Raw genomic sequence first — 144,179 nt, forward strand, 5'->3', positions numbered from 1 at the left:
GAGATATAATATGCATATGTATGTATATATGTGTATAATGTATACTATATACAATATAATACATATAGCATATACATTTTATACAGTATATGTACTATATAACACATATACGACATGCACATTATTCACAATACAACACACATATAATATTACATATATATATTATTACATATGTACATATATAAATATAGATATTAAAAACAGCCCCACTACTTATACTGCTAGTGTCTTAACTAATCTTCATATATGGTTCAGACAAGATTGATTCTAAAAGTTGCTGCTTATTATCTATTCTTTGTTTACTTATTTAGTTAGGTTGTTTTTGCTTATTCATCCATTCATATGCTCACTGAATCAGTTAACATATACTAAGTGTCCTGCAAATACTAAATACCGGAAGTGTGCTGGACATGGCAGAGCCAATGGAAGGTCTCCTGGAGCTTGTATTTCTTTTTCCTTCGGAACGTATTTCCAGTCGTCAGACTAAATCCAGGACTTCTGATGTGCCTGAAACAATGATGGGTAGAAAATCTCACTGCCCCATCCTATAACATTAGATTACATCAACATGCAACAAAATGTGTTCTCAGCCATCAACAACTGACTCGGGAGAAAATGTCAGTAAGGATGTAGTCTTTGTATAGGAGAAGTTTATGATGAAAAAGCACTTGTCATTGAGTTTTCTCTTCATCTTCTAAGAGTCCCCTCAAGCAGAGCCAAGGCTACTGAATTAGAGCAGCATCATTCCAAAATCTGCAACGACAAACTGCACAAAGTCTGAGGCGCTGCAAATGACACGAATCTCCTGTGACACACAGTATCTGAACAAGTAAATATTGATAACCAGGAAGTGGGAATCCAAGCTACCAGTAATTATATGTCTTATCGCAATAAAAACAGTTTCTGAAACTATTCGTGTGTCCTCCAAATAAGGAATAGTTACAGCGTCATTCAATAAACACAAAGTAAAATAAACATTTTGTCCCTCTCTCCAGCAGTATCCAAGACCTCAACTTTGGTGCCATCCATCCGTTCCTTCCTCCTCTCTGCTGGCTACCCTAAGTTTGCCTTCATTTTGTCTCTACAGATGACACGCTGGGATATACTGTGAGCATCTCAACTCACGCAGTTTCTTGCATTTCCTTCTGTTCTGCTTCTTCCCATTCCCTTTCCCCTTTTCATCAGAGTGATCTTAAATGAAGATGTCCTTTAACCATGCAGAATTTCTGATATGTTCCCCTTGACGGCAGTTGGATTTTCCTAACTAGATTTGGGAAGGAATTATTTCATTCTCAAGGGTTTAAGGACTTGGATATGAACCAGGAAGAGTGTGAGAAAGAGAGCTTGCATATCTTTACAAAGAGGTTCATTTGATATTTATCCATTATGAAATATTTCTCTTTTAAAAAATATTTATTTATTTTTATTGTTAAAGCAGATTTATAGGGAGAAGGAGAGACAGAGAGAAAGATCTTCCATCCACTGCTTTACTCCCCAAGTGGCCTCAATGGCTGAAGCTGAACCAAAGGCAGGAGCTTCTTCCAGGTGTCCCACGTGGGTGCAGCTTTCCAGGGCTTTGGGTTGACCTTGACTGCTTCCCCAGGCCACAAGCAGGGAGTTGGAAGGGAAGTGGAGCAGCTGTGATATGAACCAGCACCCATATGGGATCCCGGTGCTTGCAAGGTGAGGATTTACCCACTGAGCCATTGTGTCAGGTTGCATTATGAAATATTTTAATCATGCAAAACTACAGTAAGATCAACCAACTCCCTTATAGTTGTTATTCACTAAAAAGGGGAGTACTATAGATGTTATGAAAACTCCCTACTTATGTAACCTTTTTAAGATTCTTTTTTATTTTCAAGATTTATTGATTTTACAAGAAAGAAATGGAAAGTCAGAGAGAAGTTGCTCTTCCATCCTCCAGATCATTCCCCAAATGGTTGCAACAGCCAGAGCTAAGTCTGTCCAAAGTCGGGAGCCAGGAACTTCTGGGTCTCTCACATGGGTGCAGGGCCCAAGGACTTTCCCAGGTCATAAGCAGGGAGCTGGATCAGAAGTGGGGCAACTGGGATTGGAACCAGTGCCCATATGGGATGCTCGCACTGCAAATGGAGGATTAGTGTGTTACACCACTGTCACATTTTGCCGATCTATTTACTTTGTACAGACATGTTCCATCACTTTTCCCAAGTTCGAATATTATCAAATTTACTCTCTTCTCCTCTAATAGGTGAATATTCATTCGCATTTTTGTATTTATTATATTCACATGTCTCGTGTGTTTATTGGTATTGTACGTTCTGTGGGTTTTGACAAACGTGTGGTGACATCATCCACTGTAACAACACCGTAAAGAACACATCCACTGTAAACACCGTGAACACACCACTGCCCTAAACATCCTGTAAACGCACACACTTAAAGCACAGTCTCAAAGAATCGCTGCCTTCCTGAGATCCAATCACAACCTTGGATTCAAAGTCTGATCAGCCTTGGATTCAAAGTCTGATTCCGGGAGAACAGGAATTCCACCCTGTCCTTGCTCCCCACTCTGGACCGTGGACTGTGTGTTCTATAAGTCCCATGCTGCAAGAGACTCAGCCTCTACTCTGGCAGCTTCTACTCTCAAGGGAATGGCAGAAAATGAAACCATTATGTTTAGTGATATAAGCCAGTGTCAAAAAGACAGATATCACATATTTTCGGTTACATGGCAACTAATGTAGAACAAACAAAATAAGGCAGGAATGAAATGAGCACTTTAGGATAGGACTGTCATTTTTAGCCCATGTTCATACTCTAGTGGAAATGTGGTTTTGGGGTCTTTTTATTTTTTTACTTGTTGAATATTATTACTGCTAACATAGAGTGAATTAAACTATCAGAACATTTGTTTTCAGACTCTGCTTAAGGAGTCAATGAGCAAAACTGTTTAAAGTGGATGTTTGACATACTGGTAAGTTGCCCACTTAGGACCTATTAGAGTACCTGGTTCAAGCCCTATCTTGGCTTCTGTTCTAGCTTTCTGTTAATACAGTCCCTAGAAGGCAGCAGTAATGGCTCAGGAAATTGGATTCCTGCTACCCACGTGGGAGACCTGGACTGAGTGCCCAACTCTCAAGGCACAGCCTAGCTCAGCTCTGGCTCTCAAGATTATTTGAGGAATGAACCAGTCAGAGGTCTCTCTGTCTTGATCTGTAATTGTATCTCTCACTTTCTCTTTAAAGAAATACTTTTTAAAAGGATTTTATGTATTTTTATTGGAATAGCAGATTTTACAGAGAGGAAAGACAGAGAATAAGATCTTCTCTCCATTGGTTCACTTCCCAAATGGCTGCAATACCCAAGGCTGAGCTGAACCAAAGCCAGGAGCCAGGAGCCAGGAGCCAGGAGCTTCTTCCTGGTCTTCCACACAGGTGCAGGGTTCCAAGGCTTTGGACCATCCTCTGCTGCTTTTTCAGGCCGTAACCAGCAAGCTGGATTGGAAGTCGAGCGGCTGAAACACAAACTGGCCCCCATATGGAATCCTGATGAGGAAGAGGTTTAGTCAGTTGAGTCAATGTGCTGGCCTCCAAATAAATACTTTTAAAGAGGAAAAAATAATCAAGTGAGCTTATAGTTTCAAGGTAATTATTACATTAAATCACAGTTTACCTCTATGTTGTGTCTTTTGACACAAATCTTTTAATCTCATACAAGCCAGATGCTAATTTAGTTTTTATACAAAGGATAAATTGTAAATATTTTGGCTCTGTCGGCCATGAAATCATGTGTTTTAACTGCTTACCTCTGCAGTTATATGGAGAAAGCAACTTTAGACGTCCAAAGACAAATGAGTGTGTCTGTGGGCCAAGAAAAACTTCAGTTAAGAACTCTGAAGTTTGGGCCCGGTGGTGTGGCCTAGCGGCTAAAGTCCTCGCCTTGAACACGCCAGGATCCCATATGGGTGCCGGTTCTAATCCCGGCAGCTCCACTTCCCATCCAGCTCCCTGCTTGTGGCCTGAGAAAGCAGTCGAGGATGGCCCAAGGCTTTGGGACCCTGCACCCGTGTGGGATACCCAGAAGAGGTTCCTGGATCCTGGCTTCGGATCAGCATAGCATTGGCCGCTGCGCTCACTTGGGGAGTGAATCATTGGACGGAAGATCTTTCTCTCTGTCTCTCCTCCTCTCTGTATATCTGACTTTCCAATAAATAAATAAATCTTTAAAAAAAAAAAAAACTCTGAAGTTTGAATTTTATGTAATTTTCATGTTTCATGAGACATTCTGTTTTCCCCAACCATGTGAAAATGCAAAACCATTCTAAGCTGCAAATAGTGTTTTTATAAAAATTCACTTCCCATTAACTTTATAAATTGTTTTTTTATTTATTTAAATTATAATAAGAAAGAGGGAGGAAAGAGGTTGATCTCCCATTTGCACATTCCCTCGCCAAATACCTGCAACAGCTGGGGACTGTTGTGGGCTGGAAACTCAACCCAGGTCTCCCGTGTGGGTGGCAGGCACACAGCTGCTTGCGCCATTACCAGCTGCTGTCCAGGGAGCAGGAGAGCAGCAGCTGAGACCAGGAGGGAAGCTGAAACTCGAATCCAGGCACTCCAGTATGGGATGAAGCATTCCAAGGGACAGCTTAACTGTCAGACCAAATGCCTTACCGCCCTGTGAACCACGTAAAGACCACTTCCCATTCTGAAAGGCCCTTGATGCTCAGGACTGGACGTCACATAGGAAAAAAGAAGGAGAAAAGGCTATTTTTATCATGATTTGGGGCGTAAGAAAAATGAGTGACTAAGCTGGAAAAATTGATTAGTGTTTTTCAGTGTGCTGTTTGAACTGCTTTGCAGGTACTTCTAAAACCATTTTTAAAATGACAGTTTCGCTTTTTTAAGCCCCTTTCACACTTGTAAACCCCTTGAACAAGACTAGAGGAGATCCCTCTGAGTATCTGGATTCTTGAGAGATCTGCTGTTAGCTGATCAGTACATTCACATGGTGGTTCTCCAGTGTAGGATAAGAACCCAAACAATGCAGAGTCAGGGGAACTGGATTTGCACCGGGCTAAACATGTGTTCTCCTATGCCATTTCTTCAGTTAGAGCATGTCAAATACGGAATTTGGCAGAGCTAAGCATATGAAACAATAGACAGTTTAATTGAACCACTGTTTCTTGTGGAACTATGTGTGTCAGGCAATTGCAGAAGACAAGTTTAAATGAATATATAGAGGAAGATATATCAGAGGAATCCAGAATGAAGACAAATGTACCTGAGAGCTGAACTGTGCTGTGGATGTTTGCCGGAGTTTGATGAATGGCACTCCAGGTTAAAAAAGGCAGAGCTGAGAAAAGGAAAATGCAGAGGAATATCTGAGGTCTGAAGCTGTCATCTCTTATTTTTTTTTTTTTGAAGATCAGAGGAAATGAGTCCTCAGCTACTGAGGACAAATAGTTTGAGTTGAATACTGAGAAAAAATCTTGACTTTACACCATGGCTTCTGGATAGGCACTGCTATGGGAAACTGCAGGATTTCCTATTCCAGAGATAGAAGAAACTCTGACTTAAAACAGGTGCCCCAATATTAGGGAGCTTTTCAACTCATTATTATACAAATATGTATTTGGTGTGCATGATTCTTATACACACACATATACATAATGTATGTTCAGGGAGATATGAATATTACACACACAAATTTTAATTTATCTTCAATTTCCTTCTGTGTATGAATGTCAACAATCCAGCTCTGACTGGTTTATTCCCCAGTATCTCCAGTTTCCTGTCAGAGCCTTCCTCACTCCTCCAATGGCTGCAGCAGCCAGGGTTGGGCCAGGCTGAAGCCAGGAGCCAGGAGCTTCCTCTGGGTCTCCCACATGGATGCAGGGGCACGAGAACTTGAGGCTATGCTTTCCTGCTTTTACAGGAACATCAACAGGAAACTGGATCAGAACTAGAAAAGTTGGAACTCATATCAGTGCTCATTTGGGGTGTCAGTGCTGCAGGCCGTAGGTTAAGTTCCAATGCTGCAACACTGGTCCCAAATAAGTAATTATTTCTTTTGTTTTTTATATTAGAGAGACTTTATTAACCAAGCTTGGTGATGGCAGTGGACACTAAAAATTAGCAAATGACGTCAGCATGGCAATTCAGTGGGAATCAAAACCCTTAGATGAACAAATGGTCATTACTGTGAAACCCATCTGATAAACTGAAGGTCTATGTGCCAGTTTCCCCAACAACAGAAGTTATCCTAAGAGACATGCAGTGAGCAACCTGGACACATTTATAAAGCTGCAAGCATGCACCTGTTCCTGGCTCCTCTGCCCACATACCATTTCTGCGAGGCCGCACTTCTTCCAAACTCTAGAAAGTACGCAAATTAGAAATACGAAGCATCTTAGCATTTGCATCTTTACTGACTCATCCAAGCAGGGAACAGAGGGTGAGGAATGCAGACATACAGGGGCCAAGTTCAGGGGCTACGTGTCCTCAGAGTCTGTCTGTGTGAAACCAGAGAATAAGCAGGTACTGTGGAGGCCAAGAGTCGGAGTGCAAGAGCAATGGAAGCATGCAACCAAGAGCTAAGTCTATTTTTTTTCAAATGCCCTTGGGACAAGAGTATAGTTAAATAGGAAAGATAAGTTTTAATGGCCTATAGTATGGTAGGATAATTATAGTTGACGATTGACTGGCTGTTTCAAAGAGCTAGAAGAGGATTTTGAGCATTCCCAAACAGAAAGAAATGATATTTGATGTGACAGACATGCCAGTTACCCTGAAGTGATGGTACATGTTGTATTCTGTACTGAAACGTCATGCTGTGTCCCACAAATACGTACAATTACTATGTGAGATTTTAAAATGCAGATTTAAAAAACTTTGCTCTTGAAACCACTACTACTTACCTTCATCTTTCTCCCTGTCTGTTGGCTATCTTACTCTTCACAGCCAAAAATCACTATTTTGGATTTTGCTTTCAAAAACAGCCACCATGTCAGCAGGTGATCATCTTCATATTCTTCAATGTTGTCATTCCTTGACAGCATGGAGTAAAGATGCCCTTTTCCCCTCTTTCACCATCTTATCTCTAAATATCTACCACAAGGATCGTGTAGACTGAGTTGAAAGCATGAGTAATCAGTAAAACAAACAGTTTCTGGTTCACCACCTCATCAGCAATCAAATGTGTCTGAAGCTCACTTCTCCTTGAGCTGGGAGATTTGGTGAGAGGGAAAGAGGAGACACAGAGCAGCGGGGCAAATTCTCATGAAAGAAATATTCTTCTGACAAAATATCTCTATTGTCTGCCCGAGTAGCAAATATAAAATTATTTACTTATAGACGAAATTATTTCTTTGTGGAGACATGCTAAAAATATTTGAAAACCACTTACAGAAAACAGCTTAGGAAAAGATAGAGAGATTGTATTATTATTCAATGCTTTCAATTACTTCTGTAGGAACATAAAAGACAGCAGGAAGGAAAACCTAGAGATACACTCAAAGTGACACAGCTCGGCTTAGATTCTTAGATTTGGTCTGGACTTCTCCAACAAATAAAACTCGAGACATTTTGGAGGGATTTATCATTACTTTTTACCATAATCTCCTTTTAATCTAGAATATACTCATGTGACCAAAGTATACCGTAAGAATAAAAATGTGAACCCTTGAGATTTACTATAAAAAGGCTGAAATAAGGAACTTCCTGGGGGAAATTATTTCCAATTTTTTTATCTACTGCCCAAATGTATAAATAATCAAGAAAATTCTAGCAGGAAGTGGAAGCCTTAAACCATTACTGCGGTTTTACACATTTTTAATTTAAGACAATAAATCATGCATTTGTGTCATTTTAATTAAAGTTTTACATTTTCATCTTCTTTCCTGTGCATCAAAAAAGGAAGGTCTAACTAAAATGCTATTACTACTTGCTCAAATCTCCCAAGTGCTAAAATTTAAATGAAAGCATATGATCTTTTTCCTAGGTCAACTAGAGAAGGTCTAATCTAAAAGCACACATCTTGGACATTTTTTTAGTTCAAAGGAAGCAAAAGAATGATCAGTATTGAGGGAAGATACATACAGAAAAGCTTTCGTAAATCTCTACAGGAGCCACTTGTACTTTTGTAAATTAGCTTCTCTCTCTTTTCCTATCTGTCTCAATAACTTCACACTCACAAAGCAAACTCAATTTGCCTTTCAGGTTTTTTTTTTTTTTTTTGAAGACAACCACCACAAAAGTGCATTCTGATATTGAAAATTTTGGATGGTATCAAAAATGAATCTCATAGAACACTGCCACTTACCGGCTGTGGATGAATTCTCACTTTCCGAAAATTTATTTGGTAAGTTGTCAATAAAGACAAGCTATAATCTGGAAATAAATGAGAAGAAAACTTAGAGGGTAAGTCCAACGGAGAATCAAGAAAATGTTTTTTGTAACTTCTAAGTATCGGACACACATTAGAACTCTACAAGTTTAAACATTGCTTGGACCTTGGATTCATTGAGCCTCATGGTCTTCATTTTTTACAGATGAGGACTGCAGGACTCTCAGGAGCTTTGCGACTTGCCCAAGGCCATGAGGCTAGATAATTAACAGAGCTGGGAGTGGAAACTGATTCCTGCTCTCAGGTTAATTCCAATATTATGATGGCAGGTACTAAAGTATGAAATCATGTTTCTTATGGTTTAATATTATACCTATTAAAAGCTTAGGTTATGGCTCTGCAGGAGTTTTCCTTTTCATTATTCCTCCAGTGATGGTGGCGGGGGTGGGGGGGAATCTATGTCAGGATTAGTCATTGAAGATGGATTGAGAACAAATTGTACCAAGTTGTTCTCAGTAGAACTATAACTAGATGACACCATAAAATGATATATTGCCCCCACTTTATGCATTTATGAAAAAAACATTTCATTATAGAGACTTTCATTTGAGAACATCAGCTAAGAGTCAGCAAGAACAATAGTTTGGGTGGGGCCGGGAGCCTTCAACTATACCTAAAGTAAATCCTTTGTGCATAATAACCTTCCTGGCAGACTTGGATCCTTGCAGTTTTCGCTTGCTGTTTACCGTGGTAGACTATGACAGTGAAAATACGAATGCTTGAAATTCCACAAAGTACAATATGTTAAGTTATGATTCTTTGTTTAGCCGCAGATACACCTGAGAGATAATAATAGCTTATGCTTTTACCTACAAGTCATTATCACTTCAGTGTGTAGCTGTTTATCAGCTCCTTTCCAAGGGAGTATATTTGTATGTCACCCTCACTTAAGGGCATTTAAGGATAATGATCCTATTTTATAGGCAGTGAGCACATTTTACTAATATATTTTTGATAAGTAGGAATTGATGAACAGATAATAGCAAAGGAGGAAAGAAATTTAGAGTTGAAAATGGGATGTTGATCAGTAACTCTCAGAGCCCAATAGTAGAAATAATTATTTGTTAGATGGCAAGTTCTCAGACATACTTGCTATGTGTTGTTCTTCTAGTGGACTTTTCTTCTTTGTCCTATGAGTGCAGCCAAGGATGATGCCTGTCTCCAAGTCTGGTCAGTGATCCTTTGTTCTAGTTTGTCTTTCCGTGGCTCCTTAAAAAAAACTGAATGTATAGACATCTTTGTAAGTTTTTGTTCTATTTATCAATAGTAATGGACCAATTAATAGTGTTGGTACTTACCATTGAATAAGGAAAATCCCACTTAATGTGATAACTTTTCAAGCAGAAACTTCCATTCCTTTCTGTACAATTTTCTGTTTGCATGCTGAGATTCCTAAATCTGAACTATAAGGTCATGATTATTTTGCCAACCTGTTCAACTCTCTTTTGTACCCAGGTAGAAAATTGCATGGTTTCTCTTACATGCTAGCCTGGCTTTAAGCAGACACAACAGGTTGCAGGTTAATCTTAGCGGCCATGAGACCGCAAAGATGTCAATAAAGAGATAAAAGGTCATGAAGTTTCTGTCTGTTTACAAGCACCTGAAATTGATGACCAAGTATACACCATGGCACCTGATTTCTCTGTGGGGTTCCTACATCTCCCTTTTGCTGGGGACACATTCTTATTTGGTTTCTTAACACTGTATTTAAGGTCTCATCAGATAGATACCTAGAACAAGGTGAATGACCTGCAATGCACATGATTTCTGGTTCCCTGGTACCTTCTTCTGGCAAGCCAAGTTAACCCCATGTGACCGCTCTTCCTTTTCTCCACTAAACTCCAGAGCCAGACCTAATCCTTCTTTCTAAATTTGTTTTCCCAGTTCATTCATTTCAATATATACTTGAGTTAAGGTATGCTATAGGGAAGGATGAAGAAAATATTGGTTCCTTTATTCTTTCTCTCCATTACCTTGTGGGCCTTGATGACACTGGGAGAGTATGTGGCTGGTTCTTGAGCTCAGGGTGGAGCATATGAGAAAAAAGCATGAGACCAAGGACAAGTAGCTATAGAGATTGAGAAATGTCAGCCCATTGGTTCAATTAGAGTGCCAGACTCTTTTCTAGTTGGCTGTGTCCTCAACGCCTGCTGTCATGCTGTTACAGAAGGGCAAGGGTAGCTTACAGTATAATTATCATTTCTTCCACACAGATGTTGAGCACTGATGATATGCTGTGCATTAGAATAAGGCAGGGAATGAGACAAGCAAAACCCAGTAAACACGTGAATCAATGAAATAATATCAGGAAGTGATAATTACTGTGGCAAGGTGACGTCATAGTAACCAGAGGCATGGACAATCAAGCTGGTGTTTTTTTGTTTTTTTGTTTTTTTGTTTTTTTTTTGAAAGTCAGATATAAGGAGAGGAAGATCTTCGATCCACTGAGTCACTCCCCAAGTGGCCACAATGGCTGGAGTTGAGTTGATCTGAAGCCAGGAACCCAGAGCCTCTTCCAGGTCTCCCACAGGGGTGCAGGGTCCTAAGGCTTTGAGCCATTCTCAACTCTTACCCGGGCCATAAGCAGAGAGCTGGATGGAAGCAAGGCTGCTGGCATTAGAACAGGTGTCCATATGGAATCCTGGCACATGCAAGGAGAGGATTTTAGCTACTAGGCTACCGTGTTGGACCCCAAGCTGGTGTTTTGAGAGGTCTCTGAAGAATGGATAACTGAATGGAGAGTGAAAGACAAGAAGACAGGGAGAACATACTGCAGGGTAGGGGAGACAATAGCACGTGTAAAGCCCCAAATTATGCCTTGGGCTTGGAACAACCTTGATTTCTCATTTTTCTTTAGGGCAGTAGAAAGTATAGAGAGCTGGTTCTGGACTCTGCTGTCTCATTGACCAGCTGTGCAGCCTTGAACAACTCACCTAAGTTCAACAAGTAAAATGGAATTATTTGGCTGGGAATTCTAAAACTCTGTCAACTTTTAACATCTGAGTACACAAAATCTCCATGTCACAAGTGATGATGATGATGACTCAGTGATATTTAAATGGTACAAGAAGTGATAAGTCCATTTAAGGTGGTCCTGGGCATGATCCCCTCAGGGAGGGTAATCATAAAAACTGAAATTAAGCCCCAACCTTAAGACACTGGAAAGGTATTGAAAACAAACACTGCTGAGTTCTCACTAATGGGTCCTGGAAATATTCATGATCTCTTTAAAAATACTTGCAGGATTCTTGTAGAGAAGACCATAATGGACCACCCATTCTTCACAAAGGTTTTGAAAGGAAAGTATTTCTTCTCCACAATGAAGAGCCCAAAGCTAGGATTATGTGTAGATATTTTCTATGTGAGGTGATGCAAGGGAGCGGAAGTGAGAAAATGAGGTGAAAAGACAGGGAAAGAAGCAAAATCAAAATCACAGGTGAGGGTGAGGAGAATTAGGTGCCATTGATAAATGTCAGCTAAATGATCCAAGTTTATTAACATGCTTCTGGCTCCATTTAGTCAAGGTTCGCCCCTGGGTCATGAACTCCCCTACTTTTCTGAGCTGTCTTTGGGCTCTGGCTAAGCAATTTTCTCTGATGTTGAAGGACTTTTGTACAGGATGAAAACTATATGCATCACACTATTGAAATGCCAGGCTATCTGCCTAGGTTCAGTCTGAATTCTGGTAGAAACCGTTGACAGAGCTGAGGGCAAAGTCAGTGGTGGGGGGAATGGATGTGACATTATCACTGGAAAAAGAACTAAAGTTTGGACAGAATGTAATTGTGGAGATGGGGCTGGACTCATCCTCCTGAAGTCCTTTAATGCATGCTGATGCCAGACACCCCTGGCAAATCCAGATGGGAATCTAGCCCATCAGTAACCAAATCCATGGGGAAGACTCAGAACAGAAGACCACGATGACCTCACAGAGATAAATCTTTCCTTTGGGAGATCTTAGAGCCAGGAAACTTAGTCAAATATTAATTTAGTGTACTGTAAAAGGCATTTTGGATGAATAAAGACCGCAAAGTTGTATGCAATTAGTACATAATAAAAAGTAATAATGACAAAGTCCACAGCTTCCCACGGTTTGCCGTAATGAATAGGGTGGGAGGCGTAGATGACTTAGCATTTGGATTTTCTTTCAGCAAATTCTTGTTTGAAAACTCAAAATCCATACAGTGTTAAAGACTAAATAATACAACCATTCTAAATGTAAGAATAAGCCAGAGAAAGCGTGGCCCTAGGTTCCAATATCCAAAGTTCCAGCTTACTGCTGATCAATTCAACTAGCTTGGTGATATTGGGATGTGTTCACTGAATTAGAGCTCCAATAAAGAGTGAAAAAGAAAGGAAAACATCTCGGATAAAAGAACTCTCTGAACTTTAGGTTTCTCCCCTGTGAAAACGATTATAATAACTCTCTTCGTGCCTGTTGGAAAAAAAATGAATGAACTTTGTAGAAAAGTGCTCTGTAAACAGTCATACCTCTTAAAACACCATAATTGTATAATCTAGAGTTTAAAATGTAGTTGTTACGAATTGTTGAAATGACACACACCAGTCTGCTCATTAAAAGAAGGAAGCCCTGCTTATCTTAACCTTGTTGAGTGCAAAAAAAAAAAAAATTCAAAGAGCCAAAAAGAATTAGCTACATGTAAATAACTTTCTGGGTGCCCTAAGGAAAGGAACGCATGTCCTGTATCATCTTGACATTATAGCATCACTCACAATAGCTTTGGAATACACAAATCATGCTATTTCCCTTACTGTATCTAATAGTTTTCCCAAAGCTTGATTCTGAACAAAACCCAGCAAGTGGCAGGAGACAGATCCCATCCACAATCCTGTACACCTGCATTCCATTTCTTTTGACTATTTTTTGTGGCTTTGTGCTTTACTCAGTTGTTTATCCACACCTTCTGAGGATAATGCTTCGTTTATACTACAAGATACTCATGTTGGAATCTGGTTCTTGCCTATACTTAAATTAAAAGACCCTTCCAGATGTTATAGATTCAGCCAGATGTATTTAAATACAATTAAAATCTTGAGTTGCACTTTGGTAGACTCTTTCTGACATTTGGTTTCAGGTATTTTTATACCTCTCTGACTTAATTTAGTTCTTGCTTAGTGGGTTAATTAAAGCTTAAAATGATCAGAATATGGAAAAATACAATTGTCTGAGATAAAATAAAGCCATTTTAGGACGCTAGTAATATTTTCACTGCTGTTTCCTATCCACATCTCTTTCACGGCTCTAAATGGCCTCTGTGGTTTTCATTAACTAATTCACCATGGCTTTGGTTCTTGCCCTCTCAAGGAATTTCAGACCTGCTACTCTTATTAGTGGAGTAAAGAAATGACAGAAGGAAAAACATTGACCGAGCATTTATTTCTTACCAAAGAGATGATTGTTTCTTTTAGGTAGGGCATGCATAGTCAAAGACAAATTAGCCAACAAGTAGGTGATTCCACTGAGGTCTAAGGCTTAGTTCTCAATCTTGTAAACCAGGACACGCCATCTCAGGTGAGCTACCCTGGAAAGATAGACTAAAAGTCATATTGCAAGTTTATAGATAAATAATAAAATGAGTTGTGAGGAGAACAGTTACTAATTAGTGACTGCCTTGCGTGTGTCATACATCATGCTAAGCACATTATGGACTTGTTAGCAGACATTTTGGATTCAACCTCATCTCTGCCGTCTACTAGCCTGTATTTGTGGGAATATATTTTTTTACCTTTGAGCAAGTAAAACAGAAGGCTGTTTGGCACATCCTACAGTACTGTCATTAATATTAATTCTCATGATATCATGATACAGTAGAGAAAAAGGACATCAGATTATTTGCTCAAGGTATCATAAATTGTAAGCAGGCAATCAAATATATAATTACGATGAGAGACTGGATTTAAATGTTTAAGACTCCGGGCCAAAAGAAAACCCTGTTCACATTCTTCATGAAGAAACTAGCACAGTGTACCTGGTTTTGGCCATGCTCCTTCCCAAGAGGCATGCTCAGAAAAAGCATAGTCAGTGTCTGCCCTAGGACTTCTCTTTGTGCCCTCATAGCTAGTGACTGACCCACTGTGAATGGCATAGCATTCACATTGCTCCTGAATGCCACATGTAGCAATACCAGCCTGCAGAACTTTCTATGATGAAAGAAATGTTCTAGATCTACTTCATCCATACAGGAACCACTAGCTGCATGTGGCTATTGGATACTTGTGACTAGTTGACATTCAATAAGCCATACACAACAAATCAGTAAAACATGTATTTTTGTTTAAAAATAATATGAAGCAATTGATCATCTCTATGAAACAAGCAAAGGAATCCAGAGAGTCTTATGACGACAACATTCCGTGTGACTTTTACTCACTGATGAAAGTTTCCTGGATTACCTAAACTGTCCTAATTATTTCTTTTCTTCACTTATTTTTTTCCCTTGTCCTATATGTTGCTGGTGATCCTTGCCTAGCTGCACACACACAATTCTCTAAAACCCAGATACTTAATCTTAAAGATCTGTGCATTTCATTATACACTGATTGCATCACAATTCATGTAAGTTAGGTTTAGGCATTTGGCGTAGTATTAAGATGCTAGTAAAGACATTAAATCGCATATCAGGGTGCATAGAATGAGTCCTGTCTCTGTTTCTGATCCATCTTCCTGTTAATGCCCACCTGAGGTGGTAGACAATGGTTCAGTTAGTTGGGTTTCTGCTACTGATGTGGGAGACCTGGACTGAATTCCCAACTCCCAGCTTAGACCTGGAGCAAACCATTACAGGCATTTGGGGAGTAAACCGAGAATGCGAGAACTCTTTCTCTCCTTCCCATTTTCTTTCCCTTCCTGTTACACTGCCTCTCAAAAACATACATTTAAAAAAAAAAGAAAGGGGGACTTGCACTGTAGCATAGTAGGCTAAGCCTCCACCTGTATGCTGCCATTCCCATGTGGGCACCGGTTTGTGTCCCAACTGCTTCACTTCTCTTCCAGCTCCCTGCTTGTGGCCTGGGAAAGAAGCAGAGGACGGCTCAAATCCTTTCCTAAATGGGAGACCCAGAGAAAACTTTTGGTTCCTGGCTTTGGATCAGCCCAACTCTGGCCATTGCAGTCATTTGGCAAACAAACCAGCATATGAAAAATCTCTCTCTTTCACTGTTAATTATTAGTATAGATGATTTGAGGTCAATGGATAGCTTCTTTTATTCTAACCAAAGCAAAACCTCTGCAGAATATCTTGAAACAGGAAATATGAAGATGGTCTGGTTCACATCCTTTAGTTTGTCTTCCACCAAAGATCTTCTAGAGGCAGGAATAGCTCTGGGATTGTGAGGAGACTGTGGTGCTCACAAGAGCCATGGTAGCTGTAGGACAGGCTGGGCTAGGCTTCTGCACCTGCTGAACCATCCCACAGCTAGGGCTGGGGGTGAACTGGCTAGTATTGCCCAACCCAACCTATCCTGCATCCTGTCCTAGTTTTCACACCTGCCACTGGGTGCTATGAACTGGTGCAGCCTGGCCCTCCCCCAGATCTGACCCAGTGGCATTAGGGCCAGGACTGGGGGCTGACTGGGCTGGGCTAGGCAGTAACACCCACCAATATGAGCTGGAACTGGGGGTAGGCCGAGCCAAGCCAGGCTGTGGAACCCGTTGGCCTGCAAGTGAACTGGGTTGAGGGAGAGCCAGGCTGGACTAAGCGGCCATATCTATTGGTGCATACATGAACCAGATTAAGTCCTGGCTGGTTGGGTTTTGCTGCAGTATCAGCTGGCAAGTGCTGAACTAGGGGCATGTTCTGTCAGGCTAGACTGAAGTACCACCTGGAAAATGCAAGATATGGGGCTGGGACTGGGTTCAGTAGGGAAACTGGGGTCACCTCTGTGATGGGCTATAACTCCTACTGGTGAGCATGAGAACCAGTGCTGGGGGTAGGCCTGGCTAGACAGATGGTAACACCTGTTGGTATGAGTGTGGGCTAGATCGTGGGTTTGGTTGGGTTGAGTTAGGCTCCAGTGCCTGTTGATGTGTGTGAGAGCTGGAATGGGATGGGGGACAGACTGGACCATTCTGCTGCACATACCAGCATGCACAAGAACCATGGCTGCAGGAGGACCTAGTGGGGGTTATTGGGGGTTGCTCCAACTAGGCTGCAGTTCCCAGTGGTGTATGTGAGGGCAGAGTGTGTGATGGGTAGGGTTAGGCTGGGCCTCAGCATCCATTGATTTGCTCATGAGATGGGAGTTGGGACAGAATTCATCAAGTGAGGTGACTGCAACCATCAGTGTGTATGTAGGCTGATGCAGATAATGGACTGAGCTGGACCCACACTGGCTGACACACACAGGAGTCAGGTTGGGGTCCCCTCTGGCAAGATTTCTTTGGGGAATGGACTCAGAACTCCAATCATGGTTAAAATCATAGGATATATGATCTGACCATGGAGTACATGTGTCAGAATTGGGTCTCCATGGTTGGTGAGACCTGTGCAGGGGAGGTATGCCCAGATGTTCATAGAAGACATGACAACCAGTTCATTGAGGCCTGCAGAGAACATTTAGTACTATGGAGGGCAGAACAAATTAGACAGCTCTCCCAGACAAATATCTGCACAAATCGAGACTCTAAGGTGGACTCTGTCAGCCAATGGACCTTGGAAGGATTCCCTCACCCTTGGAGCAATGAAATCAACAGCATCTCAGAACTATCAGAACCACTAAGCAGTATCCTCAGAACATGCTCCACATCGGGGACCCTAAGATGACACTGGCTGGCAGACCCCCATTCCTGGGTACTGATGCGGTTGGGTTGCTGGGAGTGGCCCTCTCCTCTTCTCTCTCCACTTTACCCAGATACCAGAAGAACAAAGGAGACTGGAGACATTTGTCTCATCCACTTTCCCCCGTTCCTCATCCCTCACCACCCTAATTGGTGGTCCACATAGGCATCCATTCCTTTCAACTATGTAAATATTATCAAAAGTAAAATGAATTTGTTATTTTTTAAAAAGTACACTGAAGACAAGGAACAGCTTTTCGAGTGGAGATCCCCATACTGAGAAATTCAAACCAAAATAATCCAGCACCATTTGCCAAGTGGATCTCTTGATCCTCAGAAGATCCAGGATTAAATCTCATCTTCCTCTGTACTAATTAGTTGATTATGGAGACTCACCTAAGCTCACTGAGTTGCTGTGAAATAGAGTTGAAGATAATAGGCAATATGATCAATATCACCCTCAAAGAATACAAATGAGGATCTTATGAGATATGCATTTGGAACTCTAAGTCATAAATTTTGTAGACCATAACCATGCCTTGCAATGATTACAACACCTGTGTAGCTCACCTTTGCCTTTTAAAACTGCTTCCACAGTAATTATTTTATCTTCACAACAAGTCTTTGAGGGAAGTAGGGCAGGAAGTATTATCTGTATTTTACCATCTGGTAATATAACACATGAGGCCCACACAAGCCAAGTGACTTGTTTAAAGTTACATAGTGCATCTGGCTGCATCTTGCTAAGGCTCACCCTGATCCCACTGTGCCCCTTTCTAAAGCCTTCTCTTCTCTTAAACAACCACCAGGCTCAAGGTTGATAGCCAGAGGTAATGATTCAGCATAAAAAAATGAAAGTATTCTTCCTCAATAAGCAAACCATGCTATCACCTAAGTCCAAAGCTGAATAATCACAGTATAATGAGGATGGGTGCTAACCACCTCTAAGATATTCTTATATTAATTCACCAATATCTACAGACAGTTATAGGATCATCAGTCTTATTTTATAAATGAGGAGATCAAGGTTGAAAGTGGCTCTAGAATTCATGGTCCACAGAGTTAGTAAGTGCCAAAGAAGCCAAGATGTATTAGCTTGCCAGGGCTGCTGTAACAAATATCAAAGACCAGGTGACTTGAGCAATAGAAAGTTATTATCTCAGTTTTGGGGTGCTGGAAGCCGCCAAATCAAAGTAGCAGCAGACCTGATTTCTCCTGAGGATGTTTTAGAGCAGGAGCTGCTCCAGGCCTATCTCCTGGACTAGTAAAATGAGATTTTAATCTGTGTCTCTCTTCACACCACATCCCCTCGAAGTATATCTGTGTCCCAATGTCCCATTTTAACAAGGACATGAATCACATCAATCCTCAGTTTGATTTTATTACCTCCACATGACCCAACCCCTAGATAAGGTCCTATTTCAATTAATGTAAATCAACACGTTAACATATGGATTTTGAGGGCACTGAATATAATCTGTATTGTTGGTTACAAACTCAGTTGGCCAGATCAGTGGGTCTTGACACCAACACTCTGAAGCATTGTGCTTTAATAACTTCCTGCTGTTAGAAAACATTTTGTCCTTTTGGCTTTTGAAAGGAACACACGTAAAGCCTAGATCAGGGTACTTGACATCCTAGTCCAGAGCATCGAACAAAAATCCATCCTTTCAATGTTTTTTTCCACTGGAAAAGGAGCTCCCTGCAAAGTGTTTATCTAGGAGACTGATTTCCAGCTTACTAGGCAATTTGGCATTAAGGACTTTCTCATAAACATTTACAAATATTCTTCTCTGTAATGAAGTTAATCAGTAAACCGCACAACCTCTGGCCTCTGTCACTTCTTACCTAGTCTCATTTTCAGTTGCTGTGAATAAGCTAAGAATGGTAATGCAGTTTCAGGGGTTAGAAAATCCAGTTCATATCAGTCCTCATCCCAGCTGTACACCACCAGAATTTGTCACGGACATGATGAGTATGAAGCCTGCTAAAGGTAGGATGCTGCTTGCAGGTGCTCTGGGTTGAACTTCTGCAACTGAACGGAGACATGTGGGCGCTTCTGAGATCAAGCAACAGATCTGTGTCAAAGATGGCTCAGCCTGATTAACAAGAGTGGGGTGGAGTGATTTCTATTGGGTTCTCAGCTGGGAAATATCTCATTGGGATTAAATCTAAGTGTGTGTTTCCTAAAATTCTTCATGAAATGTTGTGTTAAATTAACATTATTTCAAGTAAAACTTTAACATTACTACCAATAGACACATAGAAAATCATTTACAAGTGCATCTTAAAATACGTTTTTAGAGACAAATCTTGGATTCCAGTGAAACATGAATTCTAGTAGCCTGTGATCAACACACACACACACGAATAAATGAAAGAGTGACTTTCAAGAAGAATAGGTATTAATTCATCAAAATTTTGCTCCTATTTAATACAAAATATGTATGCAATGTAGTCATGACATAAAACACATTTTAGGCTATGTACTGTGGCTTAAAAATTATCAAGAGAAATACTGAATTTAAAGAGCTAGTTTCATAGTAGTTGTCTCCCAATAGCATATAACAAATCAAAGAAGTAAAGAGTTGGGTTTGGGGAATGTGGTGTTGGTTTTCTCTGAATTCATAGACCATAATCAAATTATAACTAAATATAAATAATATTTTGCTCAAGTTAGAAAAGTGATTTTTAAATTTCCAGAAAAATAAATTCCAATAATTTTACACTAATTACAATTGTGAACATATTTTTTCTGTCATGGAGTTGGCATCATCCCATCTGGTGGAAGTGTAATTTTTGAAAGTGACCAACAATGTTTTTAGAAATGGAAATTAGTTGGAAGGTCAGTGAAGCAAATTTTCCACTTTAAAAACATTTATTAAACATTTACTACATGTCAGGTGCCAAGGATGACAAAAGGGGAATACAATACTTTCTTCCTAGGAATTCAGATTAATCATACCAATAAAAATGAGTTGAATGACTGTATTACACAAGGCACTATGCAGTCTACTCTCTTTGTCTTAGTTCATCCCCGAGATGATTTCTTGCATAGGTACCACCTTTGTAGAGGAAGGAACAGTTTTAAAGCTCAGTGTCTTTCCCAAGGTCACACATATTGGTCGTTCAAGGTACTGAATCTAAAATTCGCCGCTTAGTGATACACTCTAGTCCGGAGTTTCATACTTCCTCGAGTTTAGTATGGAAGATAAGCCTGTGAAGCAATCAAAACAATTGTACACGCTTCAGGTAAGTGCTGCAGTAGAGGTGTGTACAAAGGGTGGGAGGAAAGAATTCCACCCAGCAGAACTGGTGCAGGCTTCACAGAGGAGGACTCAGCTGACAAAGCAGGGAGAGGCATCAGCACAGGCCTGGAGTTGGGTAGGGCAAACAAATTGATACCAAGGATTTGGAAATAGGATAGTAGAAAAGGACATTTTTCCACTCATTCCAATTCAACAAATATTTGATAAATATCTGCTGCAGTTGGCCTTGTGCCAGAGATGGGTCCTACCTGGACAATTTCTAGGGAACATCAGAAACTGTGAGATTGTGGAAAAATGCTTTTATTGTTGTGTGGGTCTGAGTCTCCCAGATACTTGGGTACATGGTGGTTCTGGTCACAGGCTTACTACTGCGTTGTTTTGGCAGTCACTAGCCACATGCGTCTCTTTAATTTTAATTTCTAATTACTTAGTTTAAATAAAATACAGCATTCCTTTCTTTTTGTGGCATTTCTCCGAACTTTTTCTCAACACGGTATTTCAAACCTAGAATTGCCTTATAAAATAGTGAGTTTGGGTGTTAATAGTATCATTTTACAGAAGAAATTGAGGCAGGAAACTACCAGGCAACTGTGTAAGATGTCAAGGCTTACATATGGTGGAAATTGTCTCAGCCCACTTTTTTGAAATCCGTTGCTTGTGCTGGCTCATATATTTACATATGGCCATATATTTACATCTACACTTTGTGAAGGTTTGGTGGGCACACTTTGGCATGCTAAAAGCAGATATGCTTAGAGAATAGAGGCATTACTTAGCATTCTTGTTTCCTGTTCTCCTGTTTTATCACATCTCATTGTTTCAGCTTAATACAAAGGTTATCTGTGTGTATGGAAACTTCCTAGTTGAAGCTAGATGATTCTTGAGACAGATGTGACATTGATATTATTATTTGACCTGAGTTGCAAGTTCATCGCGTTTATTGATTCTCAAAATATTTGTTTTTCTGGAGACAGTGCTTACAGACTTGGAATCGTCATGTTTGGAGAAAAAATTAAGCATTTCCTTGAATTTGACAGAATTCAATAGAATGTCATGAATTTGTTGTCTGACCTTGGGCAAGTTGTTTAACCTTTATTATATCTTTGGTGGGGAGAAATTGGGGTGATGGATGAGGAAAGGAAGGGTAAGATAGGTTGGAAGATAAAATTTGGGTATAAGTAAAATTAGTAATTTTAATGGTTTTAGCTTTTCCCAATTTTTTTCATTTTAGAAATTCTAACCATTTTGCTTATAATTAGAAATGTATTTACTTTTTTCTGCAACCATTTCATATTTTTATTCTTTCACTTTATGCTCATAAGACAAAGCACCACCATCAAAATTTTTTATCTACCTGATTTTCTGTTGATTTTTTTGTAACTTAATTGAACCTAAAAGAAAGGAAATAGATTGATGCAGCATACTATGTCAATTACTTCTTGGGTCAATGAAGAAAGCATTTTCTTTTTAAAATTTTTAAACATTTTAAAATTCTTGTTTGAAAATCGATGTACCAAGTGACAAGGAGCTGCAGAGAGATGGAGACAGAGAGAAAGACTTCTTCCATCCCCTGGTTCATTCCCCAGATGGCCCTAACAGGATGGTTTGGCTAGGTCAGACCTAGGAGCTAGGATCTTCTTCCAGGTGTCCCCCAGGGGTGGTAGTAACCCAAATATTTGGGCCATCTTTTCTCTTTTCCCCAGGCCAGTAACAGAGAGCTGGACCATAAGTGGAACAACTGGGATGTGAGCCAGTGCCCATAAGGGATGCCAGTGTTATAGGTGGCAGCTTAACCCCCCTATGCCAAAATGCCACCCCCAAAACATTCCTTTTAGTGTTTAATATGTTTACTGTTGGACTCAACATGGTAGCCTAGTGGTTAAAGTCCTTTCTAATCCCGGCAACCCTGCTTCCCATTCAGCTCCCTGCCTGTGGCCTGGGAGAGCAGTCAAGGAATGCCCAAAGCCTTGGGACCCTGCACCCACGTGGGAGACCTGGAAGAGGCTCCTGACTCCTGACTTTGGATTGGTGCAGCTCTGGCTGTTGTGGCCACTTGGAGAGTGAATCAATGGATGGCAGATCTTCCTATCTGTCTCTCTTCCTCTCTGTATATCCGACTCTCCAATAAAAATAGAATAATTTTTATTTACTGTTATAAAAAATCCTAAATCTTAATGAACCCACTAACTCTGTCACATTGAGATTTTAGATAGAAAGAGCTAGTGAAGTCGTCCCTTGCTTAGATGCCCAAAGGCTGAGTCAGGATGGAGAGACACAGACACGGGTGTCCTTTTGGTATCTTCAGGGGATCGATTGCAGGACCCCCTGTGGGTGTCAAAATCTGTGGATTCTCAAGTTCCTAATATAACATGCTGTAGTGGTTGCATGTAATTAGTGTTCTGGGGTATGTGTATGTAGTTATTATTTTTTTATTTTTCATAGCACAGTTCCTTAGGCTCAGGGATTTCAACTCCCCCTTTTCTTCCACCCCAACTGCTTTCCCCTGTATTATAACAATAGTATAGTGCTTCAACAACAATTGCAAGTTCATCATTGTTCTATGTAAGTGTGTCATTGTAGATATAGACAATGGTAGAAAGGCCAGCATTATGTTGAACGATGTATTTAGTAGTTTCATTGGGAGTCCATCTTTATTCAGAAGCAGAGATGCTTACTGCAATGTATTTCCACTTTATGGTATTCTTACCTCCATTGTAGAGTTCCTCTAGATAAAAATATATGTAGATACATGTTTACCTATACATCTATTGATTTTTTTATTTTACCTGAAGATTACCTTATATTAGAGAGAACATATGATATTTGTCCTTTTGGGATAGGCATATTTCACTGTGAATAATGGTTTCTAGTTTAGTTGGGAACATTTTGTTGCAAAGGGTTGCATTTCATTCTTTTTAACTCCTGAACAGTATTCCATAGAGTATATGTGCCACCACAGTTTCTTTATCCATTCCTCTTTCAGCAGGCATTTGGCTTGTTTCCATGTCTTTGCTGTTGTAGATTATGCTGCTATAAATATAGGATTACAGCTCACTTTCTCATTTACAGATTTCATTTCCTTTTGATATGTTCCCAGAAATGGGATAGCTGGGTCATATGATAGGTCAATTTTCTGTTGTCTCAGTACTCTCCGTACTGAGTTCCAAAGTGGTTGTACTAGCTCACACTTCATCAGTGGTGAAGTAAGGTACCTTTCTCCCCACTCCCTGCCAGCAGATATTGTTAGTTGAGTTTTGGACGTAGGTCAATATCACTGGAGTTAGGTGGAACCTCAATGTGGTTTTTATTCCTATTTCCTTCCAATTCTGACTCTGACTTTCTCCCACTGCACACTTTACGAAACAGTGGGTGATGACTCAGTGATGGTCTTGTTCCCCATGTGAGAGATCTGGATTGAGCTGGGTGCTCCAGGCTTCAGCCCCCGACCATGCCTGTTGACTGTAGGCATTTGAGACGTATAACTGACCCCTGCCACCCTCTGTCTCTCTTCACAATTGTAACTCTCTAATGAATAAAAAAAAATCATTACTTCTACTTTAATATCAGCTCCAATTTATCAAATACTTCCGGTGTGCTAAACACTCAGAAAATGCTTGCCATGTCCTATCTCAATGAAGCTTTACATCAATCCAGGAAGGAAGTTATCATTTCCTGTTTTAAGAAATGGAACTTAAAGATGCTGAGTAAATTGCCAGTGTCACACAAAGAATATTACATGGCACAGATTTAAATCAAGGTAGATAGATTGCACATACTTAATCTCCCCAATTTTTGAAGCTCCTCCTTTGTTATATAATGATTAAAATAACATGCATTTATGACAAAAATTACAAACATGAAAACAATTTCAGTTTCCTACTCCAGAAAAATAACATATAATATAATCTTCCATAGTCATAGCTGTTGAGATTGTTTTGTAACACAGAAATTCGCCTTGCACAAAGACATGGTATTTTAAAATTTTCATGTGATTTTACATATTATTTTATAGGTTTATTCTTTTCAAATAGCATTATATTATAGGAACCTTGCCATGTCAGTCACATGGAGATTTAAATCATTATCTCATACTTACATAATCTTTCAGAATGTTGATACAACAAACTTCATAAGCTAAACTCCTTGATATATATTTAACTTGCTTCCAGCTTATGGTTCTTACAAAGTTTCTGAGAATAACTAATCTTTAATGAAACTGTTATTCACAGAAGTTCAAGCATCAAATACAAGTTTTCTATGAAAATTTATGCTGAGTATTTGAGCTTTAAATAGTGGAAGATATTGATAAACTGCCCTTCATATGTGTTTATTTTCCTGAGTGTGTGTTACTAAATTTTTTAAACTTTGAGAATGAAAGTATTTCAGTTTGGACTTAATTGTTGGCAAGCATGAATGTATTTTTGTGTATTTATGGAACACTTGTGGTTATCTTTCTGAGAAATACATCTGTCTAAATGAAATTAAAGATAACTCATGTCTTTTTGTCCTTTTTCTTTTAGGTTGTTGAGTTTTTCTAATTGGTTTGCAAAAGCTCTTGCAGATTTAGATGAATCTTTGGTTTGTCCTCTCTAGTGCAGATATTTTCCTGAGTTTATAATTTGTAATTTGATTATGTAGGAATATGACACACATTCTATGAAAATGTAAATTTCTACAGTTAAGTATTTCAGTCTTCTCAGAGACTACATTTTAAGTGATAACTCTAAATCCTCTGTGTCATTTCCAGAATTATGGCATTAATTATAGTATTCTTGTCACTTTCATCCAGGTGTACTAACAGAACAAGTAACAAGTCCTCTGGGACAGAATCTAGAAGTGGAACCATATTCACAATACAACAATGTTCAGTTTCCCCAAGTTCAACCACAGATTTCTTCATCATCATCCTATTATTCCAACCTGGGTTTCTACTCCCAGCAGCCAGAAGAGTGGTACTCTCCTGGAATATATGAACTCAGACGAATGCCAGCTGAGACCTTCTACCAGGGAGAAACAGAGGTAGCAGACATGCCTGTGACCAAGAAGCCCCGGATGGGCGCGTCCGCAGGGAGGATAAAAGGGGATGAGCTGTGTGTTGTTTGTGGAGACAGAGCATCTGGATACCATTATAACGCACTAACCTGTGAGGGCTGCAAAGGTAAGCATCTCTTCATTGTCAACTACCTCCTTGTGAAGGTCACACTACAATGATGGTTGAAATGCTTTGAGTTTGATGTTTCCCTTTCTTCTTGTAACTTCCTGTTTTCTTCTTCTTTGTTCCTCTTCTTCCTACCTCTTCACCTTCATTGGATTACCTTAGATCCTAAAAGAAATGCATAGAATATTTAGCTTAAATGCAAATAATCATGCGATGAAATTTAATTTGTTGTGGATTTTGTTTGGTTTTTTCTTAAGAAAAGAGAAGCTGTTGAGATAATCTCTTTAAAATTAAGATTCAGGAAAATAGGATTTTCTTCATCCATTTTCATATAATTTAACTGTAAAAAAGAGAAAAGAAATTGTGAAAAAAGGAAGTACTAATTAATTACCTACTTGATAATAGAAACATCTAATTATTAAACATTGTATCTAAGAAGCATTTATTTTTACATTTCTAATAGAAATCCATTCAGAATGGAAAAATATAACATGTGATATATGAAAATGATTAACATCTTCATGTTATTACCATTTCAATAAGGGCACAAACAGTAAGTGTGCAAAATTTCAGGGAAAAGGATAGCATGAACTAACCTGCTCATCCATTTAATTTGGTACTTATTCACTCCACAAATGTTTCTGAAATGCTCACATGAAATGCTCCTATACTTGTTAAGACATGAATCTAACTGGGGTTTTTCCAATACCAACGACTGCCACAAAATGAACACTTGACCCCGTCATGTAAGACTGGACCAAGGGCATTTCAAACCATTCAAAGTTTGAAATGTCTGATTGTGTAAAACCGTATTAGTCACTTTCTACAAATGCAATGGGATTTCATTGCACCAAATTTTAAAAATTTGATTCTTCCCTATCTTCAAATAGTAAAAATGAAATTATTATCTTCCAATCCCTGTAACAAATCACATGAATAAATGTCTATTGAGACACATAATGAAAATCCATGTTAATTGCTTACATTTAGTGTGTGTTTAGCTTCATATATATTTATATGTGTGTGTATACAAACTATATTTTATAATTTATGAGTTCTCCATTTATTTTTGCAGCAATCATTAGCATTGAAAGCTTTAATTTAGCATACCACCCAACTGATTCTGCTGAAGGGACAGTTCTTACCCTGGCAGTTATCAGAGCACCTGATATGTGTGTGTATTTACATGCACAAATATAGTAATATACATAAGGTCTAGACATTTATATGAACTACAAACATATAAAATAATTTATAAATATATGAAGCTACACACATGTATATATACTAAATACTAGCAGTGTAAGGTCAGTGCTAATAGCTTACATTAAATATTCCCTATACTTCATTAGAATACATACTAATTTTCATACTTTAGTGTACATTTTATAACAGAGAAAACTGAACTGCAAGAAGTTAAGCAGCATACTCAGTGCTTCACAACTAATAATGAGAACCTTAAAATTAGAGCTTATAAATCTAACTTCTGAGCCTGTTATAACCAGCCACAAGATTGTAATGCTATTTACTGTTTGCCCATGAGGTAGATCAAGAGTGGATCACGCTACTTTTGAACTATTTGCTCTAGGTTAATATAGACTAATTCAGTGGCCAAAGGAAGAAAAATCCAGTGCTCCACTGAGAGAGTGAAGTATTAGTGTTCTCAATCAGTGGGATAAATCCCTCAAGTCTGTAACCTGAGATGGCTTGCTTTCTTCAAAAATGGGCTAATAAAATATGATTCTCCTCAGAATAATTCTGGTGAATACCAGGGTAAATAGAACAGGAGTAGGGAACCAAGGACAATCCCTGAAACCGCAGCGATAAAGGCAGGCAGAGGGGACTGTGGCTTCCATGGTAAAGCATCCTGTGACGCCAGCTGTACCACCCATGACACCAGCATTCTCTATGGGCACCAGTTTGAGTGCCGGCTGCTCCACTTCTCATCCAGAGCTCTGCTAATGCAAAACTGGAAAAGCAGTGGAAGATTGCCCAAGTGCTTGTACCCCTCCAATTGATGTGGGAGACCCAGATGAAACTTCTGATTTCGATCTGGCCCAACTCCACTGGTCATTTGGGGAGTGGACCAGCATCTGGAAGAAATCTTTCTGCCGCTCGCTCAGTCTTTGTAACGCTGTCTTTCAAATAGACTTTAAAATAAATATTTAAAATCAGGTAGAGGAAAAAAAGACTGTAAAGTACTTAGCACAAAGGTCAGAGATCTAAGACCACCAGGATCACAGGAAAGAGTGGGACAGAGAAAGTGGACAGAAGAGAATTACTTTGGGGAAAGTTTAGAAAGAAGAAGCCAAATTGGAATGCAGGTATGCTTTTATGAGCAGAGTAAGGCAGGCTTTTTTTCTTTGATTTTGGTTTGATACTTTGTTCCCACAATACCAGTAAAAGGGTAAACTTGCAAGCAGTAGGGACAGGATGCAGCCAAGCAGGTTCTATTTTCTACACTTGAGTTTGGCACTTCCTTTCTACCAAGAGCCACATAGCAAATATTCAAGGCTCTGTACCACTGCAGCCTCTGTTACAACTGCTCAACTCTGCCATTATAGCATAAATGCAGTCACATAAAGATCACACGTGCTATGTTGCAATAAACTTTACTTACAGGAGCATGTGTTTATTTTCGTGACTAAGATGCCTGTGCCCCATTTTTGAGACGCAGAATTCTATTCCAAACTCTGTTTCCTAACTCCAACTTCCTGTCAGTGCAGACCTCGGAAGGCTGCAGGTGAAGACTCAAGTAACTGGGCTTCTGTCACTCCCACAAAACCTGGATTTTGTTTCCTGTTCTTGGCTGCAGCCTCGGCCTAGGGCAGGCCATTGAGGGCATTCGGACAGTGAACCAGGAGACAGGAACTTATTCGCTCATACATATACTGTGTGTGTATGTTTGTGTGTGTGTTTCTCTATGCCTCCCAATTTTTTAAATGGATAGGTTTTGCAACTTTACTTACAAAAGTAGACAGAAAAGTCAAAAACAGGTAGTAGGCCCACTATAGTTTGCTGACCCCTGTTCTCGATCAATGACTCTTAAGGATCAATATCAGAATTAACTGGAAGCTTGTCTAAGTGAAAGAGCAACCCAGTCAGCAACCAATATATGTAAGAAAGGTAAATTTATTTTGTATGAATGAACTTAATGCAAACTCAATTCCTGGTGGAAACTTTATTTCATTCAATTTGGGATTATTCCACTCATCTCCATTAAACTTTTCCTGGAGTTTTGTCTAAGTACCATGATTGACATTAGATTGTGGAGGGATCCTGTGCTTAGGATAGGGCTGTTGTCCTCAGCCATGCTGACACAATCTGGCATCTGTGGGATGCTGTACTGTCTGGTCACTAGCCATCAGTGGCACTACCCAGAGGTCCTGGGAACACTCCACCTTGACCCCTGGTCCCGTCTGTCAGCACAGGTCATTTGGTCCTGATACTGCTCCAGTGCTGTGATGAAACAGCAGGCTGCCCAGAGGAAACCATACAGCTTTTCTTCAGTTCTGGGCTGAGGTCGGTGCAGGGAACCTAGGGATCCTCTTTGCTCTACCCAAGAAAGCACCCAAGAATCCTTCTGCTCTAGGAATCCAAATGACAAGTATGCTCCCTTGTATCTCAGTCGCCCGTCTGATTAAACCCCTAAGGAGTAGGAAGGAAGTGGGAAGAATAGAGGCTGGGATCTTCTCTGGCATGGAACATGTCTTAGTTCTTTTAACTTCCTATTTAACTATCTGCCACCTCCAGCCTAGGGAACTTGCTGTAGTGTTTTTGGATTTGTAGGCTTGGGGTTTAGTGACAAAAATAGTAACAATTGGCTGTTTGGGGCTCTGATGTCCTCTCTTGAGAAAGCCAGCGAAAGTGTCCTGGCTAAATGGGATGAATGGAAGATGTGGTGAGGAAAACTATAGGATGAGAATAGGGTACAAGGTACAAGTGAAAGAACAAATGTCTAGGCCAGGCAGGTCCAACGGCACAACGTGTCTTCTCATCTCGTTGCCTTTATACAACACTATTCATTACATGCAAAGTGATTTCACCTGACAATTTCCAGCCAAGCGAGAGTGAGCTCTGACTCCTCATCTTTTCATTTATCTTTGTGTGTGTGTTTTTTTTTTTTGGCTGGATGAGCAAATTACCTCATATATAAATCAGAGTCCAGTGATCTAACACATAAACCAACATAAATACAAACAAGAATCAATACAAGAGATCTTGGAAGGGTTAGAAAGGCAGGCTCTAGCTGCATCTCTAGCAGGATGTTCAGAGCCACACTACAAAGCCCATTAGTTCAGTTGTCAGTGTGTGGCAATGAACAGGAAGACTTAAAAAGCCGCGACAAGAACTGTTGACTCCAGGGAGATACCACCTTAGCTTCCATGTAGGGTTCTATAAACTGACTTTGTAACAATTACCTGGTTTCAGAGTCATGGTGGGGATGCTAAATCTGCATCTAGATACAAAGAAACTTCATGCATCCCACCTCTCTACACTCAACAGGAGAGCGAGATGGCGCCTGCCAAACCCCACGATTATGCTTACTGTCAGAAGCAACAGGAGCAGAAGCAGCACAGCTCCAGCCCTACAGCCTCTTTGTGGCATCTTACAGGGCATCCAACTGGGAGAGACTAAATCACACCTATCATGTTAGCTATAAGGGAGTCTAGAAACCGTGGTGTTCAACTGTTATTCTTCTATCACATAGAACAAGCGGCAGGAAGAAAGTGCAGTGGATATCAAGCTAGTCTATGCTTAGCCTGTATGATACTTAACTTCTCCGAGTCTCAAATCTGCAAAATGACAGCATTATCTATCGTATAGGATATCGGGGAAGATTAAATTAGATTCTTGTGTTTAAAGATTTTGCCAGCTCTCTTGCTTTAGGGACATCATTGAAAGTCTTTTAGATACACATGATGTAAAAATACACAAGGAAAAAAAACCAACAGATTTTCCTTTTTTTTTTGTTTGTTTGAGAAAGTTAAAAGACAAAGATCATTGTGAAACTTCCAGCTTTTACTGGTTTTTATTATCTGGCTTCCTCAGAAATTTTAATTTGTCTGCATGTTTTATTTGTGAAGACATGCATAGCATCAGTGAGAGAAACTGTGGTTTTCATTTTATTTAAATGATAACTTTGGAATGCAGGCATAATGTAGAGTGACAACAGCTGCCATTTGTTCATTCCTAGATTAAATCAAAAGCTTTCTTTCCCTCTAAGTTATCAGTGCAACTTGCATAACCAAGAAAACCCATCTGCATATGACTGGAAAATTCAAATAGCCACATTTCTAAATAGGTCAGTGTCTGTCACATTCATCCAAATACTAGAAACGCCTACACACGGCAGAGAATGATGGGATTATTAACGGACATGTTATCAGCAGTGATCCTGTTGTCCTTTTGAATACAGTTTTATATAGGATAAAGAGCTGTTGAGACTTAGCTGTGAGGTTTTAAAAAGCTTCCAAAATTACTGAAACTATTCCGTTGGAGAATAGATCTGTTTCCACTGTTGTCCATTGTTGATGAACATTTGTGAAGAGTCTAAACTCACAGGAATCCCACTTGAAATTGAGTGATGTCTGATTTTATGTGATTTAAATAATCTCAAATGAACTCTGTAAGTAAAATTATCTTAGAGTGTGAGTCAAAAAAGGACTCCAAATTATTCCACTGCATTGGAGGCCCTTCGTAGAACGTCATACAAAAGCCTGGGAAGAATAGTTGGCTTACGACAGATCATTTAGATTCTAGTCCCAACTGCTGTTCTTCCCAGCTGTCCTAAATGACTGTATCTATCTAGGTTTCAGATCCTTACTCATGAAAGAGGAAATGACTTTCTAACAATTAGAAGACAAGAGCCTTGAGGAAAAGGCATTGTGTGGGCTGATTAGTTTAGACTAGGGGGACTCTCAGAAAGTAGAATTTATGAAATATGAACAAAGACAGAATCCCACTGAAGTGCCAAGAAAGAATATATGATCATCTTGGTTGGAGTTTCAGATGTGGGAGTGTTAGTGGGAGATGGGCAAGAGCCTTGTAGCTTCAAGATTCAAGAAGTGTGTATCAGCTCACGTGCATATCTCTGGTTGTCCACTGTGCTCACATTCTTCCTTGTGTTGGTCAGCAATAGGAGGCCAGGGTCCATTGAAAATGCTTTATTAGCAAAGTGAGTTCACCTTACTTGAGCTCTGTGGCCAAGTTGCTATTACTTTGATGAGGGCTTCTAGTTCCTATAAAATATCTCAAAGTAGAATCCATTGCTAGAAGATAGAGAGATTTGAAAGACAGAGTTCCAGAGAGAAGGAGAAAAAGAGAGACATCTTGTACATGCTGGTTCAATCCCTAAATGTCATAACAGCCTAGCTGAAGCCAGGAGCCAGGAGCTTCTTCTGGGTTTCCCATATGGATGCAAAGGATTCGGGACTTGAACTATCTTCCACTGCTTTCCCAGGCACATTAGTAGGAAATTGAATTGGTGGTAGAGCAACTAGGTCTTGAACTGGTGTGTATGTGAGATGTGGCATTTCAGGTGCCACATCAGCAATGCCGCAATGCTGGCTCCCATTGCTGGGGTATTAATCTGAGGTAATAATTGAATTCTGAGTCTTGATCCAGAGTCCTGTAGGGTCATTCTGACCGTTGTGCCACTCCCTTAATTTAGTGAATTAATTTTTATTTAGGAGTTAACTTAAATTACCACAGGGGTGACAGAATTGTAAGCTAAGGGAGAGAGACTGAGGGGCCAAGAAAGTCCACTAGGGATGGACTCTGTTTGCATTTCAAAGCCAGCACCTTACAGAATTGTCTTCTCCTTGGAAGATCTGTATGGGTGCTGATCCAGCACTTAGAACTTATGAGACTCATCCCATCCCCAGCCCATGAAGAATTTCCCCAGACCTCTTCACTGACAGGCTGCCTCTGCTCCCCCAACTCTAATATCATCGTCCTCTTCTTCCAATGTCTTTACATCTCTGAGCTGGTAAAAACCCTTTCAATGAGGTTTTGAAAACAAAAGATATATGCAAGAGTTTATCTTTAGTTTCAGAGAGGCAACCTTAGCTTTATCTCAGTAAGTGAACATGAAAAGATGAATACCTTTCTTCAGATGGAAAAGAAAATGAGAAAGCATAAGAAGTAAGAACAAAGCACCCATGAATAAACAATACAGTATATATTCACCTTGACATTCTTAAGAGTATTGCAAAGAGTCATTTAAAACCTCAAACAAATTACAAAAAGTAATGATTCTTTGTTATCACCTGGGCACCTGCCATGCTGTGCAAGACTTAGGGAGATTCATATCTTGAGACCATTTTCAGAAACTTGAACTCTTTCCTGGAAGACCATGTAGTGTGGTGGTTAAGAGCAGAAAGTCAGAATCAGGTTCAAATCTGAGCTCTACCACTTATTATCTATAAAATCTTGAGCAACTCCCATTTTCCAGAAGAGATCATAACAGTATCTATTCCATTAGATTATTATGAAAATTAAATAAACTGCTCTATTTAAAGTGTTTAGAATAGTGTTTATCACAAATAAAAGGTATCTCTGGGTTATGGGAAGGTAAATTCTCTGGTTACTCAGCTCTGTGTGTTTGTTGCTGCTTAAAATGCTTGGAAATCATTAATCTTAAAAAAAAATTGTCAACCATTCTTTTAGAATTTAGGGCAAGGTACCAGTGTCAGTCATTGTAGGCTGGCATGAGCATGTTTGTTTAATGGGAATAGGGTGCAGCATATGCGTTCCACCTTTGTATTGAGGTAGAAAAGCAGAAAAGTAGAAAGCAGTGTGTGATATTCTGCAGGGTGGAGGGATCTCTTTATGTCATCCCACAGCTATTTGTCTGCTACCTAAGGATGTCTCCCCAGTCTGCACATTCCCTACATGGCAACGGCAACCCGTCTACCCATCTTTTATTGCCAGTAAGGCTCTATTCCTTAGTGAATTTCCTTTGCATTCATTTTCAAATGGCTTTCTGATATGAGCATTGTTAGATTTGTGCCAGAAGGAGCAAAATAGAAAGAGTAGTCAGTGTATGGACATATTTGCATAAATATAAATACAGTATATGAACCACTACTTAAATGATGCAAGGATAATATTGTGTTGCCATCTCAGAATGAAAGCTAATTAATTCAGCCATTGAAATGATAATGATTTCTTTTTCAGTTACTACCACAGTTCAAAAAAAAAAAAAAGGCATGCCGAATTGTTCTATGCATCATTCCTTTGATTCATCTTGGAATAAGCACTTTTATTCTATTGCCTATTGAGCTGCCAGTCACTGGCTGTGGCAATTTGAAAGGGAATCAGTTCTAGGAGGAGCTGGAGATGAATAAGGAGACTTAATTTATAAAGGCTAATGTGTTCACTGAGTTCACGGTTTGGTTCCAGGAAATAGATTTCTTTCCACTTTTAGTCTCATTTAAAATACATACTCTGGTGTTTACACTCTCAATATCAACACAATCTGAAGCCTAACGTCCTTCTTAGACCTTGCCTAGATTTGACATGTAGAAAACGTAAAGATCTTTCTCACTGAGATTTGTGCCAGCTGATAAATTTACAAGCAAGACCATGACTTCATTGCTTCTGACGTCTTTAAACTTTTCCTTCAGCCTGTGTCTTTTGTGTTTGGCAGGTTATCAAGATCTGAGTGTCTTTCTCACTTCCTCCTCTCTGTTCTCTCCTGGTCTAATTCAGACAATGGTTGTGTTAGATATATTGAGGACTTAGGACACAATTTTCTGTGTCCAGTCTCCTAGTCTTCCTTTCTTCATTTAGCTCCAAGGTTTCTTCCCAAGGTGCAAGTTAAATTGCAACCTCCCTGGTAGAACCTTTGAGTGGCTTCTCTCCCTGCCTTGGAAGGAAGGGTTCAGTTCCTTTGCTTGTCATTCAAACATATTCAAACACAGACCGTTGTCACTATATCCCTTTACCAATCTCCAACTAATTCTCCTAACTCTACCCTCTTACCAAGATGGATTATCCATATGTATAACCCTTTACTTTGCTTATTTTCACGGGGTCTTCCAAAAATCCTGCTGCTCATCCAAACCCCTGCTTAAATTCTGCTTCTTTCACAGACCTCTTCCTGAGTCTGAATTAATCAGTGATACCCAATCCATATAATACTTTAGCCACAAGACAACTGACTTCGAGCTGTTGGGAAATCATCATGTTTTACTTATGTTATTTGATGATTTCTTGCCATCTACTAGAAAAGTACCATCATGCTAATCTCCCTGTCTTCAAAGCCATTGCTGCCCCTCCTCTTTAAGTGTGTCATTACTTTTACCAACACATAGTGCGATTCTGAAATTTATGAGTTATCTAGCTATTCTATCACACTATCTTAAATTATATTGTGAATTTATTCTTTGTTTTTCTGCTAAGTTGGAAGCTATGAAGATAAAAAATGTTTTATTCATCTTTGGATTTCCCAAGTCAGATAATGTAACTTTCAGATAGAAGGTGACTTGTGGATGCAAGTGTAGCAAAATGAATACAGAGAACAGACTTCAGGGCATGACTGCTGGATTTGGATTATCTTAGGTCACTTATTAACTATGTGATGAGAGCCCAGTGATTTAACCTCTCTGAACCTTTTATTCTTCATCTAGAAATAGAGATATGCAATATAATTTTCATTATAAAACATATGTATTGAACAACTCAATGGAGGTAAAGAGTCTAGAACAATAGCAAGTAAGTACTTAACAAATATTAGACTATTTTATCACTATTAAAACAGGAAGGACACTTATATTCTCAATTTTATCAAAGGTATGAAGATAATTGAAAGACCAAAAATAGGGTGGCCAACTGCTTATAGGAGGAATTCCTCTGTCCCGTGGGTTGGGGTTTATTGAACCAAATAAAGCCAACATGGAATGATCTTAAGGCCACACCTTTGGGATCATATGTAGAAACATCCATGTTCAAAGTTTGGTGTGAATGCTCCATTTCTAGATGAAAGAGTTACACAACACACCATGGGATAGAACAAGAACATATTTACTCTCACACACAGAGTGCAGATGAGTCTCGCAGTGATGAGAGCAGTTATAGCACGAATCAGAGGCAAAAGAAAAGCTGCTTCAAAAGCTACAAAGCACAACCCAGCTTACAGTCACACCCTGAGCTCTCTTTACCAATGGTGACCATGTTCTCTAAGACCCCCACCAGTGTATGTCTACAACCATACGTAGTACTGGTACTTTTTCCACATAAACATATGTGCTTACAATAGAGTTTTTTCTAAATTAGGTACAGCAAGAAATGAACAGCAATAACAACATAGATCCATCATAACAAAGCACTATAATCAAAATTGTGCGACTGTGATCTCTTTGTCTCAAACACATAGGGTGGGTGGGATACGCAGAACAGATACCCAGGACAAAGGGATAATTCAGTTCTTGATAGAACAGAGCAAGATGGTATGAGATTTCCTGACTACATTCACAGTAATAAACTCCATGAATTATTTAAACTTCATGAATTATTTATCTCTGGAATTTGTGGTATATTTTCATATCATTCTATTTAAGAGAGAGAAAAGTGAGAGAAAAGAAGAGGGAGAAAAGAAGAGAGAGAAACTCCTATCCATTAGTTCACATCTTGACTCGGCCTAAAATCAGAAGCTCAATTCAGTTCTCTCAGCTGGCAAGAACCCAGCCATTTGCCAGGTTCTGGAGCTGGATATTAAACCCTAGTACTTCAACAGAGGACTTGGACAGCTGAACTGCTAGGCTAAATGTGACATCCCATCAACATGTTTATAATGCAGTTGGCTTTAGTCACCAAGACTAAGGAAAGTGAAACTGGATAATAAGGGAACCATTGTAAAGCAAAGAAGGGCTTCCCTGTTCCCTCCTCCATTGCTTTTCACAATCCTCTCCCCTCTTGCCTCTAGAAGTGTTGGGAACCACAGTGAGCCAGGTCGGGGAGAAGGAGTAGAAGTGGGTCTGGAACATGGGAAAAAGGAAAGGAGGAAGGAGGCATCACTTCCTTCACAGACTGCATGACCTTCCTGGACTCTGCTTTTAAGTCAAAGTGGGCATTTGTATTAGGACACTAGACTGGCATAGTAAGTGCTGAATAGAAACCTTGAATGTGACTTTATCTCAGAATGTTTGGTAAATAGCTACAAATATTCCAAGGCTTACCTCAATGTTTGCCTTTTTTCCTGATGTTTTATCCCAAACAGACCTTCTCTGTGTCTGTTCTGCCCCAAGACAGCTGCCCATCAAAACTCATGTGAAGATGAGCAGTTGAGTGCAGTGAGTTAAGGCACCATTTGGGATGCCTGCATCCCATTTCTAAGTGCCTGGAATCGAGCCCTGCCTCGCTTTCCACCCACCGTCCTGCTAACACATTTAGGAAGCAACAGAAGATGACCTGAGAACCTGAATTCCTGTCATCCATGTCGGGAACTCAAATGGAGTGCTTGGCTTCCTCCTCCAGCTTTGACTGTTGTGGCCATTTCCAGAGAGAAGCAGAATATAACAGATATTTCTCTCTTGTTGGTGTCACTGTATATTTTGAATAAATAATTCCTCAAAAAAGGAAAGAACCCATGCAACTCTTAATTTCACTTGGTTAGTCATTTGGATGTCTTTGCCTTCAAACAACTTTTAAATCTGGGAGGACAGGAGAGAATAAGTGGACTTTCCAACACCAGCATCTAACAACTTACTACCACGAAACTGAACCCCTAAAAGATACATGAAAGTTTCTCTTTTCTCTCTAGGAGGGGCTATAATTCAGATTTGCAGTTCTTTTTGAGAGATAGAAGCTGTAGCCTTTTCTATTACGCAATGTATTTCAAAGTTCCATTTGCTACCACTATAACCAAAGTGCACAGATACTCTGAAGTGGTTCAGGGAAAAACAACCTGACATCTCTCCGTCTAAGTGTGTCTTCCTGAGAAGTTCCCAGGGCCATTTTACACTCTCAGTGTTTCCTCCCCAGGTTTCTTCAGGAGAAGCATTACCAAAAACGCAGTGTACAAGTGTAAGAACGGAGGCAACTGCGTGATGGACATGTACATGCGGAGGAAGTGCCAAGAATGTCGACTAAGGAAGTGCAAAGAGATGGGAATGTTGGCTGAATGTATGTATACAGGTATTCACTCCAAACAACTAAATTCCACTAAAAATCTCTTAAGGAGGCAGATGCCAGGTAATTCCCACCAGAGGAGGGCACTGAGTGCTTTAAGGAAGGGATCTTCTGGGCTCAGCGAGCAATGAGTCACTGATGGTGCCCAGACCATCAATCAATTCAGGAGCACTGGATTTGCTTGGAAGAACCAGTTGCTTTTTTTTTTTCTTTTGTTATTGTTGTTGTTTTTTGTTGCAGTGAAGTGGCACTAACACATAGTTAAGTAACATACTTTAGCTAAAGTTTTTTTTCAAAATTTGATTTTAGTGTGTTTCTTATTTAGTATGTCATTACCATAGTAACTTACAGTTGCAGAAAAAAAAAAGACTGTTTTATAAGGTATAACTGACTCTGAATTGCCTAGATAGAGTTTTAAACTGACTCATTTTATTAAGAATCCGTCTTGTCTTAGAGGAGCTTTGAGCCAATTTGTAGTGCTCTACACAGGAAATTAACTACTCTGAGTTTTAATATAATTTTGCTCTTTGATCTGATAAAGAGACACTATATTAACTGCTGACTTTGTGAGGAATCCTAATCTACAACAAAAAAAAATTGTAGAAGCATGCTAGTCTATAACATAATTAATTTTTCAAAATGCAGATTCTAAGGACTGCTCAGACTTTGAGATCCGCTCCTCCTCAAAACACAAATAGACAAACAAAAGTCACCCGGGGGATGATCACAGTCAGGGAAGGAATGTCACAAGGAATAAAAGCCTTTGGAAGGTGACTCCCGTCCTATTGTTCCCGAACTGTAAAGGCTACTGGGATGTACCCAGAGAAATAATACATGCAGAAGGGAGAAAAACAGATCTGGGTAAATAATCCAGTTCTGGGTAGATGAAAGTTTTAGAGTGGCTGATCACAATCTTGTCCTAGCAGACATGAAACGAGAACCACGAGGACCGCTGCTGGCATCCAATCTCACAATGGAAGCGTGGGGGTGCTGTGGCTCATGTTGCTCATCACTTAAATATGATCTGATTCCAGCCGGTGCCCTGGGGGCATTGGGCATACGCCCATGTGGAAAGGCAGAGAATATTACTAATACTCCCCCCCAAAGCCTTCCAGGAAAAAGATGCTGACCTTTCATAGTCTATGAAAAAAATTTCTCTGCACAAAGAAATTCCTGGAACTTTGTCATTAGCATCAGGAGAACAAGGAAATTAAATATAGAAGGTTATTTTTGCATTATTTGTAACAGTTTAAGCATGAATTAATGATACTATTGTACATGCCAAAAAAATGTCAAAATCGTCTTGAATTATGCTTGTCTTTAGCTATATTCTCAATGGCTTCTTTAGCTCAGATAACACATTTTAAAACGCAACCCTAAAACATGCTAGTATAACCAATTTAATTATGCATTACTTTTGATGGCACAGAATGTAAACAGGGGTGAAAATCTTTGAAATACTATCTTTCAAAGTCCTCTAAACCCAGGAATTGGAAGACTGCTTTTTATCCTTTCATTGACTTAATATCTTGGTCTGCAATAATGCTTTAGTGTCAGAGATTCTTGATGTGAAGCTAATTTTTAGAAAAGTGATGAGTCCATTTAAAAGTCAATGAGATAGGCGTTATTTCCACTTTACAAATGAAGATGCTGAGAGCACAGAGGTGAAGATTCTCTTAGTCAATCATTAAACCTTGGTTCCCTTTTAAAAAAAAAACATTAGAAATTGCACAAGGAGTTTTCTGAACTGGCTGCACATGGGCTGTTCGTGACCACACACTGAGCAGGACTTTTCTGCAATCCTTGACGTCCCTGTGTTTGTTTTCCAGGTCTGTTAACTGAAATTCAGTGTAAGTCCAAACGACTGAGAAAAAACGTGAAGCAGCATGCAGATCCGACCGTTACTGACGACACTGAAGGACAGGACTTGCGACAAGTGACGTCGACAACAAAGTCGTGCAGGGTAATAACATGCAATGGTGTTGGTTGCAGCTGCGCGGAGCTGGTGTCTGGGAACCTGGAGGTTTGGCCTGGAGGTTTTCCACAGCCACAGTGGAATTTCCATTGCAGCTGTGCCAGGCAGAGCCTTTTTTTTTTTTTCTTTTCCCTTTAATCCAAAGAGGAACGTATGCTTTGGTGTAGAAAACCAAACAGCTGCAGTATAGAATGTCAAAGTTCTTCTTGTTTCCATTCCACTCCTAATACCTAGTGGTGGTGTTCGGGAATGCTTTGGTGTGTATGGTGAGGATTTTTCAATCAAGCATTTTTAAATTTTAAAAAATTAAATGTATTTATTTGAGTGACACAGAGAGAGATTCTGTCTGTCAGCTCACTCCTCAAATGACTCCAGCAGCAGCTGGAGTTAGGTTCAACTGAAATTGATTCCAGAAACTCAATTCCTGCACAGGTGGCAGAGACCCAAAGCTCCTGAGCCATCATCTGCTGTCTACCAGAGCACACATTAGCAGGCAGCTGGAATCAGAAGCACAATTGGAACTGTAACTCAGGCATTCTAATATGGAGTGATCTGACCCTTGGGCCTCTTAACTAGTTCTTAACTGTTAAACCAAATGCGCATTCTCTCCCCACTCCCATTGTGTTTTGATGATGGATTTTTTTCCCCCTGTCATTAATGAAGGGGGTCCTTTCGGGAAGAACCCAATAGAGACTGTGAAGTTGTACTGATCACTGGGTCAAACAAGATGATTAAAAATTTGTGAACCAATAAATAAAAAAGCCCTTCCAGGATATTCAAAAATTCCCAGAAAGCTCTTTGAACAACCAAAGACAAAAGATTATTCTTTGAAATGATAGGCAAACACATTGTGATAATCCACAGGATGATTGAAAGTTTAGCTGGCTATTGGATAGAAGGCCAAAGCCACAACCTTATCCATACTTATACTATTGACCAAGAACACTTCATCCATATAAAGCTTTTCAAATATGTTACTTTTTTCACCTAATAAAAACAATTTTATATAAAAACATGATTTTGCCATAATATTTCATTAGTTATACGATCCAATACGATCCTATTGAAGACAAAGAGATGTTTGAGATCTGAATTGTCCAGACCGATGACTCCATTGTTAGGTCCACCCAAACATGTTTCTGTAAATGACCAGGTATTCTTGGCTTTGGTCATATGGTCTCCATCCCAGCTATTCAACTTTACTCTTTTAGTGCCACAGTAGTATAGATACTATGTAAAGAAATGGTTGTGTTCCATTAAAACTTTATTTGTAAAACCAGGATGGTCTATAGGTGACAGTTTGGTTACCAAACTCTGCTCTATGTGAATACTGTTACGTGGAGTCACTGTTTTGCATGTAAGAAGTTCCTTTTATCAGATCCTGCAGTTTTACATGAATGAGCTCAGCAATCTTCAAATCCAGAATTTTGCTTCCAAACATACATGAAGATAGAATTTTTAAAAATCCCTATGATACAGTTACAAGTTTTGCAAAATGTGCTACAGATTGTTGAAGGACCCAGGGAAAACAATGACCTACCATATTAGAGCTCATGCTCCTTGCAAATATTTAGGGTCTTTCAAAAACAAGTCTGCTATTGGCCCAGTCCAGATAAATGCAACAGGAAGAATGCCTTCTAACTGTCTTCCCTAACACCTTTTATTTTCTTGCCAGTGTAGGAGAAAACTGAACTCACCCCAGATCAACAGAATCTTCTACATTATATTACGGACTCATATAACAAACAAAGGATGCCTCAGGAAATAACAAATAAAATTGTATGTATAATATCTGAAATTTCATAGGTTGAATGATGTTAATATTTTATTTATCTTGGAAATGGGATCTGTATCTGAATAAGTTTGAAATATATATAAATTTTTTAGCAATATTAAACAGTAGGAGTAAGAAGTCCCAAGTCTAACTTACTAATACTAATTGTTCTCCAAAGATCTGAGAACCATAAGGCAGAGCATTATATTTTATTACCTAAATTGTTTTTTCTTTGCTGAAATTATTTTATATTATATTTATGTATCTTCTTTCTTACATATTTGTTATGTGCTTTTTTAGTTAAAAGAAGAATTCAGTGCAGAAGAAAATTTTCTCATTTTAACAGAAATGGCCACCAGTCATGTGCAGGTTCTCGTAGAGTTCACAAAAAAGCTTCCAGGTACTTTTCTTTTTAACATTCAAAGTGAATTCTTATTGAGTATATATGGGTTTTTTAACTACTCTGTAGTCATCTTATGAGATTGTATCTGTTACCGGTATTCCTATTGCCAGCCAGTTTTACATGTCATCATTTCCCTTTCCACATGGTGAGATATTGTTCTGTTGAGGAAGGCAAGTCTTTTCATTGTAAAATGGGAATCATCTTCAAACTGATTTAAATCAGGGCAAGTATTTGACCTACTGATAAAGATACTCACACTGCCATGTCAGTCCTGGCCCCCAGCTCATAACTCCAGACTCCTAGCAATGTTTGCCCCCAAGGTGCTGTGCTGATAGTTCAGGTAATTGGAGTCCTACCAACCACAGGGGGAGCATGGATTCGGTTCCCACCTCTCTGCTTTGGCGCAGTCAGGCATGGTATGCAGGGAGTGAACCATGAGATCAAAGACACCCTTGTCTCTTTCTCCACCTCCAAAATAAATAAATGAAAATCAACAAATATGTCTAACTACTATAGGCAAGAAATGCTGGAGTCAGAAAATGCACTTTGGAGTATTTGCAGTTAATTTTCCCTATTGGTGGATAAACACTGAGGAGAGCTGTCTATCAGATTTGGGTAAGATGGATTTGAGTGGGGAGGACCACTTAGTGTGCTACCACGTGGGTCCAGGTGGCAGAGCCTGGAATAAAGCTATAGTAGTGGGAGTAAGGGAATAATTTAAGAGAGATTTGAATATTGATGGGCTTGTTGCATGATTGCATGGATGAATTGAGAGAAGAGACTCCCATAGCCATTCTGATTGTCCCAGTACCAAAACTGAAATGCAAGAGTTTTATCTTTCAATATTAAGTTCTATCATGTTATCAATAATATCTAAGCCAATAGGTTTACATTATTTCTGTGTTTCTTTACACATTAGATTTCCCTTGGTCTAGATGAGTATAGTAAATGCATTGTATAGGCATAGCATTATATTATTAAATTGTAGAAGCTAGTTTCTAAATAGGATTTTAATTAGGCATGTTAATTTGCCATTTTTGTTGATATTGTGCTACTATTTTGTTAAATGTGCTGCCAACAGATCAGCCTACATAGCACCAGACAAAATGTGGCAAGAATTTTCACTATTACTGAAATATTCATATTTTAATTGATAAAGAAAAACTTAAATCACTATACACTAACCTGAAGAAAAATGAATTTATGAATTTATTCATGAATAAAGAAACTTAATTTGTTATATACTAAGTGAAGCTAAGTAAGCTATGACAAGTTATGCTAACTAAGCTATATGCTCATTAAACTGAAGGCAATTGGTCTCATAAGCAACATTATGTAACAGTTAAAACTGTAGGGATGGGAAGCATTTAAAAAGGAGAAATGCACATTTTTACTTACTTATGGGTGAAGACTTTTCAGTTCAAATGGTCAGTTGATCTGGAGCCAAGAAATAATTGAAGCCAACAAGTCTGATTTATAGGAATGTCCCTTGTCTGAGAGCAATGGCGATACCTTAAGTATCTTCATTCCCAATACCCTGCCAAGTTCCTGAAGAAAAAATATAAGTAAGACTTGTTCAATGATTAAAGCAGAAGAGAAAATTTTAAAAATACAGAAGGAAGTAAAAGACTTTGAAAAGAAAATGATCATTTTGTTACAAATAGCAATAATAGTTACATAATATCAATGGTGAAAGGGCAGTAAAAAAAACCTTCAGGATTTTCCCTCTGAAGCTCTCAGAGCATCACCTGTAACTGGTACTGTTCAAGGTACTGGAGACCCAGAGAGGAAGAAAGCATGGCTTCTGCCTTCAATAGAGTTGTTGAAATATTAGCAGTCTCTCTCTATCTTTCTCTCTCTTAAAAGATTTATTATTTGAAGAGAGAGAGAGAGAGAGGGAGAGATTCTTTCCATTCACTGGTCCATTCACCAAATGCCCTTAACAGTCAAGACTGATCCATGGCCAACATAGGGTCCAGGAAATCCTTCTGGTTCTCCAAAGTGAGTGCCAGAAGCCCACGAACCTGGATCATCACCCTCTGTCTTCCAGGCACATTTAGCAGAAGGTTGAATCCGAAGTGAACCTGGGGCTCAATCACATCTGTGATGTACCTGCTGCGCCATGATGCATATTCCATGTCACTGATTCTTAATCCTTTGCATAGTCCTCTTAAAGCTCCCATGTTGTTTTCAGTTTTCTAAGCCAATGAGATCCAGGTGGCATTATTTATACATATTTGTATTCATGTGTGTAACAGCATGCACACCAGCTTGTGTTTTGTTTCTCACACACTTAGTCAGACAGTCCGTCACACAGTTGCCCAACAAATGTATCTTGGGTGCCAGATATGTGCCAGTTGCTGGGGATTCAGAGGAGACAAAATGGAATGAGTCTCTATTCCCCACAAGTTTACATTCCAGTAGAGATGACAGGCAAGTTGGATAATCATAAGTTCTATGATTAAATATAAAGCAGGTAGGGGATGGAGTCATGCTGGGGAGCACTATTTTAAGCAGAGCAACCCGGGGGGCAGAAATGTAACTGCAGTGAGAGAATGAGGACTGGGGCTGTCTGGGAAGATTCCTCGTTCCTAAGCCAAAAGCAAGCTTGTGTTGGTGAAGCACAAACAATGAGGAGAAGAAGAAGGAAATACAGGAGATGCTATCGGGGGTGGTGCCATGTGAGTTGGTCGTGTTTCTATTGGTTGGCTATTCTACACATGTTTCTCACATAGACTTGAGCTCATACCTCCGTGGCTTAATGTTTTAGGGGATGGCAGCAAGCAGAGATGTTAGTCCCTCTCCAAATAGCCTCATGACTCATGAGTCAGTCAGCTAGCTCTGTCGATCTCTGGATGAACATAAAGATTTTTCTGGCTTAGGAATTCTTCCATTCTGCAAAGTTGACTCTGTCCCACTAGGTGTGACTGAAATAATGGCTCAGAGACAGGCTGCCTACTTCCAACTTCATCTGAATCAGTCTGTCACTACTATGACATATTGAATAAACCTGATATCTGCTGTTATCCAAGTAGCTCAATAAATTCTACGCAGTGAAAGTAAAAGCTTCTATTTAAGGGAATGCAATAGATCTTTATTGGCTAAACTGGATTACTCCATAGTAAAATAAAAATTACAAAGTTGCTGTTTGGAAATGCTTAATTAAGGGTGATGATGAAATACTATTATACCAGTACAATATTCTCTGATACTGATTGGATTTTCACCTGTATGCAGGATTTCAGACATTGGACCATGAAGACCAGATTGCTCTGTTGAAAGGGTCTGCGGTTGAAGCTATGTTCCTCCGTTCCGCTGAGATTTTCAATAAGAAACTTCCAGTTGGACATACAGACCTATTGGAGGAAAGAATTCGAAAGAGTGGTATGTGTCTTGGTTAATGGCAAAAACAGTTTGTTTCTTCAAGTAAAAATTGCTGTATTTCACTGTGGCGGTTCTGACCTAACAAGTGCAATGCGGTGTGCCTACTGTGCCAGGCGTGGAGAATGGGTCTGAAAGGGTAGGTGTTGACGATGAGACTTATGGAGGCGTGATTCAAAAATCTACATTGTAAGAACAAAGCGTCAAAAATATTCTCTTCACTGCACAGTGGTGAAGGGCCAGAGAATGGAAACATTGGGAAGCTTTGCTCATTTCAAACATGGTGAAAACATAGCATTCAGTTGTCGGGATTATTCCATTCAAAAGGAGATTAAGTTAAATACATTTATCTTTTGCTTCAGTTTTCAAAAAAAAGTACTGTTGCCTATGATTTCATCAAATCCTGGCAAAAATTCTGTGAAATCAATGCTATCCTTATTCTCATTTTACAAAAGAAGAAGCTGAGAGATTGAGTAACTTTTGCTGAGATAAGAAGAAAGTCTGACTGCAGAAGCCATGTGTCTTAACCACTGTGCTACACTGCCTCTGGAGACAAAACACAAGGTTAACTTACAATGAAGTAGTAGTGACACAGCCAGTTAAACAGACATTGTAGCAAACGGCAAATTCTGTGCAATTTACCTTGGACATATTTTTCCTCAAAGACTACAGGTGGAATGGGGTGGGGGGATTAATGAAACAAATTCTCAAGGCTTTTCCATTCAAAGCAGGTGTTTGGTGTGAGGGCTGAGAGGCCCATGTTCTGTATTGTAGCATGTGGGTTTGATTCCTGGCTTTAGTTTCTGAGTGTGGTTTCCTGATAGTGCAACAATGAGGTTCTAGTCATTGAGTTTCAGGTACCCACATGGGAGACCTGGACTGCACTGCCTTCCCAGCTTCTGGCCCTGGCTTTTGCATCTGGGGAATGAAGCAGATAAAATGCAAGAAAATCTTTGACTTTGAAGCCAGTATTTTATAGCGATTGAAAGGAAAGTTTACAGGCAGTTCTTATCAGTTATATTAAGCAAAAAATGAACATATTCCGACTTATTTTTAAAAGCGGTCTTTCTGAGTCATTATGTTTTATTACCTTAAAAACAAAGTAATTTTTAAAATTCTTGGGCCATCTTACCAAAACCAAAGCCACAGAACAAGAACAAAATACAAAAATTAGAATCTTCAACAGAGTTTAGAAACACATGCTTTTCAAGAAGGCAGTCTTCTTCCTATACGTTGATTTAGTGGTATCACATGTTTCATGACAATGTGCTCTTGTGGCAGTGAGAAGCAAGGCACTGCCTTACAGAACTGACAGTTCACTGGGAAAAGACGAAGGGCACACAACTCCAACAGAAGGTGGAAGAGAAAAAGCTCAGAGAGGTGACTTCTAGTTGGGAATTTTTCAAGTCTAGAAAGGTTTTGCTGGTCTTTGAGCTGGGCTTTGAAGGATATTTGATTTGAAAACTCAGTATGGTGGTCCTAAAGAGAAGGACCACTCAGAGAAAAAGCGAAAAGGACAAGAAAGCTCAGAGCACACACAAACACACAGCCTTTGAGTGGGGGAAAAATGTTGTATTAAAGAGAACAAAAGGCAAAATGAAAACAAAGTGGCAGATGATTGAAGGCTTGGAATGTTGTGCTACAGATTCTGTTGCTTCTTAAGTGATACAGAGGAATGAAAATGTTTCCACAGGAAAAGTGAAACCTGCAGAGGGAAGTTTACAAGTCAATGATGTTAAGATAAGCCAGGATGAGAGACACCTGCTAGGAGGCATGAGGGTTCAGAAATATTTACAGGTGCATCCTTTTAACTTTACATGCTTTGAAAGAACTCATACTGACGAAAATAGAAATTTCAGTCCTGTATAAATTTTATCACCTAATTATTCAGTGTACACTCTGTGTGTGTTCATGTACGTGAGTGAATATGTACGTGTGTGTTTGGCCGAGGGGACAAGGACTGAAATGATAACTTCCAAGCCATCATTCATTGCTACAAGTCTTACTGCTCTTCTCTTGATCAATTCAAACTTGATGATTCGGAGTGTAGCCAGCTAGTCATTCAGTTACTTCTGATTTTGCATCTGTAATGGGCAAACTCAACTTAGGGAAAAATGTAAAAAATGCAAGATTAATTCTTAACAGTATAAATTTAAATCCATGAGTCAAATTCACATTTTAATGAGTAAAAGAAAGGGGATGATGGCTCCTGTCTCAAGACATTGTTCATTTTACTGTGAAGGTCTCTTTCACTCTCCAAAGAGCCTGCTTAAGCTACTGTGTGTGAATGGTTTAGTTTTTCAGAATGATCTTTAGGAATACTGACTTTGGAATATGACTTGAATCTAGGTTTTACTATTTATTAGTGGTATATCCCCTTTAAGGAATAAAAGCTATCAAAACTGAGTCCATAACCATTTTGATCTCTGTGAAATCAGGTCTAACTTTAATATTTGTTCTGCCGGCTTGCCCGCATGCCTGAATTTTTATATTAAAAATTTAGAAGGCAGAACTTGACTATATTTGAGAATAGGAGAGAAGGGATAAAAAGCTAGTTCGTTGTCTAGATGCCTGCAACGTTCAGGGCTGAGCCAGACCAAAGCCAGAAGCCAGAAACTCAATCTAAGCTTCCTACATGGGTGGCAGAGACCCAGTTACATGAGCCATCACTGTTGCTCCAAATGTATGCTTCAGCAGAACATTAGAGTCAGGAGCCAAAGCCAGATACTGAACTCGGACACTCCTATATGGAGCCCAGACAACTTAATTCGAGTCTTAATTTCTAGGTCAACAGTCTGTTCTGTTACTTGCTCTTTCTGTGTCCGTGTTTTATTCCAGACCCACTAACCTGGCTTGGAGTGGATGCTCAACAAAAGTGTGTGGGATGAATGACTATTGCTGTGAGCCTGGCCCATTTATTTAATGTGAAAAGGGCTCTCCTCCTGAATGTCAGAGTTATCAGTATCCCTGAATGACAACTAACCAATAAAAGGTCTTTTTCAGACCTTGTCTGTGATAATTAATTTGGGGGACAAATATCACTTTTGCATTTGAAAAGGGAAGAGACAGTTTGGCTACATACATTCTGCTGTAGTCTCTCTCCTCAGAGATGAGTCATTTTAAGTTGATTCAGATGCCAGATCATTACAAAGAGGGTGCAATTTCTGTCACATGAACTAAAACGTTTTGATGAGAGGACATCCAGAAGGGAATCACAGTGGCTGTTTCCCTGCTCTCTCATCTGCCTCGCTCTCAGCTGCTCAGCTCCCATTTGTCCCTTTTGCCTGGCTCCATCACATGAGTCAAGTCAGATGTTAACTGTTTCTGTAGTGACCACTGGGGTGGGACAAGATTCTTCCTTTCTTGCTAAGATGGAGAACATTCCTTTCACTGTGGTTCAGTGGAAAGAGACAAACAAAATGAAAACTTGCCTGAAAACATTCACTAGAATATTATGAAAGGCATATATGTATGGTGGATATATGAATTACAGCATCAAAATAATAATTATTCAGCACCCATTATGTGTCATGTATCAATATTTGTGTGAGCTTTGGGTTCCATGAGAAGCAGGTATCAGGATGAGATTAAATGTGTGAAAGGCTAATTGGGGGAAATTCCCCTGAAGAACAGAGGAGGAGGAAGAAGTAATGGTCATCCAGAGGCACCTTTTCACCATCAGGCTGATCCTGCACCTGTGAAAGGAGAGTAGCAAGAAAGGTTTGGAAAAGCACAGTTTTGAGAAAAGACATGGTGGGCCGATGGAGCAGGACAATGGTTGGGATGCTTACGAATAGTCAACACGGACACTCCTTCTCTGTTCAGTCGGTAGTTGACAGCAGCCAGGTGTAAGTGTGCGCTCACTGTTCACAGGCTATATCGGTCAGCTGTGCTCCCTATCACGGACCCTCTGGATGGGAGATCTGATTGGGGCACTGCAGCTCCATGGTCAGCATCGTGCCTCACAAAATTGTCTCATTTGCTCTTCACAATACTTCAAGGTGTCTATCAGGACACCTTTTCTCCCTCCAAATCTCCAGTCTCAAACATCAACCCCTCAACTGACAGTACCTTCTTGTTCCCCGACTTTCTGCTTTCTAGTACCCTAATGTCATGACTTTTTTGTTTCCAAACAACCTCCGTTCATTGACCTTCCACCCATTTATCTGCTGACTGCCACCGTCTATCTGACTTCAAGTTTCTCAATACTTGACTTCTGGTTCATGACCCTTAAATCATTCATTGCATATCCTTACTTGTCTTCTTTTACTTATGAAATTCCATCCCTGACTGAATACAACTCCCTGCCTCCCTGCTACGCATTCAGACTGAGGCAGGCACATGACTTTTGACAATCCACTGGGAAGAACTCAACTTGGCATCAGACTCATTCACAAATGCCGTTTCTGTGATGTAGAATGGAAGTTCTCAGGTGCGGATGAGCTCTCCCTGGGAACACTGGCAGTGCACGGAGAACTTTTTTTGGTTTTCATGACTAGGGCCGGGATGCTGCTAATATCCTGTGATGCTGAGGACAACCTCCAGAACATACGGCGACCTAGTCCAAAATGCCACCATCAGTCTGAAAGAAGCAGAGAATGGGGATTAAGGGGCAGTTAGCAGTGATTTCCATGTGACAGCATCCATAGGGAATGTTTGTGATTAACAGAAAAGTGAAATTGTATAGGAGATGTTTATTTCTTGAGTTGCCATTGAATACAGTAACTTACTTTGTGCAAGGCAACTGTGTATATAATTACTTTATTATTGAAATAATACCACTGAGATAATAGTAAGATATAGTGGCTTTCTAATGGAGATATGAATGCATGGTTTTTGTCCTTCAGCAGCTCACAGAAAAGTAAGGAAGGTAGATGAGCAAATACTTATTGGTTACTCTTAGAACTACACAGAAGGCATATTGGAAAATAGTGTTTCTGATAAAATATGAAAAGTTCCAAAAAAAAAATGAAATCAGAGCTTAAAGGAGTCACAGTCTCCTGTGTGAATCTAGTTGGTGAAGCAGAAAGGCTCCAAATGTTGACAACTGAATCCTGGAGGTTTGCTTAAAAGAATTATCAGCTTTAAAAATCTGAGAAACATATTCCAAGCAGAAGATGGCCAGCATAATATTATAATAAAAATAGGACGGTAAGAAGGTAGAGGAATGAGAGTACAAGCTCTAAAGTGTCTTGCTATTTGTGAAAGTAAAATTTATAAGACTGCAAATGTACCAAGTGTTAGATTACTAAGGACAGTGAATGCCAATGTAGGAATATAATTTATTCCTACACAAAGGTGGTGATTTTGTAATATTCTGAGCAGACATGACATGCCCTTACCCTGTACCATGGAAAGTTCTACCTGGCAGTAAAGTAAAGGAAGATTTGTAAGAACTGGAAAAAGAAGCAGTGGGACTTGTAAAATGGCTAATGTAATAACTGAGAAAGGATGAGCATTCTTGCATGTTAAAAATATGCAACCAACAAGAAGAGAACTTGACTAATAATTTCACAAGTTTAAAAATTTGTGATCCTTCATGCTTTTGAAAACTTAAGGAATGACATGTTTCAGGGTAGGGTCTGTGTAGTACATATGCGTGTCTCTAAGATGCTTTCCTAAAATATCAGGCACATATTGTGATCACAGAAACCATGACAATTCACATGCCGATTCATATTTTATTATCTATGTCAATACTTCCATGATTAATATTTAAGTTTGCTTCTCCAAGTGGATTTTCAGAACCTTTCCTGGCCCTCCTATCACATAAAAACTGGATCTTGCAAGATATAACTTTGCAGAATAACCTTTTATTCTGATGATAATATAACACATTCCTGTTTCTATTGTTTATTTAATTCCAGAGTAACATAATATTTTAAAGATATCCCACTTACGTCTTCAGGACTGTTGAAAGAACATGTGAAATTATTTTCTTATTCTTAAAATCCATACTCTTTTTGTTGGCTGTTATTAAGTCCTTATCTCCTACACAAAGATACAATCTCCTGAGTTGCTTTCACTTAATGAGCTTTGTGTTTATTTATGTTAATTGAGGCTTTAGAATCTGTATCTGACACAATCTGTTGTTTCTACACAATTCAAATGCATCAATAGTTTTATTTGTAATGCGGTATTATAATGCAAACTAGGCTTTTAAGCTGGGATTTTTTAATAAAAAATAGGAATAAGCATATGATCACTAAATATGATAGGATCAAAATAGGCTTATTAGCATTGAATGCGTTTACATTTTAACATTAAGAAAACTGGCAATAAATTTTCATAGAATAAAGCAGCTTACTCTGTTTCTAGTATAGATAGTCTCTGAGAGTTACAGAATATATTTAGGAGGCTTGTTCGAACTCCTTAGGAAACATAAAAGCAATATTTAGTTCAGTAAGCATATATTAGGCTAGCAACAGTCATTATATGGGGATGCTGCTGTATTTAGTTTTGGGATGTATCATTTTGTTAGCGATCCCAATAGCCCCGATCCACAGATGCCATGCTTTTAAGTTATAGCTGGAAAATAGGTTAGATAAATTGCCCAAGTTCATACAGCTAATCAGCAGAGTGCTGGGAAATGAATACGCATATTCTGACTCAAAGCCAAGGCATTCATTTTAGTTATCGCACTCATTATTCACCCACGTCTGATGTTTGCCCAACTGTCACCTAGTAGGTATTTTAAGAGTCCAGTGAAACACAAATCCTGCCACTTGAGTTACACCCAGTTATTTCAAATTGTTTCTAAGAAAGTGAGAAAATGAATAGAGACAATGAGGCTAGAGAAGGGAGACACGCTTAACAGAGTGATGGAGCCGTGGCTGGGTAGGCACAACATGACGGCATATGACAAGGACTAGGGACCACTGTGCTTCTTTTTCTGTTCTTTAAATGTATGCGTTCTTCTTCCACTGCTTCAGCAACTTGCAGTAAATGAAACCAATTGCAAGAACTAAATTTTCCAAAGAGGCACATGGAAGCTGATTATCATTTCAGATAGTATCTGAAGGAAGGGTTAGAAATACAAGTAAATAACAGAATATTTATAAGAAAGGCAAATACATTCAAGTGTAGCATCCTTAACATCTCTAACTTTGCTTTTCACAAATAGACATGTGATAATTTGGGCATGAAGTGAATTGGGACTCTCAAGTTATAGGAAGAGACTGTTTTCAAATTAAGGACTCTTGAACTAGTGGACAAAAGATCTCTTTTCTGTCTAACAAAAATAAATACACACAGACGGGGGGAGCAAATATTAAGGAACATAAAGCGGGTATTTTCATTGCCCTCGGCAGAGCTGCTTGTTTCTTAAGCCTTTTGCGCTTGCTCAGTTTGGGCCTTCACAGACCTACCTCTACTTTTCCTCTGTCAACTGCCTAAAAATTTTGTATTCCCTGCCTTGTCCCAGTGACAACACATATCAGATAAATAAGTATTGGCAAATTTTGTTGAGACGAATCTGTAGTTCATCAGCTTAGATTCTGGAAACTTCCAAGACCTGGTAAGACCTAATGAAGCTAGATGATTGTAGCCACTGGTGCCAATGGGAGGTGTATTCTTTATTAAATATTTTTAAATAAATGTTTTCTATTAATAATAGTTATGCTATTAATTGCTAACTGATGGCAGCTTTTTACCTAGGGCGCAGAGTATGATACAACTGACTTGGTCAGCTTGGTGATGGGAAGAGGATGTTCCTCTGGTCTGAATGGCATTCTCTACCCCGACACCATGTCACAGTGACAGCACCTTTACCACAAGTAATTCACAACACACAGGACTATCTTGGTTAGCAATCATTTATCCATCCCCTGCCATGTCTCCGGACCCATCTTTGCAGGACCCTTCATGGACCAGGAAGAACACCAAATGCCTGCTCTTGCATAATTTGTGTGTGAGTGTGTGTGTATATATATATATATGATTCTAATATATATGAACATACATTATATATTTATATATTAAATATATTTAGAGAGGATAAGTTTATATATATGAAGATTTATTTTTATTAGAAAGGCAGATTTACAGAGAGAAGGAGAAACATATACACATAAAATATATCATTTTTATATATGTATGTATTTGAGGGAAGGAAGTTCACTTCCATCTGCCTGTCCATTCTAACACCCACAATGCTTAGAGTTGGACCAGATAAAAGCCAGGAACTCAATCCAGTTCTCCCATATGGCTGTGTATTAGCAGAAAGCTGGAATTAGGAGTCAGGGCTGAGGAACGCAGCCCTCCAGTGTGGCATTCAGTCATCCTAACCATTGCCCTAACTGTTAGAAAAAAAAAAAAAAAAAACCACCTGCCCCTTGGTAAAACATAGAAGCTAATTGATACTGCAGTGAGAGACCAGAGAAATGCAGTGTGATGGGTCCCATAGAGTTGAACATAGAAGGAGACAGCTAGTTCTGTTTCATTGCGAAAGGAGAATGTCATGAAGAAGCGAAATTTGAACCTGGCATTGGTACATGGGTGTGGTGCCTTAGCCCAAAAAGGCTATTTTAGCAGAAATATATTTATTAATTTATTTAGAAATATTTATTGTATTTTTAAAAAACAACAAAAAAATTCCATGAAGACACAAAGTTATCTGTAAGGGGAGCTATCAATTGGGATGTTTTTTGGCAGATGGCAGAAAACCTAACTCAACAGAGCTGGGAAAAGTAAGGACGGGGCTTAGCTGAAAGCAGGAGCTCAGGGGAGGAGTGGCAGCAGAACTGGTTAAATCAGGACTCGGGGCAGGAGTGGGAGCCAAGGACCCTCATCTTAGCACCCTGCTGTCCCACCATGCGTTTGCCCTGAGACAGGTTCTCTTGCTCCTGTAATGGCCACAGCAGTTCCAGGCGTCTTAACAGTCCAAGGAAGGAGGGGTGGTGCTTTCCTGAGGACGGGAATCTAACAGCTCGGAAAGTAATAGAACATAACTTTATTAGGCTGTAAAATAAAATGGAAATATCTATGCTTATAAGCAATCTTTAAAAATGTCATGGAAAGTGCATATTATGAGGAAACTGTGTAAGGACTTCAAAAAATATTTCTACACCTACATAAACTTATCTTTGAATCCCATTTTTCCAGGATCTTTTGAAATTCTCTGGTGTTTCTTAGGAGCTTCCCCATAGGCTCCGCTGTAGTCTCATTGGTCAAAATCTCACTGTTTTTGTCCCAGAATATGCTGAGCTCAGATGTGGGAAATGACACCAGCTGTGCCTGGGCCTTCAGGCTACAGTGGACATCTGCCTCCAGAGGCAGGAAAGGACTGTGACCACCCTGTGTGGGAAACAAGCAGAATCGACTTTTGGAACCAAGAACAGGTGTCACTGCTTTATTAGAAAACCATTGTGGTGGTGAGAGCTTCGTTTGAAAGGGAAGCAGAAGGCACCTACAGCCTTTTATGTTGTGTGCCAAGGTCTTATTCCTTACCCTCTATGAGATGGGGTGATGCCATTACCAGAAAGATTTCACACTTCCCCGTTTAATCACATAATTTCTGAGATGCTTGATCTGTCCTGAGACAGGCAGTTACACAAGGTGTAAGCAGTACATAGAAAACCAAGAAGAGCGTTTGTAAATGCTCATATTTGTATGTCTCTCTCTCTCTCTCATACACACACAGACATCACACATACACCTGTTTTTGTTCCCAGTGAATACGGGGAAGTACTTTCTAAAAGACATTTTTTAAAAACAAATCAGTTAATTCTATCAAATTATTATTTTGTCAAATAACATGATTGATCATTGAATAAATGCATACTTATTATCATTGTTGTTGTTGTTAAAGAAGGCAAATCAGAAGCCAGAGCGAAACGTTCGTATAACCTACAAACTTATCTTGGCAGTCTTTGTAATTTAGTTAGAAAACAGCGCTCCCTGCTGACCAAAACTCAGCTAATTGGTCACAACAGCAAAAGCGAAGCAAATTTGAAGCAAGTCACCAGGAAGGAAGACAAAGCAGGAAAACAGGGCAAAGACTGCTCTCTTCAGGACGGCGTCGTTGTTACAGTTCTTACAAACGCTGGAAATATCCCGTCTTCTTACATTTCTTAAGTTAGAAACTGCTGGTTCCGAGGCCCTGTGTGATTATAGTTCAGTTGACTAACCCTACCGTTACAACTGGGATTGTGGGCACCCACTCGTGTCCCTGCTGCTCCATTTCTATTCCAGCTCCCTGCCTGTGGCCTGAGAAAGCAGTGGAGGATGGCTCCTGGCTGTGGATCTGGCCATTGTGGCTACTTGGGGAGTGTACCAGCAGATGAAAGATCTTTCTATTTCTACTTCTCTCTGTAAATCTGCCTTTCAAATACGAATAAATAAACTTTAGAAAAGAAATTGCTGGTTCATAAACACTAGAAACATTCCCTGAGTTTATATTGGCATGATCAGTTCTGATGGTTAACTCAGTTCCCAAAAATATTATATTTTATCCATCCTGTAGAAAATTTGTTTCTTAAAAAAATGTCCTGTTAGCTTTTTTCTTCCTTTTTTGTATATTTATTCTTGCTTTTTGTAACACACATACGATTAAGCCATCCACATAAGCATTTTTACTTAAAGGTCCCCGAAGAATGTCAACTATAATTAGATAGCTAGTGGATCACTGGAGGGGAGAGGGAAGTTGGGACTTAGCAAAATGAAATAAGAAATCAGATAATCAAAGATGATTTCTAAAAATTGTAAATTTTCAGACCAGCTGCCTTGGGTTACATCTAAATCCTCCTGGTCCTGGATTATGTTAGGTCATCACAATTCGTGGTGATGGCCCATGACTTTCAAACTAACCCCCCCAAAATGGCCTGGCCATTTGTTTTTTAAGACAAAAATAATAATTTCGCAAGAGATGTTAGGTCTTAGAAAAACACTGAGGCAAATCAGCCAATTTCTAGCCATCCCCAGTTTTTTTTTTATAGCAACATAGCTTCTTAAAGATTAAAGTACATCAACGCAGAAACTAAGATGAGCTGAGATTAAGATGAACACATTGACTCAATTCTTCTGTACAGCTATAAAAAAATTAGCATCTTACGTATTATTTTTTGCTAACACTTATTAAGGACTTACTATGGACCAGGCATTGTGCTGAGGACTTTACATACAACATCGCACATAATACAATTGTTACATAATTCAAGTTTCACAAATAAGGAAATGATGGCTTCAAGAGTGTAAGTGATACGCCCATGCTAAAGTTTGGGAATCAGGTGGATCAAACTCACTGGCTCACAACCTTCTAACCACTGCATTGGAAGCTGGGGCTGGAATTCCCCAGCTCGTATCCTCTGATCCCCCACATTTTTGGTTGTGCTGTGTCGTGGATAGTCAGTGCAGTCTGCAACAGCTGGGTGAAGGACAATCTCCCACGTAATGTCATCCTCAAGTTGCTCAACAAAGTCTTTGTTTCTACAGTCCATGAGGGTCAATTAGATAATCAAAGAGGAGAGGAAGGGGGCTGTTGACCAGGGAGAGAAAGGCCAAGGACTCAGTTTGGGACGTTTCTTCGTACTGTGGTAGGAGTGAGGCTTTTGGCTTTCTGATGCTCTCTGCGTGGTGTACTATTAGGTGGTAAGTGTACTCTTTAGCATGGAGGATCAAGTTGTTCTCTGGTTTGCCTCAGTCACAACTCTGGATCTATACTTGGTTTGGGAAGGAATAGAACATTGCATTTGCAGGTGAATCAGTCCTGGAAAACTTATCATCCTTTAATTTGCTGGTTCTCTCCCTGCTCTCCATCTCGGTTCTCCTCGATGTGCCAGCCGAGGTCTCTGCTAGATTGGGGTCACAAACAGAACATGCACCAAGCTGGTATGTGTTCATTGAGTGGAGGAAATGACATCAGGAAACCTTAAAGTATAAGGAGAACTAAACAAGGTAAAGGAGAAGGAGGGAAACATGTAAAAAGGAGAGAACACCATGTTAACTCAGCAGGAAGAGGGCCTTTAACCCGATGGTAAGACACTGTGGTTAAGACGCAAAGGGCCAGCATTGAAGTACCTGGGTGTGCTGCCCAGCTCTGACTCCTGGTAATGCAGCCCTGTGAGACAGCTTAACTACCTAAGCAGTGATGGCTAAGTCATCCACACGGGAGCCCTGGATTGATTTTCTGGTTCCCAGTTCCTTCCCTGTCCCAATTTCTCTCATGGCAGGCATTTGCAGAGTGCAGTGCTGGATGGGAGTTCTTGCGCGCTCTCTCTCTCCTTCTTAATTAAAAAAAAAAAAAAGGCAACACGATTTGTTGTGGAACCACAAGTATGTGAACAAGGCTGAAGGCAGGGCCATGGAGTACAAGAACAATAGTGCCCCTTAGTTTTAGCTATCAGAACACTGGAGCCTGCCATCTTTGCTTCCTTCTCTCGCCAACTGTGTCTGTTGATAAGTTGTACAATTTATCTATGTCGTGAGGTTTTGGGAAGATGAAATGAACTATGGCATGAGAAATGCTTAGAACAATGCCTGCCATGTAGTGGTTAGTACTTAACACAAGTGAACTCTGCTGACAGCATCATGAGTAGGAAGAGTGACAGTGGATTTCTGTATGAACAGGAGAAAGATTAAAACTTTATGCCAAAGATTAAAACAGTGTGAGTTTTGGAAAATTTGTTAAGAAATGGGGAGAATGTATATGATCTGAATTTTAGAAAAATCAGTCTGGCACAGGGACAGAGGATAGATTGAAGGTAACAAAGCTGAATATAGAGAGACTAATGAAGAAGCAACTGCAAAAAAAAATCATAAAGAGATGGTAAACTAAGTCAGGGCCAGGTGCAATAGAGAGGGGACAGGTGCCAGGCAAAGAAGTAAACAGGTGGATTCACTGAGCTGAGTATCTCAGCTGTCAGGAAGAAGTTGGGTGAGCAATGACCTCAGCAGCTGAGAAAGGGAACTCCAAAACAGGAAGGTGGGGAGTTTAGTTCTGAATATGATGTCCAATTTAGGGCATACTGTCATGAGCTTAAAGAAGATAGACAGGGGCCAGATCAATGGCCCAGCTCCAAGTGCCAGCATCCCTCATAGGTGCTAGCTCATGTCTCAGCTGCTCCACTTCCCATCCAGCTCCCTGCTCATTGGGGGAAAGTAATAGAGGAAGGCCCACATCCTTGAGACCCTGCATTCGTGTGGGAAATCTGAAGAAGTTCCTGGCTCCTGCCTTGGGGTCAGCTCAGCTCTGGCCATTGCAGCCATTTGGGGAGTGAACTAGCGGATGAAAGATCTTTCTGTCTCTTTTTTTTCCTCTGTAAATCTGTCTTTCCAATGAAAATAAAAGTCATAGGAGAAAGAGAGAATAAACAAATACCCATGTCCAGTAGGCAATGGATAAATTAGAATATTTTGATAAGAACCCTGGCCAATATGTCAAGTAATATTGTTTATATTTCTGGAATGTAAAACCATTTATTATTATTTGTGTAAAATGTTATCTCCGCCTTAATTATAGATATCAACATTGGAAAGATTCATTAATGCTGTCTAGAAATATTGTGAACTTCTGAGATTCTCTTGGCAATCCAGGAGCACTCTCCTGAGGTGTGAGCTAGCCATGACAGAAACAAGACCAGTAATATCGAAGGCATGCAAACCATGGATTAGACCATTTCTTGGGGATTATGTTCGGGGGTCTCCCTTGTAGTGTCCTGCCTGTGTATGAGACACATCCTATAGAGTAATTACTTGAATGTGTGCATAAGGATTTAATATTAATGTGTACATATGTGTAAATACATATAAAGCATTTCTAGTTTTAAACTTATCAGTTTAAACCGATTTTACCATAACTGTCATTTTTTAACTTTCCTCATAGGTATTTCTGATGAGTATATAACACCTATGTTTAGTTTTTACAAAAGTGTTGGGGAATTGAAAATGACCCAAGAAGAATACGCACTGCTCACAGCAATCGTTATCCTCTCACCAGGTAATTTTAATTTCTATGCCAAGTTTTTTTTTTTCTCAATATCATGGGTAATGTTTCTGTCTAAAGTCTGAAAAACAGAAACCTAAGGGAAAAATGGGTCTGTAATTCTACCATTCCAATCGAATCATCATTATCCTTTCACTATACTTTTCATTCTCTTTTTTGAAACATCACACTCATATACTTAATAAGTACATGCCAAATAATTATTAAATACTGGACATGGTTCTAGATATGGGGGACCGGCAAGAAACAGCTTGCATGTAGTGTCTATTATGGTAGGATGAGAAAGATAATTAAAGAAACAAATAGAAATACTTTTTCAGAAAATGGCAAGTACTCCAAACTATAAAATGTCAGGATGTAAGGAAATAAGAACAGGCATTTAGCCAAGGGGGGTCCAGGTTGGACACTAGGCTCTGGTTCCTGGTTCCAATTTCCTGATAATGTACTCCCAGGCAGATGGCATTGACCGCAGTGTGGGAGACTGCAGTCCGTTCCTGGACCCCAGCTTTCCTGGTCCAGCAGGAGCAAGCATTTAGGGAGTGAACCAGATAGGACAGCTCTCAGGCTCTCTGCTTCTTTCATTGATTCTGAAATAAATTAATATATTTACTTAATGAAATGGCTATAATTAAGGTTACAGGAAATTGCTATTTAAATTCATGTTCATGGAAGATTTACCTAGGTGGTTGGATGTGAGCAAGAGCCTAGATGAAATTTTGTGTTTTTTGTTTCCTTTTTTAAAAATATATATTTATTCTAAACACACATGCAAACACAACACACACACGGGATGGCAGGTAGCAAAGGAAAGAAAAAAAGGGAGAAAGAAATTAAGAGAGAAAGAAGGAGAAAGATTCCATCTGATGGTTTGCTCCCCAAATGGCTGCAGTAGCCAGGATTTATTTTATTCTGGCCTGGCTGCAGTCCCAGGCCAGAAACACCATTAGGGTAGCAGATTCCTAAGCGTTTTGGCTTTAGGGAGTCGTGTAAGGAGCATGGTGTGTTCTCTTTACCTGTTCTATAGCTTGATCTAGTTGTGTATGTGAGTGTATGTGTGTATTTACCAAATCAAACTCTCAATTTGCTCAAGAACAGAACATCTGTAAACTTACATTTCATGAGAGTGAACATTGCCAAAATGATGCCCCATTAATGCTTTCCCACTTTCTTGTTTTATTTTAAACTCCAAAATAGATAGGCAATACATAAAGGATAGAGAGGCAGTAGAGAAGCTTCAGGAACCACTGCTCGACGTGCTGCAGAAGCTGTGTAAGATTCATCAGCCTGAAAATCCTCAGCACTTTGCTTGTCTCCTGGGCCGGCTGACGGAGCTGCGGACGTTCAATCACCATCATGCGGAGATGCTGATGTCCTGGCGAGTCAATGACCACAAGTTCACGCCACTGCTCTGCGAGATCTGGGATGTGCAGTGATGAGCGTCGCAGAGGAAGGCGCTATCCTTTTCCTCTTGCAACAGAAATCTGATGTCTAACTTTCCTTCATTTCATTTGTACCTCGTTCTAGTCAAGGATCTTGAGGAATATTTATATAGTAATTCTATAACTTCCACAGTTGTAAATACAGCGCCACATAGAACTCCTTTCTCCACATTAATAGTTTACGAGGCTTCAGGGACTCGTACATTCTCATTGGCCTGCCCTGTTTGCCTGATTAAATTGATTGTTATTTCAACTGTATCTGTTCAGCTATGAAGAAATCTCATTTGGCTCTGTGTCTTATCATACTGCATGTATTTTATTATAGAATTGTATTCAATTTTGGTAATAAACAGTAAATAATGGCAACAGGATTTTCTCTAGGATTGAAATTTTCCAAATACATAAGCTCTTAATTCTTTAAATGATGAAAGGCATTCTCCTGAACCACAGGGGGTAATTGACAGATTGATAAACTTTCACAATATAAATGATACTTTTCTTATCCCTGGAGGAGCTCTAGTTAGTATTCATTCATTTGTAATAGCCCTCTGAGCACTTCATTTCCTTTGAAGTTCAAAGAGAACTTCACACAAAAAGCTAACAGTTTTCCCATAAAACATTCTCCTGAGGTGAGGCTCTGGAGGCAGCAGCCACCGCTCAGCTTATGCAGAGAACTTGGGTGAGGACAGTCCCTTCTCTCTTAAAAGCTCACTGTTGGTTTCCACGCATACATACGATTATTCATCTTTTTTCATTTGTTTGGTTTTGCTTTTGAAAACACTTCTGCAGCTGGGCACACAGCTGCTCTACCCTTCCGCAAGCAGGACTTAGTTCATTTCCTTCTGTCATTGTTACACTGCTGCATTCTCTCCCCTCTCTGCCTTTATCCCTTTGAATATAATAAGACACCTTCGATAAATCATGCGTTTTTTATCTCCCCTTTTCCTGAAGTCAGCCAAAATGGAGTTTACAAATAGTTTTTGTATTAAAATACTCCAGCAACCCCGAAATTCTAAAAATAACTAGCTAGTGTGAAAGGGAAGGAGTGGGGACTAGCATCAGTTGGATTCTATCTGATATAACAAAAGTGTCTTGAGGCCCCACCAAGCACAGAATTCTGTTACTAAACTCCATAGGGGATACAAAGATGACGGAGACCTACCTAGAACTACCAAGGAGAACTACTTAGGCAATTGGTGAAGCCTCGTGGAAAAGGCTGCATTTGCAGTGGACTTTACAGGTTAGGCCAGAATTCCGTGGGTTGTGAAAAGAGAGATGGTAGTTGAGGGTAAAACAGGTTAGGAGCCCAAGAACAAAGAGGGGAAATCATGCAGATCTTAAAGGACTGTAGGTAATTTGGGGTGAAGGGCCTGGAGTGCAGTCTGTTTACACTGTCCCTTTCTAAGCTTAAATTCCACCATCATAAAATGAAGCTAGCATAATCATCTGCTCAAAGCATTGTAGCTTATTCATGAAGAGTGAGTGAGAAGTTGTAGGCCCACCAGAGAAGGATGGTGAAGAAAGGACAAGTAAGACAGAAGTGAATGTCTGAATGCTTAAAAAAAGTGAATGAGTCTGAGAATTACAGACTAGAAGCCATCCATGAGCAAAATGGTGGGGAATCAACACAGGGTAGAGGCAGGACTCACAGAATGAAGCCCCTCCCAACCTCCTGGCATGCATCCATCTCAGGTCCAAACCAGTCAGGAGCAAACAGCATCCACACCCTGACAGCAAAAGATCCCCACTGTTGTGCCAGAAACTTCCCCAGCATGTGTACATGCCAGGAGCAGCTCAGTAAGTTTAACATATGACCCTGCTGAGGAGCCATGGTGAGCAGCACTGCCATGATGACCATGTTGTGTGTAAAACAGCAACTGTTCAGTGCAAATGGATGATGCACCGGAGACAAGAGAGCATGGCAGCACCTCCTGAGTGGGCAGAAAGTGTTCCTGCTGGCTTGTCTTCCTTGTGCTCAAGCTAAGACCCCAATAAAGCATTTCTTGGTTGAACAGTGGCCTCTTGCAAATTTCTACATGCAAGAGAGTCAAGGAACTCAAGGCTGGCATCAAAATGGGAACTGATAGAACAATAGACAGAGGTGGTAGCTCAATTTCATGGATTTAGTCAATTAGCTAAGACCTTGTAACAACACACAATACTGTTTCCCATATGGAAAACCAATTGCACATTCCAGGATTTGTAGCATTGGATTTGGTAACTCATTCCACTCTTCCCTTAATTTGATTGCAAAGGACTTATTTTTCAATAATGTCACATTTTGAGGATGGATATGGATTGGGGAGGTGTACATTCAACATGTTCTATATAGACCATGATACAACATTCCTATGTTAAACACAATAGCTGATGACATAAGATTCCATTTGTCAAATTACTTAACATATTTGTTAATACAATCCAGTAGCATTTAATTTCTATCTCTATTGGCACTTGATAGACTGTCCAATGAGCCAGGAGTTTAATTAATTATGACCAAATCAAGGTCTGTACTCCTCAAAAACTATACAGAAGCTACACCAGGCATAATCCATAAGACTGACAACACCTGACAACAAAATGCAGAACAAAACAATGAAAACAAATCAAAACCAGTCAAACAAAACAATCAAAACTGCAACAACTATGGTACACGTTTAAAGAAAAAATACAGTCTTTCTTGTAGGACTGTAAAAGGCTTCCCTCCCCTCTTCAATAGCCAAGGTTTCTGTAAGTTTTAGAGACTCTTCTGTATTATGTAGAGCTGTTTAGTTGGACAGTTATTCCTAATGTACTAACTTTGAAAACTTAGGTTTCTAAACATGATTCTTTGTAAGAGTGTTTATTTACATTTGGAGAGTAATAGACTTTATCATTAAATAGAAATAAACTGGTGAGTCTTGCTTTGCATAGTTACAACTATGCAAATTCCAGGTATACAAAGCCTTTAAAACAAGCCTATGAACCTAACCACCAATTAGAAAGCTCACACATGAAAGTAGATGGCAGCTCATTAAAAGGAACCCTCAATCATTCATTGCAGTATTAAAGACGGTCAGTGAGCTGTCCACAACAGCCATGGCTGGGCCAGGCTAGAGTGAGCATGCAGGAACTACATCTGGATCTTCCACAAAGGTGGCAGGGCCCAGGCATTTGGGGCATCTTACTGTGCTTCTCAGGATTTGTTAGAAGGCAGCTGGATCAGAAGTAGAGCAGCCAGGACTTGACCTGCCATTCCAGTATGGGAGGAGATACTAGCCAGGAATTAATATAAAAGCGAGAATGAGAAAACAATAATAGAAAAGGTGTGTGTGTGTATTGCAAATATATATTGAGAGAGAGCGAAAGAGAAAATATTCCTGAGGCAGCATAGTTTCAATTTTTAATAAAGGTATTCTGATATTTAGGAGCACATTATATATGTGTATGTATGTGCATGTATGTACATGTGTGTATAAATGAAAACAGAACAATTATTGATAACTAATGACTTACCATGCAAGTATTGTACAACACAACTTTCTTAGTCTGAATTTACTTAACCTTATACTTTAGGCTCTAGGGAAAATGTACAAATACTGATGCTCAAATTCAACAAACTCAATTTAAAATCTCAACTTCACTTGGTGAAATAAGATGGCATGCAAACTGTCCTTTGGTTTTCAATAGAAACACTGGAAACCACAGGCTGACATGAGCAACAGGTTCTGGGAGTATGTACTTATTGAGACACAAATCCCCACTGGCCTCAGATCCAACTATTTGTCAACACTCAAAAGCTTTGTCAGCTATGACATGGCCATGATCTTCCTCCCAACTCCGAATGCCAGCTCTGAGAGAGCTGATCCCGCACGCTGTGGCTGAGTACCCACTGACTTACACCTCGGAAGTGTGTGTCTGCACAGACCGTGGAGACAGCCTCACCTCCAACCGCCCCCACCATCGTCTGCACATTTTGTCCGCAAGTTTCTTTCACACTTCAAGCCGAACACATCTCAGACCAACATGCACTCATCTATCCAACGATTTTTTCCATTTCTTGGATCCGCACCAAATCGCATGACGGTAAAACCCAGATAAGCAAATTCTTTGACATCTCCAGGCATTTCCCCATCCCCATCACCCTTTCTGAGACAGTTCAGGACATTATCTTACTCTGATTTCTGGACTGACTGTCTTACGTCCTTTCAAAAATCCTTGAAAATGGCCAAAGCACGTGTCTGTTCCTACCAGCCCTGCCTTACAACCATCTGTATTATTCAACTCCTACCCCAGGCTTTCCCTCTGAGCACCTCCAGGCCCAATCAGATCACCAAATTTTAGACTACTAAAATCCAGCTTAGGCTGGATCACCAAATTTTAGGTGGTCAAAATTACTATTTCCAGAATGTTTCTTAGGCTGCCATACCTCTGAAATCTTGCAATTTTGGGTCCCCCTGCTTGGAAAATACTCCTTACTCCCAATGAGTTCTCCCTTCAGGAAAATTCTTACCCATCCTTCAAATTTTCCATAGCACACCACAGCAGTAATGGTGTAGTGTGTTAAGCTGCTGCTTGCAATGCCCACATCCCATAGGAGAGTGCTGGTTCTACCCAGTTCTCTGCTGCTGTGCCTGGGAAGCAGTGGGTGACAGCTGATGAAGTGGAGTTCCTTCCACCCATATAGGATACCCAAATGGATAAAGCTTCTGTTTTCTGGCCCTGGCTGTTGTTGCCATTTAATGAATGACCAGTAAATGGAAGATTGATCTTTCTCTCTCTCCCTCCCTCCCTCTCTCTTTCTCCCAATCAAACAAATTATGAATGATAAAATCCATCTTGCCAAACCTCTGCTCAGTATCCTCCAAGCCTGCTGCGTGTTCCCTCCTTACGTTGAAGGCTGAGGTGGCTTTTTCACTTTAGTTTCTTGAGGAGACAACGGTCTCTTGCTTTTGTTGAGCGAATGAGCACCCACATGTTGGAGACAGATCATTATTCCAGTCCAGTGTCTACACTTGACAGGTGGGGAAAGGGGGCAGAGACGCGACAGAATGTCACAAAAGTAACAGGTAGTGGGTGGCCATGGCCTTGAGGTAGAACACACGCCTCCCGACTGTTGGCCCATCACTTTTTTTTTTTATTCGTTTGGGTCTTTATTTGGCCGGCCTCTGCCTTATCTCAACCCACAGAGCTAGTAAGTGTGTCTTTTGGTAGAGGTTAATGTCTTTTTGGAGTTCTGTTATTTCCTGAAAGATCAAGGTCCTCTTTTTGCTTCCAGTGGTGGCTTGGAGCTCCGTGGTTCCTGCTCCTTCTCCCCGCCCAGGAGAAGAAAGCCTCTGCCTTCAGGACCCACCCCCCATTCGGGCCAGGCCCCTGTAGTCTGTCAGCCCGGCCGGCTGCTTCCCAGCAGGTTGAAGGTTGCAGCGTTTAACAGACAAGTCTCAGAGACACGCCAGTCCATCCCATCCGCATCTTAGGATGAGGGACAGCCATCCCTAGAGGCCAGGTGGATCTCCCTTTCCTGTCCACCGGGACTGCCGCTGCTCTGGGACGCGGTCACTTCGCCTGTCACAGGGGCCTGGCTGCCCGTACCCGGGAGACGCCGGGAAGGAGCCGGGAAGGAGCCTTGCGGACCCGGAGTGCGGCTGACTGGAAGCAACGCGCCGGTCGCCGCTCTGCCGGCCACGCCCCGCCTCCCTCGGATTGGCCATTTCGAAACAGGCGGCGGCCAAGCTCCCTGAGGCCCGGGCGGCGGCGACCGCGGCGGCGGTTGGTCAGGGGCGTGTCGGGCCGGCACAGATTGAGCCGCGATGTCGCCCCGTAGGGGGAAGTGACCACCCGGTGCCTGGACTGGGGTGAGTACTTGCTTGCCTGTCTTCTCTTTTCCTCGCGAACTTTCCTCGCTTTCTCGGGGGGTCCGGCGCCTCAGCCAGGGGGTTTGGAGGCGCCCCCCTACGCGGCACTCTGAGGAAGCCTAGTGGAGTTTCGATTGGGTTCTCCGTTGGCTGGCTAAGGGAGTTGCGCGTTCTGATTGGTCCACGGGGCTGTCAATATGAAGTTAGGCCGGCCTGCACCTGGCCGCCCTGGTGCAGCCTATCGGACCTCAGGTATGGGGGCTCCGCAGGTGCGAGCTCGGCAGGCTCGGGGTTGAGGGGGGGAAAGGACCGGGGGCTGCTGCCCGGCCTGCTTCAGAATCCAAAAACAGAATCGGGCCCAAAAGCTAGCAGAGGGGACTCATTCCCGTGCGCCGAGTACTGGGACGGTTGCTTGTTTCCTGTCTTCTTCTCATCCCAGGCAAGAAAGGATGACTTTGGCGGCTCTTGGAAGGGAAGAGCACGGAGAGATCTTGTCCTCCCGCCGGTTTTGCAGGCTCGTCCCCGTTGTCGCTCCCCAGGCTATACAGGGCTCAGCTCTCCTGGACCAGGGGACAGAACTGGGGACCCCTCGGATTGTTTGCGCTGCCCTCTGGGAGAAGCTGGCGGGTTGCCCTGGAAGTCGCAGGGAAATTTAGTAGGAGCACCTGCTTCTTAGTGCAGCCACCCGTTTCCTTCCTAAAGTTTTCGAACCAAAGCTTCGAATCTGTTAAATTTACTCTGTCTCATAGTAGCATAAGGCGAGGCAGCTGATGCAGCCGGTATTGAGGGAAGCGACGGGGCTGTGTGTGTGAAGGCTCAGGTTGGTTCAGAGCTTGGGCTTCACCTGCTTGTGTTGGAGAACTGTCATAGCTACCCTACCGGAAGATCCCCTCTGATGGCACCTGAGCAATTAGGAATTGGAATTCTCAGCTCCTCCGATTCCCCGAGGGATGCGATTGATACGTTTCAAATGACAAAGTGCAAACACCAGCCAGACTCCTGTGATACAGTTTGTGATGCGTGTTACTCTTCTGACTCACCTGTTTCAAAAACTCATTGAAACTAACCGACAGGGACTAGTGGGCGTGCCTACTAGCTTAATGTTATTGAATGAAAAGCGGGATTTCTTTCTTTTTTTTTTTTTTTTCCCAGTGTGGTAGAGTTGCCAAGCTTCTGAGGTCTGAAATCAGACTTCAGCAGCTTTGTGACCTTAGGGAAGTCATTTAATCTTTCTAAACCTAAACGATCTCATCTGTAAAGGATGGTTAATAACAGTTCCTACTTTATTGATGAGAGGGTTGTTGTGAGGATGAAATACTGATGCATGGAACCAGGTTAGAGGCGTAACTATTATTATTCCTATGCTGTTCAGCTGCGATTCAGTCACCAGCCAGCAGCAAAAGGTGGGGAGAAGCAGATGAAGACAATGATAGCGATCATTCCTTGATGAAGATAAACCCACACAGAAAGGTCTGAGAGCGTTGCCCCACACTGCGGCAAACCTGTGGGTCGCCATTTATCACACGCATTGTGCCTGGAATGTGCCAGGTCCTGTGTCCTAAACACTGACATCATTCCTAAACCTCTTAGTGATGTCCATCTTGTAGAGAAGGGAAATGTCTTCTGAGGGTCCTGGTGGGGCTCGGCTCCGCCCGTCTCCCTCCGGCGTCCTGGCTGTCCTCTGGTCGCTCTGCTTCTGCATGGAGTCCTAACGTTAGGCAACCGCGCTGCGCTCCGTTTTTTGCACGGCTCAGATTCATTTCTGCTGTGGATGTGGGTTTATTTTGACTAGTTGGTAAATGAACAACTCATGAGGTAACTCGTGATGGTGAATCAAAGTGTGGGAGAAGAGAATAATGCCCTCCGTAGTGTTAGTGACGCTCAGAGAATTGCTCAATTCAGAAGTGATGTTCCCCAATTTATGCATTTTCTGTATTCGTCTGGAGATCAAGGAAGAAGTTTCAGTACTCTCAGTTTTTCAAAGCTGACTGTGGTTGAGGAAAGAAACGGAGGGTGTACAGTGTAAGTGTATTCTACGTTCTTGCAGTGATGTGTGGGTAATATTCTACTCTCTTCAGATTTCTTGTTGCTTTCCACACTTTGATATTAGTTATCCCTTTGATGGTGATCCATGTGATGTCTACGGCATGTGGGGAAACAATAAACTTGAGTCTGTCAGCCAGTGTTTCTCACATTAAATTTCCTTATGTTAATTGGAAGCTAGTTGTCGTAGAAAATGCTTTAAAAGTAGCACTTGGAAGATAGAGGTAGTAGCTGTATTTTTGCTGGTGTTTTTCCTTCTAAAAATTCAGAAACTTAAAAAAAATGTTGCATTATTATGGTGTCATATTTTGGTTAACAGAAAATTATCATAAATGCATTTCAATTTCCAAAAAAAATTACAAAATCACACAGAAAATGTAATTTCACTTTGCTGCTCACAGCATCATAGGAATTTACAGTGCTAGAACTATCAGTTCTGTGCTGGCTGTTACTAAAGTGCTAAGGCAATGTCGTATTAGCTGTGGTGAAGGGCTTGCTTTATGTACAGTGATTTTTTTTTTTACTTTCCTTGGTGGATGACTTTTATATTTTTTGTTCCAAAAATAAAATTAGCCATCGAAGAAAATGAAAGTTTTAACTTGGAGAATTTTTTTCTGTTTCACACATATACTTTGGAAAACTGTGCTGTCCATCACAAAAGAAGGATCTCCAGGAAGCTCATGGGAATGCTTAGTACGAAAAAACTGTGCATGAATTTCAGATTTTTTATGTGCCCCAAAATAAGCATCTGTCATTTTCACAGACTTTTTTAAAATAAAGACTTATATATTTTTATTAGAAAGGCAGATATACAAAGAAAAGGCGACACAGAGAGAAAGACCTTCCATCTGCTGGTTTACTCCCCCAAGTGGCTCAACAGTTGGAACCAAACCGATCCAGAGCCAGGACTCTGAAGCTCCTTCTGGGTGCGGGGTCCCAAGGCTTTGGGCCATTATCTTCTGCCTTCCCAGGTCACAAGCAGGAGCTGGGAGGGAAGTGGAGCAGTTGGGATATCAACCAGCGCCCATATGGGATCCCGGCACATGCAAAGCAAAGATTTAGCAATTAGCCTGTCATGCTGGGCCTGTCACAGACTTTTGAGGCACCATCATCCCATTCTACTGTTTGCTGTTGGTCACAGAGTGCATAACAAACCTCTTTATATGCTAGTCGTTCTAGTTCTGTCATGTTCTTTCAAGTGACTGAAGGAGGGCACTGCATGAAATATCCATTTATTTTATGGGCAATTTCCTGATAATGCAAATCTAAAGACTATTCTTACGTTTTTTTTACATTAGTATTTTGTTTATATGCTTATATACACAATTTTAAGAGCGTAAGGGGGGTGGTCTGGCACCGAATGGGCACTGGGTCATGTCCCAAATGTCCATTTCTGATCCAGCTCGCTGCTTATGGCCTGGGAAAGCAGTGGAGAATGACCCTAAGCCTCTCTCCATTCTGTAACTCTGCCTTTCAGATAAAAAGAAAATAAATGTATTTTTTAAGGTATAGAGTATAGTAAAATAGAAAGAAGCATGTCATATGTTGTAGAATGTTGAGGAAGTGATTCAGGGGATAATTTTGAAAAATTGAACCTGAAGAATGGATAAAGAAGTCTGAAAGAGAGAAGCAAGAAGTCGGATGGATGTAAGTGGATCTGCAGGTGCAGAGACCCAGAAGGGAGTATGGTAATCCAAGGTCCAAAAAACTTCACATTATGATAGGAATACAAGGAACAAAAGAGAATTATATATATATATATATATATATATATAATTATATATATATAATTATATATAAATATATATTTATATTTATATTTATATAAATATAAAGTATATATATATACTTGTATACAAGTATATATATATACTTGAAAATCAGAACTACAGAGTGAGAGATCTTCTATATGGCCACAAAAGCTGGAGTGGGCTGACCCGAAATCAGAAGCCAGGAACTCTTCCGGGTCTCCCACACCGGTGCAGGGTCCCAAAGCCTTGGGCTATCGTCCACTGCTTTCCCAGGCCATTAGCATAGAGCTGAATCAGAGCATTCAGAACTCAAACCAGCACCCATGTGAGACGCCAGCCCAAAAGCTGAGGGTTAGGTTGCAATGCCACCGACCAGCCCCAAGAGAGGTTTTTATTATTAGCTTTACTTAGGCTTTGAGATGGCACTGGAGAACCCTGGATGGTTTTAAGCAGGGGTGTAGTCACCTGTCCTGAGCAGTTTGAGAAGGATCTCTCTGACTGTAGTATATGAAAATCAAATTAAGGGCTTGCAACGCTGGAGAAAGACGATGGTGGTTTGAACTGGAGAAGCACTGAGTTGAAGAAACTGTGAAGCTAGAAGTGACAAGGTACTGGCTGAGGAGACACAAGCAGTGTGAGAGGGGTGGGCATTTGAGAAAGGAAGGATCAAGAGTGGGTTTTCCCTGAAGAGCGTAAACATGGGAGCCTTTGGGAAGGTTGAAATGCATGCATGGGAAGTGGATACAAAGGCAGGCCGTTTGACACGGTCACGATGGGCTCCACCTATCAGCTTTTCATCTGGTGTTTGTCTTGCTTGAGCTTGCTCTCTATAACTCCTGCCTTCCTACTGCTTGCTTCAACCTGTCTGGCTTGTAATATTTTGGAGGCATATTACTCTCTCTGGGTCCAATATCCTCACCCTCTGGTCAAAATTTGCTTTTTTGTTTTCCTCACCTTAGATGGGTATTGGTTCCGAATTACTGCAATAACAATTTCTCATGAACGTAGTGCTTAGAACTCTCACGCCTTGAGATCAGAAGCCAGAGTTTTATGGTAAGAAGCACAGTGCCAGGAGGGCTGTGCTGCTTCTGGTCTCTTCCACAGGGCACCTGCATCCTTGGCCCCCCACCCCCCGTCTTCAGTGCAGCATTTGAGAGCTCTGGCAGTCTTCTATCACCACCTCTTCTTCCTCTGCTTCAGCGGTGCTCATGTTGCCTTGTCTGGCTGTCCTTTCTGCATCCCTTTTCCTTGTTTGTTGTTAGGATTTATTTATTTGAAAGGCAGAATTAGAGAGGAAAGGAGAGGCATGTTCCATCCTCTGATACACTGTCCAAATGGCTGCAACAACCAGAGCTGGACCAGGCTGAATTCAAGAGCTTTGTCTGCATCACCCACGTGGATGACAGGGTCTCGGGGATTTAGGTCATATCTGCTGGTTTTCCAAGCACACTAGTAGGGAGCTGGGGCAGAAGTCAAGCAAGTGGGATTGACCCAGGATCCACACAGGATACCAGTACTGCAGGTGGCATTTTAACCCACTGAGCCAAGCACATCCCTATTCTATTTTGGCTCCTGAGATTACATTGGGCCCACTCAGCTGGTTTCCCTTATCAAGGTCCTAATATGACCAATCTGCAAGGTCCTTTTTGTCTGTATGAGTCATCTTTTCACTATTATAATGAAATTCTCTATTTTTGTAAAGGAGTTTACTTTGCTTCACAGTGCTAGAGGTGCAAGATCCAAGGCCTCATCTGCCAGTGCCCTTTCTTGGCAGTGGCATTCTCGCTGCCAGAGTCCCCAGGCAGAACAGAGCACCAAGGGCAGAGCCTTCATTGTGTGTCTTGCCCAAGGCACCTAGTTCAATAAAGGAGGCAGATGAATGCTTGTTGATCCAACGAATGAGTGCAACATGATAAACTTCTAGCCCAAATAATAATGTAGCCCCAGATAAGCAAAACTGATAGACCCAAGGAGGCAGGCATTGTGGAGCTCAGAGCTTGTGTTACATGGATTTCCGAAGGCTTAACTAGCGTGGTGGCTAGGTTACAAACTCTTGAGTCTCAATCAGGACGTATTTGAGCGTCCGCACAATTATGGTGTGGGTATTGTAAAAGTTCTACTCTCATTTTTTTAAAAGAAAAGATTTATTTTCTTGAAAGGCAGGGTGACAGAGAGAGAGGAAGAGTGAGAGAGGTGTTTTCCATATGTTGATTCATTCTGCAAGTGGCCTGAGTGTGGGCAGACCGAAGCTTGGGATCTGGAACTCCATCGGCTCTCCTGCATGGGCGTCAAGGGCCCAAGCACTGGGTACCTTCTGCTGCTGCTGTCTCAGCACATTATCAGGGGGCTGAATCAGAAGCAGAGCTGGATCACATGTAGGACTTAAACTGGTGCCTGGATATGGGATCAGCACATTAAGCAGTGGCTTAACCTGTGGTGCCACATTAGCCATTTTATATTCATTTGTAACCATATTTATTTTTATGTTGGTAAAAGAAACTTTCCAAATTATACTTGATGATGTCTGATTATTAATAGCCTTTCTTATCTCTTCTTAATTTGACAAATGATATTAAATGAGCTGTAATTAGGTCTCCTCATAGTATTAATAATAGCTCATTTGTTAGGCAGTAGTGATGTGTCAGTAATTTTATATGGGCCTTTTCATTTTTGCAACAGCCATCTGAAGGAGGTGGTGATCTCATTTTAGAGATGAGAACATTAAAAGTCAGAGAAGTTAACTACCTAGTGTATATTAGAACCGGAATTCATATGAGATGTGTCTGATCCTTTCAATCCTGTCTTTATAGTGAGTTACATTGCCACCCATTTGAAAATAAGTGGAATAGGTTTGGTATAAACATTAGTATTTCTATTTTCTGTTAGACAACTAGGTAATATTTAACTCCAAAAGATAAAGCTGCGCAACATTTTCTTCTATGGATAAAGCAAAAGGGGTTTAGCTGCTTTTCTAAAGTGTTCTTTAACTGCTTTTCTAAATACTATCAAATGCAGGATCTTTTGATGTTTGGACGAGGTTGTAGAGCAGTGTAATGATGGGTGTGTTCTCGCCACCTGTGTTGAAGTGAAACAGCTCTTGTGGAGTTGGAAGGCCCCTGTGCGTTCCTCCGTCTTGTCTTCCCCCTTGCCCTAAGCTGCAAGTAGTCCCCAGCACTGGGGCGTTGGCATCGGGCCCACTGCAGCAGCTGTCATATCTTGGCAGTTATCTGGTGCCTGAGAACTGTAGGGAAGTGTGAGTCAGTAGCATTCAACATTATTTTTTTTTTCTAAAAGAACACATTAATGTCTTTATGCTTTAGCTTCTCTACCTGATTGCCCACATATTTGTTTCAGGACTAAATTTTTGAATTATCTCCACCATGTCTCATTGTGAGGGAGAGCAATGAAAATGTGCAGTTTTAGAGCCTGCAGATAGGGGACCCCGAATCAACCCAGCTGGTTGACTATTTTCTCTGTTATGATTGAATTCAAATTGGAGTGAACAACCTGCATAGGTAATCCTGAGGACTCCATGGCGGAAGATGAGTGGGGTAGGTCTACACCCTGCTTATATTTCAGGCAAATGAACACTTGTTGTGTTTCTAACATTTTCTCTCGATTTTTTAAATTAATTTTTTCATGTATTTTCATTTTACTTGAACAGGCAGAGAGACAGAAGGCAGAGAGAAGTCATTCATGCACTGATTCATTGCCAGAAGTCATGGTTGGGGCTGGGCAAAGCCAGGGCCAGGAGCCAGAGATTCCGTCTAGACTTCCACGGGAGTGGCAGGGACCAGAAACCCGAGTTGACACCTGCTGCCTCCCAGGCTGTATATTAGCAAGAAGCTAGAATTGGGAGTGGGGGTGGGATGGAAATCCAGGCCCCCTGCAGTGGGATGCCTGGGACACAAGTGGTGTCACAACCACTGTGCCATTGTCCCCACCCGCACCTCCCCCACTCCACCACTGATTTTAAAAGTTCAGTTTAGTATTCTTTTTTTTTTTTTTAAGATTTATTTATTTTTATTGGAAAGGCAGATATATAGAGGAGGAGAGACAGAGAGGAAAATCTTCCGTCCAATGATTCACTCCCCAAGTGACCGCAACGGCCATGCTATGCCGATCCGAAGCCAGGAGCTTCTTCCAGGTCTCCCACACGGGTGCAGGGTCCCAAGGCCTTGGGCCGTCCTCAACTGCTGTCCCAGGCCACAAGCAGGGAGCTGGATGGGAATCAGGACCACTGGGATTGGAACCTGCGACCATTTGGAATCCCGGCAAACGCAAGGCGAAGACTTTAACCACTACACTATTGTACCAGGCCCTCAGTTTAGTATTCTTATGATCTACGCATCAATTTGCCTTGTGATAGATTCCCAGGAAGGTTGGATTATAGCTTGAACTCGGTCACTTGAGAGGTCAGCTTTTGCCCTGATGTAAATGAAAAGACTAAAGTTAGCAAAGAATTGTAATAAACTTTTCCAGACAGACGGGGCAAAAACAAAGACCAGTGTGTTGCTATTTAAAATGAGGTTCTGAAAATAGGATATTGTATGTTCAGGATAATTGTTTTGTAGGAAAAAGGAAATAGAGGTTGCAACTTTGAGGTACAGAGAGAGGTAATAGCTGAGCAAGGGCTAGAAACATGATGAGATCAGATACTGACCCAGCAAGGCAGCCAGTCTTCCTTGGAGTCAATTGCCTAAAACCCAAAAATGATTTCACACAGAGTAGTGAATGAGCAGAAACTGCCCAAAGCTGATTCTTAGCGTCTGAAACATGGTAAGTGCTCATCAATTAATTGACAATCGATTCATACAGTCTCATCAGCTTGTACAAAAATGTTCCAATAAAAGCTGATGTTATGTCTGTGGTAGCTTTCCATTTGTGAAAATACATTTAACTTACCTGGCTGCCATTTTAGTAAATAATTTATTCTTACAGGAAGTTCTGATGATTATGCTTTTATCTTCTTCCAAAAATAGTTCTTATTACCCAGGAGAATGGTTTGGAAAAAATTATAAATGAACATCCTCTTGCTGAAATTCCAGTGATCAAATGTTAAGCATAAATTCTTCATTTCTTTCATAAAAATAATTTTTGCTAAATTGTCTATTAAAAAGTGCAACGACAGAACATTCCTGTGATGGCTTCTTTGTGAACGTGTCACTGTTCCTGATTTGCACACGCCTTGTAATTTAGGCTTGCCTTTGTTATGGCTTGGCACTTCCAACTGTTCAAGCCCTTGTCAGATTCTGTGGAACTCCATTTTAATGGGAACAGCTTCTTTGCTGAATTTTTGAAAAATGGACTTGGAAGCTTCTTACTGTGGATCTTTGTTGGAGACAAAGGATTATTTATGCTAAAGGAAAATGTATTCCCCACTGAATGAGCCTGTGACCAGGAGAACAGGCCCAGTAATAATGCTCACTTGTACTTTGGCCTTTTGCTGTGGCAGAAAGAAGGAAAAATTACATTCAAAAGACATTCCTTTTTTTTTTTTTTTTTTTTTTTTTTACTTTCCTGCAAAGAAAATGTGAGTCAGTGCTAGGCTGTGGTTCAGCTTAGCCCGGGTTCACCTTTGCTATCAGAAGAAACCTTCCAGAAAGGAAATAGGTATGTGTGGTGGCTGCTGTGTGTGAGGTACGTCTGATATAACAGGCAGGAGGAAATAGTTTGCTCTCAGGTTTAAAATTGTCTTACAAAGAGGCTTTGTTTTTTTCCTTAGAAATTTTTTTCTTAGAATGTTTTTTCATAGAATTTTCAAATTCTATTATTTAATTAATTTCTAAGAAATTTTTCTCAGAACGTTTCAGTGATAGTTTGCAATAATATAGCCCATTGGCTTATTGTATTGCTTTTCGCGATTGAAAATACCCAATCTGATATTTTGTCTATATTGTGAGTGTCTTTAAGCTCTTCACTTTTCCCCTTGGAATTATATTGATTACTTTTATTAACCAGATTAGATTATTTTTCCTTATAGGTTTCAAGAATAAAACTTCAGATGTCAAACTGATTCTTTTGGGTTTTGTCTTTGAAAAATTATTACAGAAAAGCTTTGGGTGTATTTTCCACAGTTAAAACTGATTTTGTATGTTTACAACTTTGTTGTCTAGTGGAAGAAACCTATGGTTGGTTAACCTGATAAACTCTGTAGTCTAGGTGACTAGTACGAGTTCTGGGAAAACGAGGCACTTGATTTCTGATATCATTTTATGCAGTATTTACACTATGTTTACAGGGGAAAATAACATTCTTGAAGACTTCATACAAGCTATGTTTTAATTTTAATTTTACCTAATTAGCTAAATGCTGCAAGAATTGCTTTGCTATCACTGCCAGAAAAACCACATATTAAAGCATGTTTCAGATTTTCATCTTTGAAATGAGGAATGACTTTATGAAATGAGAAGTTAGAGCCTAACTGTCCCAACAAGAAGAAAAGAAGAAAAAGTTTTTGGTTGCCGGTTAAAACAGGAGAACAAGGCACATTCCCACTGATTTGGAGGTTTCAGAAAGTAGGGAAGTTGCCATTATGTGCATGTTAACACGTTTTTCTCTTTTCAGGAAAACAACTTCATCTCAGTAAAGAAGACCATGCAGCCTGCAGTTCAAGTAAGTGTTTTTCTTGGAGAAAAATATGTATTTAAGTTTAAATATAATCAGTGAGATAATAAGTCATTAGAAAATATTTTTATGACACCAGTGTTTTAAGCATCACATTTTTAATAACAAAAATACCTCGCTTTGGTTTGTTCTTTCTGAAAAGATTTTAATGGCAAGCTTTTGTTTGTACTGAATATGTGTAAGAATCAAAACAACTTTAAGGTTGGGAAATAGGTCTTCATACCAACCTTGGAAAAGAATTGGACTGCTTTGTCATTTCCTCCTCTTTGAAGTTTGGTGGGTATCTGCAGCTAAAAGAGCTTTTGGGGAAAAGACATACAAATTTGTTTTATTTTTTTAACAATTGTGGATGTACTCAGCACATGCATAAATATGACTAGGCATTAAAATTTAAGAGTGGTGTGTGTGTGTGTTTTGTAGGAGGAGAAATGCAGAGGAAAATCAGAGCAGGACAACTTCATTTGTAACTAATTTCCAGAATTGGTGTTTGCTATGTTATTGTATGTATTCAGTGAAATAACATGTGCCGAGGTCCTGCCAGAATTTATATGGTCTAATAAACATGTTAGAAATCTGTTGTGTGGTTAGTACACCAAAATCATCCCGAAGTTAAACCGGAAAAGGAAGAAGGCTTATCAGGAGACCCGTGGGCGACAGCCTGGAGAAGAGCGTTTGTTATGGAGTGCTCCAGAACAACCCTGAATGCCGTTCTGCTTGTAGGCCTTCCTGTGCTCTGTAGCTCTACAGAGTCCCAGCATGCAGTGTTGCTTTTGGGACCTGGGAGTCCACCACAGTCCCCCAGGAAGTCGTATCTCCCTCCAGGGCTTTAGTATGCTCATTAATCCTTTTACCACCCCAAATCTTTTTTTTTAATACACCTTTCAGAGTTGTCATTAGTTTCTCATTGATTACCTTTTTCTTGATTCTTTGTAGTGTTAACAACTGCCATATTGACCATGTTTTCTTCATATTCAGAATACTCATTATTTTTTAATTTTGTGATTTTTTTTTTTGAGTAAGCACATCTTTTTTTTTTTAGTATCAATCTCCTAACATTCAATCTCCATGTAGTGAACCAAGAAGGGCAAAATGATACATAAATCTGCAGTGTGGGCATTGGAGGAGAGAAAAGAACCCCCAGATTATGGAAACAGAATCATACGTAACGAGTAGTCAGCATATCTCCTCTTTGCTGTAGTAAGAGATATCATGTCTCCCGAGGCAATGTGATATATGTTTTGGAAAGATTGCTCACACACAGGTAGGCAAGGGGTGCATAAACACAAGGTGCCTGTGGAGCAGTGATGCCCAACGATATTTATAACTACATTAGCTGCTATCTTTTCTAAACACTTGCAGTGTGAAAATGTACATTCTGTGCAAAATAATACCACTACAAAAAGAATAAACATTTGAGAAGTATCTGAATTTTCTACAATTTCTGTATTGCAGCACTGGAGAATGTCCAGACCCTGGGCATATAGTGCACAGAAAATCACCTGGTCTGGTCCAGACAAGAGAGCCACAGGTGGATTTGAAATTCAGTAAATCCACAGCTGGATAATCCTTAAATTAAGACTGTTGTATGGCCCACAAGTGAAGTTATAAATATCCAGATGGTCCATGGCAGAAAAGGGGTTCCCACCTCACAAGAGGGAGGATTTTGACCTTCGATCTCATTTATGAATATTAATGAATCTAAAAATATTAATGCGAAAGTACTAGATGGTACACTGAAACAATACTTTCGATAGTTTTATCTTAAGGATGCACAGAAACTTCTCTGGTCTAGATGCCACTGATGGATCTTCATTAAGTGTTTGCCAAATGTAGCCTGCATAGCTTTCAGGAAGAGTTTCACTTCTCTCCCTGCTGACTGTGGCGATGTTTCAGGACTTTGACCTTTTTCTCTGCTAGCCATATCAGATATTTGTATTCATAAATGCCTTTTAAAGGGGGTACCAAATAGCTGTTATTAATTGACTTCTTATTTAATACAGTAACATCATTCATACTCTTCTGTGCCTCTCATTCTGATTAATCAGTGTACAATCTAAAAATTGATCAACCAGGATTCTTTTTCTTTTTCTCCTTTTCTTTCTTTCTTTTTTTTTAAATTTTGTTTTATCACACAGTTTTATAGGCTCTGGGATTCCCCCAACCCCTCCCAGTGCCCTCTCTCCCCCCATGGTGGATCCTCCACATTGTTGCAGTAGTACAGTTCATATCCAGTCATGATTTCTTCATTGTGAGCATGTGCCATGCATAGTGTCCAGCATCTTATTGTCCAGATAGTTTCTTTTCTTTTCTTTTCTTTTTTTTTTTTTTGCAAAGTCAGATATACAGGGAGGAGAGACAGTGAGGAAGATCTTCTGTCCAATGATTCACTCCCCAAGTGACCGCAACAGCCGATGCTATGCTGATCCGAAGCCAGGAGCTTCTTCCAGGTCTCCCACATGGGTGCAGAGTCCCAAAGCCTTGGGCCGTCCTCGACTGCTTTTCCAGGCCACAAGCAGGGAGCTGGATGGGAAGTGGAGCTGCCGGGATTAGAACCGGCACCCATATGGGATCCTGGCATGTTTAAGGCGAGGACTTTAGCCGCTAGACCACACTGCCGGGCCCCTATCCAGATAGTTTAAACAGTTTCTTTGGGAGACCATCCCTGGTCTGAAAGTAGAGCTGGCAGAATATCATCCTCTCCAATGAAAAGCCACAACATCACCTCAACAATTAACAACATTATGGAGTTGATTGACATGGTATTGAGGGACCAATATGTTAGAAAATGCAAGTTCTTAACCACATCCTGTGACTACTTCATTGACATTTCAGTTTTAGTTTATACACAACCGGCTGCTATACACCTTAAAGTGGTTATAGGGTGCTATTCAGCTGTCTTGTGTCTATTTCATTTTTTATATTTAACAGCTTATAGTATTCAAGCATGATTTTTACTGAACTTCACAAATTTTAGGATAGTCCAAACAGGCTTATAACTCTAACAAGGCATGTGTTAACAATTGGGGCGCAGAACAGTTTTAGGTAGGGTGTGCAGAGAAATCTCCAATACCTTAGTGAGGAGTAACTAATCTTTGTGTCCTACCTAGTAAAGGTATATGTAAATCCACGCTGACCATTTCTTGTCTGTTCTAAGCTTTCCTTATTGGTCTCTGTCTATCTAATCTAATTTTGGGGGAATCAAGGGGAGCCTCCGGAGCGACCCTGATGGTCATTGCAAGAGAGGGTGGGGATCCGAAGTTGGAAGTAAGGACCAGAGAAAGCTCCTCTCCCGGGACCTGAAGGAGATTTACTGGATGAACCAGAATTCTTAACTTCTTTTGAATCCTGGCCTTTTGAGAATCTGATAAAACTACAATCTCTCTTTGAGAAAAGAACCATTTGTGTTTAGTCATAATTTTTTCCCTAAATGGAAACAACCAGTTTATGTATCTAAGTTCATCTACAGACTAGCTGTGGATGAAGAATCTCTGCAATGTGACAGCTTTTGCCATGTTTTAGAACAACTTTTATGTATGTGGTATTTTGGAGAGGGGGAGGAATTCTGCTTACAGGAATAGAAGAATCTAACATACACTTCTCTCCAATATATCAAGAAGAAACATGACTTGTTAGTGTTAACTTCTGCATTTTCGTGTGTAATTTTTACAGAACCATCCTTCTAACGCGTTTACCTTTCCTTGACAAGCATTCATACTTGCTCTTCCATTTTCCAGCTGTACCAGTGATTGTAAAGGACATTAGGAAGGACATTAGGGTCTGACACCTTGCACAGGGCTGTCCCTGTGTGTGGATGACTTCTCACGTCACTCAAGCTCTGACATTTCATTCCAAGCAAGAACCTCCTTGTCACATCCCTTGTGCTCTAGCGAGACCCTTCCAGAGTTGTTTAGGATGGGGCAGGGCAAAGGCTATTTACATATTTTTCAAAAAGTTTATAATTAGATGACTGTTTCTTTGACAATTTAAAGAATTGACTATGATCTTTTCTATAAATACTCAGATAAAGACAGGTCTAGTTGTATTTCAAAGTTCTCTATGCTTTGGTTTGACAGTATGCCTATGCTGCTCTTCACGCTCCTCTTGGCATTGTCCAGGTCATAGGAAATATTTTAGGCTTTGCCAGCCAATAGCAAAAGTGAGATGATTAAACAGATAACTCCTTAACAGTCATCATAAAATGTAAAACCTATTATTAGCTTGTATGCTAAGCAAAAGCAGGTGACTCACCAGTCTTGCCCTTGTGGACTTTGTAACAAACTGCATAGATTTAAACAAGGATAGTTAGACATTTTTTGTTTTAAAGATAATGCAGTTAGAATTTAAGTTTACAAAAATGTGTATTTTTTATATGCATTCATTTAGCCACCCATTCAATGCATTCTGTTGAATCTCAGTTATCTGATAGCCCCAATGCCAGATGCTATGTAAATGTATCTTGTAAGGCAGGGGTTAATAATCCATTTTATAATTAAGATAGTAAACACTTAGCTGACAAGGGACAGAAAAATATTTGTCAGATTGTATCTCCTTGACTGTAGTAGAACCCACTTATTGGTTAGGGGGCTCATATACATTTAACCACAAGATTCAACAGTGAAGACATCCCAGGGACTGATAGTTTGGGTCTAACATCCATATTTTATGTGATCTGCAGTTTCTACATATGTGTAAATATATATATTTTATATATGACTTATACTTCATTATTTAAATGTGGATGTAAATTACTATGACTTTTAATATAAGACTGCATTCATTTATTCGATTGGCATTTTCTTTAGGTTTGGTTTGGAGAAGATCTGCCTTTAAGTCCACGGAATCCTCTGACTCCCAGACATGGGCCAGGGTTGGCCAATGTTTGTCAATATGATGAGTGGATAGCTGTGAGACATGAAGCCACTCTGTTGCCTATGCAAGAAGATCTGTCCATCTGGCTGTCTGGTTTGTTAGGTAAGGCTAGCAAGGATATCCGAAATTGTATTATTACCCAAGAAGTATTTAATGAGAGCCTTACTCTTTGCTGAAGAGTGATTGTAGCGAATGAAATACTCAGTGTTCTCTCATTGTCCCAAACAAACAACCTGGTTGGGGAGGTCGTCTGAACCAGCCTGAGCACTAGGAAATCTAAAGTAGCTGAAGAGATCAGTATGTTTTGAGTTTCAGTGTTTTTATTTGTGCATATTAAATATATCTTAAAAATTTATGTATGTCTAATTTGGTTTTGTTTCACTGACCTCTCCCCGCTCCCTTCAATAAATCTTTTACAGGCGTGAGATTCCTGGTGGAATCTGTTTATACTAGTTAAAACACTGATTAATTCTCATGTGCTGAGGGCTGGAGATATATGAAACCCAGGAGGAAATGGCAGGGTGAAGATGGTCTGGTGTCGTGCTTCTAATTCATTAGACATCTTGATAAATGCTCTGAATTTTCACCCAAGAAAATCACTTTAAATACATAATTTCGTGTGATAGTTCAGAATTTTCATGAAAAGATACATCCTCATGATTGTTGATTGTTCTCTAAAAAATAGCTAAACATACACCATTCTCTCCCTCTACATGCTTGTTATCAGTATTTGGATCATTTTTATAGCTTCTTTTGTGCTAATGATGCTTTAAAATGGTATTTTAGAGATGATGAAAAGTTGGTTATTGGTTATGGTACTACTATCTTTAATTTTTAAATTATGAATAAAGTCCATTTTATTTATAGAAAAATGTTTGTGTAAGCAATGTGAATATGCAGTGAACTTATTTCATCCTAATGTCAACTTGCTTTTTATGAAACTATGTCATGGATATTTCTGTTTCTATTGGGTCATCCAGCTTGCCAGTTTGCTGGGTTCACTTACCCTCTGAAGTGAATATTTGGAATTGATACTTTTGTAATATTTGAACTAGAATCTATGTGTTTTCTAGCGTTTGAACTAGGATCTGTTTCCATTTAATTACATTCTAATGATTATTTGATTTCACTGTTTCTAGAAGAACTTTAACTTTGAAATATGTTTTTAGGTATTGAAGTCAAGGCGGAAAGCCTATTGGAAGAGCTTGACAATGGAGTGCTGTTGTGCCAGCTGGTTGCTGTTCTTCAGAACATGGTGAAAGCATGCAGCCTTGAAGAGCCGCGAGTAAGTGAGCGTGTGGCAGTGGTGGTTCCACAACTTGGTGCATATTGATTTGTGCACGTGCATTTCTTTCCTCTGTAAGGTTGTAACCTTCCACCTGGCTGTGACACTTTGGATAACTGACCTAACCTTTTTGAGCTACAAGTGGGAAAATGTATTCCTTTGTAAGTTATTCACATTTCACCTGCAAGATTTCAGTGAAATTAAATGAGATATTCGATTTTATTTTTTGCAATGATCATTAGGTCTTCAGTTTTAAAAACGGTATTTTAGTTCTGGGAAAAATAACAGGAATATACAGGGAACTGACGGTAGTGACTGTTTCTGGTTAGAGAGAGGAGCTGCAGGGTAGAGATGGGACGAGACTTACTGAAACTTGCTGTGTCTTCTGCATTCGAAAAATCATGTTCCAGAATTGCTTATTTGAGCAAAATTTTAAACTAAAATAATTCTCAGTACGATTAAGTACTTGGATCAGGTAGTCCGATTAGGATTCTATGAAATGGGGACCATCTGTTTTCAAAGAACTTCAGAGTGGACAACTACTTCCTTATTTGAAGAAATTAAAAACATCTTTATGAAGATGTACATCAGGAAGAAAGCCAGAGTGAATGTGCCTGTAACCTAAGATAGCGATAATGTGTTGTATTGAGCTATGTGTGGAGAATATACCATAGAAATCTGCTTTGGAATTATCAGAGTGATGTTTTTTTTAAAAGAAGGAGATTAGAGCTGTTTGATGCTACTGTTAGTTTTGACCAGATTGTTAAATATTTCCTGGAATGTAGCTTAAAGCATAGTAAAATTAAATAATTTTTTGGAAGATAGTCTTTATCCCAAAGCTGTATATTTTTTAGTTTGATTTAATGCATTGAATAATTACTTAGTAATAGTCAAATGAATAACTAATGAAAATATCCCTGGTGCATTTTTGAAAGTATTCCTTTTTCTTTTCCAGAATTTTCCAATGAGAAAAGTGCCCTGTAAGAAAAATGCTGCACCAGGTTCATTCTTTGCCAGAGACAATACTGCAAACTTCCTCCACTGGTGTCGACACATTGGGGTTGATGAGACTTACCTCTTTGAGTCTGAAGGGTTAGGTAAGTGTTGTGGTCATCATCATTGTTCGTTTTGATATTCATCAGGACTTTTTTACCCCTCATTTTTTGTTTGTTTACAAATATGGACTCAAATGGTGCATCTTGTTCTCCTAGAAAGAGCTGTGCTCAAGTTTGTAAGGAGCAGGCCTTGAACCCTGTGGTAAGGATACTGGTTGGGATACCTGTCCTTGGAGTGCCTGGGTTTGAGTCTCAGCTCCACTGCTGATGTCAGCATCCTACTAATGACCACTCTGGAAGGCTGTAGGTGATGACTCAAGTATTTGGGTCCCTGCCACCCACATGGGAAACATGATTGAGTTCCCAGCCCTTGGTTTGGGAGTGAATCAATGGATGAGTTGTTTTGTTTTGTTTCTCTCTCTGTGTTTTTTTTAAGATTTGTTCATTTTTATTGGAAAGGCGGATTTACAGAAAGAAGGAGAAACATAGTGAGAGAGATCTTGCATGTGCTGGTTCCCTCCTCAAGTAGCCACCATGACTGGAGCTGAGCCGATCCAAAGTCAGGAGCCAGGAGACATGTGGGTGCAGGTCCCAAGGCTTTGTGTCATCCTCTACTGCTTTCTGAGGTCACAGGTAGGGAGTTGGACCATCCAGGGCATGAACCATCACTCAGGTGGGATTCCAGAGCTTACAAAGTGAGGATTTAGCCACTGAGCCGTTGTACCAGGTCCAAATTCTTTCTAAATAAATTTTCTCAGAAAGGTGTTGGACTAATGCTTTTGTAATACTTTTTTTTTTTCAAGAATCACCTTTTCAAATCTAAATTACTAGTGATTTTTCTCATAACTATATAATTGCAGAAATAACAAGTGCAAATAATAAGCACTGACAGTGTTTAGATTTACCTTATAAACAACAGCTGCCATCTTGGTCATCTAAATGGGCTGACTTGACAATTTTGAAAAGTTATATTCTATTACTGACAATTTTTACATTTCCTTTAAGTAAATAGAGGCATCTGTCCAGTGGTTAGATTAGTAGCTATCCAACTGAATTTTATACTGGATGTATTTCCACCATTTATACATAGGGGTGTGTGTGTGTGTGTGTGTGTGTGTGTGTGTGTGTGTGTGTGTGTGTAGTTGCTTCAAGAAGCTTATGAAAATGGGTTTTAAAGATGAGCTTATTTTGCTGGCAGTCTTGAAGTCTGTGCATACTCAAGGTCATCACAGAGCTCATGAAAAATGTGTAATGTGAAAAAAACTATGCATGGAGTTCAAAACGTTTTATTGCACCAACATGAACTTATGATTTTATTTTTCCCCAAACTTTTTGAAGTATCTCATACAAATATATGCATCCGTTAACACAAACACACATGGAATTCTTGGTGTTGTGCTGGGAGCAGTGGCACACCCAGGCTGTAGCTGTGAGAATTGCTTTCCTGGGTAGAAAGAAGTTTTATCACTGACATTGCTTAGAATTTCTGGTTCTTAGTGATAACAAAAACCAAACTAACTTTCAGTTGGTTTAATTATAATCTTTAAATTCTACAGTGCCAGTGTATACCCTGCTAGCCTGCACTCAGGATAAGCTGCTACCCAATCCGGGTGCTTCTGGATTCCTCTGTCAGATGTGCAGTAAGGTGTAATGCTTGCTCCTCTCAGCCCTCACCTCACTCTGCCTGAAGTCCAGGCGTGCCAATCACCATGACAGGTGGATTGAACGGCACATCCGTCTTCTGAAGATCAAAATGAAAAGGACGTGCTTCCCTTTCCTGTTTCTGAAAGGATATGATTTTGTATTTCTCATGTTCAGCAGAAGACGTCTTCTGACTGTCCTGAAGGTCAGGGTAGGACTCAGCAAAGCACCACCAATGCCATGAACTCATTTCTAGGGATTAACTGATCGGTCATCTAATGCTTTCACTCTGGAAACTACGCAGAGATGAGCCTTTAAGTTTTTGCTTTGCAAAGGACTGGAGGTAATTTAAAGAAATAAATAGATAATTTTAAGGTGTTTCTAATGGTGTAAAAACAAACAAACTTTTTTTTTTGTAAATTCATTCATTGGCAGGAATTTTAATCTCAGTTATCAACTTTTCATTGATTTTAAAAGATTATGCCTTGTGCTGGGGGAGTATAGTAGATGCTAGTTATAACTTAGAGCATCTGTCATTTCTATGAGAGAGTTACAGGGTACTTGCCATTCATCGCACACTGCACATTCCTAGATTAGAACTCACAACTTTCCTGGAGTTTCTGACTCCACGGACTGGATCAGAGAGAGAGATAACCCACAGCAACCGTGCTGGTGCACTGAGCCGAAGTTCTACCATCAGGCTTTGTCCTTGGAAAGTTAAGCTGTGCTTTCCCTAACATAATGTTTACCTTTTAGAAATGTCCATGGCAGTTCTTTATTATGTTCACTGTATTGTACCATCATCACCACTGGATAATTTCAGGACATTTCTATTACTTCCAACAGAAAACCCATGCCTACTGGCAGTTGTTTCAATTACTCCCTATGTGCTGGCTGCCACTAGTCTAATTTCTGTCTCTATGAGTTTGCATGTTCTGGTCACTTCATATAAATAAAATCATACAATATGCAGCCCTTTGTGTCTCGTTCCTTCAGTTAATATAATGGTTCATTTACGTTGTAGCATGTAACATTGTTCCTTTTTCATGGCTGAAGATATCTCATTGTATAGATATTCATGTAGTTTAAACCCATTCATCAGGTGGTACACAATTGGGTTATTTTCACTTTCTGGCTATTATGAAAAGTACTTCTATGAACATTTTTTATGCAACTTATGGCTTTAACTCTCTCAGGTATTCCTAGGCATGGGATTGCTGGGTTTTTCTCACACAGTGACTTTATGCTGATATTTTTGAGGAACCACCAAGCTATTTCATAGTGGCTGCACCGTTGAACATTCCCACCAGCAATACAAGAGTATTTCAATTTCCCCACATCCTCACCAACACTTCTTGCTGTCTGTATTTTGTTTTTATCAAAATCATCGTAATGGGGAAGAAGCAGCATCGCATGGATTTTGATTTGTCTTTCTTTAGTGACATTAAGAATGTTTTACGAGCTCTGTGGTTATGCCTGTGTCTTCTTTGAAGAAATGCGTAATCAAATCATTCTGTTTTGGCCCATGTTTCTTCTTTGTTGATTTGCTAGAGATCTTTGTCTATCTAGACACTAGTCCTTTATCAGATATGATTGGCGTATATTTTTCTGGCCTTTGGGTGTCTTTTTACTTTGATAATGGTATAATTTGATGCACAAATGCTTTAAATTTTGATAGTTTACATTATCAATTGTTTTTGTTTGTTTGTTTGCTAATCCTTTCGGTATCATCTCTAAATAAGCATAGCCTAGTTAAGGCCATGCAGATTTCTACCTGAGTCTCCTTAAAAGAGTTAAAATGCAAATCTTTTGCATTTAGATGTTTGCTCCATTTTTAGTTCACTTTGGTATGTACTGTGAAGAAGGGCTCAGGTTCATTCTTCTGCCTGCAGACAGCCCATTAGTTGAAAAAAGATTATTCTTTTCCTGTTGAGTTGTCTTGGTACCCTTCTTGAACATAAATGGTTGCTTTCATTTCTGGATCCTCAATCTTCTTCCATTGATCTCTATGCCTATACTTATGCCAATAAAATACTGACTTAATTATTATATCCTAATATAGTAAGTTTTGAAATCAAGAAATATATATCTTCATTTTTTGGGAGGAGGATTGATTTAGCTATTTTTTTGCACCTTACAATTCCATGTAATTTATCATCAGCATGTTAATTTCTGAAGAAAGGGCTGTTAGAGACTGTTTTGAATCTGTCACTTTTGGAATCGTTGCTACCTTAACAGCATTATCTCCTAATCCATGAGCATGGAATGTTCTTTAATTTATGTCTGATTTAGTTTCTCATAGTGTTTTGAAGCTAGTCTAAATGGAATTTTTAATTTTTGTAATTTCATTTTCAAGTTATTTCATTTCCAACTTATAAAAATAATTTTTGTCTGTTGATATGGTATTCTGCAGCTTTGCTGAATTTGCTTATTAAGTTTTTTTTTGGTGGTGCTCTTTGGGATTTTTCTAAACACAGAGTTATGTTGTCTATGATTAGACAGAGTTTTCATTCCTACTTTCTAATCTAGATCCTTTTTGCTTATTTTTCTTGCCTGCATGCCATGGCTAGGACCTCGAGTATAATGCTCACTAGAAGCGGTAAGAGTGCTTCTCCCTGTCTTTCCCCTGATCTTGGAAGAGAAGCTTTGAGTCCTTTACCCTTAAGAGTGGCATGGGCTGTGAGCTTTTTATAGATGTCCTTTAGCAAACTGAAAAACTATTCCTAGTTTATTGTCATTTTTTTTTTAACCAAGAAAGGATGTTGATTTTTTTTCTGCTCTTTTCTGTGTCTTTTCAGATAATTGAGTCTTTGTTTTATTTTGCAAATTATATATTGCCTTGGTTGTTCTTATGTTGAACTAATTTTGCATTTCTCTCATAAATCTCATGGTTTTTACTCCTTTTTAATATGTTGCTGACCTTTGCTGGTATTTTATTGATAATTTGTGTATTGTTCCTTAGTTTTCTTGTGTTTGTTTGGCTTTGAGATTGGGGTGATGTGAGCATCAGAGAATGATTTAGGAAGTGCTCCCCCTTCTGTTTTGATAAGAGTTTTGATAGACGCATGGGCACATAGCACTGTGCTGATGATAGCATGGAATACAACTGAAATGTCTAAAAGAATCTCTCATGGAGGTATCTTAAATGTAACTAATTTAATGCTACAAAAACCCTTAGTGTTTTATATCTAAAGAACTGCTATTCTCCTGTTAGTCAATTTTGAAAAATAAAAATAATTGATAAAAGATAAGGATAAATAGAAAATATAAATATATTTATTTTAAATCTTTACAAACAAGTAAGCCCACTGTATTCCTTCTTTTTTATTTTGCCCTTTTCCATGCCAAAAAATGTGTCTTCCTATTTAATTTTGCTTTTTAATACGTATCTTATTTCCACAGTTTTGCATAAAGATCCAAGACAGGTATATCTTTGTCTACTTGAGATTGGACGAATTGTGTCCAGGTATGTATTCCAAAATATTTCAGAATGTCAATTTTGTAAACATTTTGAAGCTATTAATTTTAGCTTATAACACCATTTTCCCTAAAAACCCAATATCTTATTTCAACTTCCTTTTGGTGTCTTAACTTTGTTTACTATGTTTAAGCATATGTCAACATCTGTTTTTTCTTAGTATAGCTTGCCTTTATTTCATATTAAATTGAACATGATTATTTAAACTTTCTTTAGATAAGGCAAGGGTAAGATCAAGAAGTTTTAATTACAGTTTCAGGCAAAGCAAGTCCTCTGAACATAGAGAGGGTGTGTTAAGAGGACCAAGGCCTGTGCCTCCTGTACCTACTTCAGCCTCAATCTTTTTTCACTCCTGGTTTTAAAGGTGTCTTTCAGAATCCCAAGTAGATTTTCAGGATTTCTAGTAGCCCCGATGTGTGCTGTGCTGTGAAGATGCTCATGTGGGTTTTTGGCAACCTACGAGACAGTCAAAAGCATTTCCACATGATTTAATAAAACAACACAGCTGGTAGAAGAGAATCGTGTAGATTTTTCTTCAAAACAGTGTGTGTGTGTAACTGTGTATGTGAGAGAGAAGGGGGAGAAGGGAAGGGAAGGGAAGGGAAGGGAAGGGAAGGGAAGGGAAGGGAAGGGAAGAAAAGGAAAGGGAGGAGGAGAAAATGATATCTTGATATCCAGGGAAGTGTTTGGGTCACCTTTGCTTGAATGATCATATCTTTTGCTTGGTTTTCAGATATGGAGTGGAGCCACCAGTGTTAGTAAAACTTGAGAAAGAAATTGAGTTGGAAGAAACCTTGCTCAATACTTCTGGGCCTGAAGATTCGATTAGCATTCCGAAATCATGCTGCCAGCATGAAGAGCTGCATGAAGCTGTAAGTAATGGCCCATTTTTTTTTTTAAAGAAATTTTGTTTGTTTGTTTTGATATCTTGGAGTTTGCTAGTTTTATGTACCTTTAGTTTGCTACACATGATGGTGGTGATTAAAGGAAATTGTTTCTTGTTTATTGCCATACATTAGCTACAAATCTCCACTTACTGATGAGTTCAAGGAGCTATATATGTTTTTTTTTTTCTTTTAAGTTTTTGCAGTCTTAATGGCCAGGGCTGGGACTAGACAGAAGCCAGTAGTTTAAGATGCTGATATTGTAGGCAGTACATTACCCCTTCGGCTCAATGCCAGCCTCCAAGGCACATTTTAAGGGCGATGTCATTTGTGTAGGTTGAAGAGTGGGTTAAGTTGTGTAATGATGGAGTCAACAGACAGGAACCCATCATGAAGGGTAGCGTAGGCCATTGATTTTTGTTTTAGCGTGGCAGGATTATAATCTCATTTCCAAATTATGAGGATTGCTCTCATGGTCACATAGAGGTTGTATTGGTGTTATGGTACTTATCCGTGCGTAAGATGATGAAAGCTTGAACTTGAACAGCAGTAGAGGAAACAGAACAAAAGGAATAAATCTGAGACATCTGGGAGGTAGAATTGACAGGAATCAGTAGCTACTTATGGGGAAGGCAGAAAAGCTAGAGCACTGTCCGGATTTTCTAAGTGAATAGTGAATGCATGTACACTTGGAGAATCCAGGAACAGGAAAACTTGTGAAGAGCACTGATGAATTTATTTCTGAATTCCTCCCTGACAGCTTATTGCTAGATATGTTAAATTGAAAAGTCTTCTAAAGTTTATACTCATTATGTAGAAGTTCATGGAATTGCATTTTATTAGGCTGTGGGTTTTCTGTAGCAACCGCAGTATTAAGGGATAAAGGTAAATTTAGTATCAGACATTTTCTGCTTACTACCATTTTGTAGAATTGCTTAATGTACAAAATTATTTTAAATAACAAATAAGTCATTACCAATAAGCACTGAAAAGTTATTACTTAGATTGTTTGCTTAGCATAATAAAACATTCAGTTAGCCTTGCAAGAGATGAAGATGTCAGCTGGAGCATCTCTGTATCAGACCAAAATACATTTATTTGTTAATGTTCCTAATATCTGTGAAGATTCTGGAAATCAGTCTGGGAAGAAGAAATAATGTAGTTGGTAAAAATGAAATTTAAATCTCTTAAACAATGATTAAATAAAAAGGAAACCAGGAAAATACCTTATAAAATGAGAATGACAGTGTCTTCATTTCCTTATTATGTAAAGACTGTATAAAATCTAATAAGAAAAACATTTCCATTCAGTTAATGCACCTCTTGTATTCACACAAGAAAGCAATATTTAAACTTGTTGGAATCAATATATTTGCTCATTATCGAAACATCTTTAAGTTATTAAAGCCGATAGTTTCTGCTGACACTATTTCTATGTGTTGTTATTGATAATGAAAAATAATGTAAACTTTAGAAAAATAAATTGACAAGTTGATTTTATGTTGTAAATATAATATGTTGTATATATAAACTGTATAGGATTTAGAAATGGGAAAAGAATCAATAGTATCGCAGTACCATTGAAGATGATTTTAAGCTTTTTCCTTGGGTGTTATTATGTTAAGTATGTAACAAATAAAATCAGAAGCCTTTCTCGCCTGCTACTGTAGTTCCTTATGCTCAGTGCCTTGTTTAGGCAAGGGACTAGTGCTAATGTCTACTGCTCAGTATAAGTGAGCTTTGCAGATTTTAAATAAGGAAACCATGTGACCTCTCAGAATACATTTCTGTAGAAATTTATATGGAAAGAATTTATATTAAATGTATTAAAATTTATATTGCTAGAAAATAGTGACTAAGAAGTTTTTTCTATTCCTTTGGGTAGCTAATGTATAAACATGGTTCTAACAATCTTATCCCCTTTACCTGGGTTCAGTTTATTTTTACCAATTTGTGCATATGGGGTGTGGACGGATATGTCTGAATGTGTGCATACGTACAACGACACAGGTATCAAGGGTATACACATCTTAAGCTTGATTGAATGATTTGTGAAAATCAGGTTTTTTGACATATAAATAATAATATTTTGTGATGTGAACTATGCAGAGAGGTGAATTCCTGACCCATCTTTGAGTAACTAATTCATACAATCATATAAATCCCTACTGGTGTCCAGCTAAATTGGACATAGCTAAGTAGACTTTTAATCCTCCCTAGGTTTAATTAAACGAGTTTATTTAGATATATTTTGTGTGACAAGGTAATTAAGATAAATATTTTATGATCTTGCTTTTTCAAAAGTGTAATTTTAGGTAAGCTTAAATATTTTCCATTGTGGTTGATATGTGAATTTTTTTTCCAGTCAAATGTATTCCAATAATTTAACTTATTTTAACGCCAAGCCTTAAATATCCTTTCATCTTTACAGAAATTGTGTAGCTTTTGTGTTGTGTTGGCTGGGGAAAAGTAGTCCGTAAGCTCCTTGAAGCATAGAAGTAGGGTTTCCTCAGCTCCCAACAGCTGAGCAGACTACCGGAACGCAGCAAGCACTTCTGAGAAAATGGCTCCAGAATGGAAGCATTTAAGAATTTTACATAGTCCTGAGTAAAGGGAGGTTAGGGAACTGCTACCTCTTTGAGCAATAGCCTTGAACAAGTCTAGCTATTTCCTCACAAGATTGGTTTAGCACGGTGTTAAGTTGCTGTTTCACGTTTTTCTGAGTAGCCAGTGCTTGATTCGACACAGATGTATTCATTCAGGTCTTAATGATGAAATCGCACTGACTGCCACTCAGGAATGTGTCTCAGGTCACCATCGCCATCCTACCCGTGCAGTCCTCCTGCGTGGTCGTGAGGACACCGCCTGCCTCGTGACCCTCAGGCAGGGCCGGGGACTTGATCACTGCCGGCATTCATGTTAGCAGTGTCTAGCCTTAAGAGATGTCAGCGGGTAGAGGTAAAAGAAGTTAAATAGTTGAACTGAATTTTTGAGTTTGATTTTCCTAGCTGTCAAGTAACATTGCACTTTTACCTTAGACAAACTTTTTGTAACAAGTACTAAAGTTATTTTTAACCTTAGGTCAAACATATTGCTGAAGACCCTCCTTGTAGTTGTTCACATAGATTTTCTATCGAGTACTTATCTGAAGGCCGTTACCGACTTGGGGATAAGATACTCTTCATAAGAGTAAGTGCACGGTCCATGTGTGTTCACATATAGAACTTGTTGTGAAATTGGGTTTCCTGCCAGCCTCTCTTTGCTTTACTTTTTAAAAAGCTGGAATGGATGATGCAATTAATGGAAGAATTTCACTGTATCGGGAAAATATGCCCTCTCCACCATCTGCTTAATGTGAATCTGTTTTTTCTTTTTGTTCTCCAAAAAATACATATTCAGCGGCACCAGAGTCCATTCAATTATTTTCTTTACAATTGTTAAACCTTAAAAAAAGAAAAATACAGACTTCTTGCCTTTCATGATCAGTTCAGATAGGTGATTTAAACACTGCAAACAACTAACTTCAGAATTCCTACGACTAAACAGTGAAATATAACTGAGGAACAAAGCTCCTTGTACCCTTCTGGTGTCTTATGCCATTTGTCAAATAACCGAATGGGGAGTAATTTTCCACTATTACAAGAGAAAACAAAAATAAAACATCTACTGCAATGAAATGCCTAACAAGAAAAGGAAATAGAAACATGCTATTTATGATAACATATACTTTGGGCTTCATATAGAAATTGTTTCTCACGGCCACAGCCTTGCTGCGTGTACTCATCATCGTGTTCATCTTCCGCCTCTGTCCCGTCTGCTGTGGGTTAATTGTCCTCTCCTGATGAGACTGAAATTTCACCGATTCAGCATTCTTTCCAATTCTGATCTAAAATTAGGAACTGTTTTATTTCCTAGTTAGCAGTAATATAATAATAATTAAAATATAATTTCACCGTCTAGTTTTCTTCCCTTTCACATATTATCATTACCTCACCACCACCTACCAAAGTCACACAGAAACACTCTCCTGCACTTTCCATCTCTTAACTAGCTTTCTTGTTAAAGGCATTGTGATACAGATAGCCATGATGCACATAGCATGGGACTCAGAATTAAAATCCATGCACAGTGGAAGGCATTTGGCCTAGCACTTGAAGACTGAGAGTTGGGATCCCATATCCCTGCATCAGAGTGTCTGGGTTCAAGTGTTCACTCCACTCATGGTTCCAACTTGCTAATAATGTGTGCCAGGGGAAAGAGAAAGTCGAGTTCCTGGGTCCGTTCCGCACAGCTAGAAGCCCTGTACTGAGTTCCTGGCTCCTTTGCAGACATTTCGGAAGCGAATCAGGGGATGGGAATTTTATATTTCTTTCTTTCTGCCAAATAAACAAATACCTAAAGTTTGTGGGGAACCTCATTTAGTTCTACATATTGGTCTGCTGTAAGGACAAGAAACTGAACTCCAACTTGGGGTGTACTGACAAAGGCATGGTGTCTCATCCCCACAAAAGCACCATCTGGGTTACAGGCACCCAGTCCAGGAGAGACCAGGCCACGCTGTGTTAGCTGGGACAAATTCCACCATCTCTAAGAGGCATAATTTTCTTGTCTGCAAAGAAGAACTAATAATAAATCTTATCAGAGTGTCTTTAAGATTAAATTGGTGTATATGAAAATAATTAAATTGTAAAGTATAATGTTTGGTCTTTTTTATTTCTTCCCTATTTTTTTTCTTTATTATCAGGCACTGTTTTTTCCTTTAGGTCCTCATTTCTCCTTCCTTCATCTCTTCTCCCTTTTTCTTTTACTCTTCATTGAACAACATTGACCTTGCACTTCTGCATGTTAATAACTTAGGTTTTTAAGATGCAAGTTATTTGTAAATATGTTGCTAACAGGTTGGAGGAATTTGATTGTAGTTGTATAACTCAACCTGAATTAAATTTATTAATAGTACCAGAGGCTATCAATTTGTATGAAAATGCTGGCAAATTCTCTGAATGTCATAGGTCTCAATATCACAAAATATGACTGCTAACACATTGTTACTTTATTATGAACCTCACAATTTTACAACTTTTTAAATTTTTTTACTTTTCTTTGTGGGGGCAGATGCTTCATGGAAAACACGTTATGGTCCGTGTTGGCGGAGGCTGGGATACTCTTCAAGGATTTTTGCTTAAATATGATCCCTGTCGAATATTACAGTTTGCTACACTGGAACAAAAGATTCTAGCATTTCAAAAAGGAGTTTCTAATGAACACGTACCTGATTCACCTGCCAGAACACCTCAGCCTCCTGAGATGAATCCTTTGTCAGCAGTTAACATGTTTCAGAAACAAAATCCCAAACCTGGCACAGCAGTTCCCAGGAGCAAGGAAAAACAGGTGCATCCACCAGGCTCTCAGCTGCCGGCTTCCTCACAGAAAGCAGGGCATCCAGGCTCCGCATCAGGCCCTTCTAAAGGTCCAACTTCCTCAGCGATGCCTTCCCATCTCAAGCTCAAGTCTTCAAAAGGCACAACAAAGAAGCCACATGTTTCTTCAAACAGCGTCCCGTCTTCACTGGGCCCCGTTGGTAACAGTACTTCTTCACCTGTTTTATCAAGAACTGCACCTTGCGTAACTGAGTCATTAAGGAAATGTGTCACATCCTCTGGTACCCCTAAGGCCAGGGTCATTCCAGCCCACAGTTCAAAAGAGCTGCCAAGTAAGTGTTCTGGAAAAGCCGAATTGAAGTATTTGAAAGACAGTCATATTTCTTCAAAGGATGATAAAGTAGTTCACTCAGCTGCACATTTAGGTTCTTCATCAAAGTATCCAAAGGCACCTAAAGCAAACATACACGTAAGACCTAAACCGTCCCCCTTCCAGTCCCCTGCCAAAATGACAAAACCCAATTCCAAAGCCACAGCCCAAGGAGCCCAGGCCCAGCCATCTGACAGAGCTGCACCTGCAGGGCTGGTCCCGGCCCAGAAACTTAAACCAGCCTTGAATCTAAATCAGCCAGTTTCTGTGGCTTCCATTTCTCCTGCAAGAAATGCACGGGACTCAAAAAACAGCCATACAGCTTCAGTTGTCAAAAAGCAGCATCAGTCGAAAAGTCCATGCCAAAGGGCAGGACCCAGCTCCTCCAAATCCCCTGGCCGCACTCCACTGTCCACCATGAGCCTTCCCCAGTCTTCTGTGAAAACACAGACAGCAACCAAGGCAGCACACACTGCCACCAAGGGCCAGTATTCAGCCAAAGGACCTCCAAAAAGTGGCAAGACCCCAACTCCCAGCAAGAAGCCACCTTCATCTGGTAAGGAAGCAGATAGTGGAGAGAGAAAACCTGCTGCCAAGAAAAAGGAAGATGATGACCACTACTTTGTTATGACCGGAAGTAAGAAACCTAGAAAATAAATATGCCTGTGACATTTTAAGAAAACAGGACTGGAGCAGAGTGAATGCGTCCAGGTTTCTCCCATGCATATGTGTTCCAGAACAACATAGAAGGGTGACGGGTGTTGGGACGAGGAGGAAGCTCATCAGAATCCACATCTCTGAATCCATCAGCAACTACTCTTGTGAGGCAAAGAGTTGTCAAATCACTACAAGGTTCTTTTTCATACTAGACATAGATGCGACTTTCAGTCCATAGTGTCATTATTCATGGCTCTTGCTGAGGGAAATATAAGTCACATAACACTACTGGAATTACAACTATGGCAGGAGTGGGAAACCTTTTTCCAAGGACTGTCTGGATATTTATAACATCGTTCTTGAGCCAGACAGAATCGTCAACTTGAAAATTAGCCTGTTATAAGTCTACTGAATTATGGTTGTCTTGGCAGGCCCAGACCAAATGATGTGCAAGCATTATATGGCCCTTGGGCTGGATATTCCACACTCCTGAACTATGAGGACTATTTTTTTAAAAAAAATATATGCACACACATATATATATAACTTTTAAAATATGTATATTTATATAAATCATCCATTTATAGGATGGATGTTACATACATGCTTATAGCAACAGTGAGACTCTTAATATTAGGTATTATGTTTTATCAAGAAAGAAACGGTTTGGCATTTGTCCTGCGTTAGGCACCTAATTTGATTTCCTGATCAGGATTACCTAGTGCTACAATGCCACGTGCCAATGGCTGCTGCATGTTAGCTTGGCATTACTCTGAGCTGGGCTAGACAAAATTCTTAGTACTTATGTCTTTTAAAGCTTTCCAAATGAGAAGGAAGTGATTATTTTACCAGCCTGAAGTTACCAGTACTTTCAGTATAACTAATAAGATTAACTTATTGAAACATAAGCAGAAACTCAGTTTTTTAAAAAAAAACCCAAAGATTTTTAATGTATATTATCTATGAAAACTTGTATTTTAGTAGATGTTGCACAGCTGGAGAGAATGACTGAGTAGCTTCTAGCATATTAAAGATATTTTAATATTTCCTATGAATTTTTCCACAAAAATAATGTATTTTTAACATCAGAGTTATGTTTTAACTATCTTAAAATTAAGCATTTTGAAAAAACTCTTGATGCCCAATGTAATTTGTATCATCATGTCATTTTTCTCTAGATTATGGAACAATGCCAGTTTTAGTAAGATTTTTCCAATTATGTTCACGTTATTAGCATCATGTTATCTGTGTCTCTGACGGCAGGTGGCTGGCTGGGAGAACGCTTTCTGTCATCTAGACAGATGTTCTCAAACATCTCCCTTTCACATAGTGGTGGCACAGACTCCATTGAACTAAAATGGCACTTGTAAATAACTTATCTTTAAGGAATTGTGACTGTTAAAAAATTAATAGCGTACTTTGAGAAGTGTTAAGGATGTTTTAAATAATTTTGCAGTATTAGTTAGCAAAGGTTATTGTGTTCAATATTGAGCTTTGCACTACTGTGTTTGCTTTCAACTAAAATGTGTTTACTGGAGAACAAGCTAGTTCACAGAAATGTACAGATGTCATAGAATAAGCTTCAGTTGGCTATTAACATTATGTAGATCATAAGCAAGAAAACTTTGTGTAAATAATACGGGTGGGTGTTAAGGCCACAGTGGGTTAAGCCATTGCCCGGGGACTCTTCACATCCCAATCAGAGTGCTGGAGTGAGAACTGCCTCCGCTTCTGATTCAGCCCCCTGCTACTGTTCCTGGGAGGCAGCACGGGAGCCCCGGGTGCCTGGCTTCCTGCCATCTACACAGCAGAGCTCGGTGGAGTATCCCCTAGGAGCACCGTTTAGCATCCTGGTGCTCCATTTCTGATCCAGCTCTGTTGGTGCCCTGGAGAAGCAGCAGAGGATGGCCCGAAAGCTTGGGTCCTGCCACTCTTGAGGGAGACTAAGCTGAAGCTCCCAGCTCCTGGCTACCAGCTTTGGCCTAACACAGCTCTAGCTGTTGCTGTCAGTGGGGTATGAACCAGCAGATGGAAGACCTCTCTTCTCTGTCTCTTACCATCTCTTTCTGACTCTTTCAAATAAGTCAATAAACGTTTGAAAAGAAAAGGCCAGGTAATACTTGTATGATCTATAACTTAGAATTTGGAAAAAGTAAATGGTATTATAGCCAATGTATATGAATCTAAATAGACTTTACAATTAAGTGAACGTTACCATTTTTTATCAAGAATAATCAGATATAAAAGTATTCCATAGACATTTGGAATAAATTCTGGATTTAATCAAAAGAATTGTTTATCCGAATAATTGGAAATCAATTTATAAGCTTTAAGTTATAAGAAATTTCTCTGTGGTCACACTTAATGAATTTGTGTGTGTGTGTTTATATATATAACTGTATAAATAAACAAACCTTTGTTTTGGAAGGATAAACCATATATACACACACACACATATATGGTTTATTTTTATCCTATATATTCCAAAATATTATCTATTTTATATATATATTTAAAGGGTTTGTTTTCATAAATATGGCTGAAAGAATTTTTTTTCAAACATATTCTGGAATTTTCCTAAGTCCTAGTTTTTCTGATCACTGAAACAATTTTTAAAATAGCTTTTTACCTTTTTGTAGTTAGGGAGGTCCCATTCCTTCTTAATAATAAGCAAGATTTAGTGATTCATTTTGTATATAATATTTAATACAATGAATATTAAGCTCAAATTTAGTTTCTGGAAAAAAAAGTGTGCTTTCAAAAATCAAAGTGCCTTTATTTTTCTTTGCTCTAATGTGTTAATATAGCTAATACCTAAAATTCAACTCCAGATGAAAATGAAATGTGGATTATTTTTACATTGTTTGCACTTAGAGTAAATATTTATGACATATCTTCAAAATAATTTGATAAATTAATTACATAACTTGTATGTTTCCTCTCCATGATAAGTTTACAATCCTCAGTGGAAAAAAATGAATTTTTGAGAGGGAATTCTTACTCTTCATGCAATCCTTACATCTCTGCCTCATTTAGAATCTGTTACTTCTGGCAGGTGGTTATGCTGTCTTGTTAAATCCAGGTTCAGCTACCGACTCTACTTGCATCCCAACTCTTGTACCAGCAGTGTTTGTATCCAATTTTAACTTATATTTTCTCAACTATTAAATTTATATGTACATACTAACGTGTCCGTTTGGTTTTTCTTATGTCCTAAATATAGTGTGATCACCTGCTTCAGACAGGAAGTTGCTTATATAAAACATGGATAAATTTGAGATGAGTTTTAAATTCCATTGCTATTTGAAGAGCCCTTTCTATGCTGTATAATTTATTTTATTGCTTCGGGAGATCATAAGGTTTTGTCATTGTCCTCCAAATTACTCTGTAAGAAATTTGTTCCAGAAAGCACAAGACTTATATTTAGTGACCTTTATAAAAATAGAAATAACTTACCAGTTAATAAAATAGAATTACTTGGATCATACAAGCATTGTGTTCACAGAAGATATTGGTCATAGAAATTTCACATTCTTGTAGTCCTACTTACTATTATACTTTTAATATAGTTATATTATTCTTGAAATATTCATCACTCATGGCTAAAGTAATTATTTTAAAAAGCTGTTAATGTGTATTTTCTGTGATGTTTCCAAAAATCAGTAAAAGATCTTAAATTTTTCTTATATTTTCCTATTTCATGCATATAACAAAATTTAAACTTAAATATATTTTGTGAAATTAGAGAAGGAAAAATTAACAAAACACTTACTGGTAAATTTAAAATATGAAGACATTTGATTGTAGTTAAGATGTTTGTTATAAATGCACAGCTCTGTTCTTGTAAAAAAAATCACAGTGGTACTTGATCTTGAGGAAATAAGATTTGCAAAAATTAGCAATGGGGATGTCCAACATGCCATTATTAAAGTATTGGTATTACCATAAATAAAATATCATAGGTCATGAGAGGTATTGTAGACATTAAATTCTCTTAAAAGCAGAACATGTGCTGATAAAGTGGCTTATTTTGAGAAACCAAAACATTAATAGACAAGATTTCTTCATTTTTCCACATTCAGTTAGAAAGAACACAGTCCTTGCTTATGGTATGTGGGCTCAATAAATTGTACTTGTTATCACTGATCTTTTGAAGTTAGTCTTTTGGGTATTATAGTATTAATATATATGCCAAAATATGTGCAACCATGTGTCAGTTTTTAAAGCTAATTTTAAAGTTTGAACTCTCTATCTAAAATGAGAAACAAAACTCTTAAGTCATACCAGTGCTTGGGAATCAAGTGAATAAGATAAGAGACTGGTAAAACTTTTTCAGTTGATTGGTTTGGCATTTTGTCAACATAGTTTGAGGTTCCCAGAGTTTATTCTGTCAGACACAATCATTTCTCTCTGAATTTCCATCCCAATCTGACTTCCAATGACTCTTTCCAAAGTACAAGGGCTTTTTCACCTGCCCTGAGCCTTTGATTTTTTTCCCCTCGAAGAAAGGCCTATTAGATGAAATGACACAAGTATAGAAGATACATTGAGATTGACTTGTGTTTAATAACACTGACTTTGAAGCTGGTGGATGTGTTGAATATAGAAGTTGCTTACCCTGCCTGGTAGATCCGACCTTCTTCCTAACTGTTTAGGGTGATTGCAGACAGCAGGCATCAGCAGCTTTCGTCACAACACTGACAGCTTCTTTCCACACCCTTAGAACTCACTTCAGGTCAGATGCTGTTCAGCGCTCATTTATTCTTACAAGGCTGTGAGGCAGATTCTGTCACTGGCCTCATATGTGAGGAAACGGAGGCACTGAGGACTCACTTCCGGTGTTCCTCCGTTTTCTGGCCCCCGTGCAGCAGGGTTAAGAGGTGAGGCCAAGAACAGGTGATTACCCCCCTCGCGCTCTGCCCTCTTTAATGCAACTAGTGCCCTTAATGAAGGGCCCGAGAGGGCGGGTTTCTCCCTTCTGTCTGTGAGGGCACAGCGTTTCCTCCACTCGGAGGCAGACACAGCACCATGACGCTATCCTGGAGGCAGAGACACAACCATTACCAGACACCCAGTCTGTCGGCACCTTCATCTCGGACTACTCCAGCTCCAGAAATGTAGGAAAAATTTGGAATCTTCCTATCGTTACCCAGTCTGGTTTTTTGGTTGCTGCAGAGCTCATGGAGATGACACTTGGTGGAGGGATGTCTGACGCTCCAGCAGCACCTGCAATACCTGAGCGCCAGCTCCATCATCTCCAGAAGTGGTTCTCCCAGACAGGAAAATATGCCAGTGACGCTTGTCCCATGTGTCTAGGAGGTGGGTGTATGTCCAGTGTGCCGCATGTCCAGTGTGCTGTGTCTGTTGTGTCCACTGCGCATGGAGCCCCAGCAGCCCTCGGACTCCTCCACTGCCAAATCCGAACAAGTTCACCCTTTCTTGTATCTTCAGTTCCCCCTTGTCGTCCCGACCCTGTCTTCCTCCTCAATCCCACAAACATGTTCAAGTCTCTCATCACTGCTTCCTCTTTCACTTTCCATTCCTTTACCCCCGAGTCACCACCATGGACTGGTGGCGTTGAGCCAGGTTTTGCTGCCAAAACAAGAAAGCCATTTTCGTGGCTTTTAGTAGCACAGGTAACTCCTCACTCTTACTCGGTGCCCAGGAGGGTCACCTGGCACTCTGCTTATGGTGGCTGCTCAGGGACTCGGACTGATGGAAGTTCCCTGTCAACAGATGCGTCTGCAATGACCAAGCCAGGTGGGGAATGCCAATCCTTCCCTCGGGAACTCCTCCCTTGACTGCCTGCTCTTGGTTTTTCATGCTGCTCTCGCTCTTCAGGGCTGTTCCCTGGTTTCTCTTCTTTTGGCCCTGTCCATGCTGCTGCCCCCTACAGATCACTCCTTGGCTTTCTTCTTTTCGGATAAATACTCTCCCTCTTGGCAGTTCTTCCAAACTGTAGTTATTAAAGTTGTTTCCATGCAAATGATATCCAGATCATTGTGGCCTGATTTCCCTGAGCCCTGGAGCCACAGTTAGCTGTCATCAGTTTGCTTCCACTACTGTTTCACAGACTCTAGTCTGAAAAGGAACCTCCCGCCTCCACCAAATCCACGTTTCCCCCTGACGCCTCTACTTCTGTTGACCTCACCTGCTCTCCCCCACACTGCAGTGGCAGTGATTTCAGCAAGTGTCTCAGATCCATCCCTATGTCCTGCCCATGTCCGTGGTTTCTCCCCTCTCCTGGAATAACTGTTGGATCACACTCCTAGCTTCTCTCCATTGTTCTGGGCTTCACACTGCACAAATCTAGGGAGTATCATTCGCCATTTTCTCTAGGCCGATGGTGCCCCCAAGAGTTGTGCAAACCTGCAGACCCCTTTAAGCTGATTTTACACACTGTGTCCTTGGTAATCTGCTGGCTTGAGCCCTGACACAGCACTGCTAGGAAGTCTCCCTTGGGTTTCCGCTGCAACCAGAATGAAGGCCTCACATCCTAGCTCTCTCCCCCCAAGGGTTAGCATGAGAGGCCCCCTCTTCTGAATGTCTACATTTCATTTGCACTTAAGCAGCACTTTCATTACTGCCTTATAATCTCAGAACACTCATACTATGCCAGGAGTAAGAAGTTGCTTCTTAACTGAGAGATTAAATTAGTGAAGACTCCTTTGTCGCCAATAGTGGGAAACGTAAGTGAAACGGGCTCACGTTAGAAGAGAATGCAGTGGCTCACCTACATGCTGCAGGCATGGCTGGATGCGGGGTTCAGCTGAGCTCTGCTTCCTTTTGAGGAAGCTGAAACCACAGCAGGACTGTCTGGCAGGAGCTGCAGCCAAGTGGGGGAAGACACAGCTGCTTCCAGAGAAGCTGCCGACAGTAACGAGGGGAGGAAGAACCCTTTGGCTTCTCCCTTTCCTGACCTCTGATGTCCCACTGGAGCTTTCTGCTGACTGCCCATAGTTTGGGAAATGCAGCCTGTGTGGGTCTGAGCAAAGCCAGGAAAGGGAGAGCAGAGGATCTCAGAACCGTGGGGCACAGGACCAGCAGGAGAAGCTATTCGGGGTCACACAGCAGTGAGTGGTGAGTGGGCCTTGTAGCTGGAGTTCGGCATCCTTGCCACACCGCACTTCAAGCGGCCCAGAAGAGGCTTCCAGCTGGAGGCATCTGGGTGAGCAGAGGCATGAACGGAAACTTCTGGAATGTGCGTGCAAAGAGCAGAGGGTTTCTGTGCTACTGTGTAAGGTGCTTGCAGATTAAGAGAACACGGAGTCCACGTTGCGTAAAGCCTTGGCTCAAGAGTTTGGCCAGTGTTCTAAAAGTTGTGGAAGAAAAAGAAAGGGTAAAGGTCATTTATTCTATAGTAGAAATATACCAGAGAAGGAAGTAAATATTTGGACTCTTTTCAAGTAAGATACAAGGTGAAATAATTCTCAAGAATGCAAGTTATAAATGTCAGAAAGAAAACATCACCTTTCCCCTGATTTTAGTGTGACTACCCTCCTGGATGCTGCTTTTCAGAATGAATTCCCTTGTTCTTTCACAAGAGGATGTGACACTGTGCTGGAGCTTTACGGGGTGGCAGTGTGAATCATTTGTTGAGCTTTCTAATATTTGCGTTTTCTTTTGAAGTTGCAGAAGAGCTGAAAAGAGATTCTCGGCATACAGAAAATACATAAATGGTTGTTCACTTTGTACTCGTTTTGTGGTTTTAAACCTCCAGATTGTATGCTCTGGCTGGCTTGATTTGAAGTTAAATGGTTTGACCTCGCTTTCAGATAACATTGATGGAAAGTGCACAGCAAGAATGTCTCTGAAGGAGCACAGTAAGCTGGGAGGTTTTTGCAACTTTCATAGGGCGACAGAGCTAAATTAATTGATCATTTATCCCCAAACTGAGAACATTTGCCACTTAGCAGAGAGTCTATCATTACTGTCCTCAATAACACAGATGTTCTAACTAAATGCCTGACTGTGAACTGTACATCAGGCATGTCATAAACCAAGTTATCTAAATGGAGTGTCAGCAGATGGCTAACCATGATTTTAAATCAATAAGCATATGAATCCCTCAGTGGTTGGGAAATTAAACTCCATGACCCCCTCCCCACCACCCAAACACTTATTCCTCTCTTATTAAACATTTATGAAGCATTTCCTATCTCTCATGAATTCAAGACAAATGCATTAATTGCCTATGTGAAATAGCTTTGCTTAACAGTGAGCAAAGGAGGCAATAAGGGTCAAGCCCTCATGCAGCTTACAGTCTAATGGAAATAAACGTCTTTACTGACATTTTAAGGCATACAGGGCTGTTAAAAGGCTCCCTTGTTAGTAGAGAAGACGGGGGCCAGGTAGCAAGCGCAGCTGCAAGCAGAGTGGGCTGAGTGTGTGAAGGCATACATGGAGAATGAGCCGTCATCTCTCCCGAGTGTCCAGGAAAAACTGTCCCAAGAAGCTCTGGATATTTGAAGGAATTTCATTTTAAGCAAAACAAGTGGCAGGATGCTGAGGTTTGGAAATGCAAACAATCATTGGAGTTGGAAATGTGGAGTTTTCTGAGATTGCAGGAACAAATGGGCGAAGCCAGGTTTACGTATTTGGGCACCCAATATTAGGTATACGTAAATTTATAAGTGTATTTACTCTTGCTACATAGACTATTTACCTTTTTTGTATTTATCTATTTTTATTGGAAAGGCTGATATACAGAGGAAGAGAGACAGAGAGGAAGATCTTCCATCTGTTGAATCACTCCCCAAGTGGCCATAATGGTCAGAGCTGAGCCAATCCAAAGCCAGGAGCCAGGAGCTTCTTCCGGTCTTCCACACGGTGCAGGGTCCCAAGGCTTTGGGCCATCCTCCACTGCTTTCCCAGGCCACAAGCAGGGAGCTGGATAGGAAGTGGGGCTGCCAGGATTAGAACCGGCACCCATATGGAATCCCAGTGCATTCAAGGCGAGGACTTTAACCACTACATTATTGCGCCAGGCCCATTTTTTTTATTTACCTTTTTTTTAATGTATTATTTGAAAGATAAATTTAAAAACTGGAAGGGAGAAAGAGGAAGCGTGGTTCAATGCTTAAATAGCTGTAAAAGTCAGGAACCCCTTCTGGGTCTGCCGCACAAGTAGAAGGAGCCCAGACACTTGGACCATCTCCCACTGCCTTTCCCTTGCCATTAGCAGGGAGCTGGATTGGAACAGGAGGAAGAGCAGCTGGGACTTGAACCAGTGCTCATATGAGATGCTGGTATCACAGCCGTATCAGCAGCCTAACCTGCTGCATCACAACCCCAGTCCCCACCAATGTCATTGTGTGAGAACCTTCCTGCTTTGTGTTTATCTTACTGCTTTTGATTTTAAATCTGTCTAGTAGTTTGACTACTTTTGTTTTCTTTTGTTTTCTATTTGCATCAAATCTCTTGTTCCATCCTTTCCATTTCAGTCTCTGTGTCCTTAGAAATCAAGTATTTCTTATAAACAACATAGCGCTGAGCCCTGTCCTTGAGGATTACAGAAAACTGCTTTCCATTATGGCAAGTTCTCTTGAAATAATAGCAACTTCACATCAACTGTAAACGTAAGAATGTGACAAGCAGAACCAGATACGACTCCCAGGGAAGCGCTCTGTTCCTGGGCTCCCCCTCCCTGTCTGCGTTTGATGCCTCAATTGACCTCTTCCCACCTCGCCTGCGTCCTGACACTGTAACTCATAGAGCCTTCACAGTGAAGATTTACACTCCACCTTTACGATCTTTGCACATTCTGCATTTGTTGTTATGGTTATTATTTTTATTTCTAGTGAAGTTTCTACCTTCTGATATTTTGTTCTTATAAGACTCAGTATGAACAATTTCTTTGAGCATTGTTTTGTACCACAAGTCTGGCGATGATAAATTCTCTTTGCTTTTGTTTGGTTGGGATTATTCTTATCTCTTTTTTGTATCTAAAGAATAGCTTTGCTGAATTCAGTATTCTTGTCTGAAAATCACATTTCCTTTGCCGCTGCACACGTCTCACCCCCTTCCCTGGCTTGTCTGGTTTCTCTCGCGCTGTCTGCAGCCGGGTGAATCGGAACGCCTCTGTCAGTTCTTTGCCTCTTTTCTCTTGCAGTTGTGCAAATCCTCTCTTTATCTTTAACCTTGGAGAGCTTGATCATAGTATTCCATGGAAGACATTTGGCTGCATTGAATCCTATTATGACCTTTGACCTTCCTGTCCCTGGATGGCTTTGTATTTCTCTAGACTTAGAAGTTTCTTTTTGGCATTATCTGCCCCTTCAGCATCCTCAAGGCCCTCTTTAATTTCAGTAAGTTGGATATTTGCTCTTTTCAAGCTGTCCCATGTTTCAGACACATTTTCTTTCTTCCTCTTGATTGGTTATTGATTTGAAAGGGAGAGTGTCAGAGAGGGACACAGACACACAGAGGGGAGAGAGAGAGACAGAAAGGGAAGAAGAGGGAGAGACTCAGGACCCTCATGAGGGTCTCTCACTTGGGTGGCAGAGGCACCTGAGCCACCATCCACTGCCTCCCCAGGAGTGTTATCAGAAAGCTAGGTTGTAAATGGACTAGGTGGGACTCAAGTCAGCACTTCAATATGAGTCACAAGTGGCAGCCTAACCCACTGTGCCACAATGCTAACCCTTCTTTTCTGTTCCACATGTGCACTTAACCATAACAGCCTCTATTTGTTCATGACTGTATCTGCACATTTGAAACTATTTGGAAGATGGTAGGTACTTGGTATAGCTTGATAGAATCAATGAAGGAATCATTTTTAAGAGGCAAAAGATGGCCAAGGGTAGAATGCTTAGTGAACCTCTCGGTCAAGAAGTATTCATGGTACGGTTGCATTCAAATTGTGTATTCAAAGCGTCTTCCTGGAGGCCATCCTGAGGAGCTCACAGGCAAAGAGAAGGCATTGCCCCGAGATTCTAAACCAGCAGAATAGACATGTTCATACGCACAAAACCTGGGGGAAAGTAACACAAAAGACACATTTCAAAAATCAGATGATACTAATCTCGGCAGTGCGAGCAAATATGAGACAGAAGAAGGAAAATTAGTGAACAGCTTTGGAGAGTTATGTAGTCAAGGTGAGGGCGCACATTCAGGAAAAGGCAGCAAGCCCAAGATTCCGTAAGGAAGTTCTCAGACAGGTGCACATGGAGATGTGGAATAATGCTAATTATAGCCCTGCTTCAAAAGATGGCTAAAATAATCAAGTAGTGCCATCAGTAGCAAAATAAATTACAGTTATACCCAAAGAATAAAATCTTCTAAAGTAAAAATAAATGGATTTAATGTGACCCAATCTCAGAAATTAAAGTTATAGAATGATAATGCATCATTATGGCATTTATATAAATCCTAAGTAGAGAAAATAATAGTGTTCTTTAGGGATGTGTGTGTGTGTGTGTGTTTAATGAGAGTATAAAATATGCTTGGTAGGGTAATCAGACTTTTGAGTTTGCTAGATTTGTCTCTGTTTTAGCCACGGAAGGCTCAATACTTTGTACAGACCAAGACTGTGGGTCACGCTACCTGACAAGGACAAACAAGAGGCTTCTTGATGAAGAGAAGGAGATATAATAGGAGGAAAGGCACATCAATATCATTCAGCTGAATGTGCTCTTTCTAAAACTGGGCGATGGGTATGTGACTGAGGTAACACCACTCTGCCAGGTTTGCAACATGGACACAGGAGAACAAAAGTGAATTAGAAAAATAAAGAGCAATTATCGATAGGACTAGTGGATCATGAAGAAGGCTGCCATAACCTAAGAACTGCCAAGAACGGAAGCTGGTTCGTATGGGAGCTTTCTTCTTCCTCCCTCCACTCTCAACACCATCCACTCCCATCCTGGGCCCCTGGATAACTTTGACTGCAGGACACCATTCCCACCAAAATACAAATACATACAGATCTACACACACAGAGACAGTGTTCTTATGGTGGCTTTCTAAACTACCTGGAAATGTCTCTTGTTTCCCTAACGTCTTCTCTGATGACTGGTGCTGTTACAGTGCTACTTCCTGGGTTTGCTGACAGGCAGAGGAGTGGTCCAGAATTTGTACCCTAGAAGTGATTTTAATCCATGGTACCACCAGTTACCAATAGTGTGACCCTGAGGAAATCACCATACCTCTGTTTCCTCCACCATAAACCAAACGTAGCAGTCCTTTTAAGATAGATATGAAGACCATGCAAAAATATGCTTCCAAAGCAATCAATGCAATTCTTGCAAAATACAGTAAGAGTTTAAATATGGTTGATTGGTTAGACTATTAAAAATGAAAAAGAGTGGTTCCAGGGAGTAGGAACCAGATAATACATCCCAGACATATTTCAATACTATGCAAATTATTTTAAACTGTAATGTAGGATTAAAATAAATCTAGTGAGGAAAGATGAGAAGAATCAGCTTCACGTTCCTTCCAAGCCATCTGTGGAAATGTTAAAATTAGAACATTCTTATGACAGAGAATTGTCATGTTGCTTGAACTGGATTGTGAAAACATTAAAAATAAAAAAATAAAAAAGCCTCACCCGGGTTCTATTTAGTGTAATGATTCCCATGAGAGCAATTAAAATCTAAACTTCTTGTTTCTTTTTTTGGAAATAATGTCTGTTTAAAATGAGCTCTAATTGTCCCTATTTACACACTGACTGCAGAGACCCAGCCTGCAGAGCAGGGAACTCTGTAATTAGCTCCATTCAGAACAAAGTACTGACCGTCTTTCAGCGGCTTTCTGGCTTTGGAGCAGAGGAAGCAAAGGAGAGATTTTTGGCTCTGTCTCAGAAAAAGGTATTTAAGCCTGCCATTAGCAGTCAGTTGGCAAAATGATAATTGCACAGTTTATTTCAATTGATTTATACAGCCCCAGGAAGGAATGATCTCTTGGCTAAAACTGTCAAATGAGTCATCAGGGCTATGCCACGTTCTCCTTCCTTGGATCTCAATAGCCGAAGCGGCGTAAACGCCCTGTGTCAACCCGCTCCCCACACAGTGCATGAGCCAGCTGGTATTGTGGGGGTACCTCTTACTCCTTCCTGTAGCTCTCCCTCTGAAAGATCAGTCTCATCTGTTTTATCTTCAGGATTCTGCACTTTTCCAATGAAGAAATCACTACAGCTTGTTAAAGAAATTATGAAAAAGCCAAAATTGTGCTTTGGGGTTCACAAGATTTTTAAGGACCACCAATTTTTTTTTTCATAAAAAGCGTATAAACTGAATTGATGGCTTCTCCTCATCCACAACACAGACACACGCGTGTGCACACACACTCAGCTCAGAAGAAATGAAACTCCATTTAGGTGTGTCTTGTCGAGGTGTCTTACTTTTCTTGTTTGATTCAACCAAGAAGTGTCTAGTATGTGAATTTAACCCATCTTTATTTATTGTGCCTGATGATCTCTTGGTACTTCCTGCCCTCATTCTGAGTTCCTACTTTCCTTTTGTTTGTTTACTGCGTTCTGTATCTTCCCCCGTTGATCTTTTCCTGCACTCTCAAGCATGTTATTTTTATTGTCTCAATGGTCACATGAAAATTTTTAATGCACAAAAATAAAACCTTGAAACAAACCAAGGAATTTAGTCTATTTATCTTTTCCTTTAACACACCCACCGTTATCTTTCATGTTCTTATTTAGAATGTAAGCTCCCTCTTGTCTTTAAGAGAAGATAATTGTGATTTCTGTTTGTACAGCCAGTGATCATTTCTCTCATACAGTCGGTGAATACCTCCCTCCCCTTTCATGTGACTCTCTTTCATTCCATCAATGGAGGTCTTTGCATGGTAAACTAGCTTGATCTTTGCACTGTAATATCTATTTCATTCTCATAGTTTTCAAAAAAATTATACTTAGCACTTTAAGAAATTTGTAGAAATGGAATTCAAAGACTTGATCTTGATATAAGATAGTTTTTGAAATCCATTTATTTATTTTTCATAATAGACATTTTTAATGGACATTTTTTAAAAGATTTATTTTACTTTTTTTATTGGAAAGTCAGATATACAGAGAGAGAAGAGACAGAAAGATCTTCTGTCCGTTGAATCACTCCCCAAGTGGCCATAATGGTCAGAGCTGAGCCAATCCAAAGCCAGGAGCTCTTCCTTGCCTCTTCTGGGTCTCCCACCCGGGTGCAGGGTCCCAAGGCTTTGGGCCGTCCTCGACTGCTTTCCCAGGCCACAAGCAAGGAGCTGGATGGGAAGTGGGCCCGCCAGGGTTAGAACCAGTGCCCATATGAGATCCCAGCACATGCAAGGTGAAGACATTAGCCGCTAGGCTATCGCGCCAGGCCCTTCCATGAACATTTTAAAAAGCCATCTTTGCTTTGTGAATAGCTAATACCTTCACATGACACAAAATTCAAGTAAATTAAATACTGGTTGGGTATTGAATTCTACAGAGTGTTGCTTTCCCTTATATTTTGGAATTACTACTCCTTTCATTCTCACCTATTTTTGCTGGTTAGAAATTTTCCATCAGTACAGTGGATTGTCTTTGTTTATAGCTTCTCTCTGGAAGCCTTAAAATTTTTGACTTTTGTTGGTATTTTTCATAACTCATAACTCATTATTCTTGATTATGACCTCTACTGTTATATATCTCCTTTGTGTCTTTCAAAATCTTAAACATTATCTAGTCCTTATTTTTTTTTTCTTATTTGTTGAATGTATTGCCTATCTTTAATGCATTTAGGTTGCCTTGTAAGTTTGTAAGCTGTGGCTCAGCTTTGTCAATCCCCTGGAGACTCTTCTTTTCCTGTCCCACAGACACTTGGTTTATTTACTCCATGACTACACAGTTGAAAACAAGGCCATCAATTGTGGTGTTCACATCCCATACTGGAGCGCAGTTTTGTGTCCTGGTCACTCTGATTCTGATCTGGCTCCCTGCTAGTGCACCGGGGAAGGCAGCGGGTCATAGAACAAGTGTGTGGGCCCCTGCCACTCACGTGGGAGACCTGGATGAGGTTCTGGGCTCCTGACTGCTGTCAGGTCCAGCCTTGGAAGTTGAGGTCATTCAGAGAGTAAACTACTGAATGGACGACCTGTCTTTCTCTCTCTCTGTCTTTCAGTAATGAAACTAAGCAAACATTTTTAAAGCGATGTTTTAAAGATATGTCAGGGTAGTCTGTCAGATATGCTTGGATAGATAACACACACCACCTTACAGAAACATTACATTATAGTCATTATAGTTTCAGAACATTTCGTTGTGAATTTGAGGGTCTATCACTTACGATTAGAAAATTTTCAGTGTAATGTTTTTTTCAGGTAGGAATAATTATGAATTATAGAAATATTTATTTTAAAATTTATTGAATTCTTCTGCCTAAACTGTGCCAAGTGTGGTTATGCAAAGTCCAATGAGACTATTTTTTCACCTGGAAAATGGGAATTATGGTATTTCTTTTTTTAGTGTTTTTTTTTTAATTTATATCAGCGTATCACTCATCTCAATTTCTTTTTTCTCTTTTTCCTTTTTAATTTTATGATACAATTCTATAGACTAGCAGTACTTCTAAATGCCGTATAAGACAATTGTAAAGGGTAGAGATGAAGAATACAACAAAGCACATAACAGGGTGTCTGACACATTGTAGGCATTAATAAACAGAATAATGGTTATTAGCAATCTCAATTTTTATGTCACCACAGAGACGGTGTCAGTTTGGAAGAAAAACAGATGAAATTCAAAAACATAAAAGGAAAAGAAGTGGGCAACCATAGTTGAGTTGGCTATGCAAGGTACTAAACTAAGTTATGAAGATTGAACAGGAGATCGCCAACTGAAAATTTCACCAAACATGGAACAATGCATTCAAAGACATAAAGCTTGGAAGTAGCACATGTATTCTGGGAGCTGAAGACACTCAGGATGCGTGGAGGATGTGCACGAACAAAGGACATGTCGAAAGGGCCACTCAGAAACCAACATGAGAGGGAAGGACATTGTGTTTCAAAGTTGTGATCACCTGGAGCAGAGATGATGAGAGCCTCAACTAAAGATGACAGAGTAGTGAAGACAGATAAATGGGTTTGAAATGCATGAGATAAATACACAGGACTTGACAGCTGGTAGAACATGGAAGTTCATTCACCAGTGGGGTCATAGCTGTGGCACCGTGAAGGGTTATGTGTTACTGAAACTCTTTGGACCTTAAATTCCTCTTCCGTAGGCTGGGAACACCAGTATTCCTTACTCATGGAATCACACTGGGAATTAAGAGAGACAAGGCATGTAAAGCGTTTAAAAGGGCACCTAACTCAAAGAATGTACCAGCAAATGACAGTTGTTCCCACGTGGGGTTGCTGTAGGACCCAGCCATGAGGTCCTGGTGTAGCAACTCAGAGGCTGAGGCTTTTGCACGTGTGGACAGATCTTGAAGAAAGAAAAGACTCAACTCTAACATTCGTTCCATCCATTCTGGAGAATCAAGCCTCATGAACTTCCACAAGAGCGAGGCGATCATTCATACTCCTTCAACAACCAGTTTTGAGCTTCCTCTACATCCTGTGGGAAAGCAGAATGCAAAGTACAGGGAGAGAAACAGCGTGTCCTGACCATAATGTGGCACCCGACACCAATAAATGCACAGATGCAACCTGAAGGGACATAAGGACATTTTAGGAAGTAAGTTTAAAACCAGCCACACTCTGCTCAAATGCTACGAAGACATCATCCACCACAGGGTCAATTTTTTGGTATTGTGCTTTTTTTATATAGTTGAAAATTTGTGTAAGTTTCTATTTGCTGATATCACAAAATGGTACTTAGTAAAAGATTTTTTAGGCTGAGTGCTACAACAACCACAAGGACATCATGGGACTTAGATAATATATTAGGTATAAACAGAAATTACTCTGAAGAATGTACTTATGATATGAACAGCGATTAATAGGTGGGAATGCTGAAAATAAAACTCATTCTTTTAGAATAAAAAAAAATCAATGGACTAGATAACAAATGAACCTCTATTCACTGCTTAAATTTCATGGAGAAAAACAAAATCAATATAGACCAAGTCTGCAGCATTTTAAGAAATAGCATCAGAAATGAACACTAAGGTGAAACCCACATTTTGGGGGGATAAAAACCATTTCTATAAAATTGCCTTGTTCCTGAACCTCCTTCCATGAGCATCATGTTAGGACGCAGCCTGTCTGGATTAACCTTAGCCCACCCTTGATTTCATTTTTGCTTCTTGTTACATGGCAGATGCATATTTATGTATGAGGTTACACAAATGCAAGGGTTAAAACAGAAGGTGGGGAATGTGGCTCCTCAGTGAAGTTGAGAAAACTTTTCTGTTGGGAACGAAGATGAGTTTAGGGAGATAAAGACCCTCTCCTAGAACCACACCTGGAGCATCCATGTGGCTCTGCAGACACTGGCTGGGGTAGACTGCTGGTCCAAAGGTTGGAATAGCAAATGACTCTGCTCAGGTGGGGATACCACATAGAGAACCTCGGGTGGAAAAGAGAAGCTCTGGTCCTTTCTGGATCTTTCTACTTCCCTGCTTCTCTCCCAGGAAAGCCTGTTTGTGTGTGGCCAAGGGCTTCTGTCATTCCCCTGAGCCTCTGACAAGGACATTGAGTTAGGGAGGCCTGCTTGCAGAGTCTCTACTGAGTTTCCATGGCTTTGTCATTGTCAAGTGAGATAACGTGAAACCAGCAATGAATATCATATTAGGAAGCTTGCATACAGTACAGCTTTCAGAATAGAAATGTCCTCAAAGTTTTGGTACATTTTTGAAAAGCAGATTTAGTTACTGAAAAGGAAAATTATATAGGGAAGAGATAGATACAAAGACATCTTCTGTCTTCTGTTTCACTCCCCAAAGGGCCTCAAAGCCAGGAGTCAGTGACTTCTCCCAGGGACCCAAATACTTAGGCCATCCCCAACTGCTTTCCCAGGTGCAATAGCAGCAATTGGATTGGCAGTGTAGCACCCAAATGGGATGCCGGCTGCGTTTCAGGCAGCAGTTTAACCCGTTAGGCCACAATGCCAGCTCCCGTTTGAGTACTTCTAGCAATGATTTTGGTTTGCTATTTTGAGTTTTTGCTTGGATGTTCCTAGACATGACAGAAAACCTTTCCTGAGCCCTAAGCTTTGTGGGAAGAGGGTCACGTTTCATGAGTCCCAGGACCTGGGGCATAGATCATGTACAATAGACACTTGTATGAAGGACTAGCACATTATTAGAGAAGAAAGGACTCTAAGACACTCTAAGATGTTTCGATTCTGCTGCCCTAGCACCAGGCAAGTCATCTCAATCACCAGGTTAAACATCTGCCTCTGTTTCTGATTTTTTTTTTTGTTATTTTCTATTCATCTTGGTTCCTCGCTTCACATAAAAAATGAAACATCTTCCTTCCCTTTTACTACCCATAAAACAATGAATTCTGTTGGGATTTAGTCAGATGTCATTAACCTGCAAAGAAATGTGTGCATACTGACCTCAGATATTTAGTTTTACATGATGGTATGCCTCTCCATTAATCCAAGATTTAATGGAAACCATTTAAGTTCAGCAAAACTTCGGATTTTCTGTTACAGCTCAGTCACATTTCTCATTAAAATTACTTCCAGGGGCTTCAGCTTGTTCTTTGCTACTGCAACTGGCAGATCTTTCTCGTTAGATTTCCTAATTACCTCTCAGTGGTGTGTGGCAAGGTTGCTAGTTTCCACAAGGATTCACTTAGTTCTCATCCATCCTCTTAAAACAAAAAGCCTGTGCAGTGATTGGGAAAGCATGGCTGGGAGACATCAGGAGGAGAGCTACAAGAGTGTTTTTGTATTGTTGCAATTCAGGGCCAGCATGTCACACAAGATCCCTTTAGGAAAGATGAACGTAGGATCAGGTGGCTTTGATGTACAGGGACATAAGCCTATATCCTTTGTCACCTTGTCTTTGAACTTCCCCTGCCATCCTGTGGCTACCTGTAATTCAGAGGTGTACAGCAGCCATCCTGCAGGCCCACTCTTCCCTGGCCCTCCTCTGGCTGCTCCTAGATGGTCCGCTTGGTGATTCTGTTGCTGCTTTTTAGGTTTTTTGTTTTTTGTTTTTTTGGTTTTTTTTTTTTTTTTTGGTTACTGAACCCATGTAGAGCACTTTCTGTGGTTTATAGAGTTTAACCTTTCACCCTGATTCTTATAAAGCTCTTTCCTTTTTTTTATGTTTTTTAATAATTTATTTATGTATTTGAATGAGTTACACATACAGAGAGGTATTTTCCATCTGCTGGCTCACTCCCTAACTGGCGTCAATGCTCAGGGGTGGGCCAAGCCGAAGCCAGGGGCCTGGAGCTTCTTCAAGGTCTTCCACATGGGTGTAGGATCCCAAGGAATTGAGCATCAGCAGGGAGTTGGATCAGAAGTGGAGCAGCTGGGATGGGAACGGAAGCAGCACGCCTTGGGGATGCTGGTAGCTCTCTTTGCTGTGTCACGATGCTGGAGCCCAAGCTACTCACCTGAGTGATGTCACTACATGCTACCACTGAGTCTTCTTGCCTTCATTTAATCTGCTGCCCGGGAGTCCTCGCAGGCAGAACACACCCTGACTCTCCTTCCCAGGTGAGGGTCCTGAGGCAACAGCCCATCATTCCCTCCCCCAGTTCAAAGCTAAAATTGTGACTATGAATATTTTTCCCAGATTTGTCTCTTTTCTCTTGATTTTTTTCTTTACTGTTAGTTTTATTTCTAATTGCATTGATTATTTTTTTAACCTTTTTAAAAATGTTATGGTACAATTCCATAGGACCTGGGATTTATCACCCCCCACCACCAAATTCCCACTCCCCAACTGTCTTTCCCCGTATTGCTACAATAGCATAGTTCTTCATAAGCAGTCATAAGCTCATCAGTCTGTTAAGTGCACCCCGACATTGCTGGTACAATGCCCAACAACCCAGCAACCGCTTGCCCAGCATTGTCCACAACTCCTTTGAGATTTGGGAGAAATTCTGAATCTGGTGTCTTGAGTTACAGATGAAGCAGTGAGGAATAGGCACCTCAAAGAGTGACCCTTTGACCGATTTTCTATCTTCCAAACAAGCGGACTCCCTTGTAGGTGTGCATGTCATATATGCATGTATTATACATACTCGGCTGTCTCCCTGTGACTTGCGTGTAAACATTGGCATTCAAAACACATATTTTAAAAAAACATGCTAGATTAGCACATAAATAGTTATAAATATATATTTTTTAAAAAATACATGTTCTATTATCTAATAAAACTGAATTAAATAATAAATTGGAGGGAAAAGGATGTTTCAAAGAATTCTACTAATTTCTAAGTTGTTGGCTGATTTTTAGAACTCATTCATGTGACTTTTCCTCTGACTAAGCTGCCCTCTCTACACCGTGATCAGACACCAGCAAATGCGTCAAGGTCTTCCGGCCCCTCCAGTATCGAACTGACCGTTTCTGTCACCAGGGACCTCCTCGGATGGGAAGCAGCCTGTTGCCCACTGTCACGGCCAAACCCTGCTATGGATGACTTTCCACGTGGATGCGATACGTTGTCTTCACCTCAGTTCTGGCCACGGCATGCAAGTTCTTGGGAGGCGGAAAAAGAGAGACACGTCCCCTCACTTCCAGAATACCCCTGGCCAAGCTCCCAGGTCAGTTCAAAGAAATGGCTTTCTACTTGTGACATCTGGAACGCCAAGTGTCAGAACATTGTCTAGGGCAGATAACTACCGCCAGGTGGCGCCAAATGCAGCAGCAGATTTAGACAGATCTGGGTTTACAATACAGGCTGTTAAAAGCCAGCATTTATCATCTTGGTCATTATTGTGATTAGCACACTTTTTAATTTTTGCATAACGGGTGGGGAAGTCAGATTGTAAGGAGGTTGTATCTTCCACCAATACTTTTTTAGGAAAACTCGAAACTTGAAGAAAAGTTACAAGAATAGTATGATCTGTAACGAACACTTGTATACCTTTTACATACAATTATAAGATCTTAAAGCCGTGCCACTTTTTAAGCTCTATGTTTTTCTCTATACATATCTGTGTGTTTTGGCTCTTGGCATCTGTGCGGTTTGGTTTTCCCAACCCCTTAGGGCTGCACCACGTGAGAATGGATTGTATCATCCTAACTGTGTCCCCGGACAAATCAGCTTGTGTCTCCTAAGGACAGGGACTTCTTCACACTTGGGAATGGTGCCACGAATGCGAGATTATTATCTGACATAGAGCTATGAGTATAAAATGGCCTAAACTGTGCTAGGCCTGGTGTGTGTGTGTGTGCGTGCGTGTGTATGTATGTATGTGTGTGCGCGTGCGTGTGTGTGTGCGTGCGTGTGTGTGTGTGTATCCAGGAGCCAACCAAAGTTTACAGACTGCTTTAGTTGTGATGATTCTTGAGTCTCCTTAGTTTGGAAATTTTTTTTTAATCTTGTCCTTTATAAAATTAATGATTTTTTGAGAATCCAGGCAAATCTTTCCGCATTTGCCTGCATCTTTATTCTTGAACTAATTTTGGTTAAACTTTTTGGGGAGCAAAAATGCCATAAAGGTGTTGTTGCATTTTCTTAAAGGATGGGGCTGGTGTTGAGATGTCAGAGGGGTTAACACTTGCAATGCCAGCACCCCACATTAGAGTACTGACTTCAAGCCGGGCTGCTCCGTTTTTGATCCAACTTCTTTCTCACGTGCTTGGGAAGGAAGCAATGGTAACCCAAATATTGGAGTTCCTGCTATCCGGGGGGGAGACCCGGATGGAGCTCCAGGCTCCTGGCTTCAACCTGGCTCAGCGCTGTTTGTTGTGGTCATTTAGGGAATGAAGCAACACTTGGAAGCATACACTCATATTCTCTCTCTCAAATAAATAAATCTTAAAAAATAAAAAAAAGTAAAAGGAATGTAACAGAGTCCAGAAATCCTCTTTCAATGACCTACTTCTTATTCTAGAGATAAAACTGCTAATCACTGGCTCTGAAATTAACTTTTAAGCCTGTCCACACATCTTATTGGTTTGTCCCGATTTGTCCTCCTCGTCCCATTTTCACAAGAACATCCGAGCTAATGGAGAAACCATGAAACAAGAAGATTAACACCGTGGAAGCTGGTACACCCGAGATCATCAGGGCCTGCATCCCAGTTAAGTCCTAGCTAGTTCTGGAATATTCTATTTCTAATGGGCACCACAGTTATTTCTCAAGCAATCTTCCTTTCAGAGAGCTGCCATTTTCTCCTTCACGGGATCTGGGTGAGCTGTCAATCATAGGACTTAGTTTCCCCACTGTGCCGGTGGATTGGAGGGGAATCATGATGCGACGTGGATTCTGTGACCATGCAGTGTGACAGTGTTTGCAGGAACCTAGGAGCTCAGCTTCCAGACCCTGTGGGAAAAGCTCTGTGGGCAGGGAGCAGTTCTCACACAGCCAGGAAGCTGCGTGAGCTGACAGGGAATCAGAGCGGGTCCTTGTGACATTTCCTAGCCCAGCCATGCCTGTTGTTGAAACTTTTTTGTTAAGATTTCATTATTTTTTTGTTATTGGAGAGTCAGATACACAGACAGGAGGAGAGACAGATCTTTCTGTCTCTGGTTCACTCCCTGCATGGCCATAACGACTGGAGCTGTGCCGATACAAAGCCAGGAGCCAGGAGCTTCTTCTAGGTCTCCCACTTGGGTGCAGGATCCTAAGGTTTTGGACCGTCCTCGACTGCTTTCCCAGGTCATAGGCAGGAAGCTGGATGGGAAGCGGGGCTGCCAGGATACGAACAAGCAGCAATGTGGGTTTCTGCCACTTGCAAGGCGAAGACTTTTGTCACTAGGCTACCACGCCAGGTCCTCTGGAATTCTTTCTTAAAACTTTTAAGCTCTATATAGTTGATTTTCCATCTCATGCAACTGAGGTTAAATGACTGTGGTTATGATGTCAGGACTTGGTTAGAATACTTCGGAGGTGTTTTTCCTGCTTTCTGTGGAAGTTAGGCCAGGGACTAGGCAGCCTCTGTTTCCTTGGCAGCGAATAAGGATAACAATCCCCACTGCCGGGATTCTTGCTGTACAGATTAAGCAGAATACAGAGTGACACTTTGCTGTGCCTGGAGTCTATTCGAGAATCGATGTATGCTACATACACATGCCAGAATCTAGGGCATCGTCTGGGCTGCCACCACTTACTCCCCGCCCGTGACTTTTCCCTCTCTCTAGCCGAAATTGAACTTGGCTGAGAACAGTGCCTTGTCAGGTGGCATGCACTGCTCACTGTCATCGTCTTGGTTGTACTCTCTCCATTTGTCACATAAACAAGCAGAGCGGAGCGTTACCGCATCTCAGGGTCTGTGGCATTTGTCTTGTTGTTTTTCCAGGTGAGAGGCAAGCCACGGACGAGGTGAAGCAGGATTTCACCGTTCTGATATTTTTGGCTCCAAGGGGAGCTGGGGAGGGCCAAGTGGGGGACGGGGAGAAAGAAACCATGATATAAGTGTGTTGTGTTTTGGTCACCTGTTTGTGCTTGTTCTGGCCTCATTGGTTCCCCAATTTGGGGGGCCAGAGTCTACAATATTCTCAAGTTTTCTATTGTCCAAGGGGCCTGGGGCCCACAGCCTTTCAGGAAAGCAGAATCCCGAGAGAAGAAGCCAGGGGGTTCTGGACTGCACCTTCACAGTGCAAACAAAGAGACTGCAGACTTGCCAAGAGGGTGTTGTCTGTGGTTCCTGCTCTGAGTACCTTAGCATTCATTCAGAAGAGGCCACTCCAGATGGGAGCAAACACAGGCCTTGTCTTTGCACAGGCCCAGAAGATCAGCGGAGTTGACGGTGGGTTGCTGACAGTCAAAGGCAGTCCCACAGCACGATTCTTTGGCTGGCATGATCAGTGTCCACTCCTTTTTGTGCCTAGACCTCCATTGCTTGAAAAGCCTCTCCTCCACTGCGGAGAACTGGCCGGCCCGGCTTGCAGGAGGTCAGCCATCAGCCTCCTCACGATCCTCTTTGGGCTTTACAGTTGGGGTTCAGAAGTGGGTCACTGGATTGTGTCCCAGTTCCCAGGGTCCTGGTTGCAGAGTAATATCTTCCTCTGGTTTGATTCACATGCTCAGGGAAGGGGCTGGTAGGTGGGGGCAACAGGGACTTCTTTGCTAGAGGGTTATTGGATCCTTCTGGAAGACACCTTGTCCTGAATTTACTGACCCTGGCACACAATTAAACCACCCCCAGCCCCCGCCAAATGTCCTGGTGGTCTGAGGCAGGAGTGGTCCGAGTGCAGCGCAGCCCTCCCCAAGGCAACCCCTTCAGAATCTAATGGGATCTGGAAGTTAACTTTTAGCCACTTTAATACATCCCTTCTGTGAGTGCCTGCAGCTCCAGTCAGCAGCTTGGAGAGCGCCCAAAATTCACAGAAAGAGCATTTCCTCCTTCTAGCAGAGCAGCTGTAGGCATCCTAGTGAGAGTCCAAGAATCAGTGAAGGGGGATGATTAGTGAGAGGCGGGAGTGGTGGTCCCCGAGGTGCCTCAGAACCTGAAGCTTTGGGGGTGATCCCGGGGTGCCAGAGGCAGGCAACAGCTGCCGTGTGGGACACTGCCCTCTAGCGGACACCGGGAGTACCGCGCTGTTCTCAGGGTGAGGCTGAGCTGCCTGAAGGCTCTGAGCTGATTCTCAGCAGATTCACTGTGGCACCGTATAAAGGACATTTATAGCGTCAGTGCAGCCACTGTCATCAAATCAGTCTGATTTGCTCTTTCAAAAAAAATAGCTCATGTGACCTTCAAGGGATCGAACCTCTTGGCTTCAGCTCTATTAACATCTTACGGAGATCCTTCTATCACGTGCAAGAAATAAACAGCTCTGTGTTTCATATATCACATTTGTTGTGACCTGATTTCAGCAAAGTCTGTGTAAGGAAAAAGAGCTGCCAAACGCATGCACTGTAGAGGAAGCTGGCCAGTGAGGTGACGATGGCAGTGTGGACATGGAGAGCCTTGGGTGACGATGGCAGTGTGGACATGGAGAGCCTTGGGTGACGATGGCAGTGTGGACATGGAGAGCCTTGGGTGACGATGGCAGTGTCGACATGGAGAGCCTTGGGTGACGATGGCAGTGTGGACATGGAGAGCCTTGGGTGACGATGGCAGTGTGGACATGGAGAGCCTTGGGTGACATCAGCACCGTGTGCTGTCGCTTTTTGATCAGCTACAACTTTCAGAAATACTGGATGTGAAGCTCAGCAGGGCATCTCAGAACTATGCCCATTACAGTTTTAAATAGCTCAACCCTTAGACTATTTAGCAAGCGGAGATGGCTTAAAACCCTAGTGAAATAAAATCAAAATATGTGGATTAAGCATAAAGCAATGAAAGTTGTGTTGCATCGCACATTCCAGAAGGATTGAAACAAGAAGAGGATATGAAGGGTAAAGTCTAGTTGTCTTGTTTAATTCAAGGTTCCATCGTTCTCAACGACTATGGTTCAGGCCCCGCAAAGCCTGGATCCACCTCTGAACAGCAGCAGCCACAGAAGTCTGTGAAGACTTCCAAAGTAAAAAGAGATTTAGATGATGGAAAGGAGATTGATTCAACAAATAAATCTGAGCAATGCAGCATCCATGCATTCATGCATGTAACATCCCTGGCCATCATGCATACATGAACACCGTTAACCTAAAATTAATGATCCTCCAAGTATGACTAATACTTATGCTCATTAAGGAAGAATGCTGGTCTCTTCTCCTAATGGAAATTTTGTAATTGCGTTGAGTATGCGTTGCATGATTAACTGGACCTGGGTTTGAATTCTAGTTCGGTCGGTTACATATTACCTGGATGGTCTAGAATGGGCTGTTTCCCGTAGCTTTCTAAGCATCAGATATCACTGTTTAGAAAAAAGGAGTCCATTAATATCCACCTAACAGTGTTGTTTTGAGAATTTAGTGAGAGGCAGGTGTTTGGGAGGACCTGCATCCGAGGACCTGGGTTTGATTTCTGGCTCAGTTTCCCGACTCCAGCCAGTGCAGGTCCTGCAAGGCAGCACTGATGGCTGAAGTAACTGGGTTCTTGCCAAACACGTGCAAGACCAGGACCGCGTTCTCAGTTCCAGTTCCCTAGCTGCATCCCTGGCCACTAGAACCATTTGTGGAGTGGTCCAGTGGGTGAGAGTGCTCTGTCTTCCTCTCAAATGCTGTAAAGCATTTATCACAGTCCTGGATAAATAATAGCTTGAACCATCACTCAGTATTATCCTTTGGTGATGTATATCCACGAATTAGCAATGACTTTCTGTAATAGCAGCTGGAACAAGATTGCGCAAATACCAAATTTAATCAGCATCTCCCAAGTGCAGGGAATTCTGAAAGAAATATATAGCATGTTATTTGGAGGTTTATTGGTCCAAACACACAACCCTCCCTATGAGACTAGAGAGTGAGCTGGTATGCCAGCTACTCAATCAGCACAGGGAACCAGATGCTCTCCGGAGCAAACTTCCTGCTCGTCTGGCAGGAAGTTCCGGGGCTTAATGTATATTGGAAGAACTGATACAGAGGACTGTCAGTGTTCCCCTGCAGAGAAAGTAGCATCTCGTCTGACAGAGGCCAGTCGGAATATTGCATCTAGAACCCAGTGTCTCTGGAGCCTTGGGTGAGTTATCTGGGATTTCTTTCATTCCTTATTTTTCAACTGGAGCTTCTCTACATAACTCCCAAAGTCAGGACAAATGACTGAAGGTAATGACTGAAGGTAATGGGTGCAGAGTTACCATGGTTAGCAATGCTGCCGTTACCTGAAGGCCTTTAATTCTTAGACAACTTGTTTTTCTCAGCAAAATGCCACCTGCACGTAATCAATATTTCAAGGGAGATAAATTATTTACTTATTATATACTTGGATTTATAAGGAAGGAAATTGATTCCATTATAGCAATCACATTGATTTACTTAAATGACAGAAACAGCACCCTTGTCTGCTTATTTGTAGACTCTGGACTCAGTTCAACCATATGGCGGCGCAAGATAGATTACCTTTGGACCCGCAGACAGGAACAGGGTCAAAAGATCAGTTAAGTCATCTTAGCTCATGAGTGACAGGGCAAATATTTTAGCTAAAACATTGATCTTGGGTCTGAAATATAGACAGCTGAGCTAAATGACTTCATGTATTCACAGATAAGAGCAGTGTCTACTGGCTTTTGTCCCAGCCGTGGGGATATGAGCGAAGGGAAGTGAGCAAAAGCCAAGAATAGGAGAAGAGAAGAAATGAGTGTGTACCAGCCACCTGTTTTGGCCAGGCAGCCCACCTGGTCATCTCACACAGGAAACTCCCCTCATAGCATTAATTCTCTAAAGAGTTAAATTCCTTGTTCCTTGACTCCAGGCAGCACAATTGGTCAGAGCAGACATCACTAGATCTGACTCACAGTCCAAAGGTCTCTCTCACCACCAGTCTGACTATCTATTAGTCGCTCAACATCTAGCCAGCCTTCTCCACGGGCTAGGCACCTGGGATACACACAGAAGCATCAGGTAAGCTCTTTGCATCCTGGGGCAACAGTTTAGCGAGGACCACAGCATGAGAACCCATAATCATCGCACTGGATAGAAAGGGTACGATCAGAAGGCGCTGTACTGTTCATCTTAAACTCGAAGGCTTCTTCTTTGTCATACATCCCTTCCGAGGAAATACAACTGTCCATTGGTCTCTGAGGGGTATTTGTTCCAAGACTATCTGGATGGTCCCTCACTTAAAATGTAGTATGGCATACCCCTTGTACATCCCCCACATATTTCAGATCCTCCCTAGATTTCTTACAATACTTAGTCCAACGTAAATGTTATGGAAATAGTTGTTATACTATAGTGTTTAGGGAATAATGGCAAGAAAAAATGTGCATGTTAATACAAGCATAATTTTCTTTCAAGTATTTGCGTCTGCATATGATTGAATCCATGGGCCTGAAACAGACAAGTAAAGAAGCCTAGTTGCACTGACTTTGATGAATACATGTGTATGTCAATTTTGCATTTTCACCCTTACAGTAGACCTTCCCAGCTGTCCTTTGGGATCTTGCAATCTGATCTGCTGTTAGCTTCTGACTTAATCTCTTCCTGCTCTCCATTTTGTTCATTTTGTGCCACACACACACACACACACAGTAGTTTTCTTCTGTCCCATCTAGCCTGTCACACTGGTATGAATATTTGGCCTAGGACAACAACTCAACACCTGGCTTGTAAAGCTGGAAATATAAGCGCCTACTCCCCTGAGCTTGTGTAAAGTCAGCTCTAGCAAACTTTAAGATCTCCGTAGCGGGACCCACAAGAAAATCCATGCACACTGCAGGCTGTCTTCTGCAGTTCTTCCCAACAGCAAAGTGTTATGGCTTGGGTTGTGAATTAGGACAGCATCTCAGGCAAACAGAACACCCTGCTGTGACCACATGATGTTGGGCATGAAGTGATTGAAGAGTAACCACTTGACCTGTGGCCTCTGATGGACATTAATGGAGCTACACAGGAAGTGTCATCATTTCCCTGTTTCTTTTTTAACAGGCTATCCGTTTGCAGTGAGACCACAAGTCAGTTGTAAGTGACCCTTCTGGCCAAATGCACCTCCTGCTGGCAAAATGCTGAGGAGGCTGTACCCAGAGCTGCGGGGACACAGTGCTGCGGAGAGAATCAGAGAGAAAGAAAGCTGTACTGTCCCAAGTGCACAGTCAGCATCTTGCTGGACATGTCCGAGGGATGTGGTGGCTTTCATGGGAATCAATGGGTGAAGAGTTGAATGAGAGCTGTGATGGCCACTTCCCATCACCCAGTACTAATATCTGCTAAAATTCTGAAACTTTCTCCACTTTCTGGAAATTTTGACCATTTGCCTTCAAAACACATCCTCTTTCTTCCCTTCCCTGTCAACATTTTCTTATACTTGAGACTTTCACATTCTGTCAACATGATCTTTTTATCATCATTTTAAAAAAAATTTTGAACTGTCAGAGAAAATTGAAAAACAGGTACCTGAACAAATGGATAATGTTGAAACTAACACTTCTAAGTGTAGCCTATTTTTAAGCTTGAATTTGAAAAAAAAAATTATTAAAACATTATAAAAAAACATTTTTATTTGAAAAGGAGAGAGAAGGAGCCATGGATAGATAGGTATCCATCTTCTATCCCTTGGTTCACTCCCCCCGGGCCTGTAGCAGCTGCAACTCCATCTGGGTCCTCCGTGTAGGTGGCACATCCTCTGCTGCCTGTCCAGGTACAAATGAGCAGGAAGCGGGATTGGAAACAGGCAGGACTTGATCCCAGGCACTCTGACATGGACTGTGGGCATTCTACCTGACAGCTTGACACACTGCACCACGATGCACCCCCCCATCCAGGCAATTTCACAAAGATTTAATCACCAATGAGAAACCTTCAATTTAATTCAATCACGCACACATACACACACACCATCTAATCATGATTCATGCTCCATATGCCTACAGTGGTCAGAGGTGGGCCAGGGAGCCAGCACGTCCATGGCCTCCCACATGAGTAACAGGGCCTCTGTTATCTGTGTTGTCACCTGCTCCACCTAGGCTCTGCATTCAAGGGAAAGTAGAATCAGGAAGGGAGCTGGCAATGGAATCCCGTGAGTCTGTGATATGGGACCAATGCCTACCTGTAAGCTGAATGTCCATGAGTAAAGATACTTAAAAATCAGTAAACCCAACATTAATATATACATCATATTATGTATTATCACATATTATACATTATATAATTACATATTATTATATATTAATAGGAATGTTCACCAGAGAAAGAGTGTACATAATGTGCTTCAGAATAAGGCAGCCAACAGCAATGGAGCAAGAAAGCTCTTCTAAACCTTGCGTTCATGAAGAGTGTCCACAGATCAATAATATGGACTTAATTTGGGAACCTACTAGAAGTAGGCCTCCTCTCCCACTGAAGACCTGTGGAATGAGAACCTGCCTTCTAACAAGAACACTCCTAGGTGTTGTGCATACAATTAATGATTGAGAAGTTTTACCAATGCAAGGTCATGCCTAAACTCTGTACTCTCAAAATCAGAGTTAGCCCGAGTGTGTGGTGACCACAGCCCTGACCCCGACCTGAAGTGGGTTATCTCCCCAGTCCATACTCCAACCCTTTGAGGGACATGCTATTATTAATCTCGTTGTATGGCTGAGCTCAACTGAAGTTTAGGGAGTCTGAATAACTTTCAAAGGTTCTCAGCCAGGATCCAAAAGTTCGGGTGGTTACTTGTTTCCTTTGAAGGGGAGTGTCTTCCACATCTGTAGTGGATCTTGGTTTTTGTTTGTTTGTTTTCTCACCTGCCCTGAAGTTGCATGCTGTAATCTGGAACACAAGCAGGAACCTGGTAGTTATTCTGTAGAACTTTTAGTCCTTGCCAACATTTTGTTTTGAAATATTTGGAAGTACAGAACAGTTGTGAAGAACAGCACAAGGACTTCCCTTAAGTCTTTTCTCTACATTTACCAGTTGTCAGCATCCTGCCACGAATGTTCCCACACTGCTAGGTATTTTAACTATGGAAAATTACATCACAGATATGATGACACTGCATTCCTAAATTCTTCAGCATGCATTTCTGAAAACATGGCGGTGGGGGGGGGGAGGCATTCTCCTACATTTACAATGCTACTGTTCTATATAAAAAAAGGAAGAAGCACAGCAATCCTCTGATATATTCCTCTACTGCCTTATTCAAAGTCAACATTTGCCATTTTTTAAAATCTTTTCTTCCTTATTTCAGTTCTTTGTTCAATCCTAGCTTTACCCAAAGTGTATGTATTATATCCTCTTATTATGTCTTTAGTCTGTTTTAAGTCAGAACAGAACTTCTGCTTTTTCCTTCCCCCCCAGAATATTGACATTTCCAAAGAAATGGGCCAGTTGTTCTTGCAGCAAGTCGCTCATTCTGGATTTATCATTCCAGAATATAATCACGCATGGTTAGCGTCTGCTTAGACACTTTGGCTGGAAACCACCATAACTGATATTGGATCACAGCACATCCTGAGACACATGAAGTCAAATTGTCACACTGCTGAAGGTGCAAAGTTGGGTCGGTTGCTCCTTGAAAAGGTCGTTTCTTCCCTGTTCTGATCACTTTTTCCTTTTAATAATTATTTTGCTGACGTTATACTGAGTTTATGAATGCCTTGCTCCCAGCAATCTCTCATCTAATAGTTTTAACATGTTTATAATATTTGCCCAAATTGACTAATATGTTAGAAGTGGAAACTGAATTTTGTGATTTCTCTCTTTTTCTCTCTGTTTCTCCCTTTGCTTTAGAAGCTCGCGTTCTTCCCGAACAAAAGATTCCCTGTACTTCTTTTTAAAGTATTATAAGACTCTTAATTTTCTACAATTCAGTGCGGCAATGTCCTTTTAAAATACTTCCGTGGATCTTTGAATAGATCTTGGCATTCTGACGCAGACGACTCAGTATCGTGGGTAGTCTCCCTGATTCTAATCAAGAAGCCATCATTTTCCTAGGAAGTTTTCATTTCTTGGGGTGGAAACCAAGACTCCAGTGCAAACTGTGATAACTGCCGTAGGATATCATTCCTCATAGGACTTTTTTAATAGCTAGAGCTCTGAAAAATTAAATAATAAATTTTAACAAATTTTCAATTCAAATAAAAACAACCTTCCAATACCTCTTTTCCCACAGTGAAAATCATGGTCCCCCGTAACAATATATTTATCTTTTATACAATCTTATAATAAATATAAAATAGTTTTAGAAATATAATAGCCGATTACATTGCCCCTAGTAAACTTACTAATTTCTGGCTTTCTTTGCCATTTGTTTGGTCTTAAGATATTTTCTATTAAGATGATGAAGTCTTAGTATGGTATTTGCAAATTATTTGAGTATCTCATTTCTCTTTGTGGCTATGTTATCTATGCAGCACACACTAAAATTCATTCCTTTCTGTACTCGATATTAACATTGCCTTTTTTCTTTATTCACCTTTATGCTTAGCTAATATGAAATGTTTGCAGAGCTTAAAAGTTATAACTATATAATAGATCTAATCAGAAGTTATACTCTTACCTCTATTGCCTATACATATTTTTGCTTGTATTTTTTTTCTCTCTGTTACACCAAAAAGAATACTTTGAACATCCTTGTGCTTTACTTGTATTACTGACAGTATATCCTGAAAATGAGTCCATGTCCATTCCTAGACGGTGTCCTCACCCTTTTTGGTGCCAGCACAGATCTCCAGTGCTTGAAGGACTCAGCAGCTGTTCACCCTTCATGGCTGAGCTTCTGGGTTGTTCCTAATATTCTGTTATTGCAAGTCATATACTGAGCTTGTATTTTCCTGTATTTCTGAAAGTATTAATTTCTAGTAGTGATAGATTTCTAGGTCAAAGACTTAATGTACATGTAATGATGCAAAAAAAAAAAAGCCAAATTTTTGTTCATAAGGCCTACGTTCCTTTATTGTCCCATCAGCAATACACGAAAATGTTTTATGCAGCAATCTGACTATAACATGTATTATCAAGCTTTTGACAGTTTTGCCAATCAGATAGTTGAGAAATGCTGTGTCTGTATAATTTTGATTTTTGTTTCTCATGCATGAAGTGAGGCACTATTTTTGTCTTTAAAGGCTTGTATATCTATTGTATGAATCATCTGCTCATATATTTTATTGGGAAGTTGGTTTTTAGTGCTTATTCCAAATTATCAAGTTCTGATTCTAACTCTGGAGTTTACGAACGACTTTCACAGATAGTCTTATTTGATCCTAAGAGATTTTGAAAACCCCAGGAAGAATCAGGGCGGCACTGGTGAATTGGAACAGTTTGAGATAAAGTCTTCTTAATCCGGAAACTGTGGAAGTGACCTGCAATTACACGCCTGAGGTGTCTTGTCTGATGCTGTTGGAGACCTTTAGGAAAATTCTTCATGTAGAAGATTATCAAAACTGGCTGAGAGCAGCTTGTAACAGCTCTATAATCATTCAATAGACATTTCAGGAAGTTCAAAGTCGTCACATAATATTTGAATTGCTTTTGAGCTTACAGTTGGTCTTAATGGAGTATTTAGGAAGAGGGGGAGGAGGCGAGAAGCAGCCTAGGAAGAATCTGTTACTTGGATAGCTGTGTGTGTGTGTGTGTGTGTGTGTGTGTGTGAGAGAGAGAGAGAGACAGAGACAGAGACAGAGAGACACAGAGAGAGAGATTTTGGCTGGGTTTTTTTTGAGTCCAGAAATAAGTTGAACTTGCCCCAATTTTGTTAATGGTTGCTAAGTCCAACAATTTTCCCTAAGAGGTTCCCTGCTAAGAGCCTTTGGCAAAGCAGACCGTTAAAAGCAAGAAGGGCAGAGTTATTGGACGTATCATTTAGGAAATGCAGAATAGTTAACTCTGCCCACACTGTTAACCCAGAGAAAAAATGTTCAAAAAAGAAATATCAATCTCCTTTGATGGAATAGAACTGCTCTGCAAAAAAAAAAAAAAAAAGAAGAAGAAGAAGAAGAAGAAGAAGAAATTGGCCCTCTGTCAGCATGATCTGCTAAGTAAAGAGAGAAAGATGAATGTGTTCTGTCTGCAAATGAAGTTGGCCAAGCAAACTGGGAGGGGAGGTGAATCATAAAAAAAAAAACAAAACCTCATCTACTTCCTCATTGATCTGAAAATCACCTTCTCGAAGAAGAAAGGAGAAAGTGTGCACGCTTCTCTAGTCCACAAACCACTTTTATTCCTGGGCAGGAAGAGAGAAAGAATCTAGGCTCTCCATTAAGCTAAGAACCGTCCTCAGAACTCAGGCTAAACATATACCTGAGGATGGGTGATTCAGGTTGTCTCCTTTTGGATGCCAGACAGCTACCCCCTTGACGAAGGTCAGCAGGACTGAAACAGACACCATCTGAGAAGTACTGAACACAGGGTCGGAAGTGCTTCCAGCCTCAGCATTTCTACAAAATAAAATGGAAGGCAGAGGCCTATCATAAATATGAGAGGAAAGTAGAAAGTATGGAGGGCGAGTGTATTACAGAAGATTAATAGTTGTGTGTCAACAAATCTAAGTATTTTGAAATAAGTTCAATTGAGGTACAATTTCTAAACACTCAAATGCATTTTTTAGAAAGATTTATTTTTGCGGGGGTGGCAGGCCAGCATAGGGGTTCAATTGGCTAATCCCCCATCTTCTGATCTTTTACTTATCCCACATGGACACCAGTTCTACTCTTGATTGCTTTAGTTCTGATACAGTTCCCTGCTTTGGTTTGTGAAAGCCATGGAGAATGGCCCAAATGCTAGGGCCCTAAACCTGCATGGGAGACCTGGAAGAAACTCCCGGCTCCTGGTTTCAAATCAACTCAGTTTTAGCCATTTTGACCATTTGGGGAGTGAACCAGTGGGTGGAAGATCCTCTTTCTCTCTTTTGGTCTATAAATCTGCTTTTCAAATATAAATAATAAATAAATATATTTATCTTGACAAGTATCTATTTATGTGAGGAAGAAAAGAGAATGACACAGAGAGAGATATTTCATCTTACGGTTCACGTCCTAGGTATCACAATGTCCCAGTGCTGGGCCAGGTGGGAAGCAAGAAACCAGGAGCTTGTCCCAGTCCTCCCACAAGGTATCAGGGCCCTAAAGAGTTGGGCCATCTTCTACTGCTTTTACCAGTCCATTATCAGGGAGCTAGAACAGCAGGAACACCAACAAGCACCCATTTGGGTCGCTAGCATTGCAGGTAGCAGCTCTATTCACTATATATACCACAGGGTTGGCCCGAGGTTTGCTGTGGTGTCCTCTGCTAATTGCATCATTTTTGTCATTTCGTGGTCTGTTAACATTGCTACTTTTGATATAAGCAATTTTTCTGCTTTTTGATGTGTCAAAAAAATTGATGGGATTTTATATTTACAACTTAATGCCTGGATTTTATTCTGGTTGACAATAAAATTATTTTATAATTTAGTTCAGTCTTTTCAAGGCTTGCTTTAAACATTGTTAGAATGAGACTAAATCATCCTTCATTTTCAGACATAGCTTGTTCCCTCTATTGGATGCTCAACTGGCCAACATGGATTGTTTCCTTGTCTGTTGTGGAGTAGAATTCCTGGTATGGTATGATCTACAGGAACTGTTGAGCTCACACATCCTCAGCCATTGAAAAGTTCTTATCTTTTACTTATCTGACAGGCAAACAAAATCAGTATTATGGAGAAAAAGGGTGACAGGAGAGTGATGGAGACAGGAGAGAGGTGACAGGAGAAAGGTCTCATTAACTGGTTCATGCCTGAAATGCCTTCGGTGGCTGGGTCGGGCTACAGGTGGAACCATGAGCTGAGAACATAACCCAGGTATCGCATGCAGGTGGCATGAACCCAAGTACTTGAATCAAAACTGCTTTCAAGAGTTTGTACTGGCAGGGAGAGGAATAAAACTCAGGTACTCTGATGTGGCCATTAGCAGTGGGCATTTTCACTGCTGGACCAAGCTCAGTCTTGCCTCGCCTGACTTTGTTAAGGTTCAAGAGTGTATTAGTATTCAGCAGGAACTCGAGAGGGAATAAGCATACGTTTCTTCTTTCTCTTTGGAATTCTCATTCCTGAACTCTGGTCTGTGTTTTCTCAGTTCACAGGGGCTTCCGCTTCCTCCTTCCTGTTCTACTGTCCAAAATGTGCCTCCAGGCCAAAAAATGGAGTAATAACAAAGTTCATTCCTTCGCATTCCTTCTCATACAAGGAATAGTTCAGTATAACTTGATTCTAATATCTGATAAGGGTTGATCCATATATTTGTCCATTTTTCTAGCTGCTCAAAATGGAAAAGCAGTGCTCAGCTTGCACATGCCAGGATCCCATCTGGGCGCCGGTTCTAATTCCAGGGGCAACCCCACTTCCAACCTAGCTCCATCCTCTACTGGAAAAGCAGTAGAGGATGGCTGAAAGCCTTAGGACCCAACACCTCAGAAGAGGCTCCAGGCTCCTGGCGTCAAATCACACAGCTCTCACCATTGCAGCCACTTGGGGAGTGAATCAACGGAACGAAAATCTTCGTTTCTGTATCTCGTCCTCTCTGCATATATGACTTTCTAATAAAAATAAAATGAATCCTTAAAAATGGACAAGCAAATTCAATTTCTGTTCCACCATCAAAACCAAAAACAAAAATCTGATACTTCATACTTGACATGGATTCAACATTTACTAAATACCTACTATGCATGAACCGTTCTGCCCTGCCCTGAGGAGTGAGTGCAAAATGATATTTAAAGGGGTTCACAGTCTAGTTCAGGAAAGAGATAGAGGTTAGCATAGCACAGAGTTAAAAAACCACACTCCATCTGTTCCTAGTCTGTTACAGGTAGGCAACAATGGACAGAAAAAAAAAAAAAAGAATCCAAATGGGGGACACAAAGAAATACTTCTGCAGAAGGAAGCAGTTACTTAGTGGGTGAGTAAGCAGAAAGGTGATAAAACCCAACTATGTATCTGTCCCATAGACTCAATGGACTGAGCGAATCCTAGATCAGTGCTTTCCTTTCTCACAGACAAGGCTCCAAGACAAGCCAGTTAAAGCCAGATGTAGGCATGATTAAGTTAGTTGATGCTAATATTTGAACTTTTAATAGATGTGTGTCTCCAAAAGAGAATCTGTAACCAACAACAACAACCTGTTTACTAAATTAACCTTCGTGGTAAAATTATAGGATATGTATTTTGCTTTAGAAAATGTCTAATTTTGTCATTAGTTTTTGTTAATAACTGTATTTTGATAAACAAAGATTTATAAGATCTGCCAAAGATCATGCTTGCAGTATGGCTGTAGAGCTGCGCAGGCATTACCTCCCAGCCCCATGCCATTTGCAATTATTCTCTATTCTCTCTTTCCCCAGTCCCTGGAGTACCACCTGCTTTTTATCTCAACAGATTTGCCTAGTCTGGGTATTTCATATGCATGAAATCACTCCTGTGGTATTTTGTGTCTGGTTTATTTCAGCAATATGCCTTTTTCCTTTCATATTTTAACACGTCGACTTTAGAATGGTTTTACTTTGAGCAGTCTCTTGCCTCCAATCCTCTTTGTCTTTCCCCTACTTCCTTATTGCTTTGCTGTTAAACTTTCTCAACCATTTTGAAGTATACCCTGCATAGTGTCAACTTATCCACAGGGTTATGCCAGCATGCTGGGGGCTTTGTGGTTTTAAGAGACAGAGAGAAGAGGAGTCTGCAAGCCAAAGAGCAGAGTTGAGCCTTGCCCTAAGCAGATGCTCATGACCTCTAGAAAACTGTGCGTTCTCAGCAGTGCACGGAACCCCGGAGCAAGGCTGGCTCTGGCTCTGCTGCGTGGCCGTTGCCAAGAAGGAAGCCTAGACAAAGGCCAGCGAGCAGCTCCTGGGAGCGGCAGCGACTATCCAAGAATATACGCGTTTCTCCCTGACCTTGGTGGTCAGCATCGATTTGTTCTCCCACAGTTTAGTGAATATTTTAAAGCACTGAATTGGATTTTAAATTCAGAGGCTTATTTTTATACTGCATAAAACTTACCTGAATTAGTCTTGAAAGTACTAAATGATTCAATTCTAAATACTTGTTGAATAAGCCTTTCTAAAACTAGATTCGTTGTCCAATGATAGCATGTTTGCTCTGAGTGCTGAAGACATCTGATTTATAGTACTTGGAATATTGTTAATCTCCTTTAACATTGGAAAATTTAGAAATGAGCCGAATGGGGCTGAATTATCTTTTAATGAATCCTGAAGATACATGGGGTTGTGTGTATAAGAACATAATCTGTATTTATACTTCACTGATATGCGGTAGAAAAAGCACTGGATTAGAAATAATAACCACTGTCATTTCTTGAGCGATCAGTGTGCTCCAGGCACCATGCTAGCATTTTCACATGTATTTTATTTTTTCTGAAATTCATAATATTCCTATGTATTAGGTGATTCTAGGAGGACAACATACCCAACCTCCCCCATTTTCCAGGTGAATTTAATTCCAGAGTTAAAGTGTTTTTTAGACATATTAGAGTTTGATCAAGTCAATTCTCATCTTGATTGTGCAGTTTCATGTAAATGAGCCTTAGCTCCTGCTTTGTGAAAGGAAGGGATTGAGCCACAGTCATGACTGCTAACTGATGGGACCACTTTGGACATCTGCTGTGCCATCTCTTTCAAAATCACCCGATGTGCTGAGCGTGGTTGCCTGGCAGTTCCTGCCTGGGTGAGCTGAGGCCACTCTTCCAGCATGCTCTCAGCAGTACCCCGGGTACTGGTGATTGCCCAACAGGAAGTTACTCTCATGGACAAGTCTGACTGAGGCCCTGCTGGTCAGGGCTTTCTCACAACTCTGCTTCAGTGTCAGATTCCTCCTGCCCAGTCCTTCCTTCCTTCTTGGCTTCTCAAGTACTGAACAGCCTTGTGATCAGAAGGCATTCGCAGTCCTTTCTGACCTCACCCCATTCTCCTTCACACACATCCTTCATTGTCTTTTCCACATTTAATCTGTTTAGGCTTCTGCTGTTCAGACGACCAGAACAATTTCCACACTTGGGAGATCAAGAAAACATTTTAAATGCTACAGAAATTTCCGTGTTCTACTAACAATGAATCCTAGACCTCTACGAGGACGTAAAGTGCTGCTTCCAAATTCATTTAAGAGCATTACTGAATTTTAGCTACGTCTATAACCATGTATGTTTTTAACATATGATGTTGAAAAAAGTGGTTAATTGAGAATTTTGCTTGAGAATGCTGGGACTATTGAACTGCATTACTTCCAGGGTCTTTCTGGTCTGACATCATCACTCCTTAGCACAGGCAGTGTAGGTCAGTGGTTACAGGGCTACACGGAGAACACGGCCTCCGGGATTAGATGAACTTGTGCTTGAATGCTTACCTCTCTGGTTAGTTGAGGCAAGGTTTGCAACCTCTGAAAGTCTTTGTGTTCTCAGCTGCAGAAGTACTAATAGTGACTGGCTTAAAAGGTAATTGTGGGGCCTGGCGCAGTAGCCTAATGGCTAAAATTCTTGCTTTGTGTACGCTGGAATCCTACTTGAGTGCCAGTTCATATCCTATCTGCTCTACTTGCAATCCAGCTCTCTACTTGTGGCCTGGGAAAGCAGTAGAGGATGGCCCAAAGCTTTGTGACCCTGCACCCACATGGGACACCTGGAAAAAGCTCCTGGCTTCTGGCTTCCTATCAGCTCAGTTCTAGCCATTGCGACCACTTGGGGAGTGAGCCAGCAGATGGAAGATCCTTCTCTCTGTCTCTCCTTCTCTCTGTAAATCTGACTTTCCAACCAAAATATTTTTTTAAAAAAAAGATAATTGTGAAGGCTAAATGAGAAAAATGAATCTGAAGTCTTTTCCTGTTTCAAACCAAGTGTTTAATGAAAATCTGTTGGAGTTGCAATCATTTTTCATTGTTGGTTTCCTACTGAACCTTCAGTTCTAACCCCAGCTTTGTGTCTAAGTGTATTTCATAGTTCACCCTTCTACAGAAATTGCATTCCACGCCTGCTTCTCACCTTTGTAACCAACTCAACTTTTATCCAATGGTTTGGAATAATCTTGCCCTTACTTGTTATCCATCTATGTAATATTATTTCGAAGTCAATTTTCCCTTAATACTCAGACTACAGTAATACTATCAACATGAAGAGCTGAGAAAACCATCCATCATTTACATGGTCCCATCTCAAACAGATGACTTTTGCAGGCAAATTTAGAGGTCTGAGTTTTAGAGATAGTGTAGGTTTTTTTTTTTTTTAAACAAAACAAAACAAGACAAAACAAAGCCAGCATTAATAGGGCCTGGCATTATAACCTAGTGGCTAAAGTCCTCACCAGGATGCCAGATGAGCACTGGTTCATATCCCAGCTGCTCCACCTCCCATCCAGCTGCCTGCCTGGGGGAGGGATGACCCAAAGCCTTGGGACCCTGCACCTGTGTGGGAGACTCAGAAGAAGCTCCTGGCTCCCAGTTTCAGATCAGCTCAGCTCTGGCCATTGCAGCCACTTGTGGAGTGAAGCACTGAACAGAAGATCTTTCTCTCTGTCTCTCCTCTCTCTGTATATCTGCCTTTCCAGTAAAATAAAAAAAGAAAGAAAGAAAGGAAGGAAGGAAGGAAGGAAGAAAGAAAGAAAGAAAGAAAGAAAGAAAGAAAGAAAGAAAGAAAGAAAGAAAGAAAGAAAGAAAGAAAGATCTTGTTTTTAAAAAATAGCATAAATAACTGTTGGAGTTCTGATTTTACAGTTGACAGTAAAATGTCTTATGGGATGGGTCATTAGTGGGACAGGTGCAGGGACAGCTGTTCTAATTAGTTAGGAATCCCCATTCATGATTTCTTTAGAGATTGGGAGGAGCTTTACTATGTATCTGGTTATGCAAAAAGACTGGACTGAGGAGGTACCCATTAGGACTTCCGTTAACCAAAGGTAAAGAAACCTATAACATTAGTTGTTCAACCACAAATTTTTCTCATATGAAATGAAGTCAAGAAGCAAACAGTTGCTAGTATTTAAGTTTATCAGGTTGATGATATCTGATTACTGAGAGCAAGGACTTGGCCATTAGATGGACCTAAGGTTCATTCGGCCTTTCTTTCATTATCTTAAACAGTTACAGGAATTCTAGTCAAGGCAAAAAGAAGGAGGGAAGAGTTGGGAAGAAAGCAGGATAAGCAGACCCCAAGCAGTCCTCAGCCCTGGCAGATCCTGCCCTGGACTGTGTCCTGGGGCCTGCACTGAGCAACGAAGTCAGCTGGGAAAGGAAACCTTTTGCTGGGCAACAAGCTATCTGGGACGCAGGACTGTTAGGAAGGGAACGTGGGGAGAGCATGTTTGGAACAGAGTTAACACTGTCTGATCTCAGGGAGGAGCCTAGGAGTACTGGTTCTCTGTCTTCACAGTAAGAATTACGGTATTGAATATATCAGTCCGTGCACAGGAGACAAAAACACATCCCAGCAAACATCCAGCAAATGTCCAGAGTGCAGTCTCCACTTACTTTCACATTGTTCTGAGAAATACGTGTGATAAAAACTGGATGCCGCTTTTAATCAGGAAGAAAATGTTGTGCATAAATGTTATGGTGATACAATTGACGTGACATTACAGACTTTCAGAAGGTAGCAGAGATTCTTTGGAAATTGCTCAGTTTCTCTGACAATGACGGGTTATATTTAAAAGGAAGTTGATCATGGAGTCTGAGAGATGGTTGGATTTCCCTGAAATTTATTGTTCTTAAATTCAGAGTGGGCTTTTTTTTTTTTTTGTTTTAAGATAAAGACTACATCAGGAACTTAACCAGAATATAAATAGATCTTATAGTCCTGAGGTGTGCAATATAAAATAGGACATGCCTCAGGAGTTTCTGTTGGAGATGCCTGCAACTTGAACTTTTGGACCCTGATACTGCAGAAATTATCCATCCTCAGGATTAAGTGAAACTGTGAAAACTGAGCAAGTATCTATCTGAAATTTTTCTCAGGTGGATGACATTTGCTTATTTTGCCAGAAATTATCCTTAAAATATATGATTTTTATTTTATTTATGCTTTAAATACTATTTAAAAGTTTGTACTTTCCATAGCTAAAATGAATACAACTATTTGAGTAATAGTATGTATATATACATTAGTGATATGAAGGATCTTCAAAATAATTCATGTAAGGTATATTATAAAAAAAACCAAGCATGGATTTGAAATATTTTTATACCAAATAAATTTATCTTTTAATTCCATTTTATCCATGCTGTTTTGAAATTCCTTCCATCACTGTTATACTTAATACACTTAAATTGTTTAAACTTCATTCTTTCTTTTAAAAAATTTAATCACATTCTCAGATTATGTTCTTCAGGGAAAATTTAAAAACTAAAGAAATGGGGAGCATAGAATACTACACTATAGAGACACCTATGTATGTTTTCAGCTGTTTTGACCCTAAAGACTACTTAATACAGGATCCAAGATGGATTTATGCATAGATATATAGCACTGATACGTGCCTGGAATATATGAATACATCCCTAAATAATAGGAAGATTAAAAGTGTTCCAAACTCAGACGATGCAGTTGATGAGATGGCTCGAATCACAGACCAACTTGAGAGTGGAAATGAGGTCACTGGAGCTCAGCAACGTGGAAGAAAGAGCAGGTCCCAGAGCTATCTGAGTGTTTGTCATATGACGAGTAGACATGGTGCCACATTCATTTCAAAACAGATCCCAAACATTTATTTCTGACTGCTTACCAGAAATGCTTTAGTTAACTGTTCCATTTACGCATGCGATTCATTTCAGATTAAATTTAACATATAGTGTATGATAAAGCTGGACTCCTTCCATCCTTCCCCCTTTCATCTCTTCTTTCCTTCTTTCTGCCTTTCCTTCCATTCTTTCCTTCTTTGTCGGTTTCGCTATATCAAGATGCTCAGTTGTCCCAACAATGTTTATTGACAAAACTGTCTTCCGCATTAAATGACCGCTTTTCTTGGAAATCAGTTGACCATCTAAGTGTGAGTCTATTTCTGGGTATGCTGTTCATTGATCCACATGTTTATGCTTCTGCTCAGAGCACATTGTCTCAATTCATCGCTTTGAGTTTTCACTCGTGAAGTATACATTTTCCAACATGTTTTTCTCCTTTTAAAATATTTTTCTACAGTTTGAAGCAGTTTGCATTTCCACATACACTTTTGAATTGCCTTGTTCATTTCCACAGTAACTTCTGCAGAGGTTCTCATACACATTCCACTGCTGTTCACTCTGGGAGGAGCTCCCAGCAATACTGGATCTTTTGATTGACATCCACAGTATGCCCTTTGTCTTAGTCTTTTTGTTATAGGTAGAACCCCTAGACTGAGACTGGCTAGTTTATGAAGAAAGGAGACTTACTTAGCCCACAGCACTAGAAGCAGAAAGCCCCAGATCAGGTAGTACAGCTGCTTGGCTTCTATTGAGGGTCTCATGTTGCTACACACATGGTGGAAAGGTGGGAGGGCAAGTGGGCAGTGGGAGGGCAAGTGGGCACGTGCACAAAGCAGCAGCAGAAAGCTGAGGAAGACAGACGGGCTTTATAGCAAGCCACTCTGAGGGAGAGGAGTATCTCTCATCCACTGGTTCATCTCCAGTGGCCGCAACAGACAATGCTAGGCCATGCCAAAGCCAGAATCCAGAAAACTCCACTGAAGTCTCTAAAGTGGATGCCATCACCTGCTGCCTCCCAGGCACAACAGCAGGGAACTGGGTCACAAACAGAGGCAGGATTCTGTCTCAGACACTCCAGTACGGGATATGGATATCCCAAGTGGAGGATTACCTACCGGACCACAGTTTCTGCTCTGCAATTAGATTTTTAATACACAAAGTTTTATTTTTCATTTGAGATGGAAATGTGTAACAAAGTTTTTTCACAAGCAAGAATTCAGATTCAGGAAGATTAACCTGAACTCCAGTTCAAATGGTTCTTAATGTAAAATATTTTCACCTGCATGGTCATTGAAATACTTAGAATTGGAGAATAAGATAAAAATATCCATTTCCAGAAAAAAAAAGGTCATAAAATGTAGCAGCATGAAGTAAACTTGAAATAAACAAGAACCTGTCTTTAAATAAAATTTCTCTTTAATTAGAGTTGAGATTCAGTAACAAGGCAATGTCCACCCCCTAGAATTATATTTTATCTGTTTTCAATTCCATTTTAAATTCAGCTAATTGTCCTTAGGAGAACTGGTGTAAATGGTTATAAAAGACATTCCAACAAGGACAGACTCCATGCTGCAGCAAGAGAACCATATTAAAGTAAAAAATGTTTTCTGCTGCACATGGAAGAGAAATCCTTGTGACACTTGAGAAATGAAGACCAGAAAGCCAGAATAATCTGTTCTCTTCCTTGAGATAAGAACTCACTGTTCATGTTCCTCCTTGCAGTTTGTTTCAGTGGACTGGCCCCGGTGAGCTTAGGCAAACCTCACTGCGTCTGTTCATCTTTCATCACCCCTTCACTGCCTTTCAGTACAATGTATCCACTCGTTTTTAAAGAAAAATATCTGAATAAAATAGTATTTTAAATGAAAGAAGACTTAGAAAGCAGGGACCAGCGACATGGCTAATCCTGGCTTTGCAAGTGCCAGCATCCCATGTGGGCACTGGTTCATAGCCTGGATGCTCCATTTCTGATCCACCTCTCTGCTTATGGTCTGGGAAAGCAGCAAAGGAAGGCTCAAGTCCACAGGTCCCTGTGTCCATGTAAAAGACCAGGAAGAAGCTCCTGGTTCCTGGCTGGGGTCGGCTCTGGTTGTGCTCATTTGGAGGTTGAATCAGTGGATGGAGGGTCTCTCTGTCTCTCCTCTCTGTGTGATTCTGTCCTTCAAATAGAAAATTAGAAAAAGTGTAAAAAAAAGAAAGCAAGATAATCAGATGCTTTCTATGAATTCAGTATTAAGAAGTGGCGCTAATCTAATTATAAACTCTGGGTCCATCGTTAATAGTCAATTAACTACCCTGTGACTCAGTTCCCTTAATTGCAAATATTGTTATACCAGTGTGTGAAATAAATGCAGACTGAAGTATATCTATATATATCTATATAGAGATATAGATACATAAATGTATATTTTTATTTTATAATAAAATACATATTATATATAAAAACATACAAAGCTGTGTTTTATATAATAGTATTTTATTACATATTATTTTAATGTCAAATGTATTCTACACTTATATAATTCTATATTTTATTATATTTATATTTTGAAATGTTATGTATATTTATGTAACTGTATTTATTGTATTATATGTATTCCATATTTCTATATTTATTCTATATGTTTATCCAAGGAGACTTCTAAAAGTTTATGGAGAAAAGGAATTCAAAGATTAAAAATAAAGATACACATTTAATTTCTCAGCATAAACTCCATCAAGCTCACGATGAACCAATCCATCCCTAAATAACTGAGGGTCCTGGAAATTTAATGATATCAATGTAGTCTTTTGAAAACAGTAACTGCAGAAAAACAGCTTCTCTTTAAAGATTTGTCTAAGATTAGGAAATAAAGAGAAGTCAAAAACAACCAAAACAGACATGAAAGGCTAATGCCCAATCATTTCTCACCAGAGTTCATAGAATTGCCCTTGTTTTATGTGTTTGCAGTGGAGGAAGGCTCCATGGTAAGAGAAACCTTCCTGGGTGTTTTCTCTGCAAGGTTTTGGGTGGCTTTCTTAGAACACTCTCCCCAGAAGCTGATGTTATCAGTATTTGACTTTCCAGAAAGTCAGCAAGCTAAATGTCTTGAGCATCTCCACAATTGTTGCCCTGACTTTGCTCTTGACCGATCCACTTCTGCTTTGATTGGAATACTTCCACCTGTTGGTGGCCAGGGCTCTGTTTGTCTCCAACATCATTCTAGTACAGTCATATTTTACCTCCTACTACTTCAATTCTTGGAGTAAATGCTTCAGGATTTTGAATATACTTGTTAAAAATCCCGATTGAACTTGATCTTAACTTGAGCTGAACTGATACAGATGCCTGTGGTGTTGGCTTTCATTTCTGCTGATCATCAGTCCCCTTGAACAAAGGCATGAGCAAAATTATATTTTCCTTCCTTCTTTTATATTATTTTAAAAGCAGATTTACAGAGAGAGGCAGAGAGAGCATCTTCTATTTTCCAGTTCACTCTCCAAATGGTTGGAGCTGAGCTGATTTGAAGCCAGGAACCATGAGCTTCTTCTGAGTTTCCCACATGAGTGAATGTCTCAAGGCTTTGGGCCATCTTGTAATGCTTTCCCAGGCCGCAGGCAGGGAGCTGGATGGGAAGTGGAGCAGCCAAGACATGAAATGGCGCCCATATGGGATGCTGGCACTTACAGTTAGAGGATTAGCCTATTGACCCACCATGCTGACCCTTTTCCTACCTGCCAGATGTGGCTAGTCTGCTGCTACACGCTTCATTTCAACATCATCACACTCTTAAATCAAGTTCTCCATTTGTTAATTGTTGTTTTCTTTCGGATATGGTCTCTATAAACTTTCTGGAAAGCATGAAGGATTTCAGAATTCTTTGAAGCCAAGCTTTATCATGAAGCTGATGTTTGTTCTTTCATCTCCTTTAGCAGAATCCATGATGCTCAGAAAGGGGACTCTTCAGATTATTGTTTTTATCATTTTAGTGCCTCAAACTAGATCCTGTTCAGACATGTTATAAGTTAGTGCAAGTTTATTTTGATGCAAAAAATATTTTGAAATCTGTAAATACTTTTTTCATAGTATACATATTCATACACTTTTAGAAGACCTCTCTCACATGTATCACCTACAATTATTTACATTTCACCTCTTTGATTGTTGTAGATATGACATTTATCTTTAATAAATTAATAACAGATATTATCAATCAAGGGCCTAATTATATAATTTGGACTTATTTAATTTTGAAATTTTTGGGAAAGAAGACATTTTATATTTTTTCAGTATTAAAGGTTCTAGCCTGGATTCACACACATCACTGTTACAACAAAGGAAGCTAATATTCAGTGATCATGTTTATGACGAGTTTTCCTTATAGGGCACACTTCAGAAATGAAATGTTTAGTCATCTTAAAAAAAAAAAGCCCTCTATGATGACTGACTTTCTACTAAAACTCTTCTGTTGGTACGGATTCTCCAGAGAGACAGAGGCAATAGGAGATATATTTATATACATACAAAGAAATGTATTAGGTGCTGACTCACATGCTTTTAGAGGCGAAGAAGTCTCACACTTCGCCTTCTGCACGCTGGAGATCCAGAAATGCCAGGGGTTGTTTTTAGTTGGTGTCCTTTGAAGGCCCAAGAGCAGAAAGGCTGAATTTTTTAATTCCAGTTTGAGTTCTAAGGTGCCAGAATCAGGGGCTCTGGGTCTCGGGGAAAGCCAAGGACTCCACTCTGTGAGCCAGCTCAGAGGGACAGCCTTCCTCTGCCTCTGTGTCCTCTTCAGGAGCCCCCAACACACTTCATGGTGTCCCCCTACGTCGGTGAGGGCCATTGGCTTCACTCAGTCTATCGAATAAAATGCTGACTTCTTCTGAAACCACTTTCATGGACACACCTAGCAATCATGTATAATCAGTCAATAGTACATCCCAGGACCCACCTCTATTTTTTGGTGTCTTAGCATAACAGACAGTGGAGTTCTGACAGTTCTCTGGCCTTTTACAAAATGTGTTATAACGTGTTTTGCATGTAATTGTCTTCCTTGGATGAAGAAGGTGGTTGAAATCTACAGAACAAGCCATCCCCAGTCAGGCCTCTTGAGCTCTGAAGCTTGCATTCTTTCCTATCAGCAGTTGCCACATGTGAACCCATACTTCTAGATGCCCTAAGATGGACCAGGTGCTGAGCCAGGCTCGAGATATCCTGAAACACTCTCAGAAGCTCTCACATCTCCTCTCCAGTGGGGAAATGGATGGGTACATTAAATATAAGATTATTACAAAATGCTATAATAAGTACATTAAATGCTATAGGCACACAGATGATGACATTATTGTAACATTTGTTAAGTTTTTACTAATGAATTAAAATGGGCAAATGGGAACTAAAATATTTTTAATAGTTATTAAACTATACAATTAAGATGAATGATTAAAAATGTTAAC

The 144,179-nt window shown here is 40.3% G+C and overlaps 2 protein-coding genes and 2 long non-coding RNA genes across 9 annotated transcripts; 2 read left to right on the plus strand and 2 right to left on the minus strand.

Annotated features, from left to right (window-relative positions):
• Positions 1–395: 395 nt before the first annotated feature.
• LOC121163352 lies at positions 396–25,751 on the minus strand. Its single transcript, XR_005884875.1, has 4 exons — positions 25,599–25,751; positions 9,481–9,611; positions 8,308–8,375; positions 396–507 (listed from the first exon to the last, which is right to left on the minus strand). It is a non-coding gene; the product is annotated as an uncharacterized LOC121163352 (long non-coding RNA).
• On the plus strand, positions 8,268–61,027 carry NR1H4 (nuclear receptor subfamily 1 group H member 4). 5 transcript variants are annotated; one of them, XM_040990850.1, is made up of 9 exons: positions 8,268–8,346; positions 25,247–25,615; positions 37,604–37,756; positions 39,580–39,713; positions 41,406–41,504; positions 41,800–41,899; positions 45,140–45,286; positions 59,103–59,216; positions 60,417–61,027. In XM_040990850.1, exons 1-9 carry the CDS (start codon positions 8,268–8,270, stop codon positions 60,653–60,655), a joined length of 1,434 nt encoding a protein of 477 aa, XP_040846784.1. In that variant the 3' UTR covers positions 60,656–61,027. The 5 variants fall into 5 exon arrangements, with proteins under 5 accessions (XP_040846784.1, XP_040846795.1, XP_040846803.1 ...); XM_040990861.1 differs by having other exon boundaries at positions 37,604–37,744; XM_040990832.1 differs by lacking the exon at positions 8,268–8,346 and adding an exon at positions 19,051–19,181.
• LOC121163347 lies at positions 43,305–65,883 on the minus strand. Of its 2 annotated transcripts, none has more exons than XR_005884873.1 (4): positions 65,489–65,883; positions 45,130–45,258; positions 44,015–44,262; positions 43,305–43,450 (listed from the first exon to the last, which is right to left on the minus strand). It is a non-coding gene; the product is annotated as an uncharacterized LOC121163347 (long non-coding RNA). The 2 variants fall into 2 exon arrangements; XR_005884874.1 differs by having other exon boundaries at positions 43,927–44,262.
• A 9,973-nt stretch (positions 65,884–75,856) lies between these two features.
• On the plus strand, positions 75,857–97,415 carry GAS2L3 (growth arrest specific 2 like 3). Its single transcript, XM_040984207.1, has 9 exons — positions 75,857–75,902; positions 76,857–76,904; positions 81,719–81,887; positions 82,955–83,070; positions 84,026–84,167; positions 89,169–89,232; positions 89,978–90,116; positions 93,210–93,317; positions 95,241–97,415. Exons 2-9 carry the CDS (start codon positions 76,887–76,889, stop codon positions 96,531–96,533), a joined length of 2,049 nt encoding a protein of 682 aa, XP_040840141.1. The 5' UTR covers positions 75,857–75,902; positions 76,857–76,886; the 3' UTR covers positions 96,534–97,415.
• Positions 97,416–144,179: the final 46,764 nt, after the last annotated feature.

Source organism: Ochotona curzoniae, unplaced genomic scaffold (genome assembly GCF_017591425.1).
Source record: "Ochotona curzoniae isolate NIBS_2020 unplaced genomic scaffold, NIBS_Ocur_1.0 contig_1014, whole genome shotgun sequence".
NCBI lineage: Eukaryota > Metazoa > Chordata > Mammalia > Lagomorpha > Ochotonidae > Ochotona > Ochotona curzoniae.

What these genes read in the sequence shown, in the direction of transcription:
- NR1H4 (XM_040990832.1), top strand. Translation starts at nt 19,073, where the DNA reads ATGGTAATGCAGTTTCAGGGGTTAGAAAATCCAGTTCATATCAGTCCT. An exon ending in GAGTATGAAGCCTGCTAAAG is followed by an intron (nt 19,182 to 25,246) that starts GTAGGATGCTGC and finishes ACTTTCATCCAG; the next exon opens with GTGTACTAACAGAACAAGTA. An exon ending in CGACAACAAAGTCGTGCAGG is followed by an intron (nt 39,714 to 41,405) that starts GTAATAACATGC and finishes TTGCCAGTGTAG; the next exon opens with GAGAAAACTGAACTCACCCC.
- GAS2L3 (XM_040984207.1), top strand. An exon ending in GCAGCCTTGAAGAGCCGCGA is followed by an intron (nt 83,071 to 84,025) that starts GTAAGTGAGCGT and finishes TTTCTTTTCCAG; the next exon opens with AATTTTCCAATGAGAAAAGT. An exon ending in CTTTGAGTCTGAAGGGTTAG is followed by an intron (nt 84,168 to 89,168) that starts GTAAGTGTTGTG and finishes TTATTTCCACAG; the next exon opens with TTTTGCATAAAGATCCAAGA.